Genomic DNA, 144,179 nt, shown 5'->3' on the forward strand with positions numbered 1-144,179 from the left:
GTAGCTTTACAACACTCAGCTGAGATAATTAAATAACAGTATTACTTTTTGATAACACGGTCTAGATGACACGTATTTTTATAGTGATGCTTTTAAGGAATAGATCAACTGCATTTCTCATACAGATGTTTTGAAAAAATCTAGCCGGGGAAAAAAGTATTAACTTTAGAGCAAAATTAACATTCAACATTAAAGAACAGTGCAAAGAACACTGCTGAAAAATCTACAGTAAGCCTGTAATTCTTATGATCTCAGTTTGTTAATAAACACACAACAAGTGTTTTCACTCTTTGAGTATGTTAGGTGTTATTTTGAAGCCATTGCTTCACCAGTAGCAGTGCTGTTTCCAGATAGGACATTCCAGAGGCAGAGATCTCCATCAATAAAGAAATTTTGTTACCTTCTCTCAATTCCTGTCCACTCTCCAAGCTATCAGTATTGTCAAAACTTAATTATATCATGAGATTCTTTAAACTACTAAACCATCCCTACCTAATGCAAGTGTTAAAAACTGTATTTTAAATACGTACTTATAAAACAGTTAAGAGCTGCTCTGTGAGTATGACTTGGTTTCTTCCCAAACGTAACAGTTTGGGAAGCAGTGACAATAAAAACTGCAGAACAAAATTATTGAAGATTTCACAGTTTTACAGTTTGAAACTGTGATGGCAAGCAATTTTCTCTTAACCTTAAGAGAAAAGCTAAGTTACTGTACCAGAAACTTGTACTGAAGGTATGTTCAAGTACATCTTTAGACCATCAAGTAAAGACTGCACAAATCTAAGTACAAGTATAACGACTTTGGTAAAATAAAAGGGTGAGAACTAGAAGTAATAGTTCTCTTGCACTAAGGCTGTTTGTCTGTGGTCCTAAAAGGCAGTTTTGTCCTTTTAATTTTGTTAAATAAATACAGTCTGGTTTTCAAGAAGAACACATCTAAAGACAGACATGACCTCTTCTTCAAGCTATTGCTTTGTTTCCTGTAACAGAAGCTATACATAAGACCTTAAAATGCTACACTTTTCAGCCATCTCCATCATACACCTCAGCTAATACTGCACTTAGATTGTAATAATGTGAAATTGACCCCCACCAAAAATATAGCAGGTTTTAAGGTTTATTTCAGAAATGTTGATATACACCGTATTAATTACAAACTTTTTTAAAAGTTACCATATTAATGAAATAGGTTGTAATTTTAATATAATGACAAAATTATAGATATGAAGATATCTGAATATTGTAACAATTCTCTGTGGTCACGTTGCCACCCAGGTAATGGTGTTCCATTCTTATTTCTGGCCAAGTTGGGACAGCTAAATGTGAAGAGACAGAAAAGAATTAGGTTACTAATCTTATTCTTTCAATTAAACTAATAGCCAGTTTATACAGTAAATATTTCTGTCCTGTAAGTTTTGTTTGTCTTTTACAATCAAAAGTATGCTGTTAATAGAATATTCAATGCATACCAACACAGGAGAGGTTCTGAGCTTCAAATCTTAAGATCTGAATAAATCTCAGACGTAAAGGTGCACCGTACACAGTCAAGTCAACAAAAAGGTTAATTAAGCCAACCAAAGAGTTATAAGCTGTTATAAGCTGTAAGAGTTCTAAGTACCATTTGTCTCCTTCAAGTGCAACAAGAATTAATTTAGTCCTTTAAAATGCAGTTTTGAATAACAATTTATTCTCATCTTCGTAGGACAGAAGGTGATAGCTACTGGAGGGCTGCTATTTGCTGACGACTATGAATAACTTTTATTTTGCATTTGTATTGGAACCAAGCATAGAGAAGTAATGGTGATTACGTTTTTCACAGCACTAAAAAATTGATTTTAGTATAGGTATGGACAACATCAAGCTCCCACTAGGCCAGTATTTATAAATAACAAAATTTAGGACAAAGGTTTAAAGATCACAGTTGAATAGCAGTTTTTTAACTTGTAAAAGTCGCTACAACAGCCTGGAAAGACATGCTATTTGTGGAAGTATCAAGAACTGAACCCTGTTTTCCTTTAGGATTTATGTTAAGGCAATTATTATGAACTTGTCCACCTGCATTATCTGTGAACTCACATTGACAATACAGGTCTTCAAAAGTTAATTTAAAATAATGACCCCAACCCCCCATTTCAATCAAGTGAAAATAGATAACAAGAACATGTATTAATTTTTTCACATATTAGTTTGTCTTTTTGTAAAAATCCATGGAGATGTAAAGGTAAATAAGTCAACACACAGTTACAGAAGTAATAAATATTACAGAGGTCATCAAAGGTACCTACCTGTTTTATAAACTGTGTAGCATTAAAAAGTTCACTGCAGCCATACAGGACATGTTTGCCTTGTTTACCCTAAAAAAATCAAAAGACAGGAAGAAATCAAGTGTTTAACAGAGTAGCAGAAGTGGCTTAAAGTAATTGTATTAAAAAAAAAAAAATCTTGATTTTGTTGAATCTTACACTTGCAGCTGAAAAAAAGAATAGTTGTTCCACCAGAGGAAAAAAACCTGTAATTAAATTGAAGTGAAAAACGAGAGAGCACAGACAAAAAGAAACGGGGAAAAAATGTGGCATTTTACGCATCTAAACTCACTAGAACGCAAAGTTCTCTGACGTTGAATGGCTGGGGGAAGCTAACAACCTTACTTAACCCTACCCCTGAAATAACTGGGCACTGTGCTAAGAATAGTAACAACATATGTACTGCTTCTGCTGTGTTAGAGCCTGAAAACGTCACTCTGTAATGCACTTCCATATGATGATGATGATAAAAACAGCACTTTTGTTGTAAAGGGATTCTAAAACAAAATGTTATGTTGATTTAAATCAGATGTGTGAGAAACCTAGTTTGCAATTTAATAGTATTCGCTTGATAGTAAGACAGTAAGGCTACCAAAGGGCTATGTTGGCATTCTGGAAGTGAAAATTAATTTCAGTAATACATAGTTTCAGACTGAGTTTATGTCCAGTGTTGGACTAATAATCCATGGTTCCTCAAAGTTCAAGCACAGGCTTGAGAAATCTGTGTCACTGTTAAACTATTTTGCATTTTCCCACACTAATTAGGAAAAGCTTACTTATTAAAGAGCAAAACAGGAACATAAACCTTGACAAAATGATTTTGTTCCATATGTATTACCAACAGTGCTGTTTCAGCAGAAAGTAAAAGTTCTTAGCTGGTGTTCACACGCTAACTGGGGAGATGGTAATCCTGGTTCAAGTCTTCATCTTTATGAATTTTCAGTGGTTTGTGGTAATAAGCTATTCCTGTCCCTGAGCAGGGTACTGAGCTTCCATCTTCCCACATTTTTTTTTAATCTTCATGCCTGGATAGGTCTGGGTTTTTTTCCTACACTGATATTTCAACAGATTCCACTATTCAGTAATACGAATGAATAGTACTTGTTTCTGCCTAGTGCCAAAATAAATTTTAAACTATACAAATAATTGTGAAATGGGACTGTTGCTTTTCAGGTAGCTCTGAAATACATTAATGTATACTCCCACTTTGTCATACATATTCTTTGAAAAGTGTAATTTTTTAAAATGAATATGCTTTTATTTAAAATTAATTACTTAGTCCATTCAAACAAAGAGCTACATCTCCAAATAATTACTGGAGCCAAGTAAAAAATGCTTACCATCTAAAAAAAAAACCCCTAAAACCTCAGGACTCTTCAAAATCTAGTATTTTTAATGACTGAAAAACTACGCTGGATTTAAATTTCTTGTGATAAACAGACAGAATATCTATCATAGGTAGATTGGAATAGATTATCAAGCAGTACCTTTCTAACCATTTACAAAAGGAAATTAAAGGACATGCTAAATTCTTTTGTACAAAACAGTATGCTAGCCTGCTCTTGGAGGCTCCCTATGGCTTGCAGTTTTGATGACACATTTTCAGCACATTGAACTGAACTTGGCCAATATATTTGCCTTACTGACATTATAAATATTTGCTTTTTGATGATATGAAACAGTTCACTCTAGCACAGAACTGCAAATAATTTGATTTGAAGTTCCTCTTAATTCTCCTACAAAAAAAACCCCTTGAATGTCAAAGCTGAATGAACATTGCTTCCTGTTTTAGAAAGTTTTAAAATACTTTCTCTGTGCTTTCAGAGACAAACTGGCAAAATAGATAGTGCTTAAAAAAATAAAACAGTGAATAAAATCTTTGTGGTATCTGCTTGCAAGAACAGAGCTGTTCATTTTTCTCTTTTTTAGTCTGGAAGGAAGACTGATTGAATATTAGAATAATTAATAAGCTACATCTGTTGAAACAACAGATGCTGGAAGGGTACCACATGGAAAAGAAATTTTATTGGATAAGCCTGTAAGAGTCACCTGGGAGACGCAGACAAATCTCCAGGTGGTAGGAGGTGGAATTAAGGTCTTCATTAATCTTTCTTGTTTTTTCAAGAGCTAAGAAATGGCTAAGCGGACTAAAGGTGAGGGCATCTTCCCCCATGGGGCCATTTCCCACTGGTCGTGTACACAGTCTGATTATAGAAACATACAGCACTCTTCCCCTGTGACAACTGATGATGAAGAAACCTCTGTCCATGGGTGTCAGAAGAAGAAAATCTACATCCCACTTCTGACTCTCTGTAAGATCTAACATTACCATTCCTGTAGTTTTCAGTTTAGTTTTCAGTTCCTTTTATCCTCTCCATCTGTTTACCAAATCACCTCCTGTTTGCCCTTTCATTCCTCAGAAATTTCAGCTTCCTGCCACTTTGTATGAAGTGCTGAGTGTTTAACTTGTCATCCTACAAATGCTCTGCATATACACATATATACATACATGCATACACAGCAAACCTCGGCTCTGTCAGTACGCAGCTACATGTCAGAGGAGTGTATTAGCCTCTGGAGGATTCAGAGTTTTATTTCAGTAGGAAGTAACAAATGTACATCACAAATACACATTTTGCTGGGCATCTTTTGAATTGGCATGGCACCTGAAGTGGCTCTGAGTAAACCAAGGAGCCTAAGCCAGTAGTTTGACAATGCACTCTGCTACAGGCAGATGCCCCACTGAATGCTAGAATTAGTTATCAGGAGTGATAAGTGCCAAGCTGAGCCTAAACAATTTCTTTAACTTACATTTCTCTTTCTCTCCTTTCCCCTATCCAGACCAGCTCTGTTCCAAAATGGCTGCCTGTTAGAGGGGGAAAACAACTCAGCACACATGTTCTGACTTTATGTTCGTCAAAGTTTACCTGGACATAAAACTCTCATGTGCTTATTTTGTGGAAGAAGTGTTTTTCAGTGACTAATGCTCCATATTTATTCTTTTGTGTGAAAAGCCTCAATCCAGTCTACCATGGGGGCAGGATCATCATACTATGAACAAGGTTAAGATCAGGAAGGAAGAAGGGTATGCTGCTGCTCTTAAATAATTTATTACCTACTTCAACATTGTATCAAGGTTCTTTTTATTTTTTTATTTTTTTTTATTCCTGGAAAGTGCTGAATCCCACCCTGGCCCCCCAAGAACTCTAATGGTGTAGTTACTTTTCTCCACCCATTGATTTTTGGTATAAATCTGTTCTGCGAGTCTGGCCAGCTGGAACCAGAGAAATTAAATCTGTTACACCAGGACTACACAGTTGGTTACATATTTTCTTCTTTGCGCATATGACACCTCTTATGATTTCTACACAGAATCAAATGATGCAGCATATCCAGAATGAGCTACCATTAATTCATGAGCAAAAACTTCTAAATGTGGGTAAATAATAAATGCTTAGCTATTTATGCCAATCTGATCTTTGCTTTGCCAGACAGCATAGTGTTTGCATTATGTTGTCTTCTGAAACAACAGACATTACAATCAAGTAAGACTGTTGTAAAATAAAGATAGTTACCTGTAGGCCTTGTTTTGAACTGACTTCAGATTGGTAAGCTGCATACGAAAAAGCACTGTAGTATCTCTTCTGTGAGATTTATGAAAACTAGAGAATTCCGAACAGTTCCTTACTTTCAAGGCTACGATACGCTACAGCTGCTTTATTTAACAACAGCAAATGAAAACTAGTAACAGGAGTCTAAACCAACACGAACAGCCAAACTGGCAGCATTTGATGTATCGGTACACAAGACAGGTTAATTCAGTTAGCTACATCTTCTGGCAGTTCTCAGCCACATCAGTGCATATGAAGACGAAATAAAGCAGAATGCAGTTTATTTACTCAATTCAAAAGTGCAACAGGAACAAAAATACCAGAAACGGTAACGCTGTGTTGGCCTGAATTAATAATCCACGTTTTCTACTGATTTCTTACATACTTTTTTCCCAGACTCTGTATATAATAAAGATGTTAAGGCTATTTTCATAGACTTAATCTTCTAAATACTAAATGTTACAGAAAACCTGCTAAAACTGGTTTCTATCAGTAAGTTAGAGACTACAGCTGACAGAATGCACTTACCTTTATGTAGTCAATAAGATTTTGATATTCAATATAGTTGCCTCCTCCAACTACAAAGACTATTGCCTAAAAGGCAATACACACATAATCAGAGTATGCATTCAAATTCTTAACATTTCAGTAGCAAAATATACACCAAATCATTAAACCTTCAGCAAAAATCATCCCTATCACACTGCAGTCTAATAAGAACCAGATACAGAACCATTACCTTCCTACCTGAAAAAGAAAGTAGGATGCACAACAGCAAGCTGAGAGCTTTTAACATGTCACTATCTTCTACTAAGAAATATTTGAACATATGCAGTTTCATCATGTTACTTTTTTGTGAGGAGATGTCTCCAGTGTCTATAGGAAGAGTTAAAAATATTTCCATGGATGCTTAAGAATTAATTCGGGACACAAACAGATACTTCTGTTACAAAGGAATACACTTTTTCATTATGTTTCCCCCTTCCACTTAGTGCTGGTAATAACCTGTAATGTTACAGGTAAATGCCATCAGTACTTTCTGAGTTACGTTTAAAAGAGAACAATTAATGAATAGAAAAAGGATACTCTATAGTTGCATCAGTTTTATTAACATTCAATATCCAAAATTGTTTTGACTATGCTACTCCTGACATTTTTGCTATGACCATCTGCTAGCCATATATATGGCACCTCATGGTGTTTCTTGTGTTCAAAACGGTAATTAGGACATTTCAAGAGAAATTGGAGACATTTGTATATTGCCAAGGCAAAGACTTTGGTTATGAAACTTCGTAGTAAGATTAGATAAGTAATACTTTTATTATTTGCAAATGTGTATTTTGAAAAATACTGAAAGTTACTGGCATTTGTAGAAAATGACAACATTTGCTGTTTTGCTATTTTTCCTTTAATTGCAGAGACTGTTTAAAACACTGTCACTTAAATAAATGGTGAACACTGCTGCTTAAGGCTGGACCAAGAATTAAATCTAGAGAGCATTCTAAAGATCTGGTATAAAAATGGGGGGGTCTAAACTACTGAGTACCCAATTATGATATTAATAAATCCCTGTAATTACCTTAAGAAGAATTTTCTAGATTTTTTTTTTCCTCTGGTATTAGTTAATGCTTACACAGTCCTTTGAAGATGAAAAGACCTTTCCAGAATAACAGCTAATTATAATTAATACTAGGTATAATTAGTCTAAGTCATTTTTGCAAACAAGATCTCTCACTTTCTCAATCATGATAATAAAAAACGGCTGGTACTTCAGGATTTATTTTTATATTTTTTTAACAGATTAACATTGAAAAATAATTTCTACGTGACTTACCTCCTGGAATGGATTTTTATTTCTTGGAACTGAGCTGTAAAAAGAAACACAAACAAACTACAACTTAAATTTTATTAGATATTATTATAAATAAGCAAATAAGTACTGTGTGCACATCATGTTTATGGAATAATATATCACACTAGACAAAGATAAAATAGAACAATAGTTGCCTTTCTGCATTCATTCTCACCAAGTATTTCATTTAAATGATCTGTTATGGAAAAGCATTCCTTCTACAGGACTGAAGACATGAGTAAACAGGAGTTTTACTTCATCAGTTTTAACGTTGCTGTTTGAATCATAATCTTTACGACAACACTTCTTTTAGAGCTTAAAAGTTCTAATTATAGTGCTGCTAGCTAGGAGCAAATAAAACTACTAAAAAATTTCATCAGCATTAGCACAGATCATGACACTTACAGATCCTGCCTACTTAACTCGGTAAGCCAGTCAGTTTGCAGTGCCTGCATATACACTTATTGATGCTTCAAAATTTTAAAAACTGCTATAGGCAGCAGATATGTGTTCTGCTGTCAGATGTCACAGCAACAACTTCGGGATTAAAAAGATTTAAGGAGTAACTGGTAACCTACAGTTTGGGTGGTACTGACTCCTAGCCACAGGAAGGTAGCAGGGAGAGAAACCTCTTTTCCTGCCTCACCTTGCACCTTCAGGAGGAAGGGAAAAAGCACAGAGACTGACCCTCTGAAGGGTCAGTCTGCTCTCCTGCCCTTTGCTCACACACCACCACTGCCTTCCTGCCCTGTACTGGCCCGCAGCCTCAGGCAGTCAAACACACCTTATGTCCCAACACAGGTCAAAAGCATTGCATTTTTCCCTTCAACATAACTTCTTGAAATAAGGGAAGAGATTTCTCTGAGTGACCAACAACTGCCTCAACACAGATTCCAGTGTATCAGAAAAACAGGTTTTAAGAGGGAATGGCTATCTCTTAATATGTTTTTTTTGAGCTGTCATGACAGACTCCTCATAAGCAGAACTGTCAGCCCAAATCTCTCACTGTTTGAATATCGTATGACAAATCCACACACATTTTATGTCATCCTTTCAGAGGGTAAGGCCTGTTTGTGCTTTACATAGAATATAATGACTCTATTTTGCTAAGACTGAATTATAGTAATGCAGTTCCTACACTAATTAAAAAATAACAGGTAGAAATGCCAGTATTTCTTAAAACAGGAGTAGGTTAGAGAAAATGGAGTAACTTCTTAATACCAATTCCATTAATTATACTATATTATATTCTTATTTTAAGCTAGTAATATTTTGTCAAGCCAGCTAACTTACACTTTTTTTTATCATCTCCATAAATATTTGAAGAGAGAATTAGACAAACCACTATATAGCTATAGGGTTATACTACAGTTTTGTTATCATGCTCAAGTATGATTCAAGGAACATAACTTGCGTTTATGTACAAAACCCAAACAACCCTCAAACCAGAATTAAAAATTTTCCCTGTGATGATTATCATAGCCACACAGAACAACACATTTATGAACTGCCATAAATGTGTATCTTCACATTGTTTAAAGCAACATAAGAACCAGATGGAGTGGGTAAAAATGCACATTTACATGAGAAGGAACATTTGGCTTTAATTAAACAAATCTCTGCACTTTTGCACAAAATCCTCCAAAAATGCTATAAAAGCATAACAAAACAATGAAAGTTGCAATTAAAATGAAACATAAAATACTGGCAATTTTATTCTTTGATGCTTTCAAAATCTGCTTAGTTTTGGAATGATACACTCTGTAATAGTACTTTCCAATAAAACATACATATCATCTGAAATTATTTCCATATTACTACTTACGCTGTCAGAAATACACTTTCCATGTTTAAAGAACAGAGGAAGTGAGGACAGATTGTAATGCAAATAACTAAAACCAAGTCTGGACCTACTTTATCCATATTCGTCCTGCAATAAACCTCCGCAATTAAATGAGCTGGTTGTTTTCCCACAGGTTCAATGAAAATTATTTTTAGAAGGTGTGTTAAAATTAAGTACCTTTTCTGTTTCTAGGATATTAGAGGTGAGATTATCAGTCACAGTAACTGGCGAAAGATATAAAGTGAAAGATATACATTTCTAAACTTTTAGTGTAATTCCTCTTCTTCTCCTTTACTGGCAAAATAAACTATATCCAACTCTCCCTTCATATGCACATGAATATAAAATGTACACTTGCCTATGCAAGAGCAAACTGCAATCAATTTTAAACGATTTTTTTAACAAATAATTAAAAAATTACAACCGAAGGGTTGTATTCAAATTAAAATTGTAACTGTTTAGAAAGTGATAAAGAACTTTCGGTGACTTTTTAATTTAACAGTGAAAACCCATGAAGTTGCAAAGAAACCAAGCAGTACAACTACAAAGAATTCTAACAGTTATTATTGCTAAATACCAGCACACATTCCTGTGACTGAACTGATGTACATGTTAGCAGCATGTTCATTCACTGGACCAAGAGATTTTTTTTTTTTTTTCAGTGTTATAAAAATTTATCTGGTTGATCCAAGTTCCTGTTGTGAATTCCTTCAACATCAACTGTTTTGACTTGGAATTAATGATTAAAATTAATTACTTGTAGTCAGCAAGTAAAATAAAACTGGATTCCTTAAGTTAGCCTTTTCACAGGGTACAAGAAAAGCAAAACTCATAATAAACTCACCTGTCACTGCCTCGTAGCATTTTGGGGTCAAAATACCGGTAGTCATCTGTCTCCTATTAAAAAGTATGTTTTTATCTCAAGATCTGAATTTTTGCTTATGAATTTCTGCTTCTATCTATTATATTAAACATCATTCAAACCAACATCATCTCCCATTTAGCAATCACACCATTCAAAATTAATTGTGGTGTCCACTAATATTTATAGTATTTGTACGTAACTGAACCAGTATAGAATAAACAACAGCGAGAGAGCTAAGAAGGGTGTTACTGAGCTTTTTTTTCCTGGTTCATCTAAAATTGAGTATTACACACTTTCCAAAAAATACATTGGTTGTATAATAAATCACAACAGAAAGGCAGTATGCAGAAAGAAAAATTAAGGTGTTACCAGCTTTAGAGCAACATCACATGGTTAGTTTATAAACGCTAACATTGTCCAGGTTACAGAGATCTGCTTTTGATTTATCATTATAAAACAAAACACTTGTATGGCTATGAATGCTAAATACAAGACAAATTTAAATCTGCTACTGTTACGTAACTTACCCTTTTCATTTCATGATTTATGACTACTATTAAAACAAAATTAAGCTCCTGAAGAAGAAATGAGTTCCACAAGAATTTGAAACGTATGACTGTCTAAACTATACAAAAATTTTTTTCTTTACACAAAACAGTGAGGTACTTCCAATATTTTTACTGGCAACAAGCAGGATTCTTGCCAATTATTATGGATGAAAAACAAAACTTCTTAGTAACTCCTTCTGACAACTACTTGGCTTTCTTTCATTTCTATACTACATTTCCATCCAGGTACTGTGAAGTTTAGTTTGTGGCTAAACTGCAAGGAGGCTACAGTTGATTTCATATGGGTGCTTACATGCAAGATCTCTGTGTGTTGATGGTTCTGTAGAGCACAAATAATTCTTCCTGAGTAGTAGACAGATTATCTGGGGATTTTATTAGAGCTCATAAAGCATAACTGTCTCTAATACTATAAAATATTTAGTATACATGTGGTGTTTACATACACAGAGAAGAAATCTATTTCATATTAAGGACTTCTATGTAATTACATAAAATAAGTCTCTTATCCTCGAGTTTGGCTTTTAAAAAAAAATTAATTTAGACCTAATTTCACACTGAACCTCTGTAAAATGCTTTTATATGCTCCACCAGGAATTTCAGCTGCACTTGTAGTCTGCCAGCATTCATGATTTTGGCAGCCTCATACATAAAGGTGGTATAGCGACTCTGAAGTAATGAGAGAGCTGGGAATGGGCAGATATTGCTAGACTAAAACTGAGAGGTATTTGAGAAATCTTTAGCTTAAGCCTTTAATCAATGAATGTTTCTGAATAAATATTTTAAGAAAAAGTGTAGCTACAGTCAAATAACCTAGACAAATTTTAAAAATTACAGGACAGTATTACAGCCCATAAGAATTGTTCTATCTGTTCCTGCTTCTGCAAAGCTTGGAAAGCATGGGTGCAGACTCATTTGTCCTTCCTGGTACTTGTCCCTGCGAGGTAAAAGAAGCAGCAGGGACAAGTAACACATAAAGAGATAAACAGACAACCCTACAGAGTTTTGCACAGCATATCATTCTGAATAAGTTTAAAATTTCAACTGATAATATTTGCCTATGTTGGTGGTACAAGTTGTACATTTCATATATTTACTTTAATGTTGCATTTCATATTTAGAAAATAATTTAAATTATTTATGTTCATTGTAATAATTGTTTGACTTCTCAATCATCTGTTCAAATTTTGCACTGCAATTTTTATCTCTATGTACGTTTCACACACTGATCACTGTGGTTAGTAAGATTCAAGGAACTATAAAGGAGATTTTGTTTGGTGTTGAAAAAAAAAAAAAAAAAAAAAAGCTTTTTTACCCTCTCCCTTTGTATTTTGCCTGCAGTGCAAAATTCTATTCTAGGGAACAGAAAAGGACCTCAAACATCACAAGATGAACTGAGGCCACAGTGGTGTATTTCTACATATTATTATTTTCCAGATACAATTTCACTTCTGTTGATGGTACAAAAAGTCTAAACATATTCCACAATGACTCTCTGGCTTGCTTAGCTGAAACTTACTCAAAAAGTTGCTGTCAATTTTCCTACAGGTTAGGAGAATGATTCTTTAGGGGTTGCTTGTTCTCCAGTGACTTGAAAAGTAAGACTCCTTGTTTCGAGCCATGAATTTCAGTCCCTGACACAGCAGTGAAATATGAAGCCGCTGCCTGACAGACTGGCTCAATCTCTGCTTTTTTTAAGTGAGAAGATCAACATTTTCTCTAAATTATCAAAGTGATTGTGGCTGTTGTCTACTAAGTGAAATGTAACAATATCAAGTCAGCAAAAATAACCCATATGACTTACAAACTTTCCCAAATCAATTCCTAAACTTGTAGCCTGAGGAAGCTAGTGTTTATTTAAAAAAAAAAAAAAAAAGTTTCATTTTTCACCTCCTTGTAAGTTATCTGTAGTTTTTAATATCAACTTTCTGTACTAAGTGTTCTGAGTGACCTCTACTGGTTGACTAGATAAAATTAGCCCTGTACATCTTTTCCAAGTCTTGCAAATAGGGACAACAATCCACTGCTATTGAAAATAAAGTAAATTTCTTTGTTCATTACAAGAAAGCAAATTTTCTGCTAACAATCATGACATCTATTATCTAAGAGGTAGAGTTTAAGAACAGACAGGATTACTTGCATGTGGATCATTTTCATATTCTACCATTATTTATCTTCCTCTCCATATAGTTAATACCTGAAGGTGAAAGTGGACTAAGAACAATGTTTTAAGTCCACTAACCACCTAACCACCGCGAGACACACCTGTATCTGTCTGTCTGATGCTGATGTCATTAAAACAGGGAGGCTGGCACCATGTGGCAAGCATACTAAAGCTTTCTAAATGAATTTTAACAGATGATTTTTTCAGAACAAGTTTGTGCACAGCACAGTTGTATGTAGAAGTTCCGAAGGAATGAAATACATAGCAAGAAAAAAGGCTGCTTTGAGTATACACCACGTGTAAAAAGACTTAGGGCTATTTTTAGCTGTAAACTCTAGCAAATGTCTTGACTATCTAGCTAACATTTAAGCATTTCAAAAGTCTATAACTTACGTAAGTCTGAGTAAATTTTCACAGAAACAAGGGGAAAAGAGGACTTTTCTGACACAAAACCAACTCTGCTTCCAAATGGAAAGACTGCATGAGTATTAAAATATTTTCCTCTAAATAGCAAAGCTTTAAAAATGCGGGAACCAAAATTTTCTCTAACATACCTCTCTGAAGTTGCACTCTTAAAAAAAATAATCACTTTGATGCAAAGAAAATTTCAGCCCACAGTTTAACTTCCAGAAATTTAGGAGCAACAAGAACTCAGCATAGCGCAAGAGTAATAGAAGCATAGAATAGGAAAAAAACTCAAAAACACTAGATCCAATGAGATGCAATAAATTGTCATTGTTTAGAAACTACTTTTATGCAAAAGATCTTATGAAACAGTTATAAAAATAGTTCTGTTCTTCAGATACAGCATGATTAGATTTAACTGCATTATTGTAAAAAAAAAAAATAGCCATGGCATATTACGTATCACAGCCTCAAGATGTCATTTGTTGTTGGGCAGTTATACTCACAGGGTTTGACTTCATCTCCATGAGGTTGTCCAATATACGTGTGACTGGTAGATTCTGTAAAACATAATGTGAAATTAATGGAATGCTGAAATAAATTATTTACAGGCACACCATTATTTACAGAATAAATTTCTGTAAACTATTTACAGAATAGTTTACCAAGCATTTGAAATACTACTTTAAACATTTTTCCTCTTATATTTTGCAAAGGTTGAGCATTTTTGTTATAAATTACCATTCTGTACAGAAAATGCAAACATCTGAGGAGCATCTAGCTAGGGGATGAACAGAAAGCACAAAGAAGTGTGAAGATAGGAACGGAGTTGTATGTAGGTATTGCCAATATAGGCAGACGTGATGATGTACAAATTCTTATTTAAAAAATACTTTGCAGTTTAAGGAAATAATTTTAAAGCTGAAGATGAGAACTAAGGGTGTGATTCTAAAAAAGAATTAATGCTGTCAAAGGAATGGGTCCAAAAAGCAATCCTGGCAACAAATGTTTGGATGAACTGGAAAAGAACAAGCTGAGATGAGACTGAAGATGACTTTTCCTTATTTAAGATGGGAAATGTTAGCTTGGACCAAAGATCTGAAGTATTAAACAGTCAAACCACTTTAGTTATAATAAACTGAAAGAGAGTTTACATAGCAACAGAATTGGAAATGAGTCTTATTGACAGACTACACCAAAAAAGAACATTCCAAAGGATGATGTACAAATAACACTGAAAAATGCTTAGTAAAAAAACAATGTAAATCCCCGAATGACCAAAGGAGAAAGAAGTTGTTAACTGCAATAGAAATACCACAGACCTACATCAAGCTTAAAAATATGAGGAAGAACAGCATTTTATTTGGGTACCGCAAAACACCTGGAGAAGGAATTAAAAGCCAGAAAAAAAATATCCTGAAAACATCGGCATTGTGGCTTCTCAGTCACTCAAAACCCAAAACAAACCAAGCCATTTTGTCAAGAATAATACTACATTTTTAAAGCCGCACATGTCAAAAGAAATGACACGACGTTTAATCCAAGAAGAACAGGAAGTCACATTTAGAATATAATTTTAAACTATTACTACAACTAACAGTTTATCTGAAGATCTCTCTATAAAATATAACATACAGGTAAGCTGCATATTTAAAAGTTTCCTCAAGTACATTTCATGACATACCACTGATCTGTAACTCTGCAATGGAATATATCCTATCTAGTCATAATGAAATTCACGCAGAATTCATTTCATTCACTACCCTAACAAAAGCCACAGAAACAACTTTTATGTGATAGCTGATACTTTTCATGTGTAAATTACATATATAACAGGATGACTAAACAAACAATGACTATGATAAGATTAGCTATGTCCCAAAATGCATATTTAAATAGAGGTGAAATTTCAACTTATTTAGTTCTGATATGCTGTATTTCTAAATTAAATTCCGGTCTTCCACTAAGAATTATAATACGACAAATTATCTTTTTCTTAGAAATCTTGACGTCAAAGTATTACAGAATTAACATTTTAAACTGTAAATATTTACTTATTGTCATCTGACAAAAGTGCATGTTGGAGAGAATAACGTGTCCTCTTACAGGGATGCAGGTTTCTGGGAACTAGAATTCAAAATTTCTGCTACAATGAATTACACCACCAGTATCCTGGTTTTTTTTTTGTTTGTTTTCTTTCATGGGAGTGTGCATTGAAATTTGCATGCAAGTTATGGTCAGAATTATTTTCTAAAGTTAAGTAAATATTTGAAGGTGGCTATGTCATTACAAACACACTTTGATTTTCAAGTACGTTTCAAGATTATGGTTGCTGTACATTCCTTATGTGGGAAAACCAGGAATGCTTCAATTGTAACTGAACAGAGAACGAACACTTTCAGCCTTTCAGTCCCTCTGGAATAGATACATTCAATACATGCTATTCTCAGTAAAGACACAGAGGAGGTTTTTTTTTGTTTATGAAGGTCTAGTTTATTTTGAGTACTTCACAGCTGCTGTTTTTATAATGCTGTTTTTATAAATGCTTTTATTTAGCATTTTATAATGCTAAATTCTATAATTTAATCACACATACTGGAATCTAATTCCGCAGAAATGGAGGTATTCAAAGAAAATCTGAAAATTATTAGTTATCTGTCTAAAAACCAGAAGCTACAAAGTGATAGATCTATCCGCCAGCAGAGGTTGATGTTTGTTTTTTTAATGTACAACTAATTTCATTAATATGAATTAGAGGTACTGAAAGTTGTTTTTCTAAATATTCACAATGCTCATGTAATAGAGGGTTTTTTTTAATTGGTTTTTAAACTTACTTGTTGCTTCAGTACCAAGTTCTTCACTCCTTCCATTACAAACTGTGATCCTGTATTCATAACACGTGAAAATAGACTGTAAAACAAAATAAACATTATGTGTAAGACCTTATTTTTTAATTTGTATTCTTAAGCTTTATGCTGACATCCAGTTCCCATTAAAGTTGACGGACTGTTGTGATTTAACTCCAATTAGCAATCAAATACCACACAGCCCCCCCAGGAGGGGGATGGGGGAGAGAACTGGGAAGAAAGGAAAATGCATGGGTTGAGATGAAGAGAGCTCACTAGGATAGCAAAGGAAGATGATAATAACAACAAAACAAGGGGATCCTAAAATACACAAAATGAATGATGCACAATTTCTCACCACCCGACAACCCAATGACCGATACAGCCCATCCTGAGCAGCGATCACAGAAACGAAACCAAAAAATAATCCCAAGCAGCAAGCAAAGGAGCAAGAGACCTGTCCACCAGCCAACCCTCACTTAAATATTGAGCATGACGTCTATGATACGGCATACTCTCTTTGGCCAGTTTGATTCAACTGTACTGGCTACATCCCTCCCAGCTTCTTGCACCTACACATGAGCAAAACCTGGGAAGCTGGAAAAAGTCCTTGGTCTCTTTAGCAACAACTAATAACATCAATGTACTACCAAAGTTTTTGACATAATAAATTGCATACTAAATTCAAAACACAGCAGCCACTGCAAAGAAAATTAACTTAATCCCAGCTGAAACCAGGACAGGGACTTAATACCAAGTCATTCAATTTGTAATGAAAAATACTCTTCAAATCACATGGCAACCAAGTGTATGGGCATACACCTATAATCTCTCAGTTAGGTCCTCACCTATTAATAGGACTCTTGAGTTCTAGTCTTTAATCCACTGAACAGTTTATTTTATAACTTCAGTAACAAGGATTTGAGTGCTCCTTTCAAGTGAGTGTCCTAATTACCAGAGTTAACAAAGATGCTCAGTGTCTCCAACCAAGCAAAGAGTAATTTTTCCAAGAGAGATGGCACTGGAATTCTCTCTAAGCATACTGTGCCACAGTTTCCTTATGACAGTGACAGTGCATTCCTGAAAGTAAAGTCGGTAATGAGGATTCAAATCCTCTCAAGCATGGAAAGACTCAAGTCCCATATCCTGTATAGGATATCTGTACCTTTAATACAGTCATTATTTTTTTCTTTTTAAGTCTTGAAATAAATAACTACACCTTTCAACAAGCAGACAGACACCCAGTACAGGATATCCTAATCAAAAAGCAGTGTGTTCTTGCATCCCTGACGGTGTCTAAGCCCTGGAGAGAACCAGTTTTGAATACACAGGGCTGTTCTTATCTTCTGCCATTGACTAACTGAGGCTAAAAATGATTGTTGTCATAGATCCATTTCCTGGTGCTGAATTCTTCTCCTATGAGAGTACATTTAACGTGCAGATGCAGATATCACTATAGTAAGTGACTTTCTGGATTTAGTCACAGATCCTTTTATTTTCCAGTCCATTACTTTCCAGATATTTTATACAGTCATACGCACTGTTAAAGGTAGATGAGTGCTTGTAATTGTCTGTAACTTAAAACTTTTTACAAATAGGGAAATGTTTTATTTTGGCCCTTGTATAGCACTGATCACGCTTTACTACTTAAAATAAGCTAAAACAACCCAAAGGCTTACAGAAAATTAATCAAAAGCATACCCCAAAGGTTTAGGTGTAGTGTTTCCATAGCTGGTTGGAGCTGAAGCCATCTTAGTGAAAGCCCTGTGACAGCAGAGACAGAAATCAAATGCTTAACTCATGGCACATACTGCTGTAGAACGTTCCACTGTGGTCCTCAAAGTGAAAAAACTTCTGCCTCTCAAAGTCTTTCAGGAAGTAATTATTTATTACATGTATCCCTCTTGTCTAGACATACAATAGTTAAGGAACTGAAAGGAATTAAATTTCATACTTAAAAGACAAAGACTTTATTTTTATACCATGTAAAAGTTGAAAAACTGATAGGCAGTATAGCCCTTTGGTATGAACCAAAAAAACTGAACTAGCATAACTTTTCCTTTAATTCAGTAAGTTGTTTCTGTCTTGGATCATTAAGTACAGTACTATGTGTCATGTTCAATAGTGTTCTGGCATTACTGGAGTTTAGTTTTAAAAGGAGATTTGCAGGTATTACCATACAAATGACAGCAAAAAATTATGCCAGAACGAATGTTTAAGGATAATTTATGATGTATGAGAATTAATACATAATTCTTTGATAACAATGCTGAGTTCTATAAAATTACTCAGTTCTAGCCTCACATAGGAGAAAAAAGAAATTACTCACTTCCATTGCTTTATGTAGCTCAAAGGAGCAAGATTACAACCTGCATCCATCAACGCCTTCTTATATTGCTCAAGATCAATCTGAAATTATGAAGTGGAGAATTGCAAAAGGTTGAAACTACTCTTAACTCCCTTTATGTGGAAAGACAAGATATCCTTATCTAAATATTAAACAGGAAATGTAAAATTATAGCATTAACCAAAGTTTAAAAGTAATTATGAGTCTTAATCCCATCTCTTACCAAATACGAAAATATAACTTAAAATACAATTTGCTATGAGCAGCTTTCATTAAACTTAATAGCATTTGTGGAATTAAATCCTGTGCACTTTCAGATACGGGAACAGTCTCTTATACTAGCATCTTTAAAAAACCTGACAGAATACTGGTTTCTGTAAAATGTCACAATAGCAAATAACAAAAATGAAGAGGAGGTAATACACATTTATAAGAATATTTTCTTTCTGCCTAACTCAACATATTTTTCTACCACATAATATTTCTACAGTATAATATATGGTTATAACAACAATATTATAATGATGGTAATAATTAATATTAAGTCATAAGTAAATATATTTCTAATTATCATAATTATATTATTTTAATATAATTATAATAATTTAATAACAATAGTAATAAATTTAACTTCCCTGAAATTAACCATGATAAGTTCAAAAGAAATATTAATAAATTGTTTCCTGAATTATTCAGATATTGGCACATCAAGCATTTCTCCTTTATTCATCTGGTAGTTAACTGAACCAATTATTCTTGAATGTAGAAGGACAGAGTGAAGAGTCATATTAACATTTTGTTTTATCTACTTCTATTAAGCAGTGGAGCAGAATAATAGAAAGCATGCCAAGATGTGTCTTGCAGTAACTCTGAACTAAATACTTCAAAAGATAATCTTCCTTCTTACTGGTCATTCGTATCCTTTGAAATGGTGGCTAAAGCTTTGTGAGCAGATGCTCTGATAATACTATAAAATTTATTTAAAATTTTAATATTTCCTGAGCCTTTCATACTTCACTTCACAGAGAAGCAGAAAGACATATTTAGTGCTGGAATGATACAGAAAAATCTTGTGTGGTAGAATTTGGTGTTGGAAGCTGTAAAGAACATACATACCTCTGAAGGTGCCTGAGCTGAACTTATGTAATAGATAAGAAATAATCGCATTTTGTCTTCTGGAGTTCCCGCTGCAGTGACAAAAAAAACAACCAACCAAACAAACAAAAAACCAACACTACAATTGTAACTATGCTTCTATGTTAATTGCTCTTCCCTAATAAGATATATGTATATTCAGATGTTTAGGTATGATGATAATTGTTATCTATAACCATGGCCTTGTTCAGTGTATAAAATGGTAGAAAGACATTCAGCAATTTTATTAAAAGATGGGTTAGACTGGCTCACTGTTTCTGAAAGTTTACTTACACTTCCTCCTTTTCCTTATAGTGAATATTATCCTTCAAATAATATACTAAATAAGTTATGTAGTGGCATTACATCTTACTTTATTCGGGGATTGCAAGCATTAGCAGAGAGCAGATCCATCAAAGAAGAGACTAAAGAAAAATCATAGAAGTAAAAGCCACAGCACATTATTTTTCAGCTCTACAATTTGTTTATGCAGCTCTGTGGTTGACCGTACTGAAACACTTGAGGGCTGCAAAAGCACTTATGTGAACTTTTCGTCAGGAAAAAAATCCTGAACTTCCAACTTGCCTTCAGGAAGGATTTCACCTCCTGAATTATCTTTTGTCATACCACTTGTTGGAGAAAGACACTGCTACAAATTCTTGGGAAGTATTATCAGTGGCAATCAAAATTCATCTCTGACAGGTCAAAATGATGATGTGGCCATCCCTGTGTTACTCAGACTATACAGCAGATTTTTATCATCATCTACTTTTTTTTTCTAGAAGAGACTCACTATTATTAAAGATGACAGCTTCAAATGAAGATTTCAGAAGTGCAACTTCTCAAAACAAATATTTCAAATTTGTAATCCAATATTTCATTAAAAAAGCTCGGTATCTTTAGATATAGTACAATATTTCATAAAAAGGTACTTTCTTGTACTTGTGGGTAAGAAAAAAGATAATTTTTCTCTTGTTTATTGTTCTGGGTTTTTCTCCTCACTATTGAATGTGGATCATGTCAGCAGGGGATCATCTAATCTAATATGCAACTTTTGTTTATAAGTAAGCATATATTTAGTTTGGCAGAAGTTAAGAGTAAGCACTGTCATAATGAACATTTAGAACTTTGTACAATTTTTTTCTGGGAAATAAGTTTTATTACCCTTTACCAAATAGCAGTAAGCCAGAAGATCAAGCACTGAAGAAACTTCGTATTACCTAAACCAAAAGCCAGCTTTCAAGGTAGACATCCATCTGGAGTTCACTTAGGCAAAAAAAATACTTAAGCATTCTAAGCATACAGTGTAACTAACTTTGGCTTCTGTAACTGACTTAGAAACTGACTTGGTTTCCAGCTTGCCAGTTTACAGCTTGTTTCAGTACTTTGCTGATCACAGAGTTTCAGTTTAAACTGGAACATGCTGGCACTCCATAGTCTTGCTGGGCCTATTTACCATGTCTACTAATCTCCCAGAAGGTTTGTGCTCACAGCAGTGCTGGTGGTCTCACACATGAGTGTAAGTGATATTTTGTCTTGCTAATAAATTAAGAAAAAAATTCTGTGATTGTAATGTGTACGCTTTACTAAATCCTAGGGAAACCACTTTGTTTGACCAAAGTACTTTACTCTTGGCATACTACTGATGTAAATCATAGCTGTGATAAACGGCTGTACGACTGAGGTCAGTTGCCTGTAAAATATTCACTATTTTTGACTAGGCTATGGTCTGACAGCATAAAGAGGGAGAGTGCTAAACGATCTGAAGAAAACTTAACTTGGTAAACCTAGAACAGAACAATTTTATCTTCCACTCAAAAAAGGCCACCAGGTAGCCTTTAGGACCACTGATTAACTACTAGAGCAAAGCAAACCCAGTAACTCCTGTTCTATCACTGCTCCAGGATATAATATCCACTGAACTGGGAGGCAGCTAATAGCCCTGAGCGGTAGATCAGTACAACACAGGCAAACGGGAGGCTGAAGCCTGAAGCTGTTAAGTGGTCAAGTCTAAGGGCTTTTGTAAAGAGCTCTGAAATATCATTGTCCACATGACAAGTATCCCCACAGATAATCCAAACAAGGAGTTCACCTCTCAAAGCACTGGAAGACTTGACACATCATTCCTTTAGAATGTTTTCTGCTGGTATTTCTCAGTGAATCACACAATAGGAAGCTGGCCAGTTTTATGAGATAGGATGCCCAGAAATAATCTTCGTGATTTAACTTAAATCCTGTCTTACATAAACTTATCTTAAACCTAGGCAATGCATACAAAATGCTAGTGTGCTATTGTGATCACTGTAATACTTAGCTTATGAAGGAAAATTCTAGCTTGGAAACCTAATTGATTGAATAAAACCTAAGAACTTTGCTAACAGGAATGTTGATATAATACACCAGGCTTGGAAAACAATTTGCTTTTTACTGCCATCTAAAAATGCATAGAAAATGTGGATTCAGGTAAAAAGTAATTGATTTGGAGGGAAATACTAGCAAGCATAGTATTTTCTAGTTTAATATCTAAGTTCACGCAAACATAAAAGCTGAAATCAAAATAGTACATGAAGAGTTAATTCTGAACATGGAAAAGGACTAGTTTGTATTGACACTTAATAGAAGTACAGATTATATATATTCTTATTAGCTTCATATTAAAAATGGATGTCTGTACTAAATTACAGATTGATGTCTGATATTAGATTTTCTGGAAGTCTGTTAAGTTTCTAGACTCGATCCAATATGAGAACTGTAAAATTTTAGCTCAGACTTCTATCAACCATGCAGTATTTCTTCTACTGCCTTTTGATTCTACAGCACAGACACTAATAAAAGATTTTTTTTTTAAGCCAGCAGGATTTATATATACTCTTTCTATAAATATGAATCAGTATACAAACTTCAAGCAGACATTATGTCCAGTACATAGCTACAAGACTACAAACATAAGCATGCAGTAACAAAACATTTTCTTAAAGAGCACACTGAGAAAAGAGCAGGAACCCCGGGTCTCTAAATGCTCAAGGTTTGCCAATACACTTGCCAATATGCAGGCGTGCCAGTGGTCATAACTTAAGTTTTACAATCTTGCTCTGCAGGTTATTTTGTTTCAGCCAACTGGTATCAGATCATACTGAAATCCATCAGAGGGTTGTGACATGCCCCAGGTTGTGAGAGGTTGAAATGAGAGTTGATGCTATGATACTATGAAAAGCTGAGAACCCATTCTGGTCTCAGCCTTTTACAGAAAGGTCCCTAGTGACTCCTGCTAACAGAGAATCTGAGTATCACCCAGTGTGAAAAGGTTTGTTATGTGTGAACCATTTACGAAACAGAAGCTGGGATGCATTGCTCTCAGACAATGAAAACAGACATGCCACAGCCGGGTGAACGCATGCAAAATTTCAGGTGAGTCTCTCAGTGAGCTTGCCAATTTACACCTTGCTTCCCTTCTCTCCACCTTCTCCCATCCATCTTTTTCCTTACACAAGCAAGAGCTACTTACATTATAATCCCTTCATCTAACCAAATTCTATGAAATGCCCTTTTTCATTCTTTGTGAGGTATGTATGCGTTATAAAATATGCATTAGGACTTTAAAGAATCAGTATTGTTCAGACCACACAATTCCATGCTATTCTAAGAAATACCGGAGAAGCACAAATGTTAAAATATTTTGACCTTCAGAACCAAGGAGTTAAGAAAGGATTTTAGCCAATAGTTGCCAATATTTTGGATATTACTCAACCAAAATACTAAACTCTCTAGACTGCTACTAAAAATCAATAAAAAGTTGTTTTCTTTACAAGTCTTGCACATAAGATCTTCACGAATCCTCAAGGTCCAGCAGGTACAGATTTATTGCATATCTTAACAAATTTTATACCAAGTTCAGATTTAAAGTACTCACCATCTGGGTCAGAAATCATGTCCAGAAGAGATTTATCCAGAGTAGATTTGCTCATTATTTTTTCCTCATATTCAAAATACACATCCAGCTTTCGACTCTGTTTAAAAGTAAGCGTTAGGGTTAACATCTCAACACTGAGAAAGTATATTTATTTCCTCCTTGAAAAGGTTTTAGTTGTCAAGATTGTTTTTAAAAATTTACTTTTAAATAAATAATCAGTAAAAATAACGAATGCTTGCATTATAATATGCTTTTATTAACTCTCAGAAAATTGTCAGTTATGTAATTCTCATATTAAAAGTGAAAATGTAAGTTAAGCAAGAGATGTCCAACATGCAAACATTAAACTGGAAGAGGAACTTTATTTTCAACTACGGTTTTGCCATGGCTGAAAACTACATGCCATCATAGGTAGTGTTATACTGTACCAGGAAAAAATAATGGTCAAGTGAATATGATGCCAAATTTATGTTGAACCTCAAGTCTTGCAGTCAGCAAGGCAATTACTCAATGCAGATAAATGTGGGAAATTCCTAAATACATTAAGGCATCATCCTAGAGAAAAGCTGGCAACTGCCAGCTTGGGCTGGTACTAAACTAACTAACTAAATCCTGGTGCTTGGACGCACTCAGCTGTGCATTGGCTCAAAGAGGAGACCAGCAGAGGGGATCCCCATCTCGTTGCCTTGGAAGTGTTTCAGCTCCACATCATGCCCATTGGGAGACTGAAATGATATCACCAGAGTAAGGCAAGAGTCACAGGGCTTTTCTTGAGTTAAGAGATTCAGGAAATTTCACCTGATAACGCTGAGGCATGCAAAACTCCTATGGCACCTTCTAACCCAGTGCAGTGGTTGTTTAATGAACAGCAACATAAAAACTTTAGAAGTCTGGTTTTCACATGTTTTTGAATTCTACTGAAATTACTCCTGAGATCACAAATAAAGAAATTGAATTTCAAAAAAGTTATTTCACTACCCCTGGAAAAAAAAAAAAAGAAGAAGAAGAAGAAGAAAAAAGAAAGGTACTTCTCTAGCCTAAGGATATTAGGCTATTTCACCTTCTGAATATTGTAAGTTGATCAAAAAAGAGCTGGAGATGAGAATACAAGAAGAGGTAAGTTACAAGAATATTTTCATATTGAAAGCCTTTGGCAGGCAGCTTATGATGCAGAAAGCTATATAACACTTCTATTTCTCATTTACCATCTACTGAACTTATTGAGAAGAGCAGTTACTTGCAGAACAGCAACTTAACTTAAAGCCTTTCTGGAAGCTTGTAACTACAGCTTATAAAGTAAATTACCAGGAAGAGTCCTCAGAAAATGACCACTTGCTACTTTTAGAGGCAGAAGGATGTCTTCTGTTGTTTGTCATAGTGACTACAACTACACAGAAGGTGTATGAAGTAACAAAGAACCCAAAAGCTAGAGCTTCTTTCAAGTTATATTTACCTTGAGCTCATGTTGGAAGAGTAGTCACAGCCAAGTTCTTACTTCAGATGCAATTTGATAGCCAGCACATCAGATACCTTCCGTGACTTGAATTCTACAGTATCTTGGAGACTATCTGTATTATAGTTTCCTTAATTCTCTCTAGAGAGATAAAATAATTGCAAAGAAACTACCTTATAGCGGTCTTCCAGTACCTCAAGGGGGCCTACAAGAAAGATGGGGACTGTTCAGTAGGGCCTATTGTGACAGGACAAGTGGTAATGGTTTCAAAATAGAGGGAGGTAGATTTAGATCGGATATTAGCAAAAAATTTTTTACAATGCGAGTTGTAGAACACTGGAACAGGATGCCCAGAGAGGTGGCGGATGCTCCATCCCTGGAAACATTCAAGGCCAAGCTGGATGAGGCTCTGAGCAACCTGATCTAGTCAGGGATGTCCCTGCTCCTTGCACGGGGATTGGACTAGATGACCTTTGAAGGTCCCTTCCAACCGTAATGATTCTATGATACTAAGATTTTTCTAGTCTTTCCATTACATTTATTTGCTTTTTCTGTTTTAACTACATTTGTATCTCCTTACATGGAGCTAAATTCAATGTTTTTAAGTTTAAAATATTCTTCCCAGACAAAAGGCATCCAACAAGCAAAGGATTGTCTTGAAATGTGTAAACTGAATCTTATTAAGATAAATATATTACTGTTGAACTTGGCAATGCTCATATTACATTAGCTGGTGATATGTTTAAGAGAAATTTATTCAGATGGCATGTAAAAATGTACAGCATAAAAAAAAGATTCACTAATTCACTATATTTGTTTACAGATCAACTTTTAAATAAAATTATGACATTCAAACACGAGATACTTTCAGTTGTAAGAACAGATTTAGTTGTTAACTAACTTAGAGCACAAACTAGGTAAAATTCTTCTCAACCGTGTGCAATGTTATGACTGTTTGACTAAGACTGCTGATCAAAACAGACTAACCGCAGCAAAGAAAACTCACTGGGTGCATATATTCACTATACTTTGAGCCTAAACTGAAACATTAATGGTACATGTACACTCACTTTCTTAAAAAATTTCAGACAATTACTTTTGAAGTGTGAACGTAGCACTCTTTGGGGAAAAAAATCCCAAACAGATTTCTGTCCACAACAGGGACATCGAAGGTAAGCAGCAATATAAAATTTTTGAGACACTCTTTTTGATGCAACAGAAGCACAAACTAAAGAGATAGATCAGTATGGTAAGTCTAATCAGTTGCTTCTTCACCAGATAACTAATGAAGGTTACTAGCAAAGATGCTAATTAGCCCAATATTTTTCTTATACTGGTTCGCTAGGAGTTAGATGGACACCTATGTGAACTTCACATGGATTACTGGATAGCCTTAAACACTTCTAGTTACCTTTTGACAGATTTCCCAGATACGCCACATCAATGAGACAATTACATCCCAAAGAGCCAACTTGTCTAAGAAGTGCTGATAAGAAGCAGATGTCCCATTTAATCTAAGAAAGTGCAATTTTGCTCACTCAATGGCAAACTCACAGATATGCCAAGAGGAAAAGCTGGGGAATAGTAGCTAAACAATCCTGTGGATTCAATGAAAAAGACAGCAAAGAGGTTCTTATGGGAGCCAAACAGTCAAGCAAGGTGAAGAAAAATAATAATAAAAACCAGGAATAAAATCAAGATGCATTTATATTTACAGTTATTCCCTTTCTGCCTCCTGCTCTTGATTTCCTGCTATGACATCTTGCTCCACATCAACCTCATTCAGGCGATCTTTCTGCCTGCCAATTCAGGGACAGGATCTGTACTGCATTTAAAGTGCTACACGTCAGCTTGCTTGTCTTTTACTAAAAAAAAAAAAAAAAAAGAAAGCTTTAAACTTAGCATCTTTATGAAGAGGCTGTTCACAAGCCAAACTTGTTCTAGGGAGAATTACTAAAGCACATGGGAATCTCTACCTGAGCACTGTCCTCCAAAATGAACACAAAAATCTTTCTTTTCTAAGCGGAGAAGTGGAAGCAGGACCCACTGAAATCTCCTAGAGGGTTACATTTCTACAGACTTGGAGGCTCTTCCCTTTACAGTACAAAGCTTCTTCCTTTCAGAGAGAGAGAGAAAAAATGTAGTAGAAGAGATAAGAGATTTTTCTAAGAAATTACTGGGAGGAATTCCTCAAAGATATTGACAAAAAAAACCCCAGAAATAACAGCCTCCAGAACGAGCAGGGTTGGTCAGGTAATTATAGTGTGCTTCTATCAAGAGGAAGAGAAACTCTGGGAGGAGGCTTAAAGTGGCAGCTACAGCCAGTTCCCTTTGACTGAACTGCACAGAGTGATGCTGGAAAGGTCACTGTAACTAAACTCAGAAAAAGCTGCTGTTTACTGGAAAGTTATTCAATTATCAGTTCTGACCTACAGAAAAACAGCCTGGACCACAGCGACAAATACGTTTCACAAACACTGTTTCTATTCACATGGTAAGACAAAAACGTAACCTCATTTAAAAGAGTAGTTAAAATAATGGAATTCCTTTACAAAATATGAATTTGATAATTTGAAAGGCTATTGGCAATCCCAATAATGGAGTAATTCAAAGTATCAGGCCTTGACATCAAGCAAAATTGGAGATACATGATAAGAAAATAATGTAGGAACTGAAAAAAAACCCTAAACCAAAGAAGTGTCAGTAATCTAAGGCAGATAATAATTCATATTAAAATTTGCCACTTAAATTCATATGTATAGAATTCTAGAAAGATGTTAACTCATCTACCCCCTCTCCAATTAATCATTTTATAAAAGTGTACATGTACACCTTCTTATATGCCACGATTTAACATACTTCAGTAATCCTAGTATTCATGTTAGAGTGATATGCAAAGATAAGCATCACTTGAAACTCTAAAGTAGCTAGAAAGATATCCATAATTCTAGTCCTAAATCTGTTATCTGTTTGGTACAGTCCTTCAGTCACCAGCTTCTTCAGAGAAAGAACAATCAATGCAAAACAAGGATGCATTTGTTCTAAGCACTGACAATAAATACTTGGTGGTTTACTTTGTGAAAAAAAAAGTGGTGCATTCTTTCCATTATTTCACTAAACACTTAGATATGCCAGAAAACTGACAGGACCCCTAAGTATGTGATTAATTTCTGGTTTCCTCTTGCTGTGTCTTAGAAAATGATCCAAGAGAATGTGGAAAGCAGCTGTAAACTGAACACTAAAATACGACCACGAGAAAAATTAAATTCACTTAGCATACAGGTCTCGTAGCATTCTTTGCACTGATTCTCATATATGTAGTGAAGAAAAATACTCAAATACTTAAGGTAGTAAAAAAAACATAATGGACAATGCAAACAGCCTATTTTAAAGTATGAATGTTCTTCCAGATTATTTTAAAAGTGAAACCTGAAGTAACCTGAAGAAGAGCCTCACTAGTCCTCATCACCTGAGCACCTGCCAAAAAAATTATCTCTTATCCTAATCTGGTGTAATTATTTAACTGTATATAAAATCTATTAACCACAGTCTCAAGGTGTCATCAGAATTTATTTTAAGAGTACTGAGAAAGTGCCCTTATTGAGAGTATTTTTGAGGAACTCATTAGGTATTAGCATATCATCCTGCACATTAAAATCCCACAGCTTGAGACAGAAAGACACTGTCTAGAACTCTGGAGAGTGAAAAGAGCAGAGAAAACGGACAGGACAAAGCAGTCGGAAGAAACATTCATTCAGTGAAAAGGCTTTAGTGTAGGTAAATTCCAACAGAAAAAAAAACGTGCTTCTGCGTTAGTCTGAATTTACCAGAGCTTCCTAAATATCTGGAGACAAAGGAAGTAATTCTTTTTAACTCTAAAGAAAAGATGATACAGACGCACATATCATCAGTATACTGAAGAAACTGCATGCTCATATGTCTCATAATCTTCTTTGACAGCTATACAATAAGAAGGTAAGGTGCCCGAGCACTTCGCAATACCAGAATTAAGAATCATTTATGGAGAAAAGGGATCAGCACTCCCTGGGAACTCTCCAATAGCAGGCTCCCCATAAGAGGAGGGAGACAAAGGGCTAGTAGAGTCCTATAGCAGAGGGACCCTAAGGCAATTCCTTCCATGTCTAGGTAACAGAAAAGTATGTCATTATGCCCTAACGGAGAATGAACAAGTGCACCTGACTCCAGTTCGTTGCCAAGAGGACACCGGCAATCCAAACTGATGTTACTACCATTTCACATCCTGCTCCGAAACCTGGCTTCCATCCAACAAATAATATATAAAATACTACTGGAATATGTTTGCCATTACTGTCTCAGTATCTTTCTTAGAATAGTGAATTTAGAGACAAGGCATGAACTTCTATTTTTTTTCAATGGTATTAATGTACTGCTTTTAAACTGTCAGATATGAAAACTGACATGCGTAATACTGCAAAAGCACAGAAACTAGCCCCTACAGTAATGAGCCAAACACAGAGAGACGCTTATCTCTTCCCCAATTTTATAAATATGTAAAATTAATTTATTCATTAAAATTCAGAATGAATCATTGTTAGTTATAGTACTTAGTTTAAAAAAAAATTCAGTAGCAGTAATAACTGAGGACAGATCTTATGCACTCTACCAGTGTCAAAGTTAGCTTCAAAACACATCTTTTTCCATGAGTTATAAATAGCATGGGTAAAATTTTCTAACTACCGATTTTCAGTGAGACTTGGTGCTTGAATCGCTTTCAAAACTAGAATTTCAGTGTTTCTGAAAGCCTCATCTATAATTTCTATTCTCATACTGTGGAAACAGATCCATCTTCCAAGTTATCCTAGTAGTAACCATGGTATTTACTTGATACTGAAACTGTCTACAAGTTCTCTGACACAAGAGCAGCAGACTTGAACAGAAAAGAGAAAAAGCATTCTTCTGAAGTGCTTAAATTATGCACAAGACATCTAACACAGACCCTGATGGAAAGACCAGTTTAGTAACTTGCATCATTATTGCCACACCTCTTGGTATCATTTTCATTGGTGAACAGTAAACACATACAGAACAGAAAATTGCTTTGACTGAAGTCATAATTTGCCATGACACATCTCTAAAGTAGATAAACCACTTCCATCACAAGCTTATTTTGGAAAGGCTTCAACCCACAATAAAGATTGTGGCCATCATAAAAAACATGACAGTATAGTAGCAAATTCTGATAAGAAAATAAATGATATTTTTACTTCACTTTCCACGCAGAGGCATTCAAAATTCATTTCCTCTCACCCTTCAACACTAAATAATGTTATACAGTGATTTCTGTAAAAGGCAGCACAATTGAGAAGGCTCACTTTCTTATCTTTCTTCATCTGCTCAAATATATTTCTCCAGGTAAGGATCACTACTGATTGAAAACTGGAGAGCAATCATACCTTTATATGCTCCAAAACGGCTGTTGCAACATTTGTATGAAGATCAATGAGCCTCTTCTTCTCCAAAAGTTCTGGAAGAGAGCTGAAGAGATTAAATACAAACTAATCTGCTGAGTTGCAGAGCTAGTTGGATTGTACTGACTGCATACAGTCAGTACAAAAAAAATTACAGAACCATAGGACAGTTTGGGTTGGAAGGGACCTTTAAAGGTTATTAAAATCCCAATTTACAGAATACAGTAGGATTGGAACTAAAAAATTACAAAGGAGAGATGTAATGATTCTCGTAACAGAAGGATGTTATCTATATGTAATGCAGTAAAACAAGTTTTTACTCTGCCTAGCAAAAAATATAGATAATGTGGATAATTTAATAATCCTATTGAAAGCTTGTGATAAACAACGGATATATGCCCTGCTTACCTAAACAAATAATCTACTAGAATTATTTACTTAATTAATTGCTATATAATCAACATTTAGTTCATGTCTGATACATACATAAGTGTCAATATCTGCCAAATAACACTAAATAATGTCAAATAATTATCAAATTATATTAAATAATAATACTATCTGTCAAATAAACACAGAACCTCCAGATGTCCTGGAATCTGTTACAGGTGCTTCTGCATAGAACACAACTCTGTGCAAGATTCAGGATTGATATACTTTCTTTTTTGAAACACGAAACGTGAATGGTTAAGTTTACTTCATAGAAAATTTGTTACTTAAGGTGTTGTGATCTACATGATTTTCACTGCTAGAACTTGGGCATCACATGTATAAAAGACTGCTCAGAGTCTATACACTTTCACATGCAAAGGCACCCCGGACAGTCAGTGTCTTCCTCAGTTTAATAATAAGCTGTTGAGAAGGTAATTAACAACACTGCATGTCCTGAAGAACCATGAAGCAAAATAACTATACTTTCCTTCCTCTTTTAAGTAATTATAAAATCAATGTTACTCATGATGATTGGCCATTAACTACTTTATAGCTGCAAGGTGATTAGTTACTGCAGGTGTAAAGCACTGCATTTCAGGAGATTCTCTATGTTAGAACCTCTGTTTTTTCATTACTAATAGATATTCCAAAGTTTTCCAGAAATTGTAAAGCCTAAGACAACTCTGAAGGGCATCTTCTTCCTGCTAGCAAGTGATGGACAACGTACCAGCAAAGCCTATTTTAACTCTTCCAGAAGAAACATGCCTAAATGGAAGATATTAGCAGTATTTGGACTTTTCATCAAAATCCTAAAGGTTAGATCCAAAACATTGCAATAGGAGAGTTTACCTTGTTACACACTTTTCTGAAGGGGGACAAGATTTTCCTTACTAATGTCAGATTACAGAAAACAGTCATACAGAGGATAACTGAACAGTAAAATCTCCTGATGAAACTTAAGTCATATGATTTTAATTTTTTTTTCTATCAGTTTAAAACTTTTGATGCTTGTCACTTTCATACCTTGCTGCCTTAACCTGATAGGCACCATCTTGAAAAGTACAATACTTTAAAACTTTATAGGGAGAGCTTGGAAACATCTGCTTGCTTTTTGAAACTGTCTGATCCACCACACATCCTTTGTAATGCTACTCAAATTCTAACCAAGGCACAGCATACAAAACAACTTTTGAAATTCACAAAGAGACAAGCAACTAATGCAGATACATGCTGGATTTCACAGGACACTGGGCAAATCACCCCATCTATCCTCAGAATAATTATTGCTCCTTCTTCCTTCTGACTAGGGTCTTAGCAAACGTCAGCAAACTGAACATCTCCCTTCTCCAACGGAGTGGAGTGGAATGAAAACCAGGTATACAATGAGGAACGAGTTTAAATCTCAGACTTTCAGTGTCTCCAAAAGCAGGAGACTGAATTTCCCATGCAGCATTCTTAATGACTATAAACTTGCCAACAGATGTTACAGTAACTACATCAATCAAAATTTAATTAAACTACATACTGTGCAAAGAAATCAGATGCTTTAGGAAGCGGAATTCACTAACATTTTTTTAAAGGAAGGAATGCAGAGGTAGGTAGTTGGGTTTTTCTGGTAGAAGAGTGTAAGCAAATCTATGATCCACTTAGATTATTCACACTCCAAAGCCATGTGTGGAGGGCTCACACACACGTGCTGTGGAAGTTACATGTGCAAGTACTTGTCTAGGACATTGCACTAAACTTTACCAGAATTAAATAGCATTTAAACTCTATTATTTAGCTGAATAGCCTACGTTTAAAGCTATTTATTTCAAATTATACTAAATGTGAAATGACAAAAATAATTAGAAATGGTTCCCAATTAATTAAACAATAATGCCTTATTGATTACTTACCTGACAGCTGACGTTAGCTTAGCTGTATTATCAGACAGCATACTTATTGCTCCTTCATCCTCCCCTTCTATACCCTGGGTTTTGGGGAAGGGTTTGGAAAATTAGTCATAATAAATACAAAAATCACACATGCAAATACAGTCAGTGCATTTAGAACCTATTTCCTTATAATGGTATTAATGTTTGGATTGCGTTTTACAGTTATTTTGGAAGTTACATCAATGTAATGCCAATATACACAAGAAATTGAACCTTCTCGTGAAATATAGTAGTTCTAGTCCTACTTTGAAGATTGTATTATGCCCAAAATTCAGCATGTGCTGATAATTTTTGTGTGGCCTAAGTATCTCTACAAGTGCTATTATGGTTTGTGTAAAGCACGTACAGGTGATAAAACTTACCATGATACTTTTAAGTCTTTTGACTTCATCTTCCTGTGCCCTGTAGGATTCCAGTTCTTGCTGAACCGACTCAGCTACCTCTGGAAAAGGACTAATGCAATACTCTGCATTAGGCTCAGTTAAATCAACAAATTGAAATACTAGAACCAGACAGGTTGGGTGATCAAGTTGATCATGAAAACTTTTTCAGAAATAGCAATACACAAATCATGCAGCAGTACCAAATCAGTGACAGTAATGACATCTTACTGTAGGTTTACTTAAACTTTCTAAGATATATTCACTGCTTTTAATATTTTAATATAATTTTGATATGAACAACTTTGTGGTCTGTAACAAAAAGGTAATATAAAATTAATATAGACAACTTCAAAAATATTTTCAAATAAGCTTAAAAATAGAACTACCAAAATATGAAGAATACTTAGAATTTATATTGACTAAAATAACATAAACTCTGTACCTATACAGCTTACCTGCCCTTATGCTTTTGCCAGAATTTATCAGATGCAGTTAAATCATAGGACTTCTTATTTTTTTTCTTAGGTCTCGCACCTGCTGGAGAACTTTCCATTCCTGTAGATTCTTCCAAGTTAACTCTATTCAAATGGAAATCCTAAAAAAAACAGGAATCTTATGTAAATATTTGACAGTTTTTAATTATTTAATCAGTATTTTATACCCAACCAATTATCTTTTAGAATATTTTCTAAAAAAATATTAACACAGCTATCTATTAGAATTTCATAAGAGGGCAGGAAAACAGTTTACTAACTAAACAGGTAATAACAGCAGCAATGTAAGAACTCCAAAATGACTCACACTTACGAAAAAAAACACTAAACAAAACAACAAATGTTAAGCAAAGACATCAGATTGTTTCACATGCAAGCAATCTTCCGATGCTGAACTCTGAAGATTGTTTTCTGCATGGAAAATAAATTATTTAGCAATAACTGAGCTCTAACAATTGATCAAAACTTTGAAGAAACAAAAGTCTGTGTTGCAGACAAAACAAGCTTCTAAGGCTGAATTTCACTTACACAACTACAGCAAATGTATCAAAGCTGCAAAGAAGCTCATGACATCAGCAACAGGAATATCCACTGTGAGGACTATTTATTTAGCTACACCTTCACAGCCCTTTCCCTACTTTCTTAAACGCTACTGAAACAGTGAGTGTGTGATATAGCAACAGTTTGCAACAAAGCTGCTCTCTCTCCACATAGCTGTTCTTCTTCCACAGATGCATGAACCTAGAAACTGCCTGTTTTTGCTAGATGACAGTTATGCTCACATGTCAGCACACTGCTCCCTATAAGTCTTCCGGTTCTTTCCCCCGTTATTTCAGCCAAGGACAGCTGTGTATTTTCTGCAGCATACATATTCCTCTGGTTTTCAACAAAGATTAACAAGTACTCCACTTGCTGACTTTATTCTAACCCTTTTCAAGAACATTTACAATTTCAAAGGTGCTCTTTGAACGATAGAGGGAGTCAAATCTGCAACTATCCAGAATCTGCCACAAATCTTTTAGAAGGGATATTTTTTTCCAGAAATAAAACACTTTATCATGTTCATTACAATATACAGAACTAGATTACTGTAAGTGAAATTGTAAAATAAAATTTTAGAATGTTTCTAGTTATCCCTTGGCAGAGTTTACACTTAAAATGAAATACTATAAATGATCCATGCCAGAACAGAATCAAAAGCAAGTAGCTACTCAAAGGAAGCACATGTAGTCCATGAGCACAAACCTCATCTTACAAGATGTGTTGAATGTTTCAGGAGAAAAAAAAAAAAGAAAGAGTATTTTTCAAGTATATATGTTAAATAAAAACTTAAAGGGCACAATAATAACTTGATTGCAAATTTAGCTGCAATTTTTAATGGAGATCTGTGTTTTGGCTCAGTTTAACTCATCAGCGACCTGAGGTTCCAAGGTAGTTTTGGCATTTACAAGGAATTTTACCAAAATTATTCTTATTGATTAGTGTTTCTCCTTTCACCTCCCCATTTTGTCTTTATAAGGCTTTCTATGCACGTTTCCCATTTTTCTGTATCTACTCCTGAAAGGTTTTTTATTCAGAAATGGGGATCTCTTCATACAAGCCTGTTTATGTGTAGAAACACCACCAGCATTATCCAAATGGATGCAGCACACAACTTTGTGGCTGGGTTCGCATTTAGTTCAACACCCCATAGAATTCCTGGAATATTGTAACTGAGAGCTTAAATGAAAAACAATTTATTTGAAAGTACAGTTTACATAATCATCACCTTGGTAACACTGTCACAGTTACAATTTATGACCTTTTAAAAGGCTGCTGCGGTTATTTCACGAAATATTATGCTCAGTACATGGAGAACCTGGCATGCTTGCCTTTAAGGTGAATAACTTGACTGGTTTTGAAATTAAACTTTTGCCCTTGACATAGAATCACAGGCCACTTGTTTACAATTTCACTGGACAAATTCATAATCCTATCAACTCAGTAAAATTTAGATGCAACATGCAACACTTAACAAGTTTTTCCAGAGAAACTACTGAGGCCTGATGCTTCAGATACACATCCAAGGATCCTCAAATCATTCTTCTAGTGTTATTCTAATACCCCCTTCTATATTTATAGCACTAGTTGTCCTCAGCTTCCACTGCATCTTTGATTCCTCTGCATCCTGATGCACCAAAGTCCTACCCCAACACATACCTGAGGCCACTCAACACTACCTTCTCTACCTGGCAGCTGAGCAGGAGGCAAGTACATGGAGCTTCGCATGGATTTACTACCTAGCAAGTGCGCATTTGCTGATTAAATGGTTGGCACATAAGAAACCAAAATAAGTGTAGACCTTAGGCAATAGCATTTACACCTGTAAAAATTCTAATTTGGGTTTCCATTCCCTATTCTTTCACTGATTTTCCAAAGAAACATGTAGAAAATCAGTACCTCTATTTGCAAGTCTCTAGCCAGTTCAACAGTTATTGGAGAGAACACAGAGCAAATCATGTTTTTTTCCATATATGCCTTTCCTAAATAAACCAGGCCAAAATTTATTTATTTGTAAAAAGCACCCTTAAGTTTAAGAGGAAGGGACTTTTCATAAGGAATTAATTACATAAAATAGAATTTTAAAGTGTCCTAAAACATCCTGCTAGTGCTAAAATATTGTCTTCTTAGCAGAGCAACCTTCTGGACAACACTGGATGTATGATTGTACAGTTCACAACCAACTCTGCATACAAACACATACGTGCATGTGCATATTTTACATATTCCTCTAACAGTCTCAATAATAAAACCAAAATATTTCTCAAAGCTAGATACTGAAATGATTTGCATTACTAACTCTGTAATATAAAAAAAACCCCTCCAGATAGTAATTATTCTTACTCATATTATCTTTTATTATTTACTCTGTAACTATTCATGACATACATAAATCTTAGGTAAATAATAATTGCTTTCATTTGAGTACATTTCTACTACCAGTGTTACAAAATAAATCTGAGAAAATAGAAGTGGTTTAAGGTTATCTGACTTTCAGAAAAATTATTAAAAAGATTTGGTTTACATTCCTCACAGTAGGGTCATATACCACTTGGTATCTCTATATTGAACACCTACACCACCTCGTGGAGAAAAATAGAAACAGGTATTTTTTGAAAGTCAAACATACTAAAATCAGTTTAAAAACTCATTAAAAGCATTTCTTTTTCAAAAATGAATTGCACTTAATGGAGTTTGGAGTTTACATAACATAAAAGGTCATGAACTACTGAAGAAAAAGCTAGGATTGCTGAATTACCTATCTTTTGATAATATAAAAATTTCAACTTTTTAACCAGTTCAGAAGTTATTGCTAAATAAACCTTCTTGAGAAAATATTCCAAGTTGTTTTTTACTAAACAGATACAACAGATTTTGGATTAAGAGAGAATCTGGTATTAAGTTTAATAACAAACTCAGTGAAGAAATAGTTTCAGTAACAAAATCAGATTTATTCTTACCAGAACATCATGCACTAAAGCTTGGTATGTCCAAGTATGATGTAGAGGAGTTGCTAAATCTATGTTTCTGTCAACAAGGACTAATAGGGGCCTTTGGAAGCTGAAAAGATGACACTGTATTAGTACTTCTTTAAACATGTTTGGAACATCCCAGCAACATCCTGAATGGTATCAGCCACCTTCTACATCATATTTCAGGTTAAAAGCCAAACTGCCTACTGCAGAGTTCCTCCAGCCTTCCCCAAAGCATCTGGGGCTGACCACTGCCAGAAATTCCATAAATCACTGTCTTAGTAATAATAAAAAGATTGTTTTATTTTGTACTAAGTGAAATTATCAACACATAAATATTGAGCAGAGGTCAAAACACTAAACAGTAACTAGCCTTTTAGGTATTAACTAATATATCTCTGTGTGGATACACATTTGAGTTCCAAACAACTGTTTGAGTGAGTAATATTTGACCTTAACCCCATTATGAACCTCAAATATAAAACCTCTCTCTCAAGGGTTTTTAATTTCATTTTACTCTTTGCTTGTATATGAACTCCATAAAGAAAATATTATTCGTTTCTGAGATGCATTGTGGTAATTCCATTAATACTCAATTTTGTGGAAAAAGAATATAGACATTCCTAAATGCTACATTAAAAATTTACAGCAAAGATAGGAAGGCTGTGAATTGACAGAACATTTTTGCAACCATTTCCCTTAAGCACATTAAGCCTACAGTAAATGTGAGGGCTAAATCACACTGTATTTGAACAGAGTAAAAGCATGTTAATTCCACGCTCTGGATTTCCTTGCAGTAAGTACTTTCATGTAGATATATAATCTCAAGAGCCTTAGTCACCTGTTTCTGCAAACCAAACTGAAGATCTGAAGCCATTTAACTGGTTAAAGGTTCCCATGTTTCCTTTTCCTTGCATTTTGATTTTCTGATGGTAATGATACTATCAGGAAAACACCCTTCTGAAGGAAAAACAGGGGTTACAGTTTCATTCCTGAGAAAATGAGGGAACCGGTTTTTCACAGCTGTTCTCTCTCCTAATACCTTTCAATCTCGTTCCATTTTGCCAGCCTTGATGTTTTTAGTGTCTTTTATCCAAGTTCCACTCGTATACCCAGTTAGGAGGTAACTGTTTCCTTTAGCTACAGTCCTCCCAATAGGTCTCCTCACCTCTTCATGTACAGTGTAACCTCCTGTAATACACTTTCCTAAGGCATCCTGTGGAGTGTTCAACTATCTGGGGGCAACGGTATACATGGGAGGCTACTGAGAACACATTGTCAGATGCATGCAAGCATCCACAATGTCTTTTCTCACCCCTCTTTCCCCTTGAAGGATTCAAATGGTCATAACTTAACAGTCCTTAACTATCGAATTATCCAAGTGGTAGTGTTTAAGCAGTATTCCTCTGGTGGATACGGGGATCAGCTGAGAATCACTTGCTTTTGACATAACTACAACCGATAACAGTGCTGACAAGTGAGAAAATGGGCATTGCTTTCTTTTTAATGCACTAAAGCTTGCTAACAGATAGGTTCAGACATCCAACTGCATATCCTGGTCCTGTAAACTGATTGTAGTTGCACAAGCTTGGTTCTTGCTGGATTTAAAGGTTGAACAAAATTAACTGGTTTGTTAAACAATTTTTGTCTCACTGTTCTAGGATTGCACACTTACTAGCTATGAAAGTTTTCAAACTGGTTATGCTAAGAGACCGGAAAACTCCCTTAAGAGTATATATATTCTTTTAATACAGAATTTGAACCAAATTCTTGTAAATATACTTTTCAGTACAGTGCTGACTTATCCTATTGAGATATTTCAGGCAACTGAAATATGAAAAATAAAAATACATAGTTTTACTAATGCCATACCTGAACTGGCCAGCTCCGAGTGTGTCACCTGTAAAAAGACTGTTTCTGGCATCTCTTAGATTCTCTCTGAGCTTCTTATCTAATTTCTGAGGGACAAAAAAAAACAAAACCAAAACAGCTTTTACCAAACCAATGGTTTCCTAACCTTCTTATATGATCAACATTTAAAAATGCATTGTGCTGGTTTTGTAGTTTATAGATGTCTTAGCTGCAGGAAGTCTAGGTCCACTGCACATGGGAAAGAAAGAAATCTCTTCCTTCTATTTTCTCCCTCCAGCATTTATATCTACATCCAGGACTACACAGATGTTTCCTTTACGTCCACTAATCTCCTCCCAGGTAATTATCACCTTCTCCCTAAACATGCAAATAGAAAATACCAGTAGGAGGCACCAAGAGGGAACCACAGCAGAAGCAGCTATTTGGGCTGTAAGACACTGTCACATTGTTTCATAAAAATGAGATTACCCTCAATATGAATACATGCACATTGACTCCTTGGGTTTAACCAGTATTAAGGCTACACTGACAAAGAACGAAGTGTCGAAAACGGAAGAAATTAATCACAGTGCCTCCTAATGAAGATAGTGCGATAGAGATATTTGATTGTGACTTATTTTGGTAATTTCGTCCCTCCTTGACAATCACGTTCTATGTCAGTTTATTTTGATGTAGCAAAAACGTCTTGTACTTACGGGGTTTCCCAGTAAGATAGATAAAAATTTCTTACACACAGAAAAACCCAGGCCAGATAGTCACTTTTAAAACTGTGTAGGTATAGCTTAATGGTAGTAATTATAATGCCTGACAGAAAATCTTGATCAATGCTGGATTAGGAATGATGACTCATGTTTAAGTTTCTCATCAGCTGACTCCATAAAATTTCAGTTTCTACAGATGAGTTCCATGATACTGAAATGAGAAAGGAGAATTGGTATATCTCCTTTCCAGTTTTATTTCCTTCATAAAGAAAAGGACACAATGACACTAGATCTCTGCCTACTAATGAGAAAAGTAAATGCAGTGTTAGGAAAGTTTTGAAACAATGATACTTGTTTAGAAAAGAGTTTCTTACCACTGCCACCATTTCAGCTGCAGTTCCTCTTGAACATCTGATTATAGGAATAGCTCCTAATAAAAGATAATATTGACTTCTACTTGCATTATGATTTTCAGATTATAAGTTAGTGTATTTTTCCTAAAACAAATTTTTAGTAACAATCTGAGATGAAATTTTTCAATTTTTCAAGGATAATATGAGCTTATATTAAATTTGTCTCTTGCAGTCTTCATCTATGAAACAAAAAATACTATACAGAAATATTAAATAAAGTTTTACAAAGGTAAGTAAATACCTCATACAGGAACTTACGAGAAGTATAGTGTACGCTAGCTAAATAGCCAATGTACTGTGGAGGAGACAAACTATCTCATATAGAAGCATTAAAACCTAGTTTCAAAAGTTTAGAAGTCTCTTGAAAACAGCAACAATAAGTCCTATAACACCACCACCACCACAGTGTATCAGTTACAACTCACAGCAGGGTAATGTTACTTTTTAAAAGTACATTTTCCATTGGCTTTCAGGTTTCAAAATCTTTAGCTACTGTTTCTCACTTCCCTACATAAATATGAAAATTCCAATACCAGAGTTTAAGTGACTGAGTAAAAGAAATTTAATTTGTACCATGCTAACACTTGAAAGAACTCAATAAGCTCAAGGCAATCTCTCTCGAACAGACTGCCCCACAGCAATCCCCAGCTCCCCCTGTAGAAATGCGATCTCAAACTGACTGATTTCAGTAAGAACTTAGATTAAATATCATCACTATGGAAAACACATGAATTAAGCATCAAGAAAACTCACAATAAAGTAAGTAAATTTAATAGATCTTCCTGTTCCTTGAGTTATTTCAGCTAGATCTTTGCAGGGTTTGTGTGAGATTTTTTTTTTCCTTCTTTTTCTGTGGGTTTCTTTTTCGAGAGCTACAAATCCAGATTCAAAGCACTATCGATCTTCACCGCAAACTAGGATTTTGTAAAAACAGTGAATCCAAACTTTTGCATTTCAGTATCCTTTTCCCATTGATATGGAAGACTGAGACTCAACTCCCATGTAGGACAGACAGCCTTCATTGTCTTTTGCAGTGACATATAGCAATAATTTGACTAAGATCACTAAGTCACCAGGTGAACTACCAAGGTTTCTGTCACGGATCTAACCCAGCCTTTAATTTGCTATATGAACTCACTAAACTTCTAGGTATCTAATTGAATATGGATCTTTTCTAAAAGAAAAAAACATGGAAAATATGCTAGAATTTGAAAACTTACCAAGTGTAACAAAAAAACAGAAGAGACTATCAACAATAGTGTCCATTATAGTTTCCATTTCTGTGTCCATTATATCTGGTCGGTTAATGGCTAAAACAGTGTGGAACAGAGTTAAAATACAGTTAAACAAGTTGATGCCACTTTAATACTCAGAAAGCGATTCTCTTCCTACCTAACGGCTGTTCATAGCCAACAGCCTTTGTTGCAGAAGAGATCAAATCATAAATCCCCCTCTTAGCATAATCTTTAGTTTTTCCCCTCCTTTTTTTTTTTCCCATTTTTTTTGAGCAGAACATTGGGACAACTTAGTTCTTCCTCACTGTATAAAGTCAAACACTACACAGTCTTTTCCAATTATCTCTGACAACGCACACTGTAACAGTATTGCATTATTTAAAACCTCCTAGAAAAACACGTTACGGAATAGAAATGGCCATCCACTTGGAAACCATTTTTTAGATAGAAAATCCTCAAGAATGACTTGTGTAATTTACAGATAATTACTGTATGCAGTTATTTATATTTAAAGAGTCTAAATCCCACCCTCTTGTAATGGAGACTCCTTTTCTTTTTTCCTTTTTATATAAAATAAATTTACTGTCAGTCTCTAAATGAGGGATGATAATTCCCAAGTTCTAAAACATTTCACACTACAGATAGAAAGATTTCCCTCACGTATTTAGATCAGAACAAGAGAGACATAGCAACATCTCTACTAAATAATTAACACTGATAAGAATACAATAGCCAACAGGAAACATCAAACTTAATCTTATCACAGGTCTCAAGTCAAGCACTATCTCAAGACTCATGCCATAAGTCCCATCCTCCTTTATATTCCCTTTAAACATTTCTCACATAATTACCTCTCTTATAGTCTTTCTTCAAAAACAAACTTCAAAGCACTGAACATTAATAAGCCTTTCATCCCAAATTTAGGCATAGTCAGCCCTAATAATTCTCTAACTTTAAAGGTGCTTTTTTCCCCCAGCTTTTGTCCTCTAAGAACTTTAGAGATGGATTATGTTAGCAATTTCTATCAGCCGCTATCCTTACTAAGTCAAAGTTTTACTAGGCTTCTGGGATGACAGCAGCAATAGAAGCGCCCCCCTCAGCATGTTTTAATTCTGAGTTAAAGTTTCTGAAATATCAGCACCAAGAAAGGCAAACTATTCTCAATATCGGTATTTTTTCTGTAATGACAAAGCTTTGAAATTAACTGGGGCTATCACTCTATAGTTATCTCTGACTAATGGACTCCTAGTTTACAGGGGAAATATCATTTTCACTCCCTTTCCCTTCTCAATTTTAAAATTTAATTCCCTCCTTATTACTATGTTTAAGGTACTAATTTATGACGTCCCAGTAATCTGCATGCTTGCCAGTGCCTTCTAATTTTGTATAACATGCACATTTTACGAGCACATTCCTTTTTTTTTTTTTGTACCATAGCAATCAAGACAAATATTCAATATTACTGCAAAGGTCAACCTTTGAGAAACTCCATTAATAATCTTTCGGTAAATTGCTCTGTCATGTTCTCTATATATTCCTCTCTCTCCACCGTAACAAGCTTATTGGGGATGCATCTATTACAGAAAAGTAAGCTTAGGTCTCCTACATTTTCTTGTTGTTCCACAAAATTGATCCAAATTTGGTAAAGCAGCATTCAAACAGCATCAGACAGGATGCCACGAACATTGACTTTATACCAGTACTACCCATTTACTCTTCCTTCTACATAGTCACAGAAAAACAGAACCAGAGGGAGCCTGAGGGATTATCTAGTCAGTCCTCTTGCCCAAAGTTTAGTTACACCTATGTTATTTCCGTGTCTAAACCAATTCCCAAAACCTCCCAGTCATGAAAATGGCATAACATTTATAGGTAATCTATTCTAATATTTCATTGTCTTTAATGTTAGAAAGTGCTCCTAGCATCTGACCAGAAACTTTTTTGTTGCAATTTAAACTCATCACTTGTCCGTTACTAGAGGGTCAGAGAAAATGTATTATCTCCCGTATGCCTGTGAAAGCCTTTTACATAACTGAAGAAAGTTATCATGCTTATTTGTCCTGATATTACCTCTCTGTAAACTCAGTCATACTGCCAGGAAATGAGGAAACTAACAAATTAACCTTTTTTGTTTTATTTGTTCTTCGTTCACCCATTCAGCTACATGCGTGGCCACACATGGCAGTGCTGCTGCAAGAATGGCAGACGCCTTTCATCGCTATCAGATTTACATTGACTGATGTAGATTACAAAACTATATACAAACAGGCAGTTTCCTGCTAGGGTTACTCTCCAAAGGCAAACAAAACTTCTTCTTCGCCCCTGCACTCCTACTGCCTGCCTGTGTCAGATCTAGAACTCGCACAGCAACATGGATCGGCTCAGTGCTCTAATGGAAAACTAATCACTCTCTGTGGGAGATTAGGTTTCTGTTCAATCAGCTTTTGGAAACAGCCCACTTCTAGACTGATTTAAACACAGTGTGCCACGTCTCACGTGGCAAATTTCAGTGGCCCGAGAGAGGAAAACAAACCACACAGAACTGATGGGTGCAAAACATTTTCAGTCATTTTAATTCAAATTCCTTGTTCACTATCAGGAATCTTATAAGAGCCAGTCAAGTACCTTTACATACACACAAACACATTACAAAACAATTACTACTAAAACTCTTAACAGCAAGTTTTAGTAAAAAAAAAAAAAAATCTGCTTTTCAAACAAAAATGCCCTTCACCGGACAATGGAATCAACCCACAATGTGAGGCAGGACTCAGTATTATGGATCCAATTTTAAAGAAAAATACTGACTTTGGAAATTGGGCAAAAGAGGAGAAAAATCTCACTGCTAAATGTTAGGCATACAGAGACTTCTCATCTCTACCTGGTCACTAGTGAGTATTCTATGCATCCAAATAAATTTTGAATTAACTTTGTGACACTGTGTGTAGATACTGTGACTACACTTAAGTAATGAGCAGCTGCTGCTAAAAAAGGGCTCTTGCCTTCGACTTCCACACTTCTGCTGCTTCCCTTGCAGTGGTTTTGTAGATCACATAAATAAGCTGGTTCTCTATGGAACGAGTTGACTGAACAAACACTCTGCAGCTCCAAAATCACCGGTTCTGAAGTAAAAGCTGAAGATGAGGGAAACTACAGCACAGACAGCAAGACAACCAACCCTGTAATAGCCAGCCATTTGAGTAAGAGGGGCAGGAGAGGTAGAGTGAAGTTCTCTATTGATTTAGCGTATTGAATGGGTCAGGGGAGCACCAAGTCAGATCAAAGGAGGGAGGAAAACCACGTGGACAATTATGACAACTAGTATATATGTTGACTTGAGCTGCCATAGCACGATAGCTGTAGAGATAACTGACCTAAGGCAGCCACTTGGTTTTCCTGCTAGGTTCCAAAACCGGTCCACCAGAAGTCCCAGGAAAAAAAAAAAAAAAAAAAAAATTGTTCCACAAAGATGATTTCACGTGCAATTCTGAGACTTTACGAAGAAGCTGACATGCTTGGCTCACATGCTTGCAGAAGCAATCAGCATTTCTTATTTTCTAGAATGCCCTTTCCCAGATTCTTCCTTGCACTATTCCCCTGATCCTAACCATCTCTCCTTGCACCCTGCCACATTTTCATGTCTTGAATAAGAAACGCAGGTACCAACCGGTCACTGTCCAGAAGAAAGTCTGTCAGTTAAAGTCATCTTTCTTGCTTTGCATTCCTTACAGTAACTTTTCAACTGACCATTCACATAGAAACAAAATACTTAACTCCTTAAGAACTGCAGAAGAGCTTATGTCTAAACAGGGGTACTTAAAACATAGTGGCCACCCACATTGCCTATCTACATGTGTAAACAATATGAATTTTTCCCTGTATTTTCCACGTATAAAAAGCTCTACTATCCATGTATGTCTCTACTGCAGTTTTGCTTTACTAAATTTATTATTTAAAAATACATAATTATTTTTCAGTATTACAACAGTGTCACTGCTTAACTCCAGTTGGTAACTCAGCACCATGCAGCCACTTGCTCACCCTCCCATCTGCCGTGGTAGGATGTGGGAGAGAATCAGAAGGGTAAAAGTAAGAAAATTCATGAGTTGAGATAAGAACAGTTTAATGACTGAAATACAGTAATAATAATAATAGCAGTAGTAGTAATGAAAAGGAAAACAACAAAAAGAGAGAAATAAAACCCAAGAAAAACAAGTAATGCAACTGCTCACCACCCACCAACCAATGCCTAGCGAGTCCCTGAGCAGTCATCGCCACCGCTCTGCCCTGGCCAATTTCCCCAGTTTATATGCCAAGGATGACATTGTATGGTACGGAATATTCCTTTGGCCAGTTTGGGTCAGCTGTTCTGGCTGTGCCCCCTCCCAGCTTCTTGTGTACCTCCAGTTTTCATGCTGGCAGGGCATGAGAAGCTGAAAAGTTCTTGACTTGGTGTAAGCATTACTTAGCAACAACTAAAATATCAGTGTGTTATCAACATTATTCTCATACTAAATCCAAAACACAGCACTATACCACCTACTAGGAGGAAAATCAACTCCATCTGAGCCAAAACCTGGAAAAATAGCCACGTAGTAAAGATGCTAAAATGAATATCTTAATTTATAATTAATTATTTTAAATTAAAATTAATAATTAATAGTAAGAACAGCTTCCTTCATGACTTTAAACTACACATCTAACAGATTATCCTGAATTCTGAGCAGATCAAAGCAAAATCAAATAATTGCTTGGTATTAGCAACAACTTCAAAAGTAAATTTCAACTTTGGACATTCCAGTATAAATTTTATACAAATTTTGCTTACCACGATACGAAACAAGTTCTTTGTTTTGGTTACACAATATGAACATGTCATCTTCTAAAGTAATAAAATTAAGATATTGATCAAACACCTAGAAATCAAGGAATAACAATCAGAACAGTCCAGAGTGAAGGATAAAAAAAACCAAAACCTATCTGTGATTTATTGCTACTTCTTTTTGAACCTTTTACAGAACTACCTATTAAAATAAGAAATGCAAGATACAATGTATAGATTTAAAAGCCTGTGTTAGGATTGAGTGACAGCAGAAAGCATTAGAGCACCTGAAAAGTGCCAAAAGAAAACAATTAAACCTCAAGTATTTCTGCAGAAAATTTTCAGTAGCCAGTCATCACTGAAAATGCATATATGGAGGATATTATAATATTATAGGTTTATTTTTAATTAATATGAAGGACTACAACATAAACAGTGCTGAGGTCTCAGGAAGCAGACAGGAAAGAGGGCAAGATCTACACAACGAGTGATTATAGCTCATGATTTCTAATTTTTCTGTAACGTATGTGTACATTCAAGAAAAAAACAAACCTCTCTATAGCATAAATTGTTAATGGGACACCACAACAAAAAAACAGGTTGAAGAAAGTAAGTTCAGTGCTACACCAATTTACTCTTGCTGAAGACCTAATGCTTAAACGATACTAGTAGTTTTCATTTCATTTCACAACCGTTTCTTTCTCTCATGCCAGTAGTACCCCCTAACAGGAGTGAGAAAAAGTGATTGCATTTAAGTACATACAAAAATAATTAGGTAATCATTTGCAGGTTTTGGTACAGGCATTCCACAAAAATAAGAGGGTACACACCTGACACCTGCTTTTAAATCATAAAGGTGTAAGAGTGTACTGAATAACAACGTGTATGTATGAAGCATCTGCCTCTACAGTACACCGCCTGTTTGGAATGACAACCGCACTCATACTGCACTTTTCATGTATTTAGGAGCTAAAAACCCCACACCATTATACACGCACTGGATGCACTCCTTGAGCTGATGAGATTGGGAAAACTCTGAAAACACTGTATTTCCTCTCTTATCATTTAGCACAAAGGTCTTGCAGTGCTTGCTCTTCTGACTAAGCTGAAGTATAGTGCTAAGCTGCGCTACTGAAATGACTGTAGATTTCCCTTTTTCTGCCAGTAAATCTATGTCTGATACTGAATCTAGCTAAACATTTATTTTGTTCATGATTCAGTCAGAAAACCTGTGTATGGCACTGAAGTGGCCATGTAAGAATGCAATAACACCTGTAATGGTAGCACCTTCAACATTAGAGAGGAGGGGATTTTCTTACCTTAGCCACTTGAGTTACTGCATTAGCACCTATGGCAGCATTTGCAATATCTTCCAGTTTACTTCTCGAAATGGCAGAAATAAAGTTTAAATAATAAGATTCATAAAGCTGGTTTCGAAGATCCTAAAAGGAAAGAAAACCACAACCTTTTTCATGAATAAGTACTGATATTTTTCTGACTAATTAAAAAACATTCTTACTTTTACTATGTGATGTTCCCATTCTCCACAACTAAACTAAATTTTTGGAAGCGCTTAGCTGTCTGTTCCTATAGCCCTGTATGCAGTGTTCTGACTACATAACCAGATATAACTAACCTAACACAGAACTGCAAAAAAAACAGAAAACAAAATTTAAGCTAACAGATAGCAACTACTACTCCACATCTTACCCCTGACCAAAAGTACCCTTTGCTCTTCTTCCTTCCTTTGGTGAAGATGTCAACTTTCCATCAATTCCTCCCAAAGCATGTGAAAAAAATGAGGTTAGGCTAGTCCAACCACCCCCCCCCCTCAAAGCAGAGTCAAATAGAACAGGGGGCTCAGGATTGTGTCCAGTCGAGTTTTGAACATCTCCAAGGACGAAGATTTGACAAACTCTCCAGGCAATCTGTTCCAGCATTCAGTCACTTTCAATAAAACATTTTTTTCTTATGTTTAAATGGAATTGCCTATATTTCGATTTGTGCCCACTGCCTCTTGTCTTTTCACTCCCAAAACTCTCTCTCTGAAACACAGAAGACTTATTTACCCTTCTACTTTCTGGGAAACTGAAGTTTTGCATGTAAAAGTTTTGGGTAATATTCTTATGACAAATACGTGCTAATATATAAAAATACAAGCAAAGGTGTTCAGACACGCACAAGAACTAGATATAGAACAGCCACACTCTGTTGAGTAAACAACTACTTCACACACTCTACCTCTGTAGAGTGTCACGCACTCCACCTCTGTAGAGCGTCACGCACTCCACCTGTATCCACTCATTTGAAACATTAAGTATGCAGGTTACCTGGCACATTCGGTCAATATTTTCTTCTGTTGGCATTACAAAGTAAACAGCCGGAACATCTGGAATAGCATCCCGATCTGAATGCAAAAGCCTGAAAGGAAGAAAAAATACATCTCTAATGTGTTCCTCCTCTCATTTGTGTAAAATTATAAAAGTTACATAAATTATTTATTTATACAGACACATTTAATTTCCTACAGCTTCTCTCCATATTTAGCTAGATTTTTAGCAAGAACAAATCATTAAAAAATAGCAAAATCATATTTCTATAATAGAGGTCTCCAAAGTTTACTCAAAGCTTGAGAAAAGGCTTTGCAAATCTTCAAAAACAGATTAACCCATTCAGAGGAAGGTAAAATACTGTATCCACAAAGTTCATATCTCAATTGTTGACATGACAACAAAAAACCTGCGTATCTCATACTATTAAACTTGCCTTTCCCGCTCATTAAAACAAAGACAGGCAAGGGGCTTACACGTTTCTCTCACATTTCTGCTGATATGTCAACATGTCAAACAGTGTTTCCATTTCTAGCCTTCACTCAGTAAAAGTCAATAAACTTTTCAAAAAAATAAACATATCTTCAAAGATCCTCATGACTGCTACTACATCTAAGGAATGACAATGAACTAAACAAATGTTATCTGGAGAAACAGAAATGGGAAATCTCTTAAAATACTTGAAGATTCCGTACCTTTGACAAGACACAATTAAAATCTATGGGCAAAAACACAAGCAGAGAATAAGCAGTCCCATGAAACAGACTGTGCCAAAATAATTTAGAGATATATGAACACAGAGGGAACTGTACAGACAGATTCCCCAAAACACCTATTGACAATTCTTATTTTCGAACAGGGGTCTCCTCTACTTAGTAAGAAATTCTACTAACAGCGTTTGGAATGACCTTTCCACTCCCTGATTCTGATACCATCTGATTTTAGAAACAAGACAGGGCATGATCTTTATTTTAGCAGTTATTCATAAAATGACTTTCAATGTTTTGTTTGTGATTTTGGGGGAATAGTAAATAATGTTCTTTATAGCAAAAAAAAACCAAAAACAAACCAAACAACCCCCTGATTCTTTTACTCACAGATGCAAAGTGATCCCCATATCTCTCAGCTCTTTTACTGACAGCAAAGGTGAGATTATATCTTGGCCAAATCTGTCATAAATGAGAACCTGAAACAGATGCATATCTTTTTATAAAGTGGCATAAAAAGTGTATACAGTAGAACACAGGATACAGAGGATATAGGAGTTCTGTTTTAAGGAACCACGGTCCTAACCTGAAAGGTGCTAAACATTTACCAATTTATAATACATCATTAATTTGTCAAGGACTTCCATTTGTGCTTACTATATTTTTTTTTTTAAAGAAACATCTGAAAAGTGTCAGTCAAACAGGAATCTGCTGTCAGAAATTTGTTATTGTAAGTGTAGAATTTCTCTGACTGCATTCAGGATGAAACAAAAGGAGAACCAGAGAGGAAAAAAAGCAACTAGCTAAAAAAAAGACAACAGAACAGATGAGGAGATAGAATATATGCTTTGCAGCAGCAAAAGCGTCTCACAAATTACTTACTTTTTAAAGCTAATAAAGGTATCTTGAGCTCAGCTTGTCCTAAATTTAAGGCTATCAAAAGCTCTTCCCTTTCTACGGGCTTCTTTCTGACTCTGAGTTCACCTGTAAGGTATCACGTAAGTTTCTGCCAACAGGTATCAATGAGACCCAAGTATATTTCAAAAATGTCCTCCTCAGTTGCTCACTAAAATACTGCCTGAAGAATCAAGGGTCTTCAAGCACCCAATATCTCAAACATGTATTTTTCTCAGCAATTCTGATATTTAATTCTGTATATTCATAACACACAGGAAAAATTACTTTGTACAAGTTAAGAACATAGAGAAGATACTTTAATTAGTTAAAATCTGAAAATCTGAACTTTTTTGAACACTATAAAATTCTCCCATTCCTGTTCAAATAGTTCTTACCTTCCATACTGGTTCTCCAGTGCTGTTTTTAACAGGAGGAACATTGAAGTTCAGCATACGTTTCAAAGCCACTAGAAAATAAAGCAGAATAATGTTTTACTTTAACAACAGAGATTAAACACATTACTGGGATTTTATTATCTGTTTCACTTTAGAGGAAAACCATCATAAAATATAAATGTAACAAGTCACATTTTCATTATTTTTCTGCAGCTTTGATTGACAAAAAGCACACGTCAGCTAAAATTTATGGGGTCTGGAAGACACTGCAAAAGGAAAAGAAGCAACTCCCTAAACATGAAGAGAGAATCTCTCTCCTTACTCAGACGGGCTATATTCTGTCACAGTTTGCCTTTAAAATAATTCCAGTATCTTCCTGAAGGTGCATTCTGTACAGTAGGCACTAGTTTGCTTTATTCCCCTGAAGTGCTTTTCCTACCCTACAGGAACAGTAGTATACACACAAGCGAAAAATACCCTTCCGCCTGACTAAAACTGATACACATTTTGAAACATTTTGAGAACTCATAGGAAGAAATTGCTGCTTTAAGGGGTACAAAAACACCCCTGATTTGCAGCAGGAAAACTCCTTGAAGCAGGAATGAGATTTGATTTAACTTCCCATTCAACACAGAAACCAAAGCTGATTCTTTCACCTACCTCTAATTCACAAATCTATTAAGTAAGGAGTCCTTCCTTATTTATCTGATTAAACAATACACGAAGTGCTGCTCTCCCATCTTTGACTAGAAGGAGAAGACTATTTGCATCAATACCAGTTAGTGGCTATTCTCTTCAAACTCACAGACAAAATCACCACAAAGTTTTGCAAAGAGTCTTGAAAACATCGGGGGATGGAGATGCCACAACCACTCCGTGCAACCTGTGGCACTTACTGTCCTCGTGGTGAAAAAGCTTTTCCTTATATCCAGTCTGAACATCTTATTTATGCCTGTTGTTACTCTCCTGCCATACACCACCCTACAAGTATCGGGGAGCTGATATCAGGTTCCCCTCCGAAGCTGCCTTTTCTCCAGGCTGAATAAGGCCCAGTCCTGCAGCCTCACCTCACAGGGCAAGCGCTCCAGCCACTATCTTTGCTGAAGTTCCTCCAATTGACTAACTCCTGTACTAGTAGCCACAAACTACACACAGTATCTAGATGTGGCCTCCTGGGGCCGAGTAGGGGGAAGATCTCCCTTGAGGGGAGATCTCCCCTTGATCTACCAGGTGTGCTCCTGTGACTATGGCTCAGGATGCTGCTATGTGAGGGCCCACTGTGGGCCTCTTTGGCAGAGCTGCTCTCCAGTCTGCCAGTCCCCTGCACTGTTATCTGTATGTTGCAAAGGGTTCTTCCTTGCCAGGTGCAGGAATTTATGTCTGTCATTGTTGAATTTCATATGGTCCCTGCTGGCCCATTCTTCTCGCCCATTTACGTTCCTCTGAGTGGCAGCTCTGCCCTCAAGTATATTAACTGATTCCCCTAGTTTGCTGTCACTTGCACACTTAATGAGACTGCACTTTGTCATGTCCTCCAGGTCACTGATAGAGATTTTAAACAGGACAGGTGACAGGACAGACCCATGTGGTGCTCCAGTTGTTACTAACTTCCAGGTCCAGTATGTCTGACTAACCACAATCCTCTGAGCCTGACCATCCAGCCATTCTTTTACTCACCTAGTTGTCCATCCCTCCAGCCTATAACATCCTAACTTGGATACAAGAATACTATCTCAAAAGCCTTGCAGAAGTCAAGGTAAACTGCATACTCTGGTCTCCCATTTTATCACTGAAGGCAACCAGGCTGGTCAGACACGATTTACTATACGTAAATCCATGCTTGCCTTCTCCTTCACGTGATGAGAAATATTTTCCAAGAGGAATCACTCCATGACTGTCTCCAAAGTGACAGAAAAGCCTGGGAGAAGTTGTTGGTGAAGACTGAGGTGAAGAAGGAACTGGGTACTTCAGCCTTATCTGTGTCCATCACCACTAAACGACCTGCTCCATTTAGCAATGATCCAACATTTTTCCTTATTCATATTTTCACTACTGATGTCACAGCAGCAATTCTCCTCATCGCTCTCGACATCCGCTGCAAGTCTCAACTCCAGCTGAACTTTGGCTTTCCTACCACCATCCATCCATGCACAGGCAATGCTTCTAAAGTCCTCCTCTGCAGTCTGTCCCTGTCTCCTCCTCCTGTGTACTGCCTTTTCAAGTCACATTACCAGCAGTGAAACTTGACCATGGGAGGAATCAAGCTAGCAACGACTGCTGGGTCTCCCCAGAATCCAGCCTTCCACTCGCTTAATAACTTTGTTTTGTTTTGTTTTGTTTTTTAGCACCATGGAGCAATCCTGAAAGCTGACTACAGGCTGCTCCTGGAGCCTTCACTCCCTCACTGTCAGTGACACCTTCCATACATTTCAGCCATATAAGCAATTTTGTATAAAGCAGCATAGTTACAAATTTGGTACTACTGGATCTGAAGCAGCTGCTTTCTAGAGTTCACCATTTAAATTAAAACTTGGCATAAGCTCCCTACTAAGGAAGACAGCAATCAGACTAGCGACATACTGTGACAATCATGACAAACATTCAGCAAATCTCTGGGTTTCTTTTTTTTGTATTTATATTGCCATTTCATTTATGTTTAGGCTGAATATTCTCTGGGGCAAGGATCAGATTTTTACTGTGCTTGCACAATTATATGCTTTGACTGGTTATGAACCAGGATAAAGGTCAGAACAGATGGTGCACATAGATGGTAACACAAACACTAAATGATCTTTTCCTTTTTCAGAGTATCTTTTAGTTGGTCAATCTACTTCCTTACAAATTACCTTCCCAATGGAAGACAACATAGGTTCAGCGGTAAGGATTGACTGAAATAATAAAGTAACAAGTTGAAGCACAACAGAAAATAATAAAGCTATATGGAATAAGGGCTCAAAAACAGGGAGCTTGATCAGAAATGTAGCAAAGAGAAGAAAAGTAAAGGATTGCAAAGGAACATTGAATAACACTATTAAGGGTAGATGGCCACAGGAATGAGACTACAGAAAGCAGACTTCTGGTACAAAAAGAAGATGGAGAACAGAAGTACATACTTCAGGTTCACATAGAAACTCAGACCAAGATTTTCAGGCAGATGACTTCAGATGTTTCATGTTAAATAAATGCACCCAGAATCCTTTATACCACCAGAAAGATCCTGCAGTTGTCAAGGGGCAGATGACAAGATTACAGCTCAAACTGTAAAACTTTGGCAAGCAGGGGAAGTAGAGGACTATGGAGTCAACATGCTCTGCACTGCAGGAGTGTGTTCAAACGGGTGGCTTAAGGCTCCACAAAGCAGCATCAAGACGGAGAGGAAAGAGTCAATCACAGACTCGTAGCAATGTGTAAAGAAGGGCTGAATAACGAACCCTTTACCCACAGAAAACCTCCTGCATAAATAGTTGCAGCTATTAATCTCATATTCTCAATTTCTTGCGGGTCAGAACACGCTCCCTGCGTCGTCGGAACAAGAGCATCACGACAGAAGCTTTACTTTTGCACCCTTAAACAATTATTTCCCGTTGATGCTTGTCACGGGCAGAAAAGGAAGCTGTAACGGAGGGTGAACACAACCCGCTCCCCACGGCCACGGGAGAAGGGCCCGGCTCATGCCCCGGGCCCGCGCAAGCCCCTTCCCGGGGGCGATTTCCACACCGCGGCGGCACCTGCGGCCACGCCCCTGGGGTCCGGGCCCGCCGCCACCCGCGCAGGGCGCACCCACGGCCCTGTGCCCCCTCGGCAAGAGCTGCGGCCAGAGGCCCCCGGAGCCCCGGGCCCGTCAACGCAAAGGCAGCTGAGTGGCGGCCCAGCTCCTCTGCCCTAGGAGCCGCCGTCCCGTTGCCGGGAGACCCAAGCCGGGTGAGACGGCGCGAATCCCCCGGCGGAGGCGAGGCGGCGTGGAGACGCCCACATCCCGCCCCGGGGCCCCGCCGGGGGAAGGGGCTGGGGGGAAGCAGGCAGGAGCCGCCGGCCGCACCGTGAGGCCGGCCTTGCTCCCTCCCTCCGCCGAGCCCCGGGAAGGGCAGCTGCCGCGCCGCGCGACGGAGACGGCGGGAAGCCGCTTACCTGTCTGCTTCTCCCGGATACCGGCCGCCATTTTCCTGCCCCGCCAGCCCGGCCGCCGCGCGGCGCTCCGCCCACCGCCGCGAACGCAGCCGCCGGACGACGTGGCGGCTCGTACGGCGGCGGGAGGCGGGGCCCGCCCCCCGCCCCTCCTGCTCCGCTGCCTGGGCGCTGCCAGGTGCGGTGCCGCCGCCGCCTGCTCGGCCTGCGGGTCCCCAAGCCCCCGCCCCGGCGGCAGCCCCGGCACTGCTCTCCGCTCTACTCACCGCGGCCGGCTGCGCCGCAGCGCGGGGGGCGGTGGTGCCTCCTGCCGGGAGGCAGCCCCCGGGGAGCCTCCGAGCCGGCTCCCATTCCTGAGGGAAGCTGTAATTAAGAAACTGCATCTTACGATTTAAAATCTGAGCCTGGGCGTTTCCGCAGCTGAGAACAGAACAAGAGGTTGAGGTCTTTCGAAGGACAGGGTGGTGCTCCTTTCCACCTTTTTTTTTTTTCCCCTGATACTGAATTTCCGAGATAACAGATGCTCGCTGGAAAACAGCTTAAATGCAACCAGGGAAGCTCTGAGGTGCTTAGATTAACTACATGAAAAGGACCGATGTGTCAAAATCAGGCAGCTAGCTATAAGTAAGTAATCAAGTTTTAGTAAGTTATTGAAAAGGAAAATAGTTAAAAGTTTGCTTCTCTCTGCCCCAGGTACCATATACCAACGCACGGCCATCCCTCAGTTCCCCATCCCTTCACAGCTGCACCCTTACAGAAATCCCAGAGGGGAAAGCGCCCCACTCACCCCAACTCAGGGCTATGTACAAAGGTAGCCGGGTAAACAAGCTATCAATGTATATATAAAGGTGTGTATAGGTACACTAATGAAACTACAGAAAATAGGGGTAATGCCAAAACTCATGAAATCACCAAAATAAACACACTGAAGAAAGTTACATATTTATTCCAACAGATATTTAACCTTTTATCGCATTTTGAACACATACATGAGTTATTTCCCCACAATTACAATTATTTCAACACTGATGCTACACCTGTCAAATGTAACGTTGCTTGAAGATGCAACATTTCAGGCACTGATCCTGCAGTTCAAGTTAGAGCTAAAGGTATTTAAAAAATTATGCTTTCTTGCATAATAGTGTAGTTACGAGAAGTTGAAAGCAAACATAGTTTATGCAATAGAAAATCAGAGGGGCTGCAGTGGTTTGGGGTTGTTTTTTTTTTAAAAACAAATATTACTATTTTGACAATGATTTTCTGTATACACAATTGGACATATCAGAGGTTTTTGCATTTTAATTTTTCTTTTATCCAACTAGCAATTCCCTTCCTTAAGTAATAAACAGTAAACCTTGAACTTTAAAATGCTTTACCATATTATACAGAATTAAGATAAACTTTGAAAACATATTTTGTAGCCTTCAGAGTTGTATTTCCTTCTCTCTGAATGAGGATTTTTGACACTATTTTCAAAACACACATGCAGGATGTGAGTGTGAATTAACAACTAATACTCTGCTCTACATTTTAAATATACCTCTCAAAATCTTCCAAGTCTTCTAATTCCAAGACTTAACACCTTAATGAAAAAAAAAAAAAAAAATCAAAGCTTCAGCACATGATAATTTAGACCTTAAGTATAAACTAATATTATTTTTTTCTCCTTTTGAATATATTTCACTCATAAACAAGTTAAAAATGCTATCAGCTTTTTCTAGTAAGCATCCTTTGTATGGTGAAAGCAATTCACAGAAATTTCTTATCCCTTGATTTTCAGACACAGATGTAAAATACTTGAGGTTGGTTTTTTTTTTGGTTTTTTTTTTTAAATTATATGGGCTTTCATACTAAAACCACTAATACTAATCTATTATTGTTTACTAGAAAATGATCACTCTAGAAAATAAATAGCTTACCAAATGTGCTAATTCCAGATAGAAGATTAGGGTTTGATGCAGAAACTGCAGCGTGAAGTTCTTTGGCCAAACACGGTCAAAGAGCACTGGAATAGCTCTCTTGTGGCCCTGACAACTCTTAGAAAAGATGCAACTTACAAAAATAATTTTAATAAGCAACAGCTAACATATTAGCTAACATTAACAATTATTCTCACAAATACTGAACATAAGCAACTTCCCAAATTTTCAGATGTGCCTCACATTAAAGTTTATGTAAAATGAAAACTACCTGATAACATTGCACTTCAGTGACCTGCTCCAGCAATTAAATACCCGATGATCATTGTAGCTACAGAAATTGCTCTGACCGTTTCCAGACAAGAGAGACCCTTCTGCGTTTCGAATGATTGGAAGTCAGCTTAATCAATGGAATTTTAATGAACAGATAGAGTAAATTTAAGATTGGTCTATAGAAATGCTGAAAATTAGCAGAAAAGAGGAAGTTCCTCTCCATAGTAGCATTTAGGAACACAACTTGAATAAATCAAGGATTATATTATAATGTCAAGATAGAGCTGATCAAACCAACAAGAAAAGACTACTTGTCCTGAATGTGTACACATCAGTATTAGAAAATGGGAACAAGTTTGTGTAAGAAAAATCTTTTCGAGCAATATTAGAGACTAGAGGATTTTCTGAATTCCATGTTTTGATATAGCATCGTATAGCAGATAGTTCTACCTTTTATATAAAACCTAACAAATCTTAAGTTAGCTTTACAACTATCAACTTCTGAATTCAGAACTAATAAGCAATAAAAGGTGTGAACCCTATTCTTATCTCAGATACTTTTTGAGGTCTTATAGTCACATCACCTTGTTATTTCTCCATTGAAGGTTTTAAAGTGCAGTTTATTTAGCTCCAAGTTCTAAACCATTTCCCTTGCCACTGCAGGTACTAAAAGTCCAAGAATTGTCCTTTAAAATTATAGAAGTAGCAAGCAGAGTATGTATAAGTTCTGTACTTCCCATACAGAAAAATAACAATATGACAGAAGACATTTATCTCTAACTAGGCAAGAAAAAGGAATAATGCACAGGGTACACCACTCATTTTTAAAGTATAATGCTCTATCTGCAGGAGAGTCACTGCTATATTTAAAAAATATGAACATACAACATAAATCCTTATTATGCAAATAAATTTGCAACAAGCCACCTTTCTTATAATGGTAACAGACCATTCTGAAGGGTAAGAATAAAGATGTTAGTGGCAGTATGACATTCAAAAATTATGCAAATATTACAAACATGGAATACTGAAGGGAAAAAAAAAAAAATCAGAAGAGAATGAGAAAATGCTTGGTATATAAACAAGTCAAATGACATTCTCCAAGAGCCCATACATTTACTTTAAAGGGGATTTTAATATGCTCTTGTCTCAGAACCAGAAAAACCAAACACGTGGGTTGAGATTGAACAAAAAGTAAATTTAACAGTAATGACAGAAGAAAACAATAGAGTGATGGAACACAAATACAGTACAATAGCTCACAACAGATCTCTACATCCAGTCTCTTCCAACTAGGAGGGCCTCCCTTCAGCACCCTCCTCACTTATATACTGAGCATGATGTCAGATGGGATGGAATAGCCCTTTGGCTAATTTGGGTAAATTAACCCCAGCTGTTAGCTAATTAGTTAACTATCCCAGCCATAGGGGCTACCAGCTTCAGTTCTCCACCCAGCTCAGGTAAATATTAACTCTATCCTGGCCAGAACCAGGACATTTAGCTATTTGAAAATAGTGAGAAATAGCTGATCTAAGCCTTGCAATAATTTACTTAGAGACTTTGAAGTAAAATTAAAAAAAAAAAAAAAAAAAGGCATGCACGCTTTTGTTACCCAGTGATGGAAATAGGCCTGTATAAAAAAAAAACATTAGCACCTCTCCCAAGATCAAGAAAGAAAGTGAAGCTGTAGCAGTTTAAGAGATATTTTGAAATACCTACATATTGTTAAGTGAACAGTAATTTAAATACCCATCTGCCTCTTTGTCTTTAACCCTTTATAGCATGGTCTCAAATTTAGTGAGTCTTGACCGATACTTCCACAGTTCGTGAGTTGTAGTACACTGCTATGTAATTAGCATTTAGTAATATAGTTTGTTAATTAGTGGAATACTGGCAATGAACTATAAAATAGAACCTGAAACCAGATTAGTTTGGATTTCTTTTTTTTTAAGAAACTATCCATTTATAATTTACTGTGGATGTACTTTATTGCCAAGGCATTCAAAAATAAATCAATCCTCCTTGTATTTTCAATTAAAAACAAACTATTTAATTTAAAAGTGTACAATTACTTTTCAGTATTTTGAAGAATGTGGATATATATATACACATCTATGTATATATGTCTATAGCATAACCTGTGTTTGGGACACAGTATAGGTGGTCAAAATAACAGGGGCAAAATAGTAATTTCAAAAGATACCCGCATACATTTTAAAAACCCTGTAATTAAATGTCCTTTTAGTTTCCTAGTTTTACTATGAGTAACACTACAGTGTTACCATATAGGAATTTCACTACTTGTCTTTTATGGCTTGACGGTATTTATACAAATACTGCAGAACTGAAATATATTTTATACAGCTGAAGTTGCTCAGAATGCCACATACAATTGAACAGGAAGAGTTTAGACTAAAAGCTAGGAAAAAAGTGTCAGGCACTGACAATCTTTATGGTGTATTAACTTTAGTTTAACAAATAGTTTGAGTGCATATTGCTATGAAAATACTGACTTCCATAGAAGATGAAGTAACATGTTTTAATAAGCAACAAATTCTTCTACTTTCATACTCAACAACATTAAGCCTAACTCTTATATTTAATTCTGAAAGACCACTTATTGTTGCATATTCAAGATTTACTTCTAGTTTTTATTATTTTGGCTATATGTATAATTAAAAACTAAAGTATAACGGTAAAATGCAGAAATATGTGCAAATGTCAAAGATTTTGTTTAAGAAAAGAAACTCAAGTTCAACCAGATTTTGTTCTTGCACCTTATTATTTTGCCTAGGTTTCCTCCAGACCTTAATCATATTTTAATGCACTAACCACAAGGACCTTAAAACTCCAAGTGTCTTAACTTTCATAGGTTTGTATGAATCATCAAAATGTAAATGAATCAATATAAAAACAATGACTGAAGAAATATACATGGAACAACCAAATAACTGCATCACAGTTTTACTTGAGAGAAAGTTTTAACAGCAGTTACCTTCAAATGTACCCAATTTGATTTTGATAAATACATTACTGAAGAAAGCAGTAACAATCAACGTACTTACCTGTGGGAAATAGCTAAAACATTACAGAGTTTGGTAACATTTCAAATGTGTCTACAGAAAAGTAGACATTTAAAGTACTTCTGCAAAAGACTGCTAACTCTTAAAGCCAGCTTCAAATAGAAGATGATTCAACAGATAAAGTGTATTTTCTTTTGAAAATTATTTCCCATCTTAGAAGATTACTACTTTTAACATATCTTTGGAGAAGTGGGAAAAAGCCAAGAGCATGCTGTCCAAAAATACAGTAGCAATTTGCAAGCAGATGTTCCTGCAGAAAACTGAAGTTTCCAACACACAGTTTAGTAGCAAACATTCATTCTCTTTCGACTCATAGTGTGTTTCTGATGGTGAACTCCAGTTTATTTTTAAACTGCTTGTATGTCTTTGTTATAGGAAGCTCTAAGCAATTACGGAGTCTGTTTCGAATGGGATGTCTTATATGCAAAAATTTAATAGTAGGTTCAGGATCAAAACCAATGGGCGGTATAGAAAGAGAGCCTGTTACGAAGAGCAGAATATCCTCCAATGTCAGTACAGATTTGCCACCTAAAAAACAGGACTAGGTTGTATCATTTATTGCCTATTACCCATAACCATTATCGTGCTTAAGTGTTAGAGGGAAAATAACCCTGAAACCAGGAAAACCCAGATCAACATGCTGAATGAATATGCAGTTAAATGGTCAAATAAGAAAAATTTTAGCAAGAAAAACACTTGGATCAGTTCTGAAAAATATTAAGTGAATAGAATAAAAACCCTCTTCTGCAAGAGGAGACCACTGTTTTGTATCTTGGTTTGAGACACACACTAAGTTCACAACAAAGCTGAAGTGAAGCAGTTAAAGGATTTTTCTGTACCACTCAGTTTGTGGTTTTTTGTTTGGTTTACAAACAAAACAACAAAACAAAACAAAACTCACAGGACTTCCAGTAACAATCTTTCAGATATTTGTCCCTCTCAAGTTTGATTATAATTGGGCAACAGTTTCAGAAATTACTAATTAGTAAGGAAGAGGGGGAAGAAGGAAAGACAGGGAGAGCCTCTTCAGGAGGGCCTGTTGTGACAGGGCAAGGGGTAACGCTTTCAAAATAGAGGGAGGTAGATTCAGACTAGATATTAGGAAAAATAAATTTTTATGCTGAGGGTGGTGGAACACTGGGACAGGTTGCCCAGAGAGGTGGTGGATGCCCCATCCCTGGAAACGTTTAAGGCCAGGTTGGATGAGGCTCTGAGCAACCTGATCTGGTTGGAGATGTCCCTGCTCCTTGTAGGGGGGTTAGACTAGATGGCCTTTGAAGGTCCCTTCCAACCCAAACCATTCTATTATTCTACGAATTAGGAACTGACAGTGGCCTCAAAAAGCTTCATTTATTTACCCTAATGAACTCTAAAAACCAAACTCTGTATGTATACCAGCAGCTAATACCCTGAACAGGGAAGGGGTAAAAGGAAAAAAAAAAAATTTACTTACTTTCCACGTCTTGCAAATAACGCATCCAAAAATCAGCAGATTCAGCTTTATTTACATCTGATGAGGAATGGATTGTAAAGAGATCACAAATAGTTTCTGCTGAAAGCCTTTCAGGTTTGTGGCACAAAATACTAGAGAATGCATCCGGATACATTTGCATTTTCTCTAGCACACCAAGAGTTTTCAAACCTTGCCTAAAACTAGGAGGGGGAAAAAAACAAAACAAAACAAAACAAAACAAAAAAAGAGCGAGCATGCATCAGAAAGCCAGTAGGTAATGTAATTGTACTCTGCATTTTATAAAGCTGTAAGACTGGACATAATAAACTTTCCCCATCTGTAGTCTCCAAGTCCTGTCAATATGGTGTACACAGTAGTCCCCTTTTATTTTAATCTTGAAAAATGCATTTAATTTTCATTTTAACAATCTAAGTGTTTCTTTGGAGATTCTTGGGCAGATGAAAGAAATACCAGGAACTAAAGTTAATTTCTTCATAACACTGGTACTTCACTGGATGAGTATGGTTTACTTTTAATTTTTTGTGTAAGAACATACTGAATTTCTTTCTTACAAATATCCCTTCAGAAAACCCAGTTTAAATTCCTTGTCCCTAGGCAAAATGAGATAGCCTTGAAAGATAGCTTCGCTTTGCTTCTTCAGTCTGCATGTGTTTACATGCTATTATTTCTCCCTGTGGCAAATGCAGATAGCAGTATCCCGGGCTGCATTAGAAATCACAGTGCCAGCAGGTCAAGAGAGGTGATCCTTTCCCTCTGCTCAGCACTGGTAAAGCCACATTTCTGTCCAATTGTGGGCTCCCTGGTACAAGAGAGATACAGACATACTGGAGAGGGCCCAGCAAAGGGCCACTAGTATGACTAATGGACTTGAGCATAACCCTGTGAGGAAAGGCTGAGAGAACTGGAACTGTTTTGCCTGGAAAAGAGAAAGCTCAGGTGAAATCTCAATGTGTAGAAGTCTCTGAAGAGAGGGTGCTAAGAAGTCAGAGCCAGAGAGGGTGCTAAGAAGTCAGAGCCAGGCTCTTCTCAGCAGTGGCCAGTGACAAGACATGGGGCAATGGGCACAAACTGAAACACAGGAGGTTCCGTCTGAACATCGGGAAACCCTTTTTTACTGTAAGGGTGACCGAGCAGTGGCACAGGTTGCCCAGAGAGGTTCTTGAGTCTCCATCCATGGAGATATTAAAACAAGCTGTCTGGACATGGTCCTGGGCAACTGGTTCTAAGTGGCCTGGTTTGAGCAAGCGGTGGAAGACAAGATGACTTCCAGAAGTCCCTTCCAGCCTACACACCCATCTGATTCTGTGATTTAACTAAATTTATTTTTCTTTTTTAAAACAGCTCTGCAGGTTGAAAAAAATTTAGTAAGTTACTATGTACTGGATAAGAACATTGCAAGCAACTGGCTTTACAATTTAACCACCATGTTAAATCAGAATTAAAATTTTACTTAGGTTGTTTACTCATAATTTCTTAGTATTGATAGTCTGAATCAGTAAAATTCAGAATATGTTGAAAGTGTACAGTGGTATAGAACATTAACAGCTAAAGTGACTCTTTACTTAGTTTCAGTCTTTGATACTGACAAGCAAATTCTTGCTCTACTCACTTGTTCATATTTTAAGCCCATCTCCAAAAATGCACAAAATCACATTTTCCCATAAACAAACAGGCTACTTTCACTTTTGAACTAATTTTAAAATATGATATAGATTGGTCAAATGTACCACAGAGGACCTTGACCGAAAGATTAATTACTCTCAACTTTGTTTAAAAAATCCTCACATTACAAAATAGTTTTTCATAGCTCTTGGAGATTCAGTCAATTCAAATTTGTCAAAGATAACACCATAAATGTGTTAAGTATAAATCCAACTATACATGTTAGAAAAATTAGCATCCAATGCCTTTTTACTGAGCAAATGAGGAATGCAAATTTTAAGTAAGGTCAGAGACCAATAAAAAAAAAAATTAAAGTAGTCAATGGCTGCAGCTTTCCCAGCTATTTGAAGTCATCATCACCTCATGGAAACAGCAATGCAATGCTTACATTCCAAGTAGGCCATCTTACACTTATGCTCATTATCACCCTCCTAATGGCACACAAACTCTCTAACTAGAACTCTAGAAAACTAATCTAAATTCCAGACATATGTTTAATACTTCTAAAATTTAAAGATTCTAAATTCAAGAAATTCTGAATTGAATTGTTCTGAAGTGAACATAAGCTAGAGAAATTTTGTAGTGCAAAGGTCTGTCATGCTGTAGTTTAAAACTGTGAATCTGCCCTCTTTATGAGTTTGAAAAAGGAATGTGACTAAGGAGAAGTGGAATGGAGTAGATACGTAAGGAAAATTTCAGTCTTTCAGTTTAACTAACTAGTTAACAGTTGCTATGTAATTCACTGAAAATTACCATACATTTCATTGGTTTAAATAGTGAATAAGTAAGAACACGTGAAAATTAGTTTTAGCAGCATATTAGATAGTATTTCAGGGAGGAAAAAATTCAGGAAGTTTGAAAACTCAAACTAAACAAACCTTTCTAAGGGTGAAATAATTCTCTTGATTACATGATGGATCAAGATGTCATTCACCAGCGTATTCTTATCACACAAAGCCGTTATAGGTCTTAAACATCCAGCAGCAGCAAGGAATTCATAAGAGTCGTGTATTGCAGACTGTAGGCTGGACAGACTATTTGCATGTTTTATCTGTACCAGGAGATAAAAGTTAGGAATTTGTTTACTACATGTGTGTGTATATCTATATATAAACCTAAAACCAAGCTTTTAAATTTTAACTGAAGTTATATTCAATAAGCCCTTATTTATCTCCAAATACAGTCTTGAACAATAATTTGCCAATAAGTTGTTTTATTTACCTTTTTTATTGTTTGTGCTACACCAACATCAGCAACATCTTCCAAAGTTGGCTTCACGTTCTCTGGACCACAGGCAAGACAATCAAACAGTGTTTTGGAAAAGAAACCAGGGGATGGGCCACCGTGAACCAGAGAAACTGCAATCATTTTACCAGCTTCAAAGTAAAGATTCTCTTTTACAGCTGCAAATGAAAAAACAAACAAAAAAATTTTTATATATGCATTAAAATAATTTGTGATCCTCATTTTTTTAAAGAAAATCTCATAATGCAATTCCTTCTTTAGGAGATGCAACAAATGAGGTTTGCCCTCTCCTGCTGGTTGAAACAATAAGACTTTTTTTTTTTTTTTGGCCATATTCTTTTACTCCAACTCTGCAGCCACTATCAAGGTTAGGAGGAGAGGTAACTTCCTCTTTCACTTTGTATCCAATGCACATTTACTTCTGAATCATAAGAACTCAAAGAAGCTACCTTTGGGCCTTTAGGGAGCATGCTATCAGAGATAATGTTCCAGAAGTTTGAGGAAGGGAGAATAAGTAACAGTGAGTCAGAAAGACAGACATTCACTTGTAGAGAACAAATACATTACTTAAAGATACAAGTCTAGTTATATGCTGTATTTTTTCCTTGGTTGTCATCAATTTTTCCAACTAAACCAAGTATTTTTTTTGTTATTACAAATCCACATCCTGGCACCCTTTAGAATTGAAAAGCAAAAAGAATTCAAAAAACAATTTCTATCCATCAGGACTATAATTGTGAACTGAAAATCATACTGGCTGAAGATTTAAAAAACACTCCCAAGTTACATAATTCTTAATGTATTTTTGAAAAAGCATTTAATTACCTTGAAAATCAAGGGATAAATTCTTTGCAGAAGAGCCCTCAAACAGTGATGAATTCTGAAGGTGAAGCATTAATAATTGGAAGAAATGGGGTTTTGATGCAACAGAAGTATCCATCTTTGATCTGTTTTTACAGTTCGTGAACTTTATTTCAATGGTGTTTGTAGGACTGAAGTTGCGCTGTCTAAATCCTTTTAAAGCACTATTCCAGATATTTTCTGCATTGATGTTAAGCCTTGTAGTTTTTGTATTAACTTGTAGCTTTAACTCCTTCAGTATATTAGAAACTTCCCTTCTTTGCTTTCTTAAATGCCTACAAAAAAATTACATTTTTTTTCAGATGATATCTATGATTCTTAATTAGCAACAGTTATACAGAAAACATCTTAAAATATTAAGAAAAACACCTCTTTAAATACTTTGGTACAATTAGGTATTGCCTAAATTATATCAGTAAAATATTTGGTGTAGATTCTCCAAATTTTAACTCTGTAGTGGCAAATTTTAAAGTACCTCTAAGAACTAGAAAATAAAGGAGGTAGAAATAATTATCTTGGCATAAAATTAATAATTATTTTCTGAATTCAGTTACACCAACATAGTGGCAAACAATTCTCACACCACCACTCTACATTTGACCGATGTGAAACAAGTGAGAAATTTAAGAGCTTACCATGTTTGTGTTAAAGACATGTTTTGCAACCAAATTAGAATACACTATCAACTATTCACTAATACTTAATCTTTGTCACTATAATAAAAAAAAAAAAAATAAAACAAACCAACAAACAACCAAACATTTGAGTAGGGAAAAAATGTTGCAGTTCTCATTTAAAAAAAAAAATAAATAAAAAGGCATGAGTCTAGATAAGACTCCTTCTTGCAACCAAAACTATTTCAAATATCCTACCTGCTAGAAGTAACTAATTCCCTCATCAGAATTTTTAGCACATATTACAGGTAGAACTTATAACTTAAGTACTCACAACAAGATAAATAATTTTGTATCCTTAAACTGAATATTCTATATTAAACCATGTTATTGTACCACTGATTTTAATCACAAACTGTTCCTATGGTTTGCACAAATGCAAAAACATTGAAAATTCAGGACATCTAATTTGAGGAAAGTAATTAGGATTCTTTTTATTCCCCCTTTTCTAAAGAATGGCTAGCCTCGCTTCGGTAAGGATGAATATGCGTTTCTGGGGTTTGATTCCCCTCACTATCTAATCTAAAAATTCTCAATAGGTATAATTCTTTTCTCTTCATCCCCTCTAGCATTTATGAACAGTAGAAGCCTTTATAAAGTTATAACTTCAGCTCTTCAGTGTACTCGTTCCACTTTTCCAGTGACTGTATACACACACCCAAATATGTATAGCCATTATACACACACCCCCGCCATGTTCTGTAGGAAATACAATATAAAGCCATGTGCTAGATTACTCTTCAAAGTAAGAAAAATAGAAGAAAATACTTTTTCATCTGAGACCAGTTCCCGTTTGACATCAGTGGAGATAAGGACATAGTCATTCTGTTGGATGCTGGAAGTTCTAGGTGTGAGCAGGCTGTTAAGTTGTTCTGGCACATTATCTTTGGTGACCTATAAGCCAAAACAGTATTTCAAGAAGAGATACACCTGAAGAATGCAGAAGCACTTCTTATTTGAAGGTAGCAATATAATTTCCCTCTATTTCAGTACTGAATCTCATTTGTATGTTCATTTACATGAAGTCCATCAATGCCTGAAGTACAATTTTAAAAATAATTCTTCAGTATTTTATTATGTGGTGGTTTTAGGATCCAAGTCCTGACTGATACAATAAGAAACTAATACTTTTAGTTTTTACTATAGACTTGAAAAGTTTATCACAGCACAGGAAAAAATACTTAGATAAACATCTCTGTAAGCTAGATTACTAGCACACTATTAACATAGGAAAAATACAGATAAGCAACTTCAGCTTTAAAGTTTTGCCATTTGTACATTTGAAGTTCTCTAAATTGTTAAGATTCCTTTTTTCAAGGATCTAATTTTATCAAAACTACAAACTGATTTACATGCCACTGAATGCAAATAACTAGCAAATTTAGAGTTCACGGCTTACTCAGAAAACTTCTATCACTAAACTTTACTCCAATTTTATTCAACTTGCAATTCAGCATAAGAAGTTTCTCCTACAGAATAAGCCATCCCCTCCTCGTGTTTAAATACTATTTCACATTATAATCAGTTTCTGCTTGAAAACAGAAAATTACACACTGGAGAAGAAAGCTGTGTTGAGATCCAGATGATGGCCGAGGGCTCTTTGGAGATGGCTCTTCCAGCAAACAAGTTGTCCCATCTGTGTTTTCAGAGGTAGCCAAAGAACGCTTGTTCTGTTTGCTATAGTTCCCTGTATGATTAAATTACATTAATTTAGTTAATTTGCTAGCTGTAAAATACACAGTATTAAAATTTATAATTTTAAGAAGTCACTGTCACATCCATAACTTTACCTGATTTTGCAAAGATACTTCTGCATTCCATGCACTCCCAGTTTTGCTCCCATGACTTCATAGATGAACAAGCCAAATGAGTTCCACTGGAACCACAACACTGACAACGCTTTATTTCCCATTTACTAAAATTAAAAACTTATATATTTAGAATTAGACAGAAGAATAAGGCTAGTTAAAACAAAGATTATTCAACAGTAAGCATAATCCAGACACTAAACTAACAAAGTATAATTTTATCAATCTGGTAGGACTGTATATTATCAAGGGGAACTTTCTTCAGACAAGACGTATTCACAATTCCTGACTGCAACAAGTTAAAAAAAACCCATAAGCTAACCATGTTCCAGCACCGTGTACTGAAAGAGGCTATGAGTTAATGTGGTTCCCTGCCTTAAAGTCAATAGCTTGCAGCCAATATTTTCTCCTCATGTTGCTAGCCAGCAAATACATCCTCTGTATTTCACAGGCATCCACTATTCAGCTTTTCAAAATGTTAATTTTTTTGAAGGAGCTTATCTGATTATTCTTACACATTCTGAATAAGACTTTTCATTAATAACAGCGTTTAAGTATCTGTTACATTTTTGTCTAGATTTCTTCAATTTTGCTTAAAGATACAATAAAACAGTGCGACTGATATTAGTTCAAATATTGGAAGCCTAACTCTTAAAGACAAAGTAAATCCTGAGGTGCGCACATACCATGAATGAACCAAGCAACGTTTGGTCAAACCTGTAAAGCATAGTTAATGGCTACAGAGAGTAATCTACCACAGTATTACAGAAACAATCTTCAAAGTAGAGGCTCTGACAGCTTTGAGTAACTCACGTCAATGGAAGACAGACATTTCAGAAGCACACAAATAAAACAAGAAAGAATGCAGAAAATAAACTTGTTAATCTAAAATTAAGCAAGTGGTAGAGCAGAATAAAGTATTTTACATGATCACACAAGCCTCTCATTAAGCTATCAACAGTATTCTGGCTGTCATTTGCATGCAGAGGGATAGTTTGCAGGTAGGTTGACTTTAGATTTGATTTTACACACTAGTTAATTTTCAGCTAAGTCTAGTACTTTAATTTTTGTAAAGGTATTAAGTCTTCTAACAGTTATAAAATTGTTGAATCAAGCTTTGAATTAAAGATATACAACATTAGTTTAGGCACATGCTGTTCTACATGTTACATGGATGTACAAATTCTACTTCAGCTCTGCATCAAATGAGAACAAAGACAAGATAACTGATAATCGATTGGTTTGGTCTTCTTGGCTTTTATAGCCTGTTTAAATTAGAGAAAATTAGTATTGAAATATTATTTTTATAATGAGTAAACCAAAGATTTTATTAGGACACGGTGTCTTGGCTTGACATTAAATCTTGATGCTGAAAAGTATTAAAGCATGTAAAAGAAAAAAACCCACCAAATAACTATTCCATCCTAGGTTATACCTTCTTGCAAAAGTATCATACCTATCAGGTTCATTATAGTCTCTTCCTTTCTTGCAGAGACATCTCTTAATGTCACAGTGTTGATAACGCTGCAGTAGGTCTTGATATGCATTCTCTTCAAGTTCCCAAGATGCATCCCTATGAACAAGGCAGAAGATCTCTTATTACAACTATATTTCTGATTGTTTAAATAGGCTACTGTGTTTTTGGAAAAGATGTATGTAATAGCTATGTGAAGATATTTCAATCATGTAATGATCTAGGCAACAGCTAGACAATTAAGAAGGAAGAAAAGAGTCTAGGAGCAAAAATAATACTATAAAATACACAGACAGACTTTTCCTTGTCTACAGTTACTTTGACTAAGGCATTTATTATTTTTCACACAACCTCAGTGCACGTTTGGTCTGTTTTGTATTATTCTGCTTTCTGTCTCAGCAGACATGAATATTTGTTTTGGCAGTCTACCAAGTTACCACTGAAAACAGTCTCATGAAAAGTAACTCAGTTTTCCAGGCCAGCAGAGCAAAGTTCAAGTATTTTGACTCTTCTTCCTCTTCAAAAATCTTAGGCTTCTGTCTCTGAAGGGAATTAATGGTAGTCTCTGAAGAGACTAACAGTTATTAGAGAAAAATAGGTCTAACAAAGAAGCGTAATTCTGATCACCTTCTGTTTTATTTTGAGCCCCATCAAATGATAGAAACTTAGGAAAAACAGCTCAGAATTTTAGAAGCAGTTGTTATACTAAACATATCCTTAGCAATCCCTTGCTAAGGGGAGAAGATGAAAGCTGTATGGCTGAGTAATCAGTTGATTATAATACTGTCTGGACAGAAATTCAGATAATTTAAGAACTTGGGCACAGAAAATACACTTCTCAGCAACCTCTATGTTAATGCAGAATTATTGTATTTAATAAGTGCTTTGATCTTTTAAATAGGTCCCTGGTTGAATCATACCATTAAAGAAAAAAAAAAAAAAAAAAAAAAAAAAAAGACTTTTCAGAGATGTTTGAGAAGACTGCTTTGGCCTTTGACCATTTTTATGCATAACTAAAAGGAAACAGGCTACTCCTTACCAAACCACACAACTCTATCACTGAAGGTAGAACTGAAGTTTCACATATTAAAAGATGCAGTTCTACAGAATAAATTAAAAATGGTTTTAACACCTGTCCTGGTTTCAGCTGGGATGGAGTTAATTTTCTTCCCAGTAGCTGCTGTGTTTTGGCTTTAGTATGAGATTTGGTATGGGAATAACTTTGATAATACACTGATGTTATTAGTCATTGCTAAGAAATCAAGGACTTTTTCCAGCTTCCAAGGTTTTGCTGATGTGCAAGTCCAAGAAGCTGGGATGGGGATAGCCAGTACAGTTGACCAAACTGGTCAGAGGAAGAATTCCATACCATAGACATTATGCTCAGTATATGAATGGAGGTTGGCTGGTGGGCAACTCACTCTCCCTTGGGATCATCCTGAGATCGTTCAGGTTCCGTTCAGTGATCACTGCTTAGGATGGACTGTATCAGTTCTCAAGCGGTAAGAAGTTGTGCATCATTCTTTTTGTATATCCTATTATTATTATATTTTATTCTTACAATTATTAATATATAGTAGTAGTAGTATTTTCTTTGCTGTCCTCGTAAAATGTCTTCATCTCAACTCACAAGTTTTCCCTCCTTTCTGATTCTCTCCCTTTTCCCACATGGGAGGGGAAGGGTGAACAAGTGGCTGCGTGGTACTTAGTTACTGGCTAGAGTTAAACTATGACAACATCCTGTCAAAAAGTTTTTATAGAAGAATGATTATTTACAAAATTACTTACTTTTCTGGAATGTGTATTCCCATCCTCAACATTTCTTTCTGAAATTTGTCCTTGTTATTACATATTGTGCACCTAAAGAAAAATATCCCAGCACTCAAAGCTTGATACTGTGTCAAGAAAAAAAAACACACAACAAAAAACCAAACCAATTATTGAATTACTACCATCCTTAGGATGCCAATATATAATGTCATAATATCTATAACCATTACATTCATGGATACTGTCCTGACATGGCTGTTAAAGCTGACATCAATCATTATGTCACTTGACATTGAAGCAAATGGTAAGCATTTTCTCTTCCTTTAAAGGAGAAGAGCTCATTTGCTAGAATCATGTTTATAAACATGTTTATAATGTTTATAAACAAATCATGTTTGTAAACAAAAGCACAATTCTTTTCAGTCAACCTCTCCAGATCTAGAATGAGGTTACAAAAAAAAAAACAAAACCAAAAAAAAACCAAAAAAACCCCAAACAAACAAAAAAACCCACAAAAAAACCCCCACAACACCCCCCGCCCCCCCCAAAACCCCCAAAAACCACCAAAACAAAAAAACCCAAAACTTTGTAGTTCTGGACTTAGGCAAAGAGAACTGATGATGGATAGATGACATTTTAGTATTTAGATTCTGCGCATAATGACTTGCAAGAAGGTAACTATCTAGGTTGGACTCCACCTCCTAAAAATAACTAAAGGCATTAAGTTCATCACACATGCAGAAACATGAGGGGAAAAAAAACGAATAGCGTAAGAAAAAAAATTATTCTTGTAAGACAGTAGTCTCCAAAACGAAATTTTAGCACTGTCCTTCAAATCTAGTATATTTTCATACGTACTGCCTACATTAACCCCAAGCTATCTTATGCAGTTTTAAGCAACTGTTCCATTATTTTTGAACATAACAGAAATGTGATCTCTGTGGATGCAAGGAGAAAAGAAAGGGACAACTCGTGTTACCTGCAAGCATTCTCGATGGAACCAAGCGTTTTTACAGCAAGGACTTTTCAATACAGTGTACATTGGCAGCTGTTCAACCAAATCCAGGCATATTGTACACTGTGAAGTTCCTGTAGATTCTTTATCTGGAAGCTTCTGAACTGGTTTATGTTCCCAACAGTAAGATCTAAAAATAATAATTTAAGTTTCCCTTATCAAAACATCATTTTAAGAACCTCTCTCATAAAATTTGAAGATAACAAAATTAATTCCCTACTCTATCTGTTTTTCATGAGTAAATACCGTGCAACAAGCTAAAAAGGCAGACACGTGGCTAGTTTTGGCTGGGAGAGAGTTCATTTTCTTCATGGTAGTTCATATGGTGCTGTGTTTTGAATTTGTGATGAAAACAGTGTTGATAACAAAAGGATGTTTTAGTTACTGCAGAGTAGTTCTTGCACAGAGTCAAGGTCTTCTCTGTTTCTCACATAGCCCCACCAGTGAGTAGGCTGGGAGTCTACAAGAAGTTGGGAGGTGACACAGCCAGGACAGCTGAACCCAGTTAGCCACAGGGGTATTCCATAGTATGGCATCAAGCTCAGCAATAAAACTGGGGGAAGGAAGGAGGAAGGGGAGACAATTGCAGTCACTGCATTTGTCTTCCCAAGTAATCGTTACACAAGATGAAGCCCTGCTTTCCTGGAAACAGCTGAGCATCTGCCTGCTGATAGGAAGTAATAAACGAATTCCTTATTTTACTTTGCTTGCACGTGCAGCTGTTGCTTTACCTAATAAACTGTCTTCATCTCAATCCACAAGTTTTCTCACTTTTACTCTTCCGATTCTTTCCTTGTTTTGCTGGAAGCAGTGAGCGAGTGTCTCTGTTGTGCACTGCTCCCTATCATGGTTAAACCACAGCACACATGTAAACAAATTATGTATCTAACAGAGCAAGTCAATAGAACAATAATAAGGAAGAAGTGTGTTGCCAACTGATGCTCTGTAAATTACAGAGATCATATACCCCCTTTCTCTCTAAACATTTTGGTCCAAATAACGCATTTCCTGTCATCAGAACCTCAAGTTCTTCCTATATTTCAATGTTACCATGATGTTAAAGGAGCAATTTTGAGTTTGCATATTGATTCTGCAGAGTCTAGGTAGCATCATAAATTTTATCACTTAGCAAATTTTCAATGAAATAAGATAGCCAAGAAATGCAGCTCTAGAATAAACCTTTCTGAAAATGCATTATTTTTACATGTGCTTGACTTAATATATGTCGTTTATTTAAGAAGTTCAAGTGTCTGCCAGACTTCAACCAACACACCCTACAAACTCAGCTACTGAACAAACCCGTTATCAAGTGCACTTAAGAGTATTTTGACTACAGCCAAGATGCTGGACAGATGATAGTAAAAGAAAAATAAACATTTTTTAGACCTTTGATATTAAACCCATTTCTCCTGCAATCGATCTCTAATAAGCAGATCTAGAAGTCTTGTGCTTTGAAACACAATGGAATGGCATAGAGTTTGTTTTGACTGCTGAGAGACATAGGCAGCCAAACCATTGCCATTTCAACAAAGGCACAGGAGGAAGACAAACAAAAACACCAAACCAACCACTTGGCAGTTTATTTCAGAGTTTAGGATTTAATGCTCAATTTTATAATCAATTTAACTACTTCTAGAAGTATTAAATCACATCTTTAGAAGTGTTGAGAATTTAATTTATAGGTACTAGTTATGCAATATAACTGCTTGGCCTTCATGTTTTCCACAAAGCAGATATTTTTTCCTTAGATAACCTGGATGTCATTTATAATTAACAGCCTATCCAATGGCAACCCACGAAAAAACAAATCACCTCTTGTATAAATACAATGAATTGAAAATGAAAAAAGCAATAAAACACCAGAACTTACCTGAAGTCTTCCATGAACTGGAAGATACATTCCTTTTGTATCCCACATGGAAAATGGTAACTTCGTTTGCATTTGGGATCTACGCATCCAATTGAAGCACCCTTTTTCTTACAGATATTACATTTCTAGGAATAATTTGTTTCAGAAATAACATAATATTAACATCTAAAGTCTAAGTAAAGGTACAGGAATTGAACAATAGGAAAATCATAAAGTGTATAAGAAAGAATATATCAGCCAATACATTGTAACTGTGGAAAGACTATTGTGTTTTAGCTCTATTCCAAAAAGTAAAGATATAGTTATTTCACAGACTTTGATTATATAGTTTTATATGCATGTTGACTTGTGACACCTAAGCCAAAACCAATGTCATTTTACCAGTACCTGTAGTTCAGTTGCATTATAAAATGATATATCAGCTTGAGGCTCAGCATAATGCCATAAGGTATTATGCATGTATAATTTGCTCTTATTCATTTACCTGCAACATACCCAGGAAATAAAAATACTAGCAAACTTCTGCAGGTTTTATTGTCCCTTGCAGCTTGCACAAACCAAATGTACTTGTTAATTAAATGTAAAATTCAGATGTTTGAATGTGCTCCTCACACTGCCCATTAGAAAAAAGAAAACAAACCCCGCAGACGATACTTAGTGCACTTAAAAGTTACTGGTTTTCCTTGTAAATACTAAAGACTTCATTCTTACCAGTTTTGCAGCTCTATTTACTTCTTTTCTAATATCTGTGATCAAGAATCCATCTACACCTTCATCTTCTTCCCCTCTCTGCCAAATGCCACTTGACATCAACTATGAAAAGAAATTAAGCATATAAAACCATTCACCTACCTAAATCTTTAAAATTCCTACACTGCATTTGTCAAGTAAGAGTTTAGTCTAACAAAGCTTGTGTGCAAACATTTTAATGATTACAAAACTAATCCAAAACTTCTATATATTTGTCTGATATGACACAATAGTAACCAGTAACATGAAAATAATATTTCATAACATTAAAGTCTTGTGTAATACTGTAGAGCCCAAGACGGTGTATTTTACCTTCTTTTTTTAAAGTATATGGACTATTCAGATAATTAACAAAGCAATTACTTTCAGAGGAAATTAAATTAAATTAGTTTAGTTAATGTGAATGACAATTGTGCTGTGGAGATAATGAAGCACAGCAGGACTTATCTGTACTGAAGTGTAACCTAAGAGGAAAAGTAATTCAGAGAAGAATTAAATAAAAATGGAATGAGGTAACTAGGCAAGTCAGAAAAGCCTGATGATAATTTAGATTAAAGTTACTTAGTATGGTGGTTACATCACAAAATTCAAATAACTAAGTAGTTTCACAACCCGATGCCTCCAAAATTCTTTCCAATATCATTCTATAGTTCTCATTCTATGATTTCAACACATCATCATTTTCTAACTACAGTGTTTTATCAATATTTTAGTTGAAATAATGAAAAATTTTATACCAAAACCAATTAAGAACATATTTTCCAAATGTGATACATTTCACAAAAAAAAAAAAAAAAAGAAACAGCACCAGTAACCAGCCTCTTTCTAGAGCAACTCCTTTCTTATATAATATTCATTATATTTAAGTAAAATAGCAGGGTTTTATTTGTTTGCTTTTAAAAAGAAGTATGGATCAAAACCTAAAAGATGACTGCAGGAAGCTCATCACCGTAAAATATCTTATAAATCATAAGGCTCAGTGATGCAAGCATGCCCTTTCCTAGCTGTTCTGTTCCATCAGGAAAGGACCTTTTCCTGTCATTTCATATGGCCTTATGAATGAGACAAAATTATCATTAACAGACCTAAATTTCCTTCCAGTTGCTTAGAATTTATTTAAGAAAAAAAAAAATTCTACCTTTAGGTAACTTCAGAAAATCTCCACTCTGTCTAGTCTTTAAAGGTTTCAATATCCAACCTAGTAAGCCATATCAACACAATCTTTAAAGACCTGGTTGAGAAGACAAAGAAAACCCCCAGCAAATTGTTCCTGATATTCTTGAGATTATTTTTTTAAACTTGGAAAAAAAATTTCAAACTGTATTTATTAACAAACAAAAAATCTGATTTTTTTTGTTTTAAGTAGTCATATTATTTTAAAGATCGGCAAAAATTTAGAAAAGGTAGCTTAAATATATCTTTAAGAATATGAATCTTGGAAGACGTCAAGTGTGATAACAAGAGATGCTCAACTGTAGTTTATATCCATAGCTCTGTTCAAATTATAAGCTTTTACTAAATAGTGATACTGTAGCTGTATATGATCAGTAGGGTTCATATCACTAAACTGAAAAGTAGGAATATTTCTTAAGTGTTACCACCTCCTATGTAATGTCAGAGAATAACTCATAGCCAAACAAGAACTAATCAGAAATGGGGGGAGGGGGGGAAAGACAAGTTGTCTCTACTTTTTTCACAAGAGATGGAATTTTCACATTCCAAGTTTTGAAACTACAGTTCTCTTATGGAAGCAGATATGTAAGTGCAATCTGTTCTCTTTCTCTTAACATGTACCTTCATTGCTACAATAGGTTGGGAGAATTAACTAAGTAATTAATTTATATGGATCATTAACAGAATTTAGCTTTGAATAAAGGCTTTTTAGGATTTACGTATTTCACGTGCTGCACCTGACAAGTACAAGCCTTCAAGGCTACAAGTTAAAGCTGACAGTTCAAGCTTTACAACAACAAAACTGTTACAACTGTTTGGACAGGTTATTACTATTTAATACTTGTTGCATTTACTTTTTTCTTTTTCAGTTAAAACAGACCAGCTCCAGGACCAATACCACATACTTACCAAACAGTAATAATGAACAGTGAGATTGTATTCCACATAGGTCCTTTTTTCTCCATACTTTTCAGGGCAGTCATCTGTCCGTCCACAGAGAACACAGACTAAAATATAAAGTCATGTTTATAATCACAGTGAATGTGCTGGAATTACTGTTGATCAGCTGTAGAGCAGTAACTTCCATCTCTTTTAATCACATGCATCTTGAAAAAGGACAGTAGATCCTCCTCTCTCCTTAACGTTGAATTTCATAGTAAATACAGAACAGGGTACTTATTTGTTCCTTCTCTAGTTCCTAAAAAGAGAATACTTCACCAGTTCCACCTGCCTGCTGATTCAGGAGAGGGCTATCATCCAAGCTAAGTTCACCAGCAAACTGTGCTCCTAACTGAGAAGTTCTTCCCAGAAACTTGACTGTTTCTTTGTATATTTATGTGATAACCTTTGTGAAGAGCGTATGAATAGTATCCTGACTGTATCAAGTCATATGCTACCAGTGATTTTAAAACATAGTCTAGTTTCAAAACATTCAAGGATTTGAAACAATACTGGAGTCAATGAAAATCCTGAGGATTTCCCCATTTCTGCAGTTCCTTGCTCATTAATGTACTTCCACAGACGTGTAATATCTTCCCTTCAATTCTCAATAGATATATAGGATACATTTTCAATACTCTAACATCAAGAACAGTCATTACATAGTAATAACAAGAACAGAGATATCGCTTCAGCCTAAGAAAGTCTTGAATGATACATCTCAAACACAGCTGTGTGTGATTTGGCATCTGAATTCCAAAAGTTACTTTCTTAAAAGATCTGCAGAAAATACTATTTTAAAATATTCCAATTACAGCAAACAAGTCCAAGGAAGTTTACAAGTTATTTCTTTTTCATTCCCTGAGACAAATGGCTCCAACACAATTTGATTACTGAAAGCCCACCTACTCTTTGAGCCCAAATAAAGCAAGTTATTATTGGTGTTATATATGCAGATTAAAGATTTCTGTAACTATTTAATAAAAACCTTACTTACATGGATTTTGAATGTCAAAATTATTGGTTTTACTCATCCTGAGTTCTTCTGGCTGTCTGTCATGAAAAAGAAGTGAGGTGTTAAATACATCTCATGCATTAACAATGACTGTTACATACCGCTTTTATTTTTAATTAAAAACCCACCAAACTCAGTAAAGTAAAAATGGGATCAAGAACAAAATATTATAATTCATCCGTTATTGTGAAAGATAGGGGTTTAGAAAGCAGGATGCAAATGTTCAGAAAAAATATTCCCAGACCAACGAAACAGGTAGCAACTTTTATTTCTCCAAACTATCAAACAAGATATTTTATTTTCGAAGGAGAAAATTTCAAAGTCCAATGCAACACCTAGTTATTTATAGGCTTAATTGTACAGAAGAGTTTGTAGTTACTTTAAACATCAAAAATAACGATCCAAGGTCAGCCAACGAAGTGACAATGACTCCTGCTCAAATAAAGATTGTATTAACATGATGGACTTGGAAGAAAAAATTAACTGGGTAGGATAGTGACTTAATATGAAAATAGTCTCCATTCTTTGGAGAAAATGCAGGATCCTGGCCTAATCAAAGAAATACTGATCTAAGACCGACCACCCCCCCCCCCCCAAATTGGTGAGGAATCAAAACCACGGACATGCATACAGGGACATTTACACCATTTAGAACTATGTATTTTCCACTGTGGAGACTAATGCAGGCTAGGTCAAAGTTTCTAAATAAATAACTTTCAAACATCACATTCCCCTAAAAATTAGATCCCAAGAGACATTGACATGGAGATACTGGGAGCTAGCCTTTACTGTGTGCTGCACCACGCATCCTAGTCCACCTTGGACTTCAGTGCATCAGTGAGATGATTATTCTTTCTCTAGTGCAGGCAGGACTCTTTAAGGAGCTTATCTGTAGATCTCTGACTTGCCTTCTCTCAGGAAGCTGAAGAAAGCTTTACATAAAGTTTTGCAAGACGAGAATCACGAGTGATTGCTTTGCAGATCCATGCTTGACCTGACATGCAGGCACAGCTTCCTTCACACACCCTAAAGTGAGCAGGGAGCCAGCCAGTAACAAATCCAACATCCAAACCAGAAGCCTGACAGACTCCAAGCTATCGAAGTTTTGGTATTTAAACTTTAGAGTGCTAGGCTTCAGGAACAAACCTCAGGCTAATCCAAACTATTGCAAATAAAGTACTGCAGCCATTTTACTGGAGCTTTACGAAAGGAGTTGTACTGAGAAAGGAAAAAAAGAGGGAGGCAGAAGTCTCAGGCATAAGGCAACTGCTATAGGCCACTGCACTTTGTTAAAGGGAACCGGAGCAGTTGTACACAGATCTTTGCCAGAAAACGGTCTAAAAGGAAAACAAGCATAAAATAAACAGTGCTGCAACCGAATTAGGTAAAGAGGCTCTTACAAGCCCACACTGCACCGACAGATGAAATGATTGGTTCCAGTTTCCCCAGAAACACACTTCCCTCTTTCTAAATTACAAAAAATAAAGTTACTTAATCAGGTACAAGGGGAGTAAAAGACAAGCAGGCAGCTCACACATCCTTTCTCTTCGGGATTTCCCAGGAATGGTCACCGTCAGGTTCACAGTCCCGAAACTACTAGGGACTAGAGTAATGCAACAAAGAAACAATCTCGGTATAACCGCTCAAGACCAGGTTTTCACCTCAGGGTGTTGTAAAAAGCGATACCAGATGGAGAAAGCACGTGTGTGGCTGGAAACAAGAAAAGCACTTTCCTACCTTTCCCTGGCTCCAGCAAAACGGGGGGGGGGGGGGAAATGGGTACCATGCCCTCCCCCCCTAAATTCCTTCTACTTTTCTCAAAGTCTCTCAGGGAAATGAACCCCAGAACTCACATTTGCAAGTTAAAAGATAGGCGAGAACAACCATTGAGGCTGCGTGCACCAGTCGTAACAGGGCTTTCCGCAGGAACAAAGCAATTCCCTATCAGCGTACTTGCAAGACAGGAACACATTATCACCCAGTGTTTATAAAAAGAGAAATGTAAATAAAGTGTAACTACTTTGCCTAAACAGGCTAAAAAAAAAAAAAAAAAAAAAATCATGAGAGTGGCACTCGGGTTTTGCTAAGTTGTGTAACTCTTCACTGGTCCAGAATATGAGGTGGTTTAAAACGTGTTTGCTTTTTTTAACTAGAGGATGGAAAAGAAAAACACAACACAGCCCCCTCACCCCCCAGCCCCAGGCAGCACGGCTCCGGCGCCCGTTTCCTCTACGCGCGAACAAAGGCTGCGGGGGACCCTCCCGGACCCCGGCCGCTCGCGCCCCGCGTCCCGCAGCCGCGCGCATGGCGGGCTCTCCCGCCCGCCTCGCGGGCTCTAACACGACGCCGCGTCCTGAAAGAAGCTCCCCGCTCCCACCCCCCTCCCCACCCCCCCCGCACCCACCCCGGGCGGCTGCAGCAGAACCCCCGCCACCTTTCCAGGAGCCCCAGCTGACGGTAAAGTCAGGCGGCCGCTTACCGCCCCAGCGTCGCACGGCTTCAGCCGCCAACCCCCAGCGGCGTCTCTTTAACAGGCGCGACGGCCGCGGCAGCCTCCGTGGGAAGAGCCGCCCAGCGCGCCCCCACCCGGCGAGTCTGCCCCTCCCGGGAGAAGCGGGAAGATCTCCTCCCCTCAGGCCAGTTGTCCCGCTGCCTCCAGGCAAGCGGCGGGAGCTCGGCGCCGCTCGCTCCCCACGGCAGGGGCTGGGAAGCGGTTGCACGTCGCTCCTCTCACGGTGAAGCCCCTCGCTTCTAGCCGAATCTGCCCGCCCCCACCTCGGCAGCTCAACGCCCCCCTGCCGCCGCTGCTCGCCCTTCGCAAGGCGGCACTCGCCTCCTCACCCCCGGCTCAGCCAACCCGCGGCCGGAGGCAGCAGGGCAAACCCTCAGCGCCCTCACCCACTCACCCCGAAGGCAGCCCCGCCAATCACGCACTCGGGCGGCCGCCCAGACGCCGAGCCGCCGGCGCTAACTGACAGACAATTCAAACCCCAACATCCGCCGCCGTAACGGAAGCCGGGGGGCTGCGCCCCCGCTCCGCCCACCATCCGTTGCATCGGCGCTCGGCCACGCCGGCTCAGCGGGAGGAGACGTGCGATTCTGGAGATTGGTACTTGACTGCCGGGGCCTGGCGCTCCGGTTGCAGCCCGGCGCGGCGGCCCGGGGCTTTGCGGGGCCGCCTCCCCCCCACCCTCCCCGCTGTGGGTCAGCGTTCCCGGTGCTGGTGTGCTGCGGGACTGCTTGGCCTCTGGGGACGCCGGGGAGAGGGGAAGCGAAACGGCTGGGGCCCGGGGGTGACGTGTGGGCAGCCCGGCCTGCCGTCGTCAGTGACGCCTCTGTCCTGACCAGGTGAAGGGTCCCCACAAACTGTTCACCCTCCGCCCTTGCAAGCTGCGCAGTACCCGGCCGTCTCTTCCAGAAAGCCTGTGTTGGCGTACTTACCTAAGGAAACAATAAATTTGTTTGTTTGTTTGTTTTTTTCCTGAGAAATCCACTTTGTTCGTTTGCTTGCTTGTTTTTGAGTTACTGTCTTCTGCAGCTCAAGGGGCCTCAGCTGTCCCACTGTAGGCCGCAGGGCTGGCCTGTTTTTCCCATAGCTGGGAAAATGCACTTGGATACCGTGACACCTGCTACAGTAAAATGGAGTTTCTCAATTAAAGCTCTGTATTGATGTTTATGCTGATGTTTTGCCATCAGAATGCTGCTGTAATGGCGGACTTCATCAAAAGGAAGCTCAGTCCAGTGGGCATGGGGAGCTGGGCAAGCTCTCCTTCCCTGTCTGCTCCAGCTGGGCTGCTGCAGTCCTGCGGCCCAGGGTCCAGCCGGTGGGAATGCTGAGCAGGTGTCCTCAGTACAACACCCACCCACCCACCAGACAATGTCAGCTGCAGATCTCCCACCTCATCACCCCTATCCAGGCAGGTCTCTGGTACCTGGTCCAGACCTATGTTCTCCCCAGTAACCTGACTGTCAAACCTGGCATCTCTGCAGTACCTGGCACCCAGGCCCAAGCTCTCTCCGTTAGCAAGGTCCCACACCACCTACCCTGTTTGCTAGCTACCTTGGCTTGAAGTTTGCTAGTGGCACACACAGACAGAACAGAGAGCTTACCCAGTAACGGCAGGCATTTGGCTAGGCAAGTCTGCTGACCAGCAGCTTGTTTTCACACAACTGCCCTCTGTTGTCCTGCTGCCTCTCTGTTTTCCTGTGCTTGTTCATCCCGGATGTACCTTCATCCCGCCCTTTCCCCATCTTTGACCTTTCCCCTAAAAATGCCATAATACATTTTTCACAATTAGACAAACACTCTAAAATATCCCATAATTAGTTTGTTCTCTCCAGAGAGACTTGTGATAATCTTCCTTTCCCCTCATCTGTTAGAAATTTACAGTTGAATCTCCTCAAGGCTTTTAGTTGTTCCTTCAATGGCCCATCAGTGGCCTGAAATTTCTGGTCTTTGGGATTGTCTCCGACATCCCCTGGGTTTGTGTTTCTAGGGCTTAATTACTTCTCCTGTCTGTTGTCTAAATCTTGCATGTTAAACAGCTGTTATGCAGATATCCTCGGGAAAAAAAATGATTATTCCACGTATCCTTATGGTGTGTACTGAAGAAGGGGGGCATCTCTGGATATGAAACAGGGTGAAAGGTAGAGATAGACAATTATAAGTAATTATTGATTTGCTAAAAACAAAAAAATTATTTTTAACAAATTACATTGGTTTTCCTAAATGTGCCTCAGTATGGTGGGTGTCCCGTTTTGTCCATAACTAAGCACCTATCTGCAGTATAAAAACTCCAGAACAGATTCCATTCTCCTATGTGGATTTGAATCTACATTTTCAAGAAGTGTAGAGTGTCATTCTTACCTGTACCATCTCTGGCTTGCTGACTATTCAAATATATAAAAGGAAGTGTCACACTGCCAATGGGAATGATGAGCTTTGATGTTGTCTTTTGAGAGTCGAGGGTTAAACCCCAATCTGCCACATTCTGGATAAATGTCTGAAGTAATGGTCTAGTGAATAAAGAAAGGATATTATTATTACACTACCCCTGTCTTTTGTAATATATACCATTATTTCCTTTGCTGTATGCTGATAATTTCCAAATAAAGAATCATAGAATCATAGAATAGTTTGGGTTGGAAGGGACCTTCAAAAGTCATCTAGTCCAATCCCCCTGCAAGGAGCAGGGACATCTTCAACCAGAAGAGGTTGCTCAGAGCCCCATCCAGCCTGGCCTTGAACGTTCCCAGGGATGGGACATCCACCACCTCTCTGGGCAACCTGTCCCAGTGTTCCACCACCCTCCGTGTAAAAATTTTTTTCCTAATAGCTACTCTAAATATTCCATTTTGGGTCAACTGATATGTTCTGCTAGATTTTTTTTTAAATCATTATCATCAGTCTGAAAAAGCCTGAACATTTTTGTTTTATTTCAGTCTTTATCAGTTATTCAGGTAGTCCTACCCAGAAGGGAGAAAAAGCTCTAAAGGAAGAATTAACATTTGAATGTATCTGTGTGTTCTGTTGGGTTTTTTTTGTTGTTGGTTTGTGGTTGTTTTTTTTTTAATGAGACAGCCTCAAACATTTTTCTGTGTTTATGTAAAACTCCAACAAACAATAGCATCCTCCTCTAAACATCCGAGGTGTGGTAGGCTGTCTAGGACTCCAAATCACATATGGAGATGCTCAGTCATGGCATAGCTTGTTAAGTTTTTAGGATCTAACCATGATGGCAGCATTTTATACTCTATTTGTGTGATTATATATTAATAAAATTAAAATAATTACTAATCAGATCCCTATTCTTTAATTATTTGTAGGAGAAATGTGGCCAGCTTACCTTAATTGGTTTTTTCGGTTTGTTTTTTTTTTTTTTTTAGTCATGGACTCTCTTGGTTTCTTTGTTTTCACATAAACCTTTGAAAAGTACTAGCTCAATATTTACCAGAAAACACAAGTGTTTTTTTTTCCCCTAGTTCTCCCCTGTTATCTCTTCTGGTCCTTGTTTGAAAGTTTTGATCTGAAATCACTTCTGACTGCTCTCGCTGTCTTTTGAACTCAAACATACCACCTCTTGGCAGCAGGAGCTTCCTCACAAAACAGCAATTTCAGGTCTGCTGGTACTGGGTTGCTCAGATAATAAGCAGTTATGTGAGGAGCAGTGATTAGGGGTGATATCTCTCCTGCTGTGAGACGGTGTGGCTTCACCCTGCAGAGCTCATCTGCTGCCTGCATTGCTGTGTTCGTTCTGGGTCAGGAGCTTAATGTGTCTGTATAAATGCAATACCACTCTGTTCCACTCCTTGGCCTTTCAGGCAGGACATAAGCTAAATTGCTTATAATTTTTCCTCCCTGAGCTAAAAGTTTAAATGGTGCTTCTCTGTTGATGTATCTGAACACTGTGATCCACCACCAGCACTCTGCTGAGGGCAAGGCACTTGCGTTGCGTAGATGAACCGTGGGGGAACAACCGCGATATCAAGGTGAAAGTGTTTACACACATTTTATCTGTTACCCTTCCTGAAGCTGATAAAGCTCTTAAAATTACCTGCCTACATGTGATGATCCGTTGTTGTTTATGTGTCTTCTGGGTTTTTCTTCACTTGCTTGTTTGCTAAGATTGTTAGGTTCATTAAGAAACTTAGAAAGTTTTTCCTTTTTCACCCTGTAAATAAGAGGCAGGAAAACTTCCACTTATCATCTCCCAATCCAAATGAACAAACTCTAGCCTGTAGGTGTAAATGTGCTGTTTTGCTTTAATAGTTTAGGTTTTGTTTTATGTTTGAAAGCTGTATTTAAATGTCATTTAATACTTGCCTTGCAGAAAGCATTTTGTAGCGTCATTAATTGCAGATTGTGGGTGATGCTGATAACACTTTGTGAAGTATTTGATTAAGATGCAAACAGCCAGCCACAATATTTGAAAGAGTAAGATACAGCCTGTTTTTTTAAACGTCAGAACAGCGTTAGGTCTTAAAGAGAAGTGGTCCTATATAGGTTATTCAGCACGCTGAATTTGTTTCTGTAAAGGTAAATACTTTTGGTTCAGAGACTTGTAAAATATTCCAGAAGAAAATGGTACCTTTTTTGCACAGTAAGTAGCTTTAAGGAAAATAGGTAGTTCGGAAAATGTTTTGATATTCTACTGCCACTTAGTTCTTTGAACATTTGAGTCTTTCAGTATTTCTTAAATCTTTAAAACAGGTTAAGGTTTATTGAGATGTTATGTAAAATACAATTTGGGAGATAAGTAGCCTTGCTTATGAAATTCCTAACTCACTTCAGGCAAGAACCTTATCCATAAAGGTTAAGTAGAATATAAAACATTTGCTTCAAGCATTTAAATAAAATACTTATTTTAAAGGTGAGCAGGGATTGTTCCTTTAAAGGCTGGTATTTTCTCTTTAGTTTACTATGGAAATCTTAAAGTTTTTATAAATAAGCAGAAGTAAGCAAAGTTAACTGAAATCTGTTGAACCAAAGTACTTCAGTCAGATAGATTGTAGTCAGCTTACTTATCGAGTAGTAACTGAACAAGTACATGTCAGTGCAGAGTGAAATAGGCTATCTTAAGCCATCCAAGATGACTCAGATGAAGGAGCTGTCAGTGGATGCAGAAAGAGAAATTTCTCAAGCATCTCAAAATCAACCAAAAGTGTACATCAAATATTGACTTTTTTATTTGAAGAAGGTTTCTATCTGTTCCCTCTTTAGCGTGTTACTTCTCGTAAAAGCTCGTGGAGAACCCTGCTGGAGAGTTGGTGAGTATTAGTTTTGCTTTCTTAATAAAACAGAACTTGTTATTGTTTTGCTGATCTTTAATGAGGATGTCAGAAGGAGCCCCAGATTTTGGAAGCCATAGGAACACATCCCTGAGTTGTCATTGAGGATTGATTGTCATTTAGAGTTGACTTTAAATTCCTTTCACCTAATTTCCAGTCAATCGTATTTCCTTTTCCTTTTATACTGATGCTCTGAACATCATTCACAAATAAGATAGATGAGACCTTTATAGTTTTTACAGATAGAGGGACAAGGCTTCACACACCAGAAAGGAAGCTGCCCTGACAAAAGTAAGGGGGTTTATTTGAAAAAAAAAAAAAGAAGCTTTTTTTTTTAAAGGCCTTTGTGTTTAACTGTGGCAATCAAGATGCTAATTTTGGCTTCTCAGACAATGGTAGATCATCTTCTGTGTACCCTGCAAATCCTTTATTTTCATCAGACCCAGACAAGACAGAAACACCTGAATCCGGTGGTGTACCTCTACCCTGAGGGAGAACTCATTGTCCTGTGCTGCACCAATGCCTTTGAATTACATATGAATGAAGATCCCAGCTCCAAGCCCCAGAAAGCCTGTTGGGGATTTTGTTGGTTTGTAACACTTCATCTCTTTTCAAAAGATTTACATACTGATATAGGAATTTCACCATGAAAGATTAGTCCTGGAGTCTGACAAAAGCAGAAGGAAAAAAGCGATGGCCTCAGTCAACTCTCTGCCCATGTACTTCACTTCAGTAAAAAGGAGGAAGGTTATCGGGGGTTACGATATCTACATTTTGTTTGCCACACTAAAGAATCTGAGAGGGAAGGGCCTATGCAGTGTTCTCATGAAGTTCGCGAAGAAATGTAAGGAAAATAGGAGATGACCTAACACCAGCCAAGGAAGCGCTATTCACTGCTGACAAATGAATATGAGTCTTGATTTTTGTATTTGTTACCAATGATTTCTTTTGTATTTTTAGAGAAAGGAAATTTGATCTTAAATCTCTTTATTATTTCTTCTCAAGTGCTGAGATGAGGTTAAATTCTCAGCTATGAAATGTCTAGGCAACCTAAAATCTTGATTGTTTTAATGATTATAATATATTCTGCACCTGAATTCAGCTGTGGTACCCTTATGTAAGTGTTCTGTGTTTAATTTACTATCCTCCCCATGTGCCGAGTGTGAGAAACCATGGACTAGGGTATTGTTTATTAAGATTTATGTTAAGCCCAATGTAAAGGTCAAACAGCAAAAATCGCCTATGCAAACTAAAAACAGCCACCGGATACCGCTTGTGCAAGATAAGATAACCACCAGACGGCTCCCCGTCGGGGAATCGAATCAGAGTCACGAGATAAGATAACCACCAGGTATCCCGGAACCGACAGAAACAGGGCAAACAACCCCATATAGGGAAGACTTCTTACTTCGGCCTCAACAAACACCAGGAAGCAGAAAACGACCCCCTAACAACAACTGAAGCATGCCTCCACTACCTCATGAACACGGAAGTAAAGATGTATAAAAAGGGGCTGTTTGAACTGCTCAGCACGGCAGTTGGCGGAGCGCAGACTCCCCTGCCGTCCAGCGCTGTTTTTGCTCATATTCTACTTGCTATAATTAATAAAATTTTTAATTGGATTATGATCCGTTGTGGTCCCAATTTATAACAATTTCTGGTGCCGTGACTCGGATAAGGAACGGTGGGCTTTGGTCCTCCGGGGAGGCGCCCCGCGACATTTCGCGGCCCCACGACCAACAGCTTACTCCAACCTTACCGACGAACCTAAATTCTAGGATATTGAGCAAAAAAGGACCGGTAAAATCCCATAAAATTCTGTGCACGGGAGTCCGGACGAAGACGCAGGACGCGTAAGTATATTGCGAATTTGTTCGCGGGTTTGCCGTTCGGGCGGGATTGGGTTTCCTGGAATATAACGAGTGAGAGGTTCGATATACTGAACCAAGCGAGTGCGGACTCTTAAGTACTGCGTTTCCCATCTCCCGCGAGGGACTGGGCCAGGAACAAGGGGAGCGAGTGAGTGTATGTTTGTGGATATTCCAGAAGATGGGGGCGAAGGGCAGCAAGCCTTCGACTCCCATGGGAAGGGTACCCACTGTACCTAAGAATACCCCTCTGGCATATATCTTAGACAATTGGAGATATTTCCCTGGAACCCTAGGGAAAGATAAGCAGAAAATGATAGAATATTGTACTAAGATATGGGGAGGGAAGAAGATTTCTAAAAATGTCTTTTGGCCAGTCTACGGGTCAGAAGAAGATTGGGTAAGACAGCAATTAAACCTCTGGGTTAATAATAAAAAAACCCCTTAACCCGGAGGAGAATCAATATGCGGAAGTGTGGCTAGAAAGACCGGGAGCTAGACTTTACCCGCTGAATGAAATAAAAACTAAACAAAAGAAAAAGAAGGAAGCGTTAGATGAAACCCTTCTAACCCCCCCTCCTTACATTCCTCCTCCTGCTCCTGCAGAGGTCCCCAGAGCGCCCACTCCCCCACCAGAGTCGGAACAAGGCTCTCCCCCTCTTCCTAGACGCGTAACTAGAAGTCAAAAAGGGGCAGCTCAGATGTACCCCCTAAGGGAAATACCCATGGGGGGACCTCAACCTGTGATCGGATATATTTCCGTACCCCTAAACTCGGCTGACCTACGAGATTTTAAAAGAACCGAGATGGGAAACTTAATTGAGGACCCACTCGGAGTGGCAGAAAGATTAGATCAATTTTTGGGACCAAACCTTTATACTTGGGATGAGATGCAATCTATCCTTGGTCAATTATTTACTACCGAGGAAAGAGATATGATTAGACGAGCAGGAATGAGACTGTGGGATGCTCAACATGCCCAGGGACCCCAAGCAGATATTAAATGGCCACTTCAAAGACCTAGTTGGGATAATCAGGATCCGGTGCATAGAACCCATATGCAGGACCTGAGAACTATAGTAATTCATGGAATTAGAGAAGCAGTACCCCGTGGCCAAAATATCAATAAAGCATTTAATGAAATGCAAAAGAAAGATGAAAGCCCTACTGAGTGGCTGGAACGACTGAGGAAAGCCCTTCAGCTGTACTCTGGGGTAAATCCCGACGACCCTTTAGGGCAAGCGCTCCTCAAAACTCAGTTTGTGGCAAAATCATGGGAAGATATCAGAAAGAAGATTGAAAAGTTAGAAGACTGGCAGAATAGAGGGTTGGATGAATTATTGAGGGAAGCTCAGAAAGCCTATGTAAGGCGGGAAGAAGAGAGCAGCAAGCGACAAGTAAAAATGATGGTAGCAGCAGTCAGAGAGGATCGCAAAGGGCGGACTGGTGAACACAGATCTGCTGGAACGAAACAAGGGAACGTAGTAGTAAAGAAGGAACAGAGATTTTGTTTTTACTGTGGAAAAAAAGGACATATAAAGAAGAATTGCAGAGAAAGGATCAGGGATGAGGAAGTATTGAAAACGGAATAGGAGAGTCAGGGGCTCTATATCTTAGGGGACCGGAGTCATCATGAGCCCTTGATAAAATTAAAAATAGGTCCCCACAAACAAGAGTTCACCTTTTTAGTAGACACTGGGGCTGAGAAATCGACTATTAGGCAAATACCTGAGGGATGTAAAGTTTCCCCTGAAAAAGTACAAGTAATTGGAGCAAAAGGAGAACCCTTTAAAGTAAGCAAAATCAAAAATGTGGTATTCGAAACTGAAAATAAATTTGGAATGGGTGAACTCTTGCTCGTCCCTGAAGCAGAATTTAATCTGTTAGGACGAGATTTAATTGTTGAATTGCAATTAGAAATTAAAGTGAAAAATCAAGAGCTAACGGTGTCTGCTTATCCTTTGACCGTGGATGATCAAAAACAAATTAACCCCGATGTCTGGTACTCTCCGGACACAATTAGTAGACTGGAAATCCCACCGATTAAAATCCAAATTTCCGAACCCCACATACCTGTGAGGGTAAGGCAACATCCCATATCCCTAGACGGATGGAAAGGATTAAAACCAGAAATTGATCGATTGTTAGCACAAGGAGTCTTAGAGCCTTGTATGTCACCCTTTTACACTCCCATTCTGCCTGTAAAGAAACCAAATGGGAAGTATCGGCTCGTACATGATTTAAGGGAAATAAACAAAAGAACTATCACCCGGTTCCCTGTAGTAGCAAATCCATACACACTGCTAAGCAAGCTAGGACCCCATAATTCCTGGTATAGTGTGGCTGATTTAAAGGATGCCTTTTGGGCCTGTCCACTGGCAGAAGAATGCCGTGATTATTTTGCCGCATTACCTTTTGGTATAAAGTGTTTATTGTTGTTCATATTTGCTATAATTATTTCTTTTCTATCTATTATATATGGAAGCGTACAAAGTGTGTTGAAGGAAATTGCTAAACTTATGCAACCACACAATATTAAGTATAGAAGATATGCTGATGTAAATAATATATGCACTCTAGATATACGAATTAGACGTAATAATTTGAACTGCAATTGTTATCCATTTGCTTGTTCCAGGTGTAAGGTATGCCAGAATAAATGGTGGACACACTGTGAATGTGGATACCCTCCAATAGGAGTTTGCACACAGTGTTGGAAAATCCAAAGAACTCTTACTGAGTGGAAATTAAAACAATTAGAGTCTAAACAAGAAATTATTCAAGAATCCCATGAGTGGTGGGAAATTTTTGCCAAAGGAATAAACCCTCAATATTATTGTTACCACTCCACCGAACCAGTCCCCTTTATAGCTGAAATCTTGGCTATAAAGTGCAGAAGGGAAGTACTAACCGTGTCTTGCTTTGCCCCATTAGTTAAAGCTGCAAAGTGGGAAGCCTATGTAAACAGACAGAAAGCCCGAAGCAGCTGTTCTCCTGAAGAATTCCCTTGCTGCCGAGAAGATGGTACACCCCGTGGCTCGAAGCAACCGAGTCGACGGGCAAGGCAGAGGAGGAACAAACTATGGAGAAAAGAACCAGAACAATGGGACACTAAAGCAACAATGGCCAAACTTCCCCGGGACTGGTAAAAAAAAATTTACTTAAATTGGCAAAATTGACAGACACCCTTTTTCCTGGTATACTGTTAGTTTTGTTATTGATAATAACCCAAGCAAATGGAAATCCTCATGAACCTATGAACTGGACAATAACAAACATAAAATATCCAAGTAATCCAATCCAAGCACGAACTACACCGGGCACAGTTAGTTTCAATGTGAGTTTGCATGATCTAATTACTGAAGAAGATCGTAGAGATGAAGCGGATATATGTAAACCAATTTATATATGTCCAGCATCAAACCCTGGTAAAGGATACTGTAATTCTCCAGGTCATTATTACTGTGCATATTGGGGGTGCGAAACATGGGCCTCTGAGTGGTCCGCACCTGGAGACCAATATCTAGAAATAAAGTGGTCACCGGAAGGATGCGAGAGACCTAAATTACACGGAGACCGGTGGGGTCATTGCTTGAGTAAACCGATTCCTTGTGTGGGCATCAATATAACTATAAAAAAATCCTGCTCAGGACTTTTGGCTGGCAGGGAAATATTGGGGAATTAGATATTGGGAAACAGGTGCAGACAGAGGAGGAATTTTTCAAATAATGAAGAGACCGATGCCCCACGATCCTTTACCAGTAGGACCAAACCTGGTCCTGAATCCACCCACTTTCTCCGAAGAAAAGATTGCCCCCGTAGTTGTTGTAACATCTTCTCCAGACTCCCTTTCGGAAACAGCTAATGACATTGTGACTGAATTCTCTTTATCCAGGGATCTAGAGTTGTCAGAATCCAAAGATCCCTTATGGAATCTAATGCAAGCCTCTTATCGTGCCCTTAATGAAAGTAAACCAAATTTAACTAAGGAATGCTGGTTATGTTATAATGTTAGACCACCATATTTTGAGGCAATTGGAAAACCAGGAAGGATTCGATGGTCTAATGGTTCAAACCCACGAGAATGCCCATGGAATGACCAGAGGAACCATACGCAAGGAATTACTATTCAATTAGTAACAGGTCAAGGAAAATGTATAGGTACAGTGCCCGAAAAGTATCAGCCTTTGTGCAACCGAACAGTTACTAACACCAATATAGAGAAACACAAGAATCAAAATAACAAATGGGCTATCCCGACACCGGGAGCTAAATGGGTTTGTTCAGACATCGGAGTAACGCCTTGCCTATCCCTAAACGTGTTTAATCAATCTCAGTTTTGTGTACAGGTGATTATTGTTCCTCGTCTGATCTATCACACCTCTGAGGAGGTGTTACGCCACTTTGAAGGAGACCTGAATAGACAAAAACGAGAGCCAATTACAGTGGTAACCCTAGCTACACTGCTGATAGCGGGCGGAGTTGGAACAGGTACAGGCATAGCCTCCCTAGTAAAAGGTCAGGAATTACAAAGTTTGCAGATGGCTGTAGATGAGGATTTAGCAAAAATAGAACAATCTATCCAAAATTTAGCCACTTCAGTAAAGTCTTTATCAGAAGTAGTGTTGCAAAATAGAAGAGGATTAGATCTATTGTTCTTAAAGGAAGGAGGGTTATGTGTAGCTCTCAATGAAGAATGTTGTTCTTTTGCTGACCATACGGGAGTAGTCCAGGACACCATGTCTGAACTCCGGAAAAGGTTAGATCAACGTAAGAAGGATCGTGAGGCGGGCAGGTCATGGTATGAAAACTGGTTTAATGTTTCACCTTGGCTAACCACTTTGTTATCCGCTTTAGCAGGACCGCTTATCATGTTGATTTTGGGACTTATATTTGGGCCTTGTATATTACGCTATATTTTACATTTTATTAAAGAACTGTTTGACATAGCTAAATTGCTTATTTTAACTACGAGGTCTGGGGCAAAATATAAGAGTGTATCTATTAATGAGGATGAAGATTGTTGTGAATGCGTTATGCCACGTGAGAACTATGCCTATTGTAATTGTGAGATATTACCTTGTGAGTGTTATGATAAATGTTTGGATTGTGGAAAAAGGTTTGCTTGCAGTGCCGAGAATGAAAGTAGCGTCTAATAAACAATAATAGGATAAAAAGAAAAAGGGGGGATTGTGAGAAACCATGGACTAGGGTATTGTTTATTAAGATTTATGTTAAGCCCAATGTAAAGGTCAAACAGCAAAAATCGCCTATGCAAACTAAAAACAGCCACCGGATACCGCTTGTGCAAGATAAGATAACCACCAGACGGCTCCCCGTCGGGGAATCGAATCAGAGTCACGAGATAAGATAACCACCAGGTATCCCGGAACCGACAGAAACAGGGCAAACAACCCCATATAGGGAAGACTTCTTACTTCGGCCTCAACAAACACCAGGAAGCAGAAAACGACCCCCTAACAACAACTGAAGCATGCCTCCACTACCTCATGAACACGGAAGTAAAGATGTATAAAAAGGGGCTGTTTGAACTGCTCAGCACGGCAGTTGGCGGAGCGCAGACTCCCCTGCCGTCCAGCGCTGTTTTTGCTCATATTCTACTTGCTATAATTAATAAAATTTTTAATTGGATTATGATCCGTTGTGGTCCCAATTTATAACACCGAGGAAGAACTTCTTTGGAGAACACAAGTAAGTTTGGTTGAGATATTGTCTTAAAGGTGTTAGCTCATTCCAGAAATTTAGAGCTGAAAGTCACTACCACAATCCATGGTTATCCAGACTTCTCACATTCTGCAAATTGCCCAAGATCTGAAAATTGGCTAGACAAAAGATTAAAAATAGCAGGAGATTATTTAGTTCCTTGAATACATTCTTTTATTGGATCACTATCAAGAGAGTACAGCCTTTATTCTTTTCAAATATGCAAATAGTTACAAATAAAGAATTTTATTATAAAATTGGTAGTTTTTAAACTAGAAGCATGGAAAATTATTCCTATTAAAAAGTCCATTCTTCTCTTTAGGCATTTTTCCTTTCTCTAAGGTATGGCTGTAATAGGAGAAGAAGGTTCTAATACACAGCTATAAGACCACAGTATTATATCTGTGCCCTGGGGACCAGCACCGGGGTATAATTTAAAAAGCAAATAGAAAAGTGCCAGTACCTGACATTGGTCTTTATAATACATTAATAAAGCTATGTTTCTTACAACTCTGTTTGCTGCATCACTTACAATAAAAAAATACAGTACTGTGTTTGTTTCAAGTTCTGCATTTATTATATTGATCTACATCGTATTTATGAACAGTCAGAAGAGAAGTGAACTCTTACTCATATCAAACTATTCATACCAAATTATTAATTAGATTCTGTAAAGGATGTAATATATCCTAAATGACCAATCTCTTGCTATATATGGCTCATATATGAACACCTGAAGTTATCTTGTGTCTCAATCACTTGAAAATTGGAAAAGAAGAACTTTTCCTCTAATTTTTATTTTGATAATCATGTCTGAGAGAGAAGTATCCTATGAAATGCCAGCATTTTTAAACTGTTTAGCTAATGAGTCACTCTCAGTTGTCTAGAGAATTATTTAAAGATGCTCCATTCATCCACAGGTGTTGACAAGGACAGCATGTAGAATACTACTTTGTCCTTGAAGCAGTGTACTGAACACATGTAATGGCTTGGGAGAATGAGTGCTAGTAGCTAAGAATTCCTTCAATCCAGTGAATTTTCATTAGTACTCATGTCAAAGGAGGATAAGTTTGAGTGGGAGAGGCCTTGGCTGTACAAATTCTGTGAATCTACTGTGGTTGATTAAAACTAACAGAGGGTAAGTGAGCTTCTTTATTGACATGTACTATTTATACTGCTTTTAGGAGAGCACTGTTTGCCAGATTTACTCACTCAAAATAATCTTTGGATAATTTCACCAGTGAATGCTTTCAACACTCAGATTTTAGCTCTGAAAGCACAGCTCATTATAGTGCTAATCTTCTGCTCAGTGTCCTAGGTGTTACAGCTGTGCAGACTGTGACTGATGGTAGGGGTAGTCAGATCAAGCTCCAGCTGAACCCTGATCATCCTGCTTGTGCAATGATGTTTATTTATATCAGTAATTGGTATTTTTCTCATAGCTGTGGACCAGTTCACAATTTATTGATAGCTTTCTAAATTATTAATTGGGAAGTGTTATGTATTTGACTTTGCATAGAATAGAACAGTTTTTGGGACATTTTTGTTGCCCTGTCATAGAAACTCTTGAGATGAAGACCAGGCCTCCTTCCTGAGGTCCACCATATTGCTTCAACAGTATTGTTGTAAAAACAGAAACAAAAATTAACACTCCCTCAAAGCTCCAAACCTTCACAATGTTAAAATCACTTTTTTTTTTTTTCTCTAGTTCTTTTGATTCTGATCACTATGGACTTAATTTTGCTTTCAGTGACCCTGAATAAACATGTGGCAGCCTGGTACATACTGCTTTCCCAATCTCTCACACTTTGCAAGCAGGCTTACATTTTAGTTGTTATATAAACAAGAATATCCAAAATGACTTCATCTGGATTAAATGCTTTTGAAAAATGACAATTATTGCCCTGGGGACTTGACCTGGGGTTTTTTTTTCTATAAGGTAGCTCACTGGGGAGTGGCAGTGTAGATTTCTTCATGCTATGCTGCCACTTCAATTCAATTGTACACTCCTGGGGACTGAGTAAGCAGATCATGTTCTGAAGTCTGAGTCTTTATATCATCTCAGCATGCAGCAAGCATACTTACTCGTAATGGCTAAGGCGGTGGCTGCAGTGATATGACTCCCTCCTCTAGATTATAAAAAGAAAAAAAAATACCATTTCATTTTGTATGTCATTACAGACTACCAGTCACCACTAGTCTGGTGTTGATCGGAGCCAAAGACATCCAAGGAGAAAGACTTTGCCTGCCTCATCCTGGTTCTTTGTGGGACAACCCCGAGCCAAGCATCTCAGGAGGCTGAGGTTCTTTTCCACATTCTGTCACTGGCCAAAATTGTCTCATTTTCCCGTGTTTCAGCTCCCCAAGCTGTAGTGTATGAAAAATGATGTTGACTTTCTTTGCAAGTTATTTTGAGGACCGTTCTTGTAAGAGTCGTGGGCATTACTACCAATTGATTTTTCTATGATTAAAATTTATACGCTTAAGCATTGGTTTTGAAATTTTCCTTCAATATTATAAAAAGTCTAAAAACATTTCATGTATCAGTCAAGTGGATTGCTGTGGTTATCTGTTGTCGCTTCTTGAAGTGTAACCAATTAAAGTCAAAGCTTGGAATAGAGTTCCCTACTGCAGCAGAGTTGCAAGTGACAATTACAGAAAATCACCACTAGATGGAGTCAATGATTTTCTAAATTATTCTTCGTGACTGGCTATAATAGAGTTACAAAGTGATTATGATCACTGAGTTGTTAAGTGGAATATGATAATTTAAGTAGCTCACCTGTATCTTGTTATAATTGCATTATCTGTTCTTTAAGCTTCACAATTCTATGATTTTTCACCTCATCTAAAAATATTTTTTATAATTTGATGCTGAATAACAATATTTTAATAGAATCCTTTATCAGAGTTACAACATCTTCTGTCAATGCTCACATTCCCTATTCAGGTCTCTAAGTTGTTCTTATGATTCTCTTCAATCCTGTAATTTCAAAGGGTAAGTTCAATTCTAGTGGTTTCATCCTTTTTAGTAATTATAAATTGATAAATACAGTGAATTGCTCTACTTACAATTTTTAGTTCAAGTTTAAATAAAAATACTGTTATGCACTGTTCTAAAAAGCAACCTGGAAATCATCAACAATCATGAAATCCCTGTTGTTAGAAGTAAGCTGTGCTAAATTTACAAGCATAAAGATTGTTCTGTCAGGATCTGCAAACTTCACCTTAGACCAAGAATATATTCATTTCAAGTGTTATCCAAGTGGAATTGTAATAATTTTTTCATGTTGCATTACTTAGTATGGTCTAACTGCCTTATCTGAAGATAGCCAGACAGCCAAAAATTTCATTCATTTTTATTTCATAAAATAGAACTTGTTTTCACCAAAGAGTTATCCAGACATGGCAACTTTCTTCCCATGGTCTATTACTAATGTGTCACTTCTGAAGTTGTGCAGAATATACAACCGTTCTCAACTTCTTCATTTTCTGAGATTTTTGCCCTGCAGGCAGACCTTTTGTGTTGTCTTTTGTACAAAATAAAAAAAAAGAGAAAAGATTTCCCTTCAACAACATTGCTTTCCTTGGACTACAAGTACCAGGCAGATTTTTAGTAATTTGTTGAAGAAAACCACTTAATTTCTGGCAAAACAAGCACGTGGCAGTACTTAAAAGGAACTCTTTCACTATTTAGTGAATATAATCACTAGTTCAGAACTATTTAATCAGTGCTGGATCTCTTGTAACACAATTCTTACCTTATTTTGTTTCTTCTATTAATAACAAGGAAAAAAAGTAATAAAAATAAAAAACTAATCTTACACAGTATTTCTGTTACTAGGCAAATTAGTTAATGCTTTCACATTCCTACTTTTAACCAGCTTCTTAGACTTCATTTATTCTAATAAAATAATTATTAATGATACTGAAAATAGAAGATAACCATTTTGGATATGTGTACTACACAGTGAAAAAGCCACACGACAGAAAGAGATATATTATTTAAATATCATAGGAAAACCAATGAGAAAAGTATAACTTTAAAATCTATTGTTGGCTGTAACTATACAAAATTATATAAGTATTTAAAGAAAGCAGATGACCTGCATCTTATTTTTTAATCATCCTCATCAAAAAGTGATACTGAAAAGAAAAGTGATTTATGTCACTCACTTGCTTTTTGTCATCTTGTGTTTAGTAAAAAACATAAACAAAACTGAGGAGGCAAAACAGAAAAACATACCTTTTTTTTGAGACAAAAGCCTATGTTTTGTTGTATATCTGTAATCTGAGCCCTATTATTCTAGTATAATATTGCTGTAGAACACAAGCAGTCATATTCAAGCCTATCTGTATGTAGCTTTTTCTATTCAGGTTGCTGAAAGCCAGACCAAGAATTTATCTAAATTCTGCTAATTATTTTTGGTTCAAGTGTTGTCCAGAGCACAATTATTTTGCAGGCTAAATTCATGTTCTTTTAATCAACTACTTCTGCAGGGCCATAGGTTTAAAAATACACAGTACAATTACTTTCATACATAATGATGTAGCTAAGACTTTAATAGTTTGTGGTGTCTTTTCACATCTAAACAAGTAAATGAGTTTATACAACAATTGCGTTGAATAAAGGTCACACACTAACAAATTAAATGGAACACATTAGAATAAGCAATTTATACATAGGCTTAATTTTGTAAAGTTTACAAAGATTATTTTTCAACCATATGTAGGCTCAGCGTCAGCTATATTGTGCATCTGATGGTGTAGTCACCTCTTGGAGTAGTTTGTTTCACTGTTCAATTAATTTCAGAATTATACCATATGGATTTGATGCGTTTGCTTTACGCATTCATAGCTGTTATCAAGAACTTTAATGGCTTACTAACCCCCAACTATGAATAAAGCTTTTTTTTTTTCTTTTTAAGACTGGAAGAATGTGGCAGAATAGAAGCAAGAAGAGTTTTTACACCTCCTCTTGTCAGTCTGAATGATTCACTAGTTGTGGTAGGCTGTATGCTCTATATCAATACAATTAAATAATCAGTACCTGTAAGTTAAATCACTTCTCACACCCACTAGTAAAAATATGACAATAAAGCTATTCCCATTATAGTTTTCTTTTTTCATTGAAAGTAATTACATGCAGTTTAGAGACTACAGCTACAAGACATAAAAAGATACCTAAAACTTTTTCTCTGTAGGTAATAAACTAAACAGAATAAAAGCTACATTTCTGTAGAAGTACAGTATGTAATTTTTAGAGGGACAAGACATTGAGAGATGGTAAAGTATCTTTTGTTTATTTAATTGTAGGCCCTGTAAATGTCTTTAGGATCCTAGACAAACAGTATTTTTGACTAGAGAATTAACTGCATGATGCAATAGTTATAAAATTAACATATAAAACTTCTTCCTAAAAGTGAAACATTGGTTTAACACTTAAACTAATTCAGTAGGAAGAAGGTGCTTACTGTTACTATGAGTTGCATGGCTAGATCTTCTAATAACCTGCATTGGGTCTTGACAGCTCAAAAGCTCTGTTAATTCCATGTAAAACCTGTGGTCCCTGTATTAGATTTCCATTAGAAACACAGGTGGCAATGGAAGTTTGTTACTACCTATTCACAGGGTTCTTTATCTAAAATGAAATTGTTACTGATGTGGTAGCTATAGTGTAAAAAATATCATTATAATTAATAAGAATTAGTTTGTCTGAACTTGTGTCTTTCTTGATCTACTCTGAACTATATCCAGGCAGCATGAAAAGTCCAACTCACTGTCTTTTAAATTTGATTTTAACATACCTTAAAGAAATAGGGAGAAATCAAGAAGGTTAATCTCTACAGATTTATGTTCTACAATGATTCGTGCTCTAGAGGTGGACAGGCCAACATTGGGCTTTCTATATCTTAGAAATGCAGATAAAAGGTAACTCTTACCTTTTGTTGTGTTTGAGTAATGATGTAGCTGAATAATGTAGCTGAGCTCTTTTTGGCACCATCAACACCAGCTTACAAAACAAAGTATTTCAGGGAAGCTCTAGTTATGAAATCTAGCTGTTCAGTCTAGGCAGCTAGTACAACCAAACATTACTATTTTGAGGCTGCAAGTATCATTCAACATGCATGAAAGGAGATTATACATATTATACGTTGTCTTTTGGTAACTAGAGTGGTCATTTTAATGGAGGGAGGATAATGAAACTTAGAAATGATGCAACTGGCCATCAATGAAGAAAAGGCTTGAACAGGAAGCATCTCAAGGCATTTTTTTTTGCAGAAAGGTTTCATTGTGCCTTGTAAACTCTTGCGTATACCTCTGTCACCTTGGAACTCTGCCTTTTTACTATGAGAAAAGATTTTAAGTCTTCTTTAGGGAAAAAATTCAATTTCGGCCTTTTAGACTTTCTGTCCTTTTGTTAGTTTTAGAATGAACATAAATGTCTAATTAAGAGGCAGATGAATTTCTGCCTCAGTAAGAAGTAATTTTGAAGTTTCTCAAACAGGGGAAGTCTTATATGAAGAAGTTAACAGGGCAGAGCAAAAAAATTTGAGGAATACATCTTGACAGACTGATTTTGTTGGCTTGCAGTGAAATGGACTGCAGACTTCATGTACTGAAGTTTGAAAATAAACTTAATTTGTCATTTATCTGCAGAATTTAAGCAAGTTGCCTTTATTTTATAGTATAATGCAATGCCATTTTAGAATGCACAATCTGTCTTCACTATTGATAGAGTCATAGGAAGGGGGGTGTCCATACTGGAGGCTTTTGGGGCAGAGTGTTATTAGTATTGATGCATTATGGGAGATGTACTTTGCCTGTGGGAAGGTTTTTTTTTTTTGGCTGGACACTTTTATTACGGAGTTCACAGCTAATCTTAAATGAGTAGGCAGTGCTAACTGCTTGAGGATGCCTGCAGACTGGCCAGGTAGTGTGGCATTGGGTGCTCCAAGACTGCAAAATGCCCACTGTGCCCTGCCCTCTCACATTTTCTGAAACACAATTTTATTACTGTCTTTTAGCAAAGTATATGAGCCAACTAACCTGCATCCTTTAAGACTTCTGAGACTCTTTACAGGGCCAAGTCATTCATATGCGCACTGAAGGTCTCCAACGTGCCCTCAAGCCCTTCCTGATCCCTTAAGGTCCTGTGACATACCGTACAAATACAGGTATGCTGAGGTGGCTTTTGTTCCTCTGTAAACACATGTAAAGTGTTGTTCTGTAGTAGAGGTCAGTGCAGGGATAGTAGAAAGGAACCGGCAAGAAGGAGAATGCTGAGAATTGCTGTTCATGTCTATCACAAAAGATACCTGGTAGTATTGTTGCAATAAAAATTAAAAATATAAAATTTAGATTAATAGCTAAGTTAACTGCTGCTATAGATACCCTTTCTATAGCTCTATCCTTAATGGTTTGAAGCCAGAATAATGTTAGTTAAAGATTCATAATTTAAACAATGTGCCTTTGTCTGACCTGTCTAAAAGCAAGAAGCATAAAATGATAAAATGCTAGCTCCATCAGCAACCTGTGAAGAACTGCTTAAGTTTGCCAAACTGCTGAAGAAACTAGGGGAAAGGTAATTCCGGCAGAGGGAACCATGACCACGGACTCACAGACCCTCTACTCAAATCATACCACTGACTCAAAAGAAGTAGGTGGAGTAACAGGACTGAGCATGTATACTCATTTACATGCTAGGTGAAGAGACTCTGACTACTCATTTAATAAAATAACAATGCATATGTATTATAAAATTGAATATGTTAATGTTTTGTGTATAAATAAAAGACAGTTTGGAGCTTTGAGGAGTGCTGTCTTGGGACAGTGTGTGAGGGGTTTCAGTGATGGTCCGTGTAGGGCCACTGTGGGAGATTACAAGCTGCACACAGCTGTGAGAATGCGACCTCAGAGAGGGGAGCTAGGAGGGTTGTTATCTCAGAGAGGGGAGCTAGGAGGGTTGTTATCTCGGAGAGGGGAGCTAGGAGGGTTGTTACTGAGCAGTGTGTTGCTGCTATCCAGGAACCGCTGTTAGCCAGCAGGGCACGTACTTGGCAGGCCTTGCTGCATGCGCTGGCCACGCGTGCACCAACACCTGGTCAGTGCTCTGCCACTGAATCTGCTGAGGGGATAAACAGAGGCTGCTAGGGGCAGAGGGAGAGAGAAAGGACACAGAGCACATTCTACGAACAACAGGGGATGCCCTGAAGGTGCTGCGCCTACCTCCCTTCTCTGCTCTGACCCCGCTGATCATCATCCTCCTGCTCGGCAGTGTCTCCAGTGTGGTCAGGTTGGTAAAACTCTCACAAAGGGAAAACAACACGCTGGTAACTGCTGATGCTAGGAACTGTAACTGCTGCACCTTTTGTGCTTTTAAATATCATGTGTTGGGTGAACTTTGTGCATAGGAATCCTATGAACTGGTTACAGACAGGCACCCACACCTGCGCACGTGTGCAAAAAAAGGAAATACCTCCACTCTGTGTGTGGACTGGTTCTTTGCACACCGGGTGACGGACCCAAGTTTTGGGACAACAGTATCTCAGAGTTCTCTCTGCTGAGTTTCTCACCTGTATTTCCAGGCTGGCGAAGTGAGATTCACAGGAGTTTTATGTCATCTGCTGTGCGCTGACCATACTAATTGGGATAAAAGGTCTTGTGATGAGCGGACTAGTGAGAAAGTCTGGGATGTCACAGAGAAGGCTGTTCCCACAGCTGAAAGCTCCTTCTGACTTTTTCTTCTCTTTTTATGTGTATGTAGAGAAAAGTGCTTTTCCCAGAACTGAAATGGCTAGGATACCCTCTGACACACCCTGGGAGAAGGCAGGAAAGAGATCTGCTCAATTAATCAACTATGACCTTGCAGAGCAGCTTACCAGGCACAAATTGTACTTGAAACATGTGCAATTAACCCTGACTAATAAAGTCTATTGTGATTGGGTAGGGGTCTTAGATATGAGAGATTGTTAAAACAGGTTATTTAGAAATGCTGGCAAGATTTGCTGGAATGGAGGCTCTGGAGGGTTGGGGGCAGGGAGCATGCTGCCTTTTGAAGCCACAGGCTGGAGGAGGATATGAGTTGCAGCTACAGTGATCCATTGAGGTCAAGTGTGGAAGCTTGGCAGGCCCACTTCCAGGCCCGAGCATATGATTTTCTTTCATTTGTGACAGTAGTGCATTCTGCAGTGATGTGCTGCATCCGCCCAGCAGGTATGTTACGTCTGTGGCAGCACGAGTAGTCCAGGGAGCCAGTCCTAAAAAGACAGGACAGGCAAGATAATGGACTGTAAATTAGTGAATTTTGTGAATGCAATATTACAAGCTGGGAAAATGGCAGCGGGTATCTATTTCCTTATGTGGGCAGATCTTTGTTAACATCCCATTTCCTGGAGTGGCTTAAATTGAACTTTGGTCTTAGGATAGTTTTTTAAACATTTGTCGTGATTTTTCCAGTATTAGGTGTGAGCCACATTTACATCAGTGTGTGACTCATATCAATAATTAGATCCTTACTCACACAGCTTAGTGAGCGCTCTACTTATAATATTTAAGTTGACTATTTCCTTTCTGAGACAGAAAAAGTACTGTGAATAAGTCTGCTGTGCAATTTGTGATTCTGTTGTGTAGGCCTTTGAAGTAATTCTTCCCATTTATTTCTGTATCAGGTATTCCTCCTGATAGCTGCCAAAACTCAAGGTATGTTCTTATATGTTTGAGCCGTATTTTGTATATATCTCTTTTCCTTTTGTTTATTCAACAGTTAATATAAGCAGAAGGATCCAAACTAAATTTTTAGCTGGAGTGCTGACTGATTAGTTTTCCAAGAGAAAGACACCAGTGGTATTATATATGGTTTCAAGATGCTCAGCACTGGTGATATTTATGAACACATGGTAGGTGTGCATAAATGAGTGTATGTGTGTGCATGTAAAGTGGCATTTTATTGAAGAATCTGAGGTAGGTTGCCATGGAGATTAAAAGCTTTGAAATGCTATTCATTGGTATTAGTTGTGTTTGCCGGACACAAGGATATTTGTTCTGCTACTTTAAAACTTTCATTGGAAAAACAGTTACACTTTTACCTGTGTTGCAAAGGCTATCCTAGTAGGATAAGTAAATAAAGACCTGATGAGCACATTCAACCTAAGGAAAATAACCTGTGATCTATTTTTGATCAACATTACAGTTTTAGTTTCTAAGTCGTTAAGATGCTTGTCTTTTAACTGTGTAGTGTTTCAGGCTATTTACAAGGTGGCAGAAAACTGTCAACTCCCCCAAACCTTCCTACCCACTAGCAAGAAAAAAATAAAGTTCTGGTCACTGGTAAATGACAAGATTTTCTTTAGATGGAAAAGATAGAGAGATGAAAAGCACCAAATATGTTCTGTTAGCATTTGCTCTTACAGTATTATATACATAGCTTTCTCTATGTATATAAGCTTTCTCTGTACAAAAAGCTAAGACATTTCTGGTGCTTTTTCCTTAAGTAATTAGAATAAAAACTTAGAGACAAGATTACCTTTGAAGATTATTGTTTTCCGCATGAGATCATTGATGTGTTGCAGTCAGTATGGTTGTTTTTTTTAACCAATAAATCAATGAAAATGCTGCAACAAATGCTGCATGTGTACACAACATCACACTCTGAATGAGTAATACAGTTTTCATAACAGACTTGAAGTGATGATTATTAACTAGAATTATATGTATTTATATTCAAACTGACACTACAGAATTCTTTTGAGTCTTGACAGATATGTGGAATATTTAAATGGAGTAATTGTAGTTACCAGACCTCCTGGGATTAACCTGCTGGAAAGAAAGTGACATTTTGCAAAGAGAAAAATGAATTTATAATGTAGAAAAAAGCTAAAAATGAGGTTATGGTGTGCCTGTTTATAACCATTCAGGAGGAAAATATGTTTACATGGAGTCACTAATATGCTGTAGCAATATACTTCACTTACACTTAATTATAGAGGGGCTTTGAATATAACTTATTGGGTTCTATGTTTCCTGAAATAGAATAAGCCATACTGAAAGGAAACTTATCAGTTATTTTATTTTTGGTGCATTCATGTTTAGGACTTGATTCTGTGCTATTTATATTTTTGTCAGGAATAACTCTACTAAATTCAACATGCTCTGTGCCAATACAGGAGAAATAGATCCGAAAGAGAACAATACCAACCTCTCCCTCTGTGGCATGAACTCCTTTTGGATAAACCATACTCTTTAACTTATAAGAGGGACCTATTCTCTCAGGCATAATCAGATTTTCAATTAGAGTAGTTTCTTCAATGACAAACACTGCCTGCTGAACTTTCCTGAACTGCAGTTGAATAGAATCACAGAATCATCACATAATTTAGGCTGGAAGAGATCTTTTGAGGTCATCTGGCCCCACTCAAAGCAAGACCAACTTAAACAGGTTACTCAGTACCTTGCCTGATTAAATTTTGAGTGGTGGTGATGCCATAACTTCTCTGGCAAACCTGCTCCACTCTTTGACTATGGTGAAAATATTTTTCATAACATCTAATTGGAATTCCCCATGTTGCAATTTGTGTCCACCATCTCTCCTTCTAACACTGTGCACTCTAGAAGGAGTTTGGCTCTGTTCTTCCATACTGTCCTGGTAGGTGATTGAAGATAGCAATAAGATTGATAAGATCTCCCCTTTGCTTCTTCTTCTTATGACCAAATGAACCCACTGCTTTCAGTCTCTTCTTGTATACAATGTGACCTGGTTGTTGGCTAGTACAGACAGCCAGTGTCCTTGGAGATGGTGGTTAATTGCTAAGAGCAGAACTAGAAAAATTCAGGATTAAGTGGAAAGAGGTTATTTCAGAAGAAGGAAGTGACTAAGTAGGATAGAGATCAACTGTTCCTCTAGGGACTTGCGATACCCTAATGTTAAGCATATGTCTAATGCAACAGATAGTGCCATCCATGAGCTGAGTGCCATGAGCTGGCAAGGAAAACTAAGCCATAAGAACCTATGAAATTACAGTTTAAGAGAAACATTACATACATGGATATTGAAGTGACCTTAACTCATGATCTACCTATATACTGTAATATTATTTACACCATAAGTAAAAGTGAGGCATAGTGTATGACAACTGTATCTTCCTACATTACAGAATTTTCATTTCATCACAACTTTTACATTATATGCAAGAAAATAACTTTTTTTTTAAATGAATTTAACATATTTATCATATTTTTTTCACCATCCTTCAATCAGTCAGGACACTGTAAGTAATGTTCTTCTCCTAAATGCTCCAGGCTAATAAATTGACAGTGCATGACTATGATGAGACAAAACTCACACATGATCCTCCTTCTCTTTCTGTTAAGTGCCATTTAGCAGCTGAAACCTGAAGTTATTACCATTGCTTTTCCTGTATGGCTATTAGTTAACTTCAACTGCTATTACTAGGAAAAAAAATGCTGTCACTAGTCTCTTTTTAGCAGCAAGAATTTCTCCTGTTTATCCCGTAGCACGGTTATTCAGCCTTTACTGAAAACTACACTTGCCCAGAAATAGTACCTGACCCTATGCTCTTTGGTCTTTTTCTCCCCTTGCCCAGGTAGCAAAAGAGGATTTCAAAAAGTGTATCTACACTAAAAGTTACTGCAATGAACCATGCAACTTGTTAATTAAATATAAGCACTTATTTGCAAAACATTTGACCAAGTATTTCTTGAAGGTAATCACATGCAATTCCAATTACAGAATGATTACCTCTTCCCTGAGAAGTAACCATGGTAAATAAAGAGTAAATAAAGGAAAAAAAAAACCCCAAACATGTCCCCTTTAAAATATTTTATTCTATTCATAGAATCTTAGAATCTTTAAGGTTGGAAAAGATCTCCAAGATTATAAAGTCCAACCATCAACCAAACACCACCATGCCTAATAAACCATGTCCTGAAGTGCCACGTCTACACATTCTTTGAACACCTCCAGGAATGGTGACTCCACCACTTCCTTGGGCAGCCTGTTCCAGTGCCTGATCACTCTTTCAGTAAAGAAGTGTTTCCTAATATCCAACCTAAACCTTGCAACTTGAGGCCATTTGCTCTTGCCCTATCACAAGTTATTTGGGAGAAGAGACCAACACCCGCCTCCCTAAAGCCTCCGTTCAGGTAGTGGTAGAGAGCAATGAGGTCTCCCTTCAGCCTCCTCTTTTCTAGACTAAATAATCCCAGTTCCCTCAGCTGCTTCTCATAAGACTTGTTCTCCAGACCCCTCACCAGTTTTGTTGCCCTTCTCTGGGCACGCTCCAACAACTCAACATCATTCTTGTACTGAGGGGCCCAAAACTGCACACAATATTCGAGGTGTGGCCTCACCACTGCTGAGTACAGTGGCACAATCACTTCTCTACTTCTGCTGGGCACACTGTTCCTGATACAAGCCAACAGTGCAAGCCTATTCTTGGACTATTTTCTATTTTCATCAGGGTGGTGTCAGCACCTTGCAGTTGTGTACTAAGCTAAGTCTGTAATGAATGGTTCATTCTCTTTCTTAGCTTCTCCTCAGGGGGAGAATTAAATGTGCACTCATATATCCTGTTTTGGTGGAATTTTATTTTTTAATTTTTTAGAAGATTCATGCAGAACAGAAGGTGCCTTAACTGCAGAAAGTTGTCAGAATGAAGGACTCAGGGGACAGAGCATAAACATTATTACGTATCCTAGTAACTATTCTTTTAATCTTGTCTCAGCCTACACAAACTCAAAGGGGCAGAAGGAGGAATAAAGACCTGTTTCCCTTATTTCCTGAATCTGCAGGTGATTCTCCAAAGCAAGGCAAGCATTGAAATGCTTAACTGTTGAGAGCTCTGCTGGACAGTAGGATCTTCTCGGGTGTGTGGAGGAAGGTATCCAGTCATCCTAGTCGCAAGCTGTCCCAGGGGATTTTCTTTTCGGGAGATATATTTGGGCCAAGCCATTCTGGAAGAGAGTCTGCAACATAGGTCTTTGCTATTCAAGGAGGGTGTACTACCTACCAAACAACTGGTGACAGTTGAAGATGAGAATCTGGGCAAGTATGGGACTCAAAGGGTTGAAGGCTGCATATAGTTCTGCAAAATGTCTGACTGCTCAGCACCTATATGTTAAAGAAGTTTTAATAAGATTTCTGTGTTTTTCTGTATTCTGTTTTGGTTTTTTACCATATTTTTGTCTTTTGGATTGTCACTGTGAAAGCATTGTAGCAAAACTAAGTAAAATCTTTAGATAAAACTTAATAGATGTCTCCTTTTCCCCACTTTAATCTTTCATGTTTTGCTGAATATTGGAGGAATAAAAAGACAAGGAAGAGAGGGAAATATTTGCCTAATATGAAAGAGGGAGTTACAAAATGAGCATTCAACTTGAAGAGAATGTCAGGGAACAACAGTACCTTATACTGCACTCTGAAAAATTGTAAAAAGTACAAAGGTTCATAACATATTGTAAAGAAAATTCTTTAGAAATTGCTCTGTTATCTTGGAGGTAACAGACACACCATATGCTGTGTCTGGCAGTTGCTATGGCAACTACTTTTAAAATTTAAGCATGGGGAAACTATTGCCTAAAATCTCCGTGACGTGGGGCCAAATCTTGCATGATGCTGAGCACCAAGGAAGAGTAAAAAAAGACATAAAATAAATCTCAAAATATCTTTCTCATTAGCTTTTGAAATTTTGTCGTGAGATACTTCTTATTTGTTTCAGGAGATTGCAAGCGCTGCACTCCTGAGAATACTGAAAAAAAGATGAGTGAGGTGATTACAATATCTTAGATACCTTGCAAACTATTTGCAATAGAAAATAGGAAAAATCTGTTTGTTCATAAAGACATTTTACATTAAAATTATGATATTTATCTGAATGTCATCTTTTTGTCACTGTTTTATGTGCTTGGGAGTTCTTGCCTTGAAGTCACAGAATAGTAAAATTTGTGAAGGGAATAGATGGGAAGGTAATACATCTTAATAATCTGACAGTACTTATTAAAATTAGCATATGCAGATTTGTTTCTGTGGAAAAATAGTATCAAGCTTTGAATAATGTTTGCACTATCCCACCAGCAGCCTACATAATGCACTTCTGAGGCAGCTGAGGCTTAAAATATCAAATAAGGATGCTTCTACAGAAAAATCAGTGCAAATAAAATTGAGATTTTGTTCATCTTCACCTAAAAAGTCTATTAGACTATGATACAATGAATGCTGTTATAACAAGTTCAGCAGTGGATTTCCCTTATCAAGCTGCATAATAAATTCTGTCTTGCCCACGTGCCTCCTACAGTGCCTCCCAGAGCAGCCTGCAAAGATAGGACATAATTTAGCCAGAATACAACAGTCATGCACTGTAACTCTTAACAAAACTGCCCATACAAATTGCACAATGTGACCTGGAGTCATTCAGTAATGGTCTGATCCAAAGTCAGTGAAATATGTGGGATTCTTCCTATAGGCGTCCCCAGGCTTTGTTCGAAGCACTTGTCCATGCTGCTACCCTTATATTGATACATCTCAGATTAATCATTACCAAAAATGTCTCATGTTTTGAGCACACATCATGTAACACTGCCTTTTTAAAAATAATTTTTTAAAAATCATATTAAAAATCTTAGATTGTATGAGATGCTTGAAAGCATGTTTAATTGGTCTGGAGGGTATTATCATGCTGTTAGGTCACACAGGGGTGAGAACTTTCTGAAGTTCTCCCTCTAAAATAATGTATCCTGAGAGCTATTATCCTGTGATTCTGGGTCTTATAAGATGCCAAAATTGCCAGTGCTGTTATTCACCAGATAAAGAGTTTCAACTTTAAACCTAGTGTAGGCACTAGTCCCCTCAGGGCTTCTGGAATGAATTCAATTATTTACATTGTAAAGATAAATATATATTTTGAGTGCACCTTGTTCAACTACATGGATCATTATTCTATTTTCCTCACTTTGTCTGCTACTCATTAATGAGGGCATCTTAATTTAACTTCTTGAAAAATTCTTTGATGGACAGCAGCAATAGAAAAGGTTAAAATGACTTGTAAGTAATGTGACATTGACTAGATTATGAAAATGGCAAATACATTCTTCATCTGAGGAATTATTAATATGTAGGGATCTGAAATGAGTAGCAGAGGTTGGAACAAGGTGAGGAAAAGGCTTTATTTTTCAGCTACCAATTCTGTTTAAGTGTTGGGCAGGGAGTTGTAAAAGGATGAGGACTGTACTGAAGGACACCGGATTTAGTCTGGAAGAACCAGCTGTCAAAATCGTAGCTGGTTTCTGGACCTACTATTAAAAAGGGTTTTAGCACTTTTTGTTCTCTGCTGCTACTTCCTTTCTGGAGAAACGATGACCAACTCCTCCTCTCTTCCCTGCGCACCCAGGTTTGGACCTGAAAGTCACTGCCACGTCTGTGAGAAAGATAATCCTTGCTGATTGCTTGTTCCTGTCCCTGTCCTCTGGCTCTACCCCTGTATCGTCTGGCCTTCTAGAAATATCTAGTATTTGCTTGGCAGCAAGGAGATATACATGATTTTGCCACAGATCTGTAATTCTGGATGCTACATGAAGGTATTTGCTTGCAAAAGCCGACCTGCTGTTGAGTATACATTAAGGCACTGATGTTCACAGTATAGCTGATAGCTGGTGGAAATGAAATAATCTGTATTGACACATTTGGAAGTTTCACATCTTTTTCCACTTAATATGCTAACGTGATAATTGCTAGACTGATGATTTTTCCAGTGACACATCTCCTTTTGTCAATATTTAGACCTGTGTATAGAAAGCTTATCTATCACACCTGGCTAATTTTCACTTAATTTAAAAATAAATGGAACATGTTTAGTTTGCAGGGTTAGCAGAACAAAAAGAGGTTTTTATAAACATTTTTCTTGAAACATTCTTTGAAGGATAGGAAAAGATAATGGCAAAAAGGATACAAAATCTGGCTCAAATGAAGATAGATTCCATGAAACAGTCAAGTATTTTAATGCTTACTAATTGAACATTGAAGCTGAAACTTCATTTTACTTATCATTTACTGCAAATGAGAACAAAACATAATGCCAAATAAAAATAGCGGCAAATATCCAATAAAATCACTTAGTAGCACACTCCAGGAGACAGAAAACTTTTTACTCGAAGTGTTCCTGTGTCTCACAGGACATTTGTTCGTGGGTTTAAATATTGAATCCCAGGGCTTTATCATCCAGGCAACTCATTCAGCTAGGCCTCTATTGTAGCATTTGTTTGCTGCGCGTGCAATGACTTTCACTATTAGTGATTAGGTACAAAGTTGTCAGTGAAGGAACATAGGCAGTACTATTTTGAGTTTCCCGAAAGAAAACTATATTAGCCTTAGTTTTATTTAGCTTTGGTGGTTTTTTTTTGCAGTACTGATCCTCAGGAATGAGTGTGACCAGACTGGTCTGCAAGAATGGCTATCATGACCATGGAATGAATCACTTACCCACTACCTTGAAAGGCTGAAGTCACAACATTGCTTCTACATGCAAATGTCATTCTTGCCGTAGTTCTGTTTTCACACCAGTGTCTTGCAACTGTGTTCTACCTGTTGGGGTGGAAGGTTTATTCTCTTATGTTTAATAGCAGGACTTCTGTTGGAAGCAATTATGTTCACCTACTTAAAGCTCTTACTCTAGAACACCTCTTAAATAGTTTTACTTTATTGTCATAAACACTGGATGTTCCAGTCACATGACAGAGAATTCAGTCATTGTCAGCTTTTAGTTAGTCTCAATGGTTGTGAGATCTTATGTGTAATACAGGCATTTCACAGAGGTTTCAGTATTATATTCATGACATATCCTAACTTTTAATGTTAAGTTAGTTAAGTTTATTTTTTTTTTTCCAACTTTTTCTTCAGATTATGAGAACTCACCTCTGGGTTTTGCATTTGAAAACTTTTGTCTCACAGTCTAAAGGATAGCTAGTATTCCAGAAATAGGCCACTATGAATTTGCAACATGCACCTAGATGTAAAAGATGCATAACGCATAATTTTCTTCCACCAGATCATCATCATTCCTAATCCTTCTTTAATGTTAATTTGTTTCCAGTATCACAAATATGTGATCTGAAAAAAAACCTTTTTTTCCCTTGTATTTTTTTTTTGAGATATAATAAATATGCTTTTCCTGCATGACTGTGGACATCACAACAGCTTTGTCTTCTAGTTACATGCTTATTAACACACTTCTACTTTTCTTTGCATTGTGAGATTCAACTTGTGCTGAAATGTGGAAACCGAATGCTTTCACTGCATGTCTGACACAGTGCTTCTTTGCTGAAAATCTCTGAAATTGTTTCCATGTGCCTCAGGAACAAATCTGGTCTTTGCTATTTAACTATATTAATATTCTGTTATTTTTATTTAATAGACATTATTTCACATGTTATCTCTTAGTAGATGGTTTTAATTTATCCTTCAAATAGTTGTGGTTACTTATGAAATTTCTCAAATGGCTTGTCTTTGATCAGATATCAGGGATTCTGTATGCAGCTTTTACTGGTTTTTCAGCTCGATATACTTCACCATTATTGTGCAGGCCTTTATAATCAGAAATGTGGGTAAGTGGAAAGAAAATGTGCTTTTGCAATCAATAGTCTTGTTAGAAATATTCGGAATTATTCTGTCTTGCAAGCCTTGCAAAGGACTTTGCAAGTGTCTCTCATTCTGCTGAGGATTGTGTCGTGTTTTTCTATAACCTGCAGACACAGCTGAATATCTGATTTCCTGAGAGGCAGTGCTTTTTTTTTCCCACAAAAATCTGGAAATATTGCCTTAATTTCTTTCAGTTCTCAGGTTTCTATCCAGACTAAGAGATTCAGATGGCTTATTTTTTTTTTCCAGGAAAAAAGAAAGCCACAATCCCATAAATTAGAAGTGTCAGAACATTTGCAGAATGCCAGTTACTTGAAAAGGTCAGGATTACAATAGGTTTGTACCCTTTCACATGACAGTACCCATAAACTTCTGGAGCAATAAAACTGAGCTGCAGCCCATGGATCCAACATTTCAGATTTTATCATGGTTTTGCGATACATGGTGCATTTGTGTATGTTTAAGTTGCTAAAATTATTTGCATAGAGAGGAATCTGAGGATTTGTTTTAATAAAAATATAAATTCCTAGACTTCATGTTTCTCCAAAAAATTAACATATGATTTAGATTTTCACAAGAGTTTTAAAAATAAAAAGTAAATAAAATTCTAAAATGTATTATTAAATGCATATTTAAAATTATTATTATTTTAGTCCCAAAGTAAAGGACAAGGAGTCTTTTATGAAGCTTGAATGCTTGTGGTTGATAATGTTGTGAACCAGGGCACAATTTTGCCAAATCCATGCCATTTTTGGAACCACCAAATTTCTGTATGTGTTCTTCTGTAGGTATATTTGCAAAGAAAGAGAACCTTAGGACTCTGGTAGAGAATTACATAAAAACAGCAGAGACTAGCTTTGCCTTAAGACTAGACAGTGTTGTAATCACCCTCCACAGCTTTGGGAAACAGGAGTCTTGGTTTTGCATTTAAATCTGTTTGGCAATATGCACCGTGTCTCCCAGCCACTTGGCTATTTGTAGAATTTGCTGTATTCAAGGGGTTTCAAATACTTTAAAACAAATTGAGCTGAATGGGGATCTTAAACCATTTCCTGATTGGTGTGTCTTCTAGCCCCTAATGTGCCTTTCTACATCTTAGTTATTTCCTTTTCATAAAAAAATAATTGCTCTTAAAAATGTCTTGTTGGATTTCTTTTGTAAAGAGAGCTGAACTGAGGAGCTCCAGGCAGATTAACAGGACTGCTTCGTTTAGTAGGCTCTCTGAGCTTTGAAGAATGCTTCAGAAGTATGGAATAAAGCTCTTTTTCTTCCTATTTTTACATTGGTTAACAACTTCCCAGTCTTTTAATTTGCTGTCCTGTTGCATTGGAGTTCATTATCTTTGTGTTACAGTTTAGTAATTCCGTCTGAGTTTCTATCCTTTCTCTCCTCTGAGTCCCTGCTGAAAATGGCAATGGAAGTAAAACAGCAGAAGCTTGTATACAGACAGAAGATATAATGAGAATAGCACTTCTCGTGGGAATTAAATGCTGCATCACAGGTTTTCATTTGCAAATATCTGCAGTGGAAAAGCATGTTTAAAAGTGTATTCAGATTCACTGTTTGGAGTCTCTTCTCTTCTGTACTATGCCTGCACTGATGACATTATAAAACAAGGGATGCAGTTTGAGGTTGGTTGAGGGTTAGATATGTAAATTTGGAGGAAACAAAGTTAGAACATGGTTTTAAGGTACAGTAAAGACAAGAATGACTCTAAACCTACAATAGAAGCACAAAGTAATTTGTAAATATTGGTTGATAATATCTTTACTTTACAAACGAGAAATTCAAAGAATGAAGAATTAAAGTGATTTATCCAATGTTGTTTGTCCAGATGATGGCAAAATACAGGTCTTTAAATGACAGTTCCCATGTGCTGACTTCTCAGGGAGATTATCACACTGGCTTTGAACATGCAGGTTATGTTCTGAGTGGAAAACCTGACCAGTCTTGTACCAATCCAGAAGAAGCCTTCTACAACATAATAAAAGGTGAGGAGGATGGATATGGATAGTTCACACATGGAACTGCTAATTCAGTGAAATGACTAGCTATTGTCATAACTATAGGTAGTTACAGTTACTAACTGGAAAAAAAAAGAAAAATATATATTGTGTTGAAAAAATTATAGTGGCTCTTGTATGAGACTTGTTCCCTTTGGTCTTCAAAGAATCTTCCATCAACTCATTTGCTTTTTTAATACAAAACTTGGGAAAAGCTTAAAATGTCAACGTAGGTATTTTTTTCTTTTAATGACAAAGAATGCAAAACTTCCAGAAAGGTAGTCTTGACTTTCAAAGAGATCTTGTCAGTTCTGCTGATGTCAGTATCAAAAGAAGTTAATAATTATCTGAAGAAAACACATTTCTCTTAGTTACTTTCTTTCTCATACAAAATTTCTCAGGTTAATCACAGCAGCAGATCTGCAGGGGTATGTACTGTGCACCTTCACTTTTGCAGCACGTTGTCTAAATGCTACCAAGATTCATACAGGCAATTATAGCATTATACCTTCTCTGGCATGACTAAACTTATGTTTGATAGGCTGCAAAGAGAAAAACCTAGTAGTTATCTTAAACATATAATTCTTGTACAGGATAATTATACCAAAGGAGTGGGTTGCCTTTTTGCTATCTGTAGGTCATGTTTGGCCATGTTGTATGTTGTTTAAAGCGGACTATAGCAGATGTTGAAGGTGAACAGGTAACTTATAGAAAATTGTGAGTGAATTTCACTTCTGTATGATTAATATTTATTTGACACAAATAAACCTCAGCATTATTCTTAAATGTCGTGAGTTCTTCAGCCAGAATGGGCTCTGTTCTGTGGAGTACTGGTCCTGATTCTGATCTGTATACCAGTTCTAAAAGAGTGTTAACTCATGAAGCCACCGGAGGACTTCCCCATGGACTTTAACTTCTGACTGAATTGCCATCAAGATCGGTTGTGAAAATCATCTAAATGATGAAAGTCTTAAAAATATCTTACTGCAAATGAAGCAGTGATCATTCTTTCTTTTCTATAATGCATAAAAGAAATTCTAATACAGTAGTGCTCTTTGGATTCTCTTTAAAATTTCCTTCAGAGTGCAATAGGATAATCCTGTCTACAACTTCCTTTGGTTGGGATTGTGCAGGATGATTCAGATAATGACATCTTTGATTCTGCTCAACAGGGATTATCAGCAGAATAGTGCGCAACAACATTTGTTCATTTATTTATTGTGTTCAATTTTACACAATTTTTTAAGGTCTTGTATCTTAAAAAGGCATGTCTTTTGCCCATTATGTTTCTTTCAAAGCTGCATCCATGAGAAGTAAAAGGAACTTGGAAATGCTAGAAATTCAAAATTTCTTACATACTAATTTGCTCCACTTTGGATTTTTCATAAAGACAAATCTGGCAGCATATTTCTGTGCCTTAGTTTCCTCAGCTGGAGAAGAAGGGGGAAAAAAAGAAGCTGTACTAACTCCCATATATATTCAGAGGATAAATGCATTTGATATGCTTGAATGGAAAGCTTTACATGAGGATATTTACAATAACCAACACTTTATTTTGCCTAGCCTCTCATCAAAAGAAACACAGGGTTAATTCTGGAAGCTAATTCTTGGAGCTATGCTGTTGTATAAATCTAACCTTGGTATTATTCAGTGCTATGTTCTAAAAAACACCACACTTTTTTTTCCTCTCTCTCTCTTTTTTTTTTTTTTCAAATAGTACTGCACCATAATTACAACTGCAGTAGAGGCAGGAGCTAAGCAATTAAATTCCCCATAGGTGTCGCATGTAATTGTTCCTAGCGAATCAGAAGATTAAACATGGCAACAATGCACAGCACAAGATAGCCTAAACTCAGTTTTTCCTGCAGAACTGCAAATAGTAGCAAATCAAAAGACTGTTCTCCTTAATTACCACTGTATGAGGCATCAAGCTAAAAGCAGGCTCACTCTGTAATGTTTTCTATACAACTACAGTATGCATGTACAATGCAAGCCTTTATGCACCACCTAGTAGACAATATTATACACACAATTATTGCTAACTTTCATTTTACAAGGAGGAATCACTGGTGAGCCTAGGACATTGGCCTCTCAGCTTCCCCAGCAAGCAATGTGTTGACTAAACTAAGGGAACCGTTTTACTTCCTGAAGCCAGTAGAGACTATTTATACTTAAACACATTTCTTCGCAACTTACAGCATGTTGTATTAGGTGAGAGCCTGTGAGCTGGATGGGCTGCAATCTCCGTGAGGTTTGCAAGCTGGAGCTTGTGGAGCACTTCACCAAGTTTACACATTTCCTCTCTCTCTTTATTCTGAAATCAGCTATCCTGCTGATCAGAAGTCCATTTGAGACTTGAACTCAAGTCATCAAAAGGCAAAGAGCTGAAACAATAAAAACAATGTGGGGTTTGGGGGAAGAAATTGTCATTCTTGTACATTAATGTAACAGGTAGCGGTCTCATAAAAAATTTTTGTTATTGTCCAGAGCCAAAATAAGTACTGGTGCAAGCTAAAATATCCGTCATTATCCTTCCTACTGCTTTTGCCAGGATTTTATACAGTTTCGTGTTTCTTTAATCAGCTTTTCAAGTGCTGTAAGGCAGCAAGCTACCCCGGTAATGAGTTTCTTCCTATTGTAGGTTAACTGCTTGTTGAGATTCCATTCAGTTGGGGAAACCATCTTGCTCTCTGACATGTTTTTACTGATTATCAGGGTTAGTGGATACACTGTGCACTGAATTTTAATTGGCATCAAGCTATATATTTTTAGTGAGAAAAATGGGAAGTGCTTTTCATGAAATCCTTGGGAATTCAAGTGCTGTCTTTGAGGAGAAACTGATTCATAAGATTTACTGATTCACACACCAGAGGTAGATTGTAAATGTCCACCTGAGGCATAAACAAAAGAAAGGAAATTGTGAAAATCCTTATTTGAACATACAATTATTCATGTTGTTATAGCAAGAATTATTTTAATTACTGTACAAGGTCACCAGCTGGCAAGTGAGTTTTAACTTCCAGCATATTAACCTGTGTTTATCTATGAATTAAAATAACTAAATTGTACTAAAAAATAACTTCAAACATTTGCATTTCATAAGGATTTCTTTTTTGCAATATTAGTATGCCAAACAACATTTGGGTTTTTTTTTAACTATTAATAAAATGCTATGTTGGAGAAACAAACGTGGGAAAGACAAATTTATCAGTAAATTTTCTGAAGGATGGAAAGTGAAATAAGCCTAGGTAAGTAGATTTGCACTATTTTTAATAGCAGCAACCAGAGATGTACAGTTTTAAATTTTATAACAAGTGAGTTGGAAAGAAATACACTTAAGTTGGAGTGCATCAAACATTTGTTAATTATGGCACAATAGACCATCTCATCCATCTAGGAAGCCTAGGTAGTATCTTTCCAGTCTGTAGTTATGAAGTTCATTACTTCATCTTCTTGAAAATACCGAAATTACTGTGTATTTCCTCAAATCATCATAGTCCAGCCAGCTTGGAGGAAAAAAGCAGCTTGTAATTCCAGGTATTTGCCAACAGTTAATTAAAAGGTAACGTCCATAATCCATATTTTCATTAGTAAAAGGCAGGTAAAAGGATAAAGGAAATCATTAAGGAAAAGAGAATCATTAAGAAATCATTAAACTAGCACCATGTTTTTGTGGATATGAGATACACACCTTTTGAGATAATTTTATTAGTGAAAATGATACAAAACTTTTTTTTTGTTATATATATTAGCAAAGAAGTGGCACCTATATTTATTCCTTTAGAAACGTTTTAAACACTGCAGAATGAACAAGCCTAAAGATGAAATGCAATGTAGATATTTTTCTGATTTGCATGAAGGGATAAACCACTGTTAAGCTGCAAATAATGGAAAGAGAAGAAATGAAAAATACAATGAACATGTTGCAATGAAACTCTCTCAATGATTCTCTCAATGCCTAAGTCTATTTTCCTTCAAACATGGTTTGATTTGTAGTTGTTTGTACAGTTATTAATAGTTTAATTTTATTAGTTCACTGCAGAAAAACCTGATTTACATGTTTTGCAATTAAGTGATGAGTCAGACTCAGTCACATACTAATCTCAATTACTTGAATGCAACATTGAAGGTGACCTCAGTATGTTTTTGACATTGAACTTACAAAAAGCACTCTGAAAAATAAAATTTTGTGTTGTATCTCGAGAAAAGTAGACCTCAAAAGACAGAACTTCACTGCCTCTTTCAAAATCAATGGGGTGACTAAACTCTGATTCCAGTGATACCGTAATTAATGAACTTTGGGTTTTACAGTATTGTAAATTTTAGAAATGTAGCCTGTAGCCATCTGGTGAAAAAGGTAATCTTGCAAATACAGAAAGAATATTTTAGGATGGGAAATAGTCTAACTTGCGTGCTGAATAGCTATGTGGGAATTTGCTGCAGTAATTACCCTCCTATCATTAGTGACAAGTAATTGCTATAGCAACCCCACTGCCACCTGTCTCACACACTCTTTCTCTCTTTCAAACACACGCACACTCTCTCTCTCACACATTCTCTCACTACATATTCATAGTATTGAAACAAAAGCAGAAAAGCCAGTAGCTTAATGTCATTTATTGAATCACTGTTTTTTCTAATCAACAAAATATAACCTCTTCCTCCCCTGCCAACTCCTCATAAATATTTATTAAAAATAAAATGTTTGTGTTGTAGAAAATAGTGCTGTTCAACCAAAGTATCTCTATTCAACACTAATTCTCTGAGGAAGGGAAAAGAGAATTCTCACAGCTTGATTTCTTTTTCTATTACATACACGGGGCCTGAGACTGATTTTGCGGCTATGGATGTGAATTCTAACAAAGGCAACCATCTAACATATGTAAAACCGGTTTGATATTCACAACCAGGACAGCTGAGGCTCATTCTCTCTCATTTAGACACATCTAAACCCACCATGTTTTCTGCGGCTTTCTGTCAGCACCAGGTATTGCTTTATTGCGTACAAGCGCTTACAATGTGTACACAATATTTTTATCTTGTTGGCAGTGGGTGGGGATGGGAGAACAGGCTGGCTATCAAGGTTTCACTGTGGTATCGTCTAATCCCGGTTCTAGTCTTCTATTTTGCTACCACTCCTGACAATATCAGTGGAACCTGACTTTGAAACCTTAAAATAATCTACAAGAATAACAGTTTCTTTGTATTTGAAAGTACCAGAAATTCACCATTCCCTATGATTAGGCAGTGAGAAGAGCAGAGAACTGTTGCTGAGCCTTTTCTTCTGCAGCTTACAAAATGCCAGCCTTGCACCCACAGTTACAAGCATTCTTCATAATGTGATCATCCTGCTACATCAGCGTAGGACATAAAATTGGCTGGCAGCTTTGTGACCACTAGATGTCATCAAAGCACCAATAAACAGGGTTTAGACGTGAGAATTAAAAAACACTGGATCTCTCTAACCCTATCACTCAGCATGTTCTAATGTGAACATTAAATAAAACAGCCTTTAATATATGAAAGACCAGTAAGGAAATGCAGGAACAGCACGCCTTGACATAAGCCATTTGTGTCCCACATGCTTATTCCACCTCTTTTGATCAAAAGAGACCATTCATATTTAGTTCTTAATATATGTATTTTTTCCTAAATAAGACACAGATTTTCTCATTCTGCTCACTCCATCTAAAAATATCTTTGTCCTGCAGTTCTTCATGCTGCTGAGGAAGAGAAGGGAGATGCCTAATGAAATACAATGGTATTCAATTTTTTTCAGATAAAAGCCTGGATGCAAAAAGTAAATTTATGTAATATTTTAATGGAAATGAATCCTACTGTTTTCATTGTTTTGTTGAATTAAAAAATGATTTAAAAAAAATCAGTTCAGCTGGGTAGTAGTTTTAATCTTAAAATGACCTTACAGGTTTTTAATAAGTGCACTGAAAGCTATGTGACTCCTTAAATCCACTGAACAACCCCACTGCACCTGCTAGCAACCTGAATGTTTTATCTATTTCGTTTATAAAGTAACAGGAAAAAACCTGCTTCCGATCAACTCACCATTTACTGTGGAATGGTTGGTTGGTCTTGTGAAGCATGGGTAGACTTCAGCTTTCAAGAAGGAAATCCATGTACTGTCCTTTATACTATTTGTCTCATCTATTTCCAATTAAATTATTCATTCTTTTTCTGGTGTTCTATCTCAAGACAATATAGCCTGTCAAAATACAGGGTTTGCAAGCAGAAAGTAGCACTCATTTCCCAGACATGTGTAGTCCTTCTGTGCTAAATCTTTAAGCAGTATACATTAATCTGAAGGATTTGTTGGTAAATTGTGTCCTATATTTTGTCACCCATGTGTCTTGAATTGTTCCACATATCTAAGGATTAAAGGGCCTCATATATTGTTAATGGGAAATTTCTCCCTGTTAACAACTGGGAACATTTAAAGACAAATTAACAACAAAGAAAAGTCTGCAAACATGTGAAATGTGGTCTCAAGGACTTGATAGTGAGAGCTATCTAATAGGTTATGATGAGTTTTTTTTTTTCCAGTGTCCATCAGAAATAATGCTGTGCTGTGAATGAGGTAGCATGCTACCAGTGCTCTTCACAACTGTTGGGGGTGCGTTCAGCCAGAGCCCAATTCCATGACATACTAAGAGCTTCTTGTAACTCTGCTCTCCTGTAAGTTGACTCTGCTGTAAGTTCAGCGTTTAACAGAAAATACCTGTCTTCTTATGGATTCAGGCCTCTATTTTGAGTCCTCCAGAAAAAAGAATTCCAGAGATTTCTCTGAAGCTAACTCTTAGAAATGAACAATTCACTCCATTATTTCTGCGCTCAGTTCACCCAACCAAAGAAATTAATTTTACTTTCAGCAATGAAGACACATTTGTACAATTTAACCTCTGGACATCAGTGGTCAACTAAAGACAAAAAGCTGTGACAGTGAGTATTAAAATCCAGTAGCTGCTCAAGACTCAAGTATTTAATAGCACATGAACATCTTACTTCTGTCCCTTAAAACTAAGAGCCTGATCTCTTCCTGATCCTACCCGTGTAACAGCTCCTCCCAGAGGAGGAGGCAGAGCTTCCTGGGAGCTGTTCGAGGGGATTGTACTCTCATAGCTTGATTTACGCCTGCAAGAAAACCTGCAACAGTGCCTTCATATTAGCTGATGGAAATAGTATGCGCAGCTCTTAAATCCATGGGCAGAAAGGCTGGTTATTTCTCTGATGTGATGAAAATCACAGAAGAAAATATCCAGTTCACACCTGACTCTGGGTTCTACAGACCTAAGGATCATTCTATTAAAGTCAAAGCCCATTAGCAGTGTGTAAACAACATCTTAGACACTGACTGTTCATGTTGAATATATTTTTAAATGTTTTCAGTTCTCATTCAAGGCAGAAATGTCAACACTTTTGCCAGACAGTAAAGGGCAGACATTAAAGGGTGCTACAATCTTGAGGCTGCCATCTGGTATCTTTGAGTGCCAGTCCTGATGGAAAGGAGAGGTGATACTTAAGAAGGATGACAAGGGAGAGGCAGTGGGAGGGATTGAAGGGGGGAGGCTTTGTCAGGAATTTCTGTTGCTCTTTCACATTGACTTTTCAGTAAAATCTTGCACATAAATGAGGTGGGGTTTTTTTTCTTCCTTTTTTTTTTTTTTTTTGGTTCTGGATATGAAAACTGCTGACCTCTCAAAATCTGCTTGGTATCTTATGAAATCTCAGTGCCTTATACATGTGATTCAAATACAAATAAAGGATTGATGGCATTTATAACGTCTTCTACAGAAGGCATATTGATGGGGATTCATGAGTCACAAACAAATTGCACATGTGAAAGCAAACTGTATTGGAACACATTGCACTTGCATCCAGAGGCTGTTTTAGGAAGCTAAATACTACTGCTTAATCATTATGGGGGAAAATGTAATTTTAAATGGTAGTGGAACATATTCTCTGACAGAAATGGGTAAGGAAAGTTCTTTTCCTCTATTGCCAAAAAAGGGGAGAAGCACTACCATCCCAGTGGGATGGCAAATGTTTGAGAATCCAAAAGAATGCAGATTGTGTTGTTTCCTACCCACTGGACTTACGCTGAAAGGGAATTCCCAGGTCATTCCCAGATAAGTAGGGATGAGGACGTCAGAATCTATTTTATATTTTCTGTCAAAGATCAATGTTTTTTTTCCCTTTCTAACCAGCCTCTTCTAACCTTAAAACATCAAATCTACATTTACATCCAGAGATTTTTGTTGAGATTCTAGATTTCTAGCTGTGATGATAGATATTTGGAATCACTTTGCCTGAAAATTGGTAATTATATGTCAGATAGGCTTACTAAATATTCATTCAGCTAATGAAGGTGGATGGTTATGAAAAGGCTAACTACATTCTAGAAAGTCAATGTGTATTTTGAACCTCTATTGTCCGTCATGATATGGCAGAACAAAATTCAGAATAAATTATACTTCTGTAAACTGAGTCACTTAACTGAATACCAGTACATTTATGCTGGTGTAGCTGAAAGCAAAGATAGCAAATATGAAAACCATCAGACCAAGATGTTACTTCTGTAATTCAGATCAAAATTATGAGACTGACTGGTGCCGCAAAATCAACCATTAAAGATTGAGGTTTCCATTCGGAAACATCACTCACAGTGTGAGTTAAAATATCTCCCAAGATAGGTCATGTGGGAAATGATGCCAAAATAACTGGTAAGTCAGTAGCAATCTGCAGATTCTTTCTATCTCCTTGCAGACTGATCATATTTTTAAAGTGAAAAACTGGGGTGTTGTGTTCAGGGGTTCTCAGGGAAACATTCTGGCACAGGGAAAGGGAAGCTGGCCAGGAATTGAGGGGAAAAAAAAAAGGCAGGGGGGAGGGGGGCGCTTCTCATCTTGCTTTCAGTGCTAAAATAGAAAACTGGGACACTTTGTAGTAAGGACAGGTTGGGATAAATTTTTATCACTCTGTCACCTCTTCCCTATCTCCACTCTCAATTTCATTCATTCAAATCTAGTTCAAGGCTTGCCCTGTTATGTCAACATGCACACCACTGATTCTAGACATGATTTATTTTGCTTTTTCTGCACTCAGTTTTGACAATGCAACTCGACTATTCTTAGCTCAGAATCTCCCATAATTTTCCAGTCATTAACTTAAGATCTCTAAAAGAACTTAAGCTCTCTCTTCAGAAATACTCCCCCATTTCATGTTACGATTTCCTCTTCTTCCTGTTTGATCATTTTGCACTCAGGACCAACACTTCAGTTGCTACAGTTTCACTGTTGAAACTTCCATCACCTGACATTTGAGACTCAGAGAGACTCTTCTCTCTTTCCTTTCCTACATTCTCTTCCAAGATCAAAGATTTTCATTTGATTGAAAACTCACCTTCCTTTACTATAAAGTCCACAACTCACCATACCCCTACCCCTCACACATGCGTACCCCGTGTCCTGCACTACCTCTTCCTGACTGAAAAGTCTGAGTATACAGCTATGAAGGCAATGATGAATTTTGTATGCAGGAAGGTTTACCTATGTTAGTTCCAAACAGACTTTGCTACCTCTTAATTTTCCCCAACCCTCTGCTGAACTATTGCAATATCTTTCACAATATTTAATCAAAATAAATAATTCTTAGATTTATAGGAAGAATATATACTGTATTACCAGATTTCAACATGCTCTTGAGCAAAAGATAGTAAGCAGTAACAAAAGAATTATCCCTCAGGCAAGCTGCCTAGAGCAATAAATTGTAGAGGAATGCCAAACAGTTTCCCCAGTGATAACTTGGAAAATGTATTAGACTTTAAAAAGAAAGTAACTGTCAACCTATCACAGTAACAAGAATACTATCAATGTATGAATGGTCATATAATGTAAACACTCAAAAGTTTGATTTTCAGGAAGAACAGATGATATTCAACAAAACTGCAGAAAACATTGATTCTCAGACCACAAACACCAGCTCTTCTGCAATGGCAGAACAACCATGGAAACTTTACAACATGGAAAATTGTAATGCTTTGGAATTCAATAAGGTTAAAATCTATTAAATTTAAGTGTTCATGACATCTTTACAGGCTCAGTGCTTGAGTAGAAAATGCAGACTATACAGTTTAAATCTTTACAGTGGATGAAAAGCGGTAAAAAGAGGGACTGAATTCAGTCAAAAGCATCGTGACTTTCATTCTATAAGTTTTTTATCTGCTTCTTCTGTTATTTGATAGGGATATCAGGTTTGGAAGGTACTGTGTTTAATTTGCATTTCATTTAAGAAAGTAGTTGTGTTAGAAGTAGGTTAGAGATTGATGAAAATTGATGAATATTCATCCCTGCTACCATGGTTATAATGGTATAACCATTTAGTAGGGAGGACTTCTAGGCAATTCAAAAAGGACATAAAATGTTAAAATAAATATAAACTAACTTGAATGCAGGTGTGTTAGTATGGTGAGGTTGTAGAGTCTTTGTCTGTAGAGATAATCAACACCTGACTGGACATGGTCCTGAGTAACCTGCTCTAGCTCACTCTGCCTGAGCAAGGGGTGGGACTAATGACCTCCAGAAGTCTGACTGAGATGGCGTTAATTTTCCCCATAGCAGCCCTCATAGTGCTGTGCTTTGTACTGGTAGCTAGAATGGTGTTGATAACACACCAGTGTTTTGGCTACTGCTGAGCAGTGCTCGCAGAGCATCAAGGCCGTCTCTCCAATGTTGCCCTCTCACCACTAGGCTTGGGGCAAGATCTTGGGAGAGGACAGCTGACCCAAACTGACCAAAGGGATCTTCCATACCATATGATGTCTGCTCAGCAATAAAAGCTAAGAGAAAGGAGGAGGAGAGGAGGCATTCGTTATTACATTTATCTTCTAGAGCAACCGCTACATGTACTGAAATCCAACTTCCCAGGAAGTGACTGGACTTCCCATCACCTGCTGATGGGAAACAGAAAATATTTTGTTCTCCTTTGCTTCTGCACGTGGCCTTTGCTTTGGCTTTATTAAACTGCCTTTATCTTGACCCATGAGATTTTTTTCCATCTTATTTTCTCCCCCAGCTGTCCTACTGAGGAGAGGAGTCATTGAGTGACTTGGTGGGCGTCTAGCATCCAGCCAAGGTCAACTCACCACACAACCTCAACCGTTCTGTGAATCTGTGATCCTCTCAGGCTAATTTCTTCCACTAGCTAGAAATAGCCAAGTTTTCCTACAAAAACTCTATTGCAAAGCAGGATATACGGGATATATATCCTGTTTATAGAAGTGATCTTGTTACCACCAGGAAATAAACTGTCAGTTGATTTAATTAATTAAAAAAATAAAAACACAGCTTAGATTAAAGCTAGTTTGGAAGAAGCCCAGAGGTCAGAAACAGAAATCTTTGATGTAGGCTTGATTATCTCAGTCTCCAACATACGTCCTTGTATGATGCTGTCTATAAGTTTCTGAAAATCATGAAGATACTCCACATTTGCAGTGGGTGTAAGAACAGCAAAAACAAGCAAGGAAGTGAACTTCCTGAATAATGCAGTGGAAATAGCATCTCTTTGCCCATCTGAAATTTCATTTAATCAGTTAAGGTTTACAATCAGTCTAATATTCAGAGGATAAATTGGCTAATTACAAGTGGAAATAGTATTGCAAGCATTAATGTAATTTCTGAATATTACACTAGGTCTGGATACTTTGGTGCCATATAAGTCATCTGAGTCTGCATCTTTAAGTCTACTTAGGTAAGCTAAATCAAAACAACTAAAAATTCTATATTAAAACCATAAGATGATTAAAAACTCAAGAACTTGTAAAATAATTCTACCAGTATTACGGAAGTCTGTGCAAGAAATTAAAGTGTTGAAAGAAATTAAAATCGTTAAGTTTTCACTAATATTTAGCTAATTTGAAGGAGCTTGGCCCTGATTTTTCAGAGCATTTTAAACAGCAAGCATAGATCTAACTTATTTCAGTCACAGCTGTGATCACTTGGCACTTCTATGTATCTGCCAAGGATGACTCAAATAGGTCCCCAGAAAATGTGGCCATTTTTAGCAGCCATTAGCAGCCATATGTGAAAATTTTGGTTTAAGTGTCTCGATTACCATCACATTAGAACTTTGTGGTAGATTCAGTTTTCACTGTCACAATTCATGTCCCTTCACCTTCACCTACCATTTCGAGACATACTCTGCTCCTACAGACTTTCCTAGTTACATGATGGATGAGTAAGTTTTTTGGTCATTATTGTCTCTCACAGTTTATCCTTGATATGCTTCCAGAATATAACATAGTATATCAATTTGGCAAAATGTGAAAAATTTCTTGCAAGAACAGATAAATAAAGACTATAGCCTAAAACATGCATGAGAGCTAAATTAATATTGCTGAATCAGCCATAATTTTTGAGCTTCCTAGATTTTGAGTTTTTAACTTAGAAAATTAAAATTCTTGCACTGCAATACGTACAATTTCTGATTTTTTTTTGCCAGAAAACAAATAGCGAAAATTAGCTGCAGGGTAGCCATGTTGCATCTTGTATATAATCACCAGCACAGAACTTTGGTACTGTATCTGGGCAAATAGCTGGTAAGTAGTAGGCTGTTGTCTTTCAGCTGCTGTTACATCATTTTCCCAGCATGCCTCACAGGTATTTTTCTCAAGGCAGAAGAATTCTGGAGCAATTAAGTGGGAAACAGTATAGTTATGTACGCAGATTGCTGCCCTGTAGCTAATGAGCCTGTGGTCTTAGCAGGTTTGTTGGAATGGATACAGTTTCATACTGATATGTCTAAACCACTTTTGGACTTGACCTAGACTTTCTAAAGTGGAGTACATCAGACTGTATGGGCCTATTGGCTGTTGGGTAAAGTTGAAGGATGCCTAGGGTGCATAGTGTCATGCACTACTGAGTTAAGCATGACTAGTGCTCAGGAAATTATATTTCTTAGTACAAGATGAACTGTAATACCTAAAAGTTCACAACTTGGCTGTATTTGGCTGGACAAAATTGAGGGCTTGGCTATGCATGGGCTAAGAATTCCTTATGAAAGGCTTTTATAGTATTAGCAAATCTTTGAAAAATATTCAGCATCCAACTTTTGACACTTTTAGTCCATAGTTTGAAAATTTAGCAAATTTAAATGCAAGTCAAAACTGAATATTAAAATGGTAAGGTGTTAGACAACCTTAAGTCTAGACATTTTACAAAATTACTGTCTTTTATGTATAGGTGCATGTGTAAAAATGATCATACAAAATTACTACCTTTTTGTTAGTCTACTCCTAATCTGTTTTTAAACAAATTAAAAAGCACTATGCAGCTTCTATGATCCTAGATTATTTTCTCCCTTATATCTATAAAGATATGTAAGTTAGTTTTCATAAGACCTCTTCAGAAGGAAAATGGATGTTTTCTTCTGTTTTCTGTGGTGGAATGTATGTGACTAAATACTGTCAAGGTTGTATAAACTTGTTCTAGTAACTTCAACAATATATTGAAGGAAAGATAATGCAGATACCTCTCAATGTTTCAGAATACATACATATTCTCCATCAGAAGAACAATCTTCTGTGTTAATAACCTCATTATTGTGGCTTTCTCAAATGATGAGTAAACCAAAGACTGAGGAAGAAGTTTAGTATGGTTATCTTTCATGATATTACTAATATTTTATAATATATGGCAGTGATGCATAACCTTTCATGTATGTTTACAAAGTAATGACATAATTGTTCATCCTTGCACGATAATTAAATGTGTTTATGTTTACAATTAGATGTAATAACATAAAGATGGTCTGAACATTTGCCAATTATCCTCTTTCTGAATCTTTTAAAAAATAATATACAGTAGCAGCTAATTAGGTGACCAATCTTTATGGCAATTTACAAATGGTCTGTACGATACATACACAAGCAGACACACATACACACATTTACATTCTTACTTATCTAAACATAATTAGGTGGATAAAGTCAGTTGACTTTTAGTATAAGAGCCTCACTTCAGTTTAAGGCATATTATCCTTATAGAACACCTTACTGAATTTAAATTGATTTAAAATATATGTAATTGTGAAGTATTTGATAATAAAGTTTACATTACCTCACATTATGAAAAGATTTTTTTCTTAGTGCTATGATTTATATTCATATTTTAGACTAGTAGCGTGAATCAATCAGCTCCTGTAGAGGAAGGACAAAATGGGTCATTCATATGTCTGACATAGAATTTGCATAAGAATGTATGTTTTGTGTATTTGGATGAAGATGTTTCTTGTTTGCTAAAACTGAAAACCTCGAATGAGTTTTTCTTACAGTGACATTATAAAGGACAAAAGGCTATAAGTATTGTTGCTTCAGAAAAACGTACAATATAATCTTTAACCATTGCAGTTAACCACAATTTCCTTACAGAAAAAGGATAAATCATGGACTATTTAAATATCCACTAATGAATACTAATATATTTATATTTTCAAACATTCTTTGGGAAAGCTTAGCTTAAGTTTTAAGTTTTCAGGGACTGGGGATTAATGTGGCCACTGTACATTTCTGAAGAAACAAACAGTTTATTAAAACTGACCTGTAGGAAACTTAAACACAGCAGGAACTTAATAACTTTAGTTCATTGCAGCTTTACAGAATCTAGAAAAGGAGACAGTGCATAAGTACTGCTTAACACATTTGATATGTTACAGTTGTAAAACTGTAACCACGAGCAGCTAATCTAATTTTTTAAAAAATCAGAAGTGATTATTAAGCTTCAAGGGAGCTGTGAACAAGTGTTAGTGATTGAAGAATATGTGGGACTTCCATTCAAACAGTCAAATTAAGTGATCAGCCCCTATTTAGGAGCCTTTTCAATATATTTTATACCCCAGGGAATCTAGATCCAACCAAGAGCAATGGCCTGTGGTTGTTCTGCCTACATTTGCAACAGCTTGAGGTATGCCATCTCACATGGCTTAGGGAAATTGCTGCCAGCATAAACCAAATAATTCCCTCCCTCTAGTCCTCAAGAATAACTGGAAAGTGTAATCTCTCATTATCAAACCTTCTGCTTTATTCTGTCCTGCTGTAGCTCAGTGTCACTGGCCTTGTTCACAGTCATCTCATCTTTGTCACAGATACGTTTTTTTAATGTGACAGAACTGCGTTTAGTAATCATGAGCTTGACAGATATGTATCTGTAAAAGGAAAAATATAGAGGATAAAGTTGGAAAGTTTTCATCAGTTTAATGCAAAAATGTATAGATTTTTGCCCATGTAGGTTCACATATTTCAGTTGAACAGATAAGGCCTTGATTATTACAGAACCCTATATATTCTTCATTTAAATAATGAAGATGGCATCCTGCTTGAAGACTTCTTGTATTCAGTGTTCACTCTCTCCATTCTGATAACTCCTTCAAACTTATTAATTTCAATAGCTTCAAATGTAATCTGTAAAGTCAAACCTTGAATTTTAGATCTATTAGGAGCATTACTCTGTTGTTTTCTTAAATGTAGGTAAGTCTACCAGTGTAAACAGATTTCACTATGGATAAATGAGTGCTCATTTGCCAATGTCATAAAGCAGCCCAAAGGTACAATCTTAGCATTCATACACTCAATCTATTGCATACTTTTCCAGTCAAGAACTTTCAGATATAGTTATTTACCCTACTCAAATTAGTTCACCTGACTCTAATTAGCAACAGGGATGCCCTGGTGCACTATCTCACAACATTCGAGCAACCTGAAAACACTAGGCTTCAGATTTTTCCTCCTGTCATATAATCCTGTAATTCATCAATTTGTAGATGAGAATCTGGGTTATTCCTCTGGATTCACTGCAGACTGAGTTAGGAGGCATCTTGTGGACTACATGCAAAATATTGTGGAATGATGAGGATGAACAGTTTTCATGAAGCTCTGTACAGCTAGTATTATGTAGAAAGGATGGACTGCTAAACTGAAAGCATGGAGCTACTCTACAAAAAGTTTGAGAAGCTTCTGAGGGAGGATGCATATTTATAAATGCTAAGTAATCTGCCCAATTTATCAGTACTGAACGATGATATTCAGTGCTGAACGTTCACTGTTCCTCAAACTGACAAGGCAAACCTACAAACAGCTGAAAGCTTCATGCTCTTTTGTTGACTGCAAAAGCTCTTAAGCAGATCTCATTCTCTTCTAGTCTGTAGGAATATACTATATTAGTGTATATATGCTATATACTAATTAGAAAGGACAGAACCAAAGTGTTGTTACTGGAAAATCTGGGAAGAACATAGTGTTCGACATTTTATAGCAAATCAGAGGCAGAATCAAGGCTGAAGTAAAAGTTTTCTGAGACCATTTCTATATCCAAACCCTAACAATTCTACATAAGGCAATTTACACATATTTCATCTTTTCTAGTAACCTTTGTCTAAAGACTGGTTATTAGATATTAGAATCATAAATCATAGAATCATAGAATGGTTAGGGTTGGAAGGGACCTTCAAAGATCATCTAGTCCAACACCCCTGCAAGGAGCAGGGACATCCCTGACTAGGTCAGGTTGCTCAGAGCCTCATCCAGCCTGGCCTTGAACGTTTCCAGAGATGGGGCCTCCACCACCTTTCTGGGCAACCTGTTCCAGTGTTCTATAACTCGCATTGTAAAAAATTTTTTCCTAATTTCTAATCTAAATCTACCTCCCTCTATTTTAAAACCATTACCTCTCGTCCTATCGCAACAGGCCCTACTAAACAGCCTTTCCCCATCTTTCTTGTAGGCCCCCTTGAGGTACTGGAAGACCGCTATCAGGTCTCCCCGGAGCCTCCTCTTCTGCAGGCTGAACAGCCCCAACTCTCTCAGCCTGTCCTCATAAGAGAGGTGCTCCAGCCCTTTTATCATCTTCGTGGCCCTCCTCTGGACCTTCTCCAACTGGTCCATGTCCTTCTTGTGCTGGGGGCTCCAGAACTGGACACAGTACTCCAGGTGGGGTCTCACCAGGGCAGAGTAGAGGGGGAGAATCACCTCCCTCGACCTGCTGGCCACGCTCCTCTTGATGCAGCCCAGGATGCGGTTGGCCTTCTGGGCCGCAAGGGCGCATTGTCTGCTCATGTTAAGCTTCTCATCCACCAGCACTCCCAAGTCCTTCCCCTCAGGGCTGCTCTCAATCCATTCCCCGCCCAGCCTGTATTTGTGCCTGGGATTGCCATGACCCAGGTGCAGGACCTTGCACTTGGCCTGGTTGAACTTCATGAGGTTGGCACGGGCCCACCTCTCCAGCCTGTCAAGGTCCCTCTGGATGGCATCCCTCCCTTCCAGCGTGTCGACGGCACCACACAACTTGGTGTCGTCGGCGAACTTGCTGAGGGTGCACTCTATCCCACTGTCCATGTCTCTGACAAAGATGTTGAACAGGGCCGGGCCCAGCACGGACCCCTGAGGGACGCCACTTGTGACCGGTCTCCACATGGACATTGAGCCGTTGACCACCACTCTCTGAGTGCGGCCATCCAGCCAACTCCTTATCCACCGAGTGGTCCGTCCATCAAACCCATGTCTCTCTAGTTTAGAGAGAAGGATGTCATGCGGGACAGTGTCAAAAGATTTGCACAAGTCCAGGTAGATGATGTCAGTTGCTCGTCCCTTGTCCACCGATGCCGTCACCCCGTCATAGAAGGCCACCAAATTGGTCAGGCACGATCTGCCCTTGGTGAAGCCATGTTGGCTGTCACCAACCACCTCCTTGCTCTCCATGTACCTTAGCATGGTTTCCAGGAGAATCTGCTCCATGACCTTGCCAGGCACAGAGGTGAGACTGACCGGCCTGTAGTTACCTGGGTCTTCCTTATTCCCCTTTTTAAAAATTGGGGTTATGTTCCCCCTTTTCCAGTCATCGGGGACCTCACCAGACCGCCACGACTTCTCAAATATGATGGCCAGTGGCTTGGCAACTTCATCCGCCAGTTCCCTCAGGACCCGAGGATGGATCTCATCAGGTCCCATGGACTTGTGCACCTTCAGGTTCCTTAGATGATCCCGAACCTGCTCTTCGAGTACAATGGGCAGTTCTTCATTCTTGCAGTCCCTGCTTGCACCTTCTACAGCTTGGGTGGTGGGACAGGAACTCTTGTCGGTGAAGACTGAGGCAAAAAAAGTCATTGAGAACCTCAGCCTTCTCTATGTCCTGGGTAACCAGGACACCAGTTCCCTTCTGGAGGGGGCCTACATTTACCCTGGACTTTCTTTTGTCCCCTACGTACCTATAAAAGCTCTTCCTGTTACATTTTATATCCCTGGCCAGATTCAGTTCTGCCAGAGCTTTGGCCTTCCTTACCTTATCCCTGGCCACTCACGCAGCCTCTTTGTAGTCCTCCCAAAGGACTACTATTAAAGTGTCATTTGAGTATAATGCATAATGATGAGAAAAACAGGAGGGAAAAAAACGATATACCTGAATTTATATACCACAAAACATATACTAAGAGTTGCCCCAAAGGGGCTACAAGAAGTTAGTCTCACTTACAGAAACTCAGTGCTCTTCTCTTTGACGTGTGACACATTTTTTTTTTTGTAAGAAGATATCATATGGACAAGAAATAGCAAAAGCTTTACAAACACAGTGTTATCAAATCCCTTGAACATGGTGCTTTTTCCTAGCCAGATTCTGGAACTTGATTTTATTTGTCCCATCATGACTAGCTTCCAACTTTAATTCTTCTCAACAAGCTCCTTTACTAATAATTGGGGAAAAGCTTCTCTCTCTCTCTCTGACTGATTTCCAATACATCACAGTTTATTTTCCTCAAAAGAACAAAAATCAGGACTTCAGCTAGAAACAGTTTAAGACCAGCAGGGAAAAAACCATGACTGGACTAGACTATCTCCCACACTCCAGTCATTGCACATTCATGTTCTCTCTACAGGTCAATGGCCACATTGCCTTACACCTCTTAGTTTTTAGAATAACATTCAATTTACTGGATGATGGTTTTATATCCTTCAAATTAATTTACTGGACTTACTCTGCTCTTTGCTAGTCTTACTATAGGAAGAGAGTAAGGCATAGGAATAGCTATATGATTGTGGCATGTTTATGTTGGGAACTCTTGAGAACACCAGCTATATTCTTTCTTGGGAATTCAGTGATCCATCACTATCAAAATCCCATGTTCTCACTTCTCATCTTTTTTTAAATTGCAAATAAGGAACTGCCACCCATGTAGACAACCTAATTAACACGCTGTGCCCAGTATTGCATTTGCCAACCATCAGATTAACTAGGGCTGTTCAAACCTTCCCTATTATGTCAGTCATTTCAAAGCTGCTATTGCAGAAAGTTAGATATTTTATATTGAAAGTCATTTGACCAACACATTCACTTTCCTCAGCAACTGTGCAGAAATGTGTTGTGACATTTCATCAGTAATAAGACTTAGTTCAGTAGTAGAAAAAATGACAGACTGATTAACAAATAAGACCATAGAAGTTATTTTAATATTGGGTTTCAGGTTATGCCTGATTAAGCTGAAGTTTGCTGGACCATGCATATATCCCTGGATGGAGACACATATAATTCAGAAATGAAGTCTAAATTGTTCATCTTTTTTTTTTTCCAAAGTTTTTGCCTTGCCAAGAGGATCTTGGTTTCCATCCTGCAAAAAGGGCATAGTACTCTCTGTCCCCATTATGTATTTGCACAGCTCAGTAGATGATCTGTAGAGACAGCCAGACCACAAATCTGGCATAGCATGTCACTATGACACTTGTAATATAATTATATGATGCAATATTTTGCAGTGACACCTGCTACATTTCTTAGATAGATACATTTCTCTCAGAGAAGTTAAAGGGTCTATCATGAGCTAAATTTTGCAATGTGACAATGTGGTTTATGAACAACCAACCCTGTAGACAACAAATTACACAGATACTTGCAAATTCAGCTGTTTTATCCAGTTTTTCTACTTGAAATATATGTTTGATTTTATAGCTTTTAACACTTTCTGGACTTACAGTTTTTGTATATGCAAAATGCACATGTTTTAAAGAAGCTGAAGTGCTCCCATCCAATCTTGGTTTAACAGTGCCTGCTTACATTGGCATTGCTTTAGATTTAAAATATATTGGAATTTAAATTAACTTACTAAATCAGTCTTTGATGATTTTGTTAAAATGGTTTGTTTCCATTAGCAATGATAAAATAATTTTAAACTTAAAAAAAATTCCCCTTGCATCTTCTTATTTCAATTTTTGTTGTGAGCCATATTTAAGGAGGAAGTGGGGTCAGTATCAAAAAAACCTCTTTATTTTTTTTCCTTTTAATTTAATCATCTAAGTGTTTATTATAAGTACCTCATCAGCTGTTAAGAACTCTTGAGTATTTCCTTTTGGAGAAGTGTAGAAGGTAAATAATGTCTAAAAGCAAACAAAGGAAACTGTTCTTCACTGTTTCAAGTGATTAAAATGGCATAAGCTAGGCCTTACCTACAGAGGCCTGCTTGATATCGTGTAAAGGTGAGACATGAAATAAGAGAAAACAGGCATAGAAAACTCATCAAGAAGGAATTCTGAAGAGAAGGTCAGCCAGTTTTATTAGAGTCGGTGGTGAAAGCAGAAAAGAAAAAGACAGTGGTATAAAAATATTGGGAAGGATTTTCCAGAGGTTAATAATAGCAGGAAGTTATCTGACTGTTAAGCCCATTGGAATTAAGGGTCATTTGTCATGAGAAGGACAGATGGGAGCACAAGGAGGTGCTGCACCCCTTGGAAAAAAGTGTTACTGAGCACGCTGGTTATTCATTGAAAACCTAGGAATAGAGAATTTATTTTCTCAATCACCCAATCCAACTATTGTAACTAGTTTTTGGGGTAGGGAACATGGGTTTGGGTGTTCAAATGATGTTTCTTTTACTGAGATTGTAATTTCCTTACATGGAAATTTAAGTAGATGGAAATTTTTCTTTGTTTTACTCTATACCAGTCTTGTCACAAGTACTCAGTAAGTGATGATTACTGATTTCAGTAACTATTGTAATGTACATTTTATTCTCTTATCCTGTTCTATTATTATTTTTTAAATCAAGCAGTATAAGCCCATTCCAGTTGGGTTCTGGTTTCCATAAAGACTAAATTACAATTTGCTTTTTATGCAACCAGTCAGTAGTGACACTGTCCTAGGCAAATTATGAATTTTGGCTTGGCTTTTAAAAATGCTTTTTTTTTTTTTATTTTACAGCGAGCTGAACAGAGGAACTCTGCAGGAATTGGACTGAAACTGGCATTTTCTACAAACTTGTTCTATGCTCAGGGGAAAGTGTTATCCCAACAACTATACTGTTACCAGATCATTTCATTAAAGACATGTTTAGAAAGATTGTACTTGTGTGCAACATTTCTCTTTTGTTCTCAGATATTGTATTTGGGTTAAATTTCCATAGAATTACATACATATGTTCCTGAGTCTTTGCTAAACTATTTTTTTCCTAAGCAAGTGACTTTTTTTAACCTTTATTCCTACTGTTTCATAGCACTTATTATTTTCAATTACTATTTTTCACCCTTACATGTTTGAATGACAGAAAGCTGCACCCTCTATCACATGACCTAAATATTCACTTAGAGTGAAATATTTTCAAAACAGTGACCTTCTAGAGCAGGTTACAAATTTCATAGTAAAAGCCATTCTATTGATGCTTCTTCTTTCCTTTGTTCCTTTCTCCTAAGGAGAGTAGATTGGAAATACAGCAATTATACTGCCTGGAAATTGAAAGGGATTTCTGAGCAACCTTGCACAATTGAGCTGGCACATGTAGAGACTGTTTCTGACTCACTGAGCTGGCATATACTGCTAAATCAGCATTGGCAGGGCTCCAGACAGCCTGTCACCAACACTGGCTATTGCAGTAAGTACCAGTTCTGAGTATTGTATCCAAATTGGTTTTATTGAGTTGTTTTGTTCAGTGCTGCAAGGTCTGGTTTAAGAAACTAAAGCCTTGGACTAAAAATAAAGAGACCACAGTGGAAGTAAAAGTATGTCAGCTGAGCTATGGTAACTGAGTATGCTATTAATAAAAAGACTTTTCTTGAATTCCTTTCAATGGCTGTATTTTCTTACACAGAGATTTAAAAATCTTTTACCATGGTATCAATTAGTTTATCAATTATCTTTATGACATAGTTCAGAAAATAAAACATTGGCCAAAACATAAAAAGAGTGATTATAAAGTGCATTGTCCATGATTTTCTCAATAATATTTTCTTCTGAAAATAAATATTTTGTTAATTTTCAGTTCTGTACACAGGAGGTGAACCCTAAGGAACTGTTCTGTTTTATAGGTAACTAAGTAAATCTTGACATTATAGTCAATTAGTAGGGCAATTTCTCCTTTCAGTTTAAGCTATGTCATATTTTCTTTCACTTTCTGCAGACTAGGGACATCCTCAGAGACAGCAATCACAGTTCAACTAATCTGCAATACTTCAGTTGAATGTGGGCTATATGCTTGGTGTATAAACAGTGACACTCTGGACAAAATTTATCCCATTTGGATTTAGGCATATAGTAAGGACCTTCCAATATACATGATGAAAAATAATATATAGATCTCCAGTAAGGTTCATATATTAAAAGTTGTTGAATTTAGAGAAAGAGAATGCGGTAGAGGTAAAAATATCAGGAAATGGCACATTAGAATAACGGAGCCTGCAATCATGCATCCTGCATGCCAGAAAGCCTGTACAGCTCTAAAATGTCTTCATTGTGCTTACTGTCTATGTTAACTGTATTAAAGGTAATCTCTATCACCTACCTATGCTTCAATATCTTCTTTCATTGTGTAATAGGCATAACCATAGACTTTTGGAAAATAGGAATGGATGGTAAGAAATCATTTAATCTGCTCTCCTCTTGCAAAACAGAATGAACTGTATCTGAATTACTCCTGATGTATCTTATGAAATCTAGTCCTAGAAGACTTCAGTAACAGATTTGAAGGTGTTCCAGACACATTCCAAGCAATTTATTTGGTTGACATGTACAAACTTTTTAATTGTGGATACCCACATTATCGGTTCTCCATTTAGAGCAGAGACAATGTCAGCGTCTAAGAATGTGCTGGGAAATGCCAGTGCTTGATTGTCCCTGTCTGCAGGTTCAGCACATACTTCAAAATGGAATAAATCTTCTGTCATAGAATAACTAAATTAACCTGGCTTGAGACAATGGTGAAATAAATGTATTCATTTACAAAATAAGAACAAATAAAAAGATAATTCAGATATTAAGACAATAGGCCCAGAAATGAAAAGATGACTGTACCTCTACTGAGTACTTAGTAAGTTCCAAAAGTTTTTCTCACCCTATTTGTATCTAGCTGTCAAGCTAAAAGACACTTCATAGTTTCTGGCTGATGTACAACCCTGCATCTTCAAGTTGTATTAATGGAAAGGAATCTGTCAGTGGGGAGTCATACTAATTTTTACAGCAGATTATCTTTGAGAGCTATTCATATTCAAAATCCCCCTCCCTCCCACTCTTTCTGGTTTTCTTAATACTAACTCGGTGGTGAAAAGTTTCCTTTCATCATTCCATTGCCTTCCCTTCCCAGCTTTGAAAATGCCAAGGTCTTCTCCGCATGTTTAGCTGCCATTATAAACTGCTGAAACACTCAGTGCTGCTCAGAGGTATACAAACTAAAACAAGGAAAATGCTATTAACAGACTAAAAAGGAAAATGCTCTTTTCTACCTCCTAACGCAATGCTTAGTCATTGGCATCTTCATATTTACGAAGATAAATTGTACTTTACATTTCATGTAAATGTGCAAATTGACAATAAAATTTCTGCAAATAGGATTAATACTTTCTTTTGATTAAGATTGTGTTACTTTATTGTTTTTTTGATTAAGATCAGGTAATAAAAACTGAGTTTGGAATGATCTTGAGCTTGGAATGAACTAAGCCACCAAACCTTTCTTTAAAGTTCACGTAGCTAGTGGTGATTCTATAATTTGCTGAGTCTATAGGATCAACTGCCCAGGATCTGCCCAGGATCAACTCCAGACAGCTTTTGAGTATCTCCAAGGAGGGAGACTCCACAACCTCTCTGCGCAACCTATGCCAATGCTCGGTCACCCTCACAATGAAACAATATTTTCTGAAGTTCAGAGGGAACCTCCTATACTTCAATTATGTTATTATACTTTCTATTTATGTGGTAGTTTGTAATATCTAGTTTAAATTTTCTTTCCTGCAATTTTAGGCTATTCTTTCTCATCATATCCAGCATAGGCCACCTTACTAACATAATATCTTCCTTACTGCCTTCTCTTAGCCTTTTTTAGCTACTTTCGTCCAACCTGTAATCATGTTTTCCAGATCTCTGTCTAATTCAGTTCCTCTTTTCTGGACTCTGTCCAGATGTGCATAACTTCAAGTATCATTCTCCAAGACTGGATAGAGTTCTTAGAATCATCGAATCATCAAATGGTTTGGGTTGAAAGGGACCTTAAAGATCCTATAGTTCCAAACCCCCTGCCCTGGGCAGGGACGCCTTCCACTAGACCAGGTTGCTCAAAACTCCATACAACTTGGCCTTGAACACTTCCAGGGATGGGACATCCACAGCTTCTCTAGGTAACCTGTCCCAGTGCCTCACCACCCTCACAGTAGAGAATTTCTCCTTTATATCTAATCTAAATCTACTCTCTTTCAGTTTAAAGCCATTACCTCTTGGCTTATCTTGGAGTTCTCCAGCTAATAACAACCAGGCCAAAAAGATAATTCAATATGCCTTGGACAACAAGGTATGAGACTTGCTGTTTCAGATTGTGTTCTGCAAAACTCCTCCCTCACTTGTTACCACCCGTGCTGTGTCTGTACAGGTGATCATTGCTGTCTATATGTAAAACTTTGACATTTGTTCCTATTGAGCGGCAGCCTCTTTTCAGTATCAGATTTTCAGTTTATGAAGAACATTTAAAATGCAATTATGGTTTCCATTATACTTCTCCTAAGTTGTGTCATCTTCAAATGTGATATGTTTCCTATTCCATGAAGCAAATCCACAACAAAAATACTGAACAAAACACAGGACAGATCCTTGTGGAACCTGTACCGATGTATCATTCTAGTTAGATAATGTGGAAGGGTTTTCAGTTCACTTGGTAGTAACGCTGTCACTGTATCTTAATTTGCTTCTGAGGATCTTATCATGGACAGTGCTAAAAGCCTTATGAGGTCAGTATAAATGACCTCCCTTATTATATTTACATACAAACAAGTTTCCACATTTTTTCAGCATTAGTGTGGATATATTCAGTCAATACATTTTAACACACAAAAATGACAGAATGTAAATGAATGCAGCTATTTCAGATGAATAAGCATTATTTTAGTAAAAAATACAGTTAAAGTCATATATATTTGTTGATACTAGAAATGTACTCTTCCAGGGCTTGTTCATGCAGCTTTTCTTCCAAACAAAAGGCTGCTTTGAAAAAACAAGTGTGTGAAAATCTGCACTGAAATCAACTTCAGTGCCTTAGCAGTAAGGATAACCAAAGGAGCATTTTTTTTCGAAAGAAAAAAGCCAAGTTTTTCAGTAGACTCCCCAGCTGTAGACAGCTGTTTTCCTCTATGGCATCACTAGTTTTTACACCTTTGGCTTATGACGATGTGCATGCTGAAATCCTTTGAATCCGTTGCTCTTCCTAGGACTGACTGACTTCAAGGAATTTAGTTAGCAGGGGAGCAGCCTTTCAATCCCTGCTGTAAGGAAACAGCTTTGGTTGTCGCTTTGACAGAAATGGTTTCTACTCTTAATGAGTGTGTAATACATTGTGTAGTGTGACTCACTGTAAGAGCTCTGCTAACCCATGATACGGTTAAATAATAATCAAAACTAAATATTTGAATTGTTTTGAACACATAGCTAAAGGACATCTTCCTATGTCCTTGAAAGAACACTAATGATTATCATATAAAACATACTAAATACCTTTGCAAACCACTCTGCCCTGAATTAGCTTCATTCGGAACACAGATTGTGATTTTGCTTTGGAAATCTTTATAATTCTTATGACCTATACAGTTGGAAAAAACCACCAACCCACAGCTACACTTTTCCAAAAGCAGAACAAAGAGAAGAAATAACATACCTTTCACAAGGGACTTGGTATTATCTGAAACCCTATAATCCAAATCTCATTTTGTTTCTTCAATTGGTTGAGTGATTTCAGTAGGTGTGCCTGCAATCCAATAAATTTTAAAACAGCTGTAAAAATAGATTTCATTCACTGAAGGGCATCCTACTTACGGATTAACATCAAAGTTAGTAAACATAAAAGGGAGTGTGGTGAATTACAAATATCCCAATAGTACCATACATCTTACCCCAAGAATGTTTTGTCAATGATATTTGGGATAAGTGCTCCTTTGGAACCCACCACTATCGTTGAAGAATAATATATATTTAAAAATCTTGCTTTATCTAGCAACAGAGAGAGGCTTCTCTGCCAAGAAGATCTTGTGAAACACTATAATAACTGGTTAACACTCACCTGGAAGGTTTAAAAGGGTGTTTACATAAATAAAATATCATAATGATTTTAGGTATACAGAATATGTTATAGCTGAGATCAGCTAAGGTAGCCTTGCTACTACTTTGATCTAATGTGTGCTTTCTTGAGAACAAAGTGTGTTTTTGTTAGAGCTAGTTCTCAGAATATGAGATAGTCTCTGAACGGTGACAACAATTATTCACGGTGCCTTACTAAGAATACTGTTTCTGCTGACAATAAATTAAATTTCTCTTCTTTAAAATATGGTAAATATGGAAGTGTTGAGAGTGGGGGAAGCCTAATATGAAGCACCCTAAGAGAAAGAGTAAAGTATTTTGCAGTGCATTTCCTCCTGTTTTTCAATAACAAAACATTAGTATTACTCTGTGCATTACAATGAACACACAAAATGAACAACTAAATAGGAAAAAAAATACCAAATTCCAAAGGCAAATGTATCAGAAGCAGAAGGGATGAAATACAACGGTGCAAAAATAAATCTTATGCTTAGCCATAAATATTCTGAGCTTTATTTAACAAAATACAGTCATACATATATTGTGAACCAGAAATTTCCTACACTTTCAGTCCAGTTCTTCTCTCTATGAATTGGCAGATACTTCACTGAAAGTCACAAGGGGCTCCACAGTAAGCATACCTGAAATAATCTACCTAGAGAAAAAGTACTTTTTCTTAACTTTCTATATGCTGATTTATGTCCATCAGCATGAAAGTTTATATGACTTCCAAATCTGAAATTTATTAGACATTAGTAGTATCTCATGGCAATGTGTTCCCTAGATTGAATATCTATGGTGTGTATTCTCTTCTTTCAGCTTGTTCTACGTATTATACTCTTTCCTTCTTCGCTCTAAAGAAACTGCTGATCTTTCACACTACTCAAATTTGCCAAGCCATTTACATTTCCTCAGTAATACTTTTTATACCTTTTTCTATTATTGACATAATCTTTTTTTTTTAAATAAGACAGTCAGGACCGAAATCGATTTAATAGTAAAGCATATTGTTAATTTATTTACATTCAATATTATTTATTTCTTACTCTTTATTTACATTAAACTGTTTATTTTCATAGTTGACTTACATATAATGAATCCCGCTTATGACACGTAGTTGCATTTTAATGGAGGTATTGCTTCCATTCAAGGTATTGGAGGTATTGGCCTCTTCAAGGACCTGCTGGGCAAAGTACCAGGGGATAAAGCCATGTGGGGAAGAGCACCCAAAGAAAGTTTGTCAATATTCAAGGAGCAGCCCCTCCAAGCTCAGGAGCCATGCATCCTAACAAAGCGAAAGTTGGACAAAAACGCCAGACAGCCTGCATGAATGAACAAGGAAATCCTGGACTAACTTAAAAACAAAAAGGAAGCCTACAGTGGGTGGAAGCAAAGAAGCCTGGGAGGAATACAGAGAGATTGTCTGAGTGGCCAGGGATCAGGTAATGAAAGATAAAGCCCTGGCAAATGAAGTTGCCAAGCCACTATCCATCATATTTGAGAAATCATGGCAGTCTGGTGAAGTTCCCACTGACTGGAAAAGGGGAAACATAACCTCTGTTTTTAAAAAGGGAAACAAGGAAGCCCCAGAGAACTACAGTCAGCCTCACCTCTGTGCCTGGCAAGGTCATGGAGTACCACATAATGAGGTGATTGGTAACGGCCAACATGGCTTCACTAAGGGCAGATCGTGCCAGACTAATTTGCTGGCCTTCTGTGACGAGGTTACAGCATTGGTGGATAAGAGACAACAAACTGATGTAATCTACTTGGACTTATGCAAAACATTTGACACTGTCCCACACGACATCCTTGTCTCTACACTGGAGAGACATGGATTTGACAGATGGACCACTTGGTGGATAAGGAATTGGCTGGATGGCTGCACTCAAAGAGTTGCTCTCAATGGCTCGATGTCCAAGTGGAGACTGATGATGAGTGGCGTTCTGCAGGGGAGGACCGGCCCTGTTTAACATCTTCATTGGTGACATGGACAGTGGGATAGAGTGCATCCTCAGCAAATTTGCCAACAACACCGAGCTGCATGGTCCGTTGACAGGCTGGATTGGAGGGATGCCATCCAGAGGGACCTTGACAGGCTGGAGAGGTGAGCCCATGTAAACCTCATGAAGTTCACACAGGCCAAGTGAAAGGTCATGCTTGTGGGTCGGAGCAATCCCAAGCACAAATACAGTCTGGGTGAAGAATGGATTGAGAGCAGCCCTGAGGAGAGAGACTTGGGTGTGCTGGTGGATGAGAAGCTCAACATGAGGCAGCAATGAGCACCTGCAGCCCAGAAAGCCAAACACATCCTGGGCTGCATCAAGAGGAGCATGGCCAGCAGGTCGAGGGAGGTGATTCTGCCACTCTGCTCTGCTCTTGTGACTCCCCACCTGGAGTACTGCATCCAGCTCTGGAGCCTCCAACGCAGGAAGGACATAGACTTGTTGGAGAGTCCAGAGGAGGGCCACAAAGATGATCAGAGGGTTGGAGCACCTCTTCTATGAGGACAGGCTGAGAGAGTTGGGGCTGTTCAGCCTGGAGAAGAGAAGGCTCCGGGGAGACCTTATAGCAGCCTTCCAGTACCCAAAGGTGGCCTACAGGAAAGACGGGAAGAAACTCTTCAGCAGGGCCTGTTGTGATAGGATGAGGGGTAACGGTTTTAAAATAGAGGGAGGTAGATTCAGATTGGACATAAGGAAAATTTTTTTTACAATGAGGGTGGTGGAACACTGGAATAGGTTGCCCAGAGGGGTGGTGGAAGCCCCATCCCTGGAAACATTCAAGGCCAGGCTGGATGAGGCTCTGAGCAACCTGATCTAGTCGGGGATGTCCCTGCTCCTTGCAGGGGGTTGGACTAGATGACCTTTAAAGGTTCCTTCCAACCCAAACTCTTCTATGATTACAGATCTTAACTTGACCCAGAGTTTCTAAATGCTTCTTGTTTCCTGGTCATCTTGTTTTAACGCCCTGTGCCAAATACTTAGACATCTGACAGCATTTTAATGTAATATCTGTATTTCCTATTGATTTAATGTGACAATATTCAAATAGTTCCCCGCTCTAGTTATTGAATGTTTAATATCTGTGGAAATCTAGAAGCCTGTAAGTTTTACTTTATCTCAGCAGTAGCAAATGTGAACTTATTTGAGAGATTAATAGGGAATTGTGATACCCTTTAGCTCACCCTATTAAAGATTATATCCATCCAGGTGCAGTCTGTGTCTTCTCTTAAACTACATACAAAGAGTGTTTTCTAAAATAATTCCATAAATTTCATAAAAGTAATTGAAATGGGGAATCCTGAGTCCTTTCTAATACCTGGTATGCATTACATGTGAAATGTACCTTTCAGGAACAACGTTTTCCTTGGTTGAGGGATTCTCTCCCACAGTACTCCCTTGCATTCTTTTTTTTTAACATATGGTTTTATCACCCACAAAATCGCTGAGAATTTAATCTGAAAAGTCCATTTGCTATCATCTGCTGCTGAAGTTGACAAATTAGAGTCTTGCTATTAATATTAATTAAAGTTCCAAACTAGTACAAAAATAAACAACGT

General features: G+C 37.2%; 2 protein-coding genes across 2 annotated transcripts; both read right to left on the bottom strand.

Moving 5' to 3' along the window:
* Positions 1-1,099: 1,099 nt before the first annotated feature.
* Positions 1,100-55,058, bottom strand: SCFD1 (sec1 family domain containing 1). The gene is made up of 25 exons (XM_086749349.1): positions 55,008-55,058; positions 50,880-50,950; positions 49,978-50,066; positions 48,881-48,971; positions 47,870-47,992; positions 46,557-46,644; positions 41,714-41,803; positions 40,455-40,510; positions 39,380-39,465; positions 37,496-37,595; positions 33,957-34,096; positions 33,481-33,571; positions 33,080-33,153; positions 30,735-30,816; positions 23,847-23,943; positions 19,919-19,989; positions 18,785-18,864; positions 18,157-18,219; positions 16,444-16,519; positions 14,116-14,169; positions 10,454-10,506; positions 7,749-7,782; positions 6,443-6,508; positions 2,286-2,354; positions 1,100-1,316 (listed from the first exon to the last, which is right to left on the bottom strand). Exons 1-25 carry the CDS (start codon positions 55,036-55,038, stop codon positions 1,293-1,295), a joined length of 1,899 nt encoding a protein of 632 aa, XP_086605475.1. The 5' UTR covers positions 55,039-55,058; the 3' UTR covers positions 1,100-1,292.
* Positions 55,059-58,698: 3,640 nt separating this feature from the next.
* G2E3 (G2/M-phase specific E3 ubiquitin protein ligase) lies at positions 58,699-80,112 on the bottom strand. The gene is made up of 16 exons (XM_086749561.1): positions 78,914-80,112; positions 77,992-78,043; positions 76,965-77,062; positions 74,844-74,945; positions 74,133-74,257; positions 72,227-72,392; positions 71,266-71,372; positions 69,460-69,576; positions 67,986-68,110; positions 67,750-67,882; positions 66,964-67,089; positions 65,486-65,796; positions 64,637-64,818; positions 64,294-64,466; positions 61,733-61,932; positions 58,699-60,807 (listed from the first exon to the last, which is right to left on the bottom strand). The coding sequence occupies exons 2-16, from the start codon at positions 78,026-78,028 to the stop codon at positions 60,590-60,592; spliced, it is 2,220 nt and encodes a 739-aa protein (XP_086605687.1). The 5' UTR covers positions 78,029-78,043; positions 78,914-80,112; the 3' UTR covers positions 58,699-60,589.
* Between the last annotated feature and the right edge of the window lie 64,067 nt (positions 80,113-144,179).

This window comes from Chlamydotis macqueenii, chromosome 5 (genome assembly GCF_036417535.1).
Source record: "Chlamydotis macqueenii isolate bChlMac1 chromosome 5, bChlMac1.mat, whole genome shotgun sequence".
NCBI classification, from domain to species: Eukaryota; Metazoa; Chordata; class Aves; order Otidiformes; family Otididae; genus Chlamydotis; species Chlamydotis macqueenii.

Excerpts from the sequence above, each read along its gene's own strand:
- SCFD1 (XM_086749349.1), bottom strand. The coding sequence starts at position 55,038 with ATGGCGGCCGGTATCCGGGAGAAGCAGACAG. Across the intron at positions 23,944-30,734 it reads CCGTTTTGGAGCATATAAAG|AGTCGAAAGCTGGATGTGTA; the intron begins GTATGATTGCTC and ends ACTTTTAAACAG. Across the intron at positions 14,170-16,443 it reads ACTTGGTACTGAAGCAACAA|AATCTACCAGTCACACGTAT; the intron begins GTAAGTTTAAAA and ends TATGTTTTACAG.
- G2E3 (XM_086749561.1), bottom strand. The coding sequence starts at position 78,028 with ATGAGTAAAACCAATAATTTTGACATTCAAAATCCAT. Across the intron at positions 69,577-71,265 it reads GGAATACACATTCCAGAAAA|GGATGCATCTTGGGAACTTG; the intron begins GTAAGTAATTTT and ends CCTTGTTCATAG. Across the intron at positions 65,797-66,963 it reads AACTGGTCTCAGATGAAAAA|GCATTTAAGAAAGCAAAGAA; the intron begins GTATTTTCTTCT and ends ATTTTTTTGTAG.